A 136,353-nucleotide genomic window follows, 5' to 3' on the forward strand; every position below is an offset into this window, starting at 1 on the left:
TTGTGACGATCACCGTCTCAAACATGAAAGTTACCCTGAGGTTGGTGGTAAAACGGAAGACACCAGAGATCATAATATTATAAAGGTGCAAGGAAGATGGTGGTAGAAGAGAATGATTACACATCATGGAAAGATCCAAAAATATTGGTTGACCGGCTAAGACTACTACATGGTTCGCTTTGTGCAGGAAACTATTCGTGCATCAAAGAAATATCTTTAATACTCAAGGAACTGAGGAATGCTGGCTACATACAATATTGACTTGTTTTACTTGCATTTGTATAATGTAAAGCAATAAAATAAATAATTTAAATTATAAGAATGTAATGTCTTTATTTCTTGTATTATGATTTCTTACTAAGACTTAGATCTCGTAACTTGTACTTCCTTTTTGCCTTTTTTAGTTGATGGAGCTTCCAAATGTGCTTCCTTATTCGATGATGCATCCAAAATGTGCTGCCTTTTCGTTGGCGGTGCTTCCAAATGTGCTGCCTTTTCTTTTGTCGGTGCTTCCAATGTGCTGCCTTTTCGTTGTCGGTGCTTCCAAATGTGCTGCCTTTTCGTTGACGGTGCTTCCAAATGTGCTGCCTTTTCGTTGTCGGTGCTTCCAAATGTGCTGCCTTTTCGTTGTCGGTGCTTCCAAATGTGCTGCCTTTTCGTAGTCGGTGCTTCCAAATGTGCTGCCTTTTCGTAGTCGGTGCTTCCAAATGTGCTGCCTTTTCGTTGTCGGTGCTTCCAAATGTGCTGCCTTCTCGTTGTCGGTGCTTCCAAATGTGCTGCCTTTTCGTTGTCGGTGCTTCCAAATGTGCTGCCTTTTTGTTGTCGGTGCTTCCAAATGTGCTGCCTTTTCGTTGTCGGTGCTTCCAAATGTGCTGCCTTTTCGTTGTCGGTGCTTCCAAATGTGCTGCCTTTTCGTTGCCGGTGCTTCCAAATGTGCTGCCTTTTCGTTGTCGGTGCTTCCAAATGTGCTGCCTTTACGTTGTCGGTGCTTCCAAATGTGCTGCCTTTACGTTGTCGGTGCTTCCACATGTGCTGCCTTTTCGTTGTCGGTGCTTCCAAATGTGCTGCCTTTTCGATGATGGTGCTTCCAAATGTGCTGCCTTTTCGTAGTCGGTGCTTCCAAATGTGCTGCCTTTTCGTTGTCGGTGCTTCCAAATGTGCTGCCTTTTCGTTGTCGGTGCTTCCAAATGTGCTGCCTTTTCGTTGTCGGTGCTTCCAAATGTGCTGCCTTTTCGATGACGGTGCTTCCAAATGTGCTGCCTTTTCGTTGTCGGTGCTTCCAAATGTGCTGCCTTTTCGTAGTCGGTGCTTCCAAATGTGCTGCCTTTTCGTTGTCGGTGCTTCCAAATGTGCTGCCTTTTCGTTGTCGGTGCTTCCAAATGTGCTGCCTTTTCGTTGTCGGTGCTTCCAAATGTGCTGCCTTTTCGATGACGGTGCTTTCAAATGTGCTGCCTTTTCGTAGTCAGTGCTTCCAAATGTGCTGCCTTTTCGTTGTCGGTGCTTCCAAATGTGCTGCCTTTTCGTTGTCGGTGCTTCCAAATGTGCTGCCTTTTCGTTGTCGGTGCTTCCAAATGTGCTGCCTTTTCGTTGTTGGTGCTTCCAAATGTGCTGCCTTTTCGTTGTCGGTGCTTCCAAATGTGCTGCCTTTTCGTTGTCGGTGCTTCCAAATGTGCTGCCTTTTCGTTGTTTGTGCTTCCAAATGTGCTGCCTTTTCGTTGTCGGTGCTTCCAAATGTGCTGCCTTTTCGTTGTCGGTGCTTCCAAATGTGCTGCCTTTTCGTTGTCGGTGCTTCCAAATGTGCTGCCTTTTCGTTGTCGGTGCTTCCAAATGTGCTGCCTTTTCGTTGTCGGTGCTTCCAAATGTGCTGCCTTTTCGTTGTCGGTGCTTCCAAATGTGCTTCCTTTTCGTTGGTGGTGCTGTCTTTTCGTTGTTGGTGCTTCCTTTTTTGTTGATTGCGCGTAGTACAAAATGTAGTGATTGAATATTTACTAGTTTATCACCTCTTGGTGTTACTAAAATATTTTACAAGGTTACTTGGTCCTTTAGAATGTATAAAAATGTCACGATGGATTACGAAGGTCATGTGGTCCTGAAATGACTAGCCTATACGTCTGATAATGACAATATACGGTCTCATGGACTGAAGGCAATTGATCTATATGTGTGGCTTTGTACATGAACGGCTTATATGTTATTCAGATTATTGAAAAATTAGACTTTCATAATAGGCTAATCGGCACTGATTTAATTCGTTGGTCCGGTATATTGACTTGAGTTGATTTTCGTAGAGTGAATGATTAATAAACTCCGCGAAAGGTAATGGAAAACAGAACCTAACATTTATTTAATAATTAGTTACAACTGTCTCTGGTCAAGAATCGAACCGTGGACAGGGATCCATCGATTCGATTTGTAAATTAATAAATGATTTTTTCGGAGACTATTGGAATTTTTCCCGCATTTCTAGCTAAATAATTACATGATTTCAAGATGGTGGGTACCTCAGTAATAATAAATGATTACTGCACTGTAGCATGTTAGAATAAAACTAGCATGATGGTAATACGAGTACACGCACAAGATGGTGTACTCCAGCAGGTGGTCGCTCCTGGTAGCATGTACTGAACATAAAATGATGGATCCGTGATGGACATCAAGGACAAAGTCAAATTTCAAGGACAAAGTAAAATTTTAAGGTCAAAGTCAAATTTCTAGATCAAGGTCAAATTTCAAGGTCAATGTCAAAGTTCAAGGTCAAATTTCAAGTTCAAGGTCAAATTCCAAGGTCAATGTCAAATTTCAAGGTCAAGGTCAAAGTTCAAGGTCAAGGTCAAAGTTCAAGGTCAAGGTCAAAGGTGTGGTGACCAGATAATTATACTAAATGATATCGGCACACTCTAGCAGACGAAAACAAGATGGTGGTCTCCAGTGGATGAAGACAAGATGGCGGACATGATGTCATACTACCTGACGATATATATATGCTTTGAAAAAAAAAGTGGAGGGAGTCAGTATGCCTGCAGCCACCGCGGGGGAAGGATCGGTCGCCATTTTTATTTTTTGGCACTCGTCGGGTTTGAACCGAGGACTCCGAGCTCCGTGTTGTAAAGGTTTGTTTTTTAAATATTTTATTAAAAATTGTATTATTTAATTTTTTTATAATTTTTAATTTTTTTTTCATTAAAATCGGATAATAAATTTAAAGATGGCGACCGTAACGGAAATTGCAACGGTGACGTCATAATTCAAAATGGCCGATAACACAATGCCGGAATGCTCGAGAAAACGAAATGACGTCATCCAAGATGGTGGATCCAAGATGGCCGTCGGGGTCAAGGTCAAAGGTCAAGGTCAAATCCTGATAGAGGCTTAACTGAGGCTTGAGTTAAGGATGCTTAAGCCTCTATCAGGACATTTCTAGCCGTTGGGATTTTTAAGGACTAAATCGGGAAATTTTCCCTCGAAACGGGAATTTTTCCCTCGAAAACGAGAAATTTTTTCTTAAAACGGGAAATTTTGAGTCATTTTGAGTCATTTTTGAGGAATTTTGAGGAATTTTTGCCGCCGTGACGTCACAAATCCAAGATGGCGGTCGACAATCTTCAATCCACTACCTGCATCCTGATCTAGTATGCCCTATGATATACTACTTACTTTTAAAGTAGATTTTGAATAGACATTGGCTGCAGTTAAAATAAAATCGATAAATATTGTTTTATCTCAGAAGTGTCTCTAGATGTGGCTCAATTTTTTTATTTATTACATGACTTTACTATTAAAATGAATTTGAGTAGATATTGGCTGCTTCTAAAATATATATCCAATATAGCGTGTTGAAGAACTACAGTACTCAATAATTTCAATATCCTGCTATGAAAATCAATATATTCGGGAAGTCATTGATGTTTATTCTAAGTCAGCATATCTGATGGGTGACCATCCTTTGTTTGCAAATGTCTCACAAACATTTTTCTCCCATTTGTTCCAGTCCAATTCCACTTTAAGTTTCATTTGCATGCAGTTGTACCAAACTACACTGGAATATTCTAAGAAATATTTTAAAATGTGTATTTTCTTTTTGTCTTCTTTGATTAGGAAACGTTCACATTCTTTGTTGATATCTTTAATCCACTGGTAAGAATTTGAGTTTCTGCCCGTGAATTTCTCAATCATGAAATCTTTTGCAATTTTCCCTAAATTTTGAGTTTCAGATATAGTTTTTTTCCCCCTTCAATAAATTTTTCGAACAGTTGTTCCAATTTTTTATTTGATCCACTAGGTATAGATTCAGCACTTTTTTTTTTTACCTCAATTTCTTCCAGGTAAAAATCCTTAAACTGTAATTTTTTCTCTCTATCCAAATATGTTTTTGATATATCATCTGTCAAACTTATCCATATTTTCCGTGTTTGATGTCTTTTATTTAATGATTTAATTACCTTGGCATAGTTTGGAGTATTTCTAACTGCTTGGTGTAGATTTTTAGGTTGGTGTTCGAGTGGAAATTCCAAAATCTGTCCATCAGGTGTAGCTATTGAGGTTATGCATATGGTGTTTGATTTCCTATCTGATGTTGGTTTCACAGCAAAATCAAACCTCAATTTTTCCATGTTTCGTGAAATATTTGCAGAAAATGTTTTTTTATAATAATGTTTCACTCATGGTTAATTCGCGGGTGCGCGGGAATAAGGGGATAAGTCAAATATTGGCAAAAAAATGTTTTTTTTTTTATGGTATGAAATAAAGGAGAACAAGCTCTACAAATTTGTCCAAATGGGTTAGGTCTAGCAGCCTTGTGTGTTATTCTATGGCACTGAACTTTTGGAATGATTAATTACTGATCTTGCATACTTGGAAGAACTTTAAATGTGTAACATCTTAATTTAAGTAATTTTGACATACCCCCTTTTTCCCGCGCACCCGCGAATTGGTAAAATGAAACAAAGACATAATTGTGTTTCTCTATTTAACGAAAGAAACAACATTTAAAGCCCTTATTTCAGGTTTTTTTTTCCTTAATATTTTTAAAAATATAGATAATATTCTCTTCAAGAAAGTATATTGTTTACAATAATCATAACCCAGTCTCACTTTTCATTTAATTAAATGTCACAATATTTTGTAGGTTTTGTTTATATCGCGCCAAAGACAAACTGAAAGAAAAGAGTTCGCACATTGTAAAGAAAACCATTTCGCACATGTGCGAACTCTTTTCTTGTGAAATTATATAAATTGACAAAAATCTTATTTTGAAAATTGAATAATGGAATAATCTTATCAAATTAGTGTATTGTCATCGGTCATTGATAAATCTACAAAGTTTGAATGGAATCTGGCCGTTTAAAGCGGGTCAAAATCGCACCCAAAGGAGTCGGTTACACACATACAAACAAACATACAGATGAAGCTAATATAAAGCGTGTAATAAGCAAAAGTTTGTTATTTTTGTCATAACCGAAAGGCCAACATGTACTCCTGTTTATTTTAGCATTTATATTCAAGAGATTCAATTACATCTAGTATAATTTTTGGGCGTTATAATTAATGGAATGTGTTATCTTTCTTTGAATGGATGCTATTTTTATATAATGTCATTTACAAGTTGCACTTTGTCCCTGAATACGATTTACAAATTCAAATACATTTTGAGAAATTACATAGTTATATTAGAATTTAAAGACTTTTTTTAAGAACAAAAAATATTTTTCACTTTCACGTTATGATTGCTGCGAAATTTTCACCAATGTAATGCTTGTAAGGAAAGTTAATACATGTGGTGGATTACTTTACAAAGGAGTTAAGAGTTAAATCGTAGCATAGATTTGTTAATAACAATCATGAAGCCCAAAATCATTTCCCATCTATAACTATGTATGAGGTTTAAACTTAAGGTTTAGCAGAAATGTGAGGGTTTTAAGCCGTAGCCTTCATTACACCCAGGCGCAATACAAGAGCGAGGCATTCCTTCTCACCACTTGAGCTTAAATGACAAATACGGAGAAATTTTAAGGTTTTGGCACGGATTAAGTACGTAAGTAGCTTGGCTTCTGGGTTGTAGCCGCGTCCGAGGTGAATATATCACCGAAGATTCGGTCGACATTGCAGTCGCCATCAGCAGGGTAAAGTTACCTACTCGTCAGTGATATATTCGCCTTGGACTCGGCTACAACCCAGAAGCCAGGCTACTTCAGACAATTTCCGCGAAAGCCTGCGGTCTGGATTAGGTAGTTACAAAGCACCCAAGCGAATGAACCTGTAAAAAAATATGAAGATAAAAATTGGTTGTCTGTAACGTCGGTTTACGGACGAGAGTTTAACGTGACGTCATAACAAACATTTATGAAATGATTGCATACTTTTATGAATAAAATTGAATCATTTTTATTGAATTATCACTATTTTGTATGGATACAAAGAAGGAGTGAAATGAAATCTACAATTTAATTGATAAATTTACTTTTATTTGCACTCATTAATTCAAATATGTTTATTACTTTAACGAACAGATTATTTTAACTATAACTTTTATACATATTTGCTATTTAACTTCTTCCAATCTGTGTTATTCTGTTTAAAATAGGACGATGATAGGAAAAGTAGGAAACGAATGGGAGTGTTTCAAGTTTAATGTACCTCGAAAAAGTCAAATCGATGGTAGTTCCAATCGAGTGGAAGAGAGATAGATGTTGCGCAAGCGTACAATGAGCGTAACGGGACACCGCGTAACGGGACAATGTGCGTAACGGGACACTTTTTCGTGCGTGCAGCCGGCGTTCATCGATTTATTAGACGTTGTCACGTCAAAAAAAACGGAATTAGGACAAATATCATATTTTATACGAAACTCCCATTTAACACTGTGTTAATAAAAGGTTTCACTACCACTAGCGCCGTTAGTTCGCAGGCCGCCGCGAGCTTCACTAAGCCGACGAGACACGCCAAGGCAAAGGATGGAACGTCGACAGACCTGTCTATAGGACCGTGGTACAGATAGTTATATCCCATACGGGTATTACTCTTTGGAGGGAGTGTTATAAAGTTGAGGCATGTTGTTGTACAACAGAGACAATCTAGGAAAGTCAGACATGTTGACATGGGCGAAACACGAGACGCGCTATTACAACGCTCCCAGCGGCGAGAGCTGTAAGCTTACGCGCGAAATTCAAACTTGTGTACGTTTTAATGGGTGACCTAGACCATGAGGGTAGGAAGTAAGGGAGTTGGTGTGTACAATCTTTGCCATGTTGATACTTTAAGCCAGAATGAGAATATCCCCAACATCTTTCCTATGTGCATAGCAAAACATTTTTTTTTTGTTATAATGAAGTTCAAGGCTAATGTATTTCTTACCAGCTGAAGTATCCGGCGTTGCCCGGGCTGAACACAGGATGAAGGGGATGTAGACAGAAACTTTCTTCTTAATTTGAACGTCAAGTATGCAAAATTGAATCAAGAGTTGTCCAAATTCAGTTTCAAGGGGTAGAAAATGGTGACGTGTAAGGGGGGGATGGGAAGGAGGAAAGAAATTTTTCTAAATCTCTTGTATTCAGTTAACCATTGGTATCAAAATAACATACAGAAGGTAATGATCTTCTTATTTATAACGTCAAGTGCACCAAATTAAATCTAGGAGGACCAAAATACTGCTTTGAGGGGTAGGAAAGGGAAATTGGGGTTGTTTTTTTGTTTTTTTTCGCAAACTCATGTTTTCAGTAACTTATTTTTTTCTTAAATTGGATGTTGACGTGCATCAACACTTTTTTTTTTATGTTCCACCAACAACGTGCTTGCATCTCCAGCCAATTCATCGCAGTTCTTTTGTTCGTTTCGTTGTCGGTTGTCAGCGCGCTTTTTTTGTTCACCTCTCGCGACCGGGGCTGACTCCCGGCGCTACGCCCACACTTCCTCCCGCGGCTTCGATCGACGGGCGGGCCAGGACGAGCAAGAGGACTCCAGCCGGGAGGATTTATGCGCATTCATTTTCTTCTAATGGACCCGGGCGGCGGGGAGCGACTCTGGAAGTCTAATTTCACACACCGTTATTAGTTCTGAATACTTGCCTTCAACTCCCCCCCCCCCTTTTCTTTCACCCTCCCTGCTCCTCCCTCCCTAGAGGGTAAAATAAATAAATGAACGCGTTAGAAGTGAAAACTTTCCAGGTAGAAGGATGTGAACACAAAAATTCATGTCCAACCAGAAGTTTAAGAACAGTAGTTAATTTAAGAAGATAACGTTATTTCTCTAAAATTGCGATTGAAGTACCTACTTGTTGAAAAATTTCCGTAATAGAAGACGACGATATCTACAGAAACACAGCTTGAAGTTATAGAAAACTTTTCAATGCAATGGAGGAATATGTATGTTGCAATATTTTCAATATTTTAATTTACAAACAAATGTGAAATATTTCCCTTTTTGGAAATGTAACTTTGCGTCACTATTAATATTTTGATGATATTTTGAATTATGTAATTATGCCCTTTCGAATAACTTTGTTTTTATTTTTTATTATGATAATATCTTTGAAGTTTATAATTTTAATAAAAAACCCTTGGTAATTTTGTTTTTTATGTGTATAATATATGTTTTGAATGATGGAATTTTTGGTAGATTAACTGTTTTTTAACTGGTCGAATTTTTATATCATATTCTTCGTTTGTGGTCACTTAATTTCTTGCTGCTAAAATTATCGGTTAACAGCACAGGTTAAAGTGTTTATTATATTCATAATTTTTCAATAGCACTTTAGGAGCTTAACAACTAACTATGCTTCCATCTCAGGAAGTTTGGCGCTAAACGAAAAACGGTGAAAATTCCTATTTAGGAAACCTAAATTTTGCGTTACTGGAAATCTTTTGAAGATATTTTGAACCTTGTACTTGTACCCTTTCAAAAATATTTGTTTTTATTTTTTTTAAATATTATTATATCTTTGAAGTTTGTAATTTTTACTAAAAAAATTTGGAATTTTTGTCTTTTATGTGTATAATAAACGCTTGTATGCCCGAATTTTTTTGGTAGATTTACGTTTTTGTAGTTACGCCATTTTAATTTTTTATATTATATTCTTCTTTTATAGTAATTGAATTTTTTTCTGCTGTAATCATCGGTTAATAGCACAGATGCATTATATATATAATATTTTATCATTTCATATATTTATCCGAAATTATTTTATTTTGCAAAATATTACTATAAATTGAATTTTAATATTGTATATTTTAATTTTTATATTTAATTTGTATTAAATTAAAATGATTGTTGTATTCATAATTTTTCAACGGCCACCTTAGGCGCCTTACAACCACCTAGTAGCTTTATTAAGCCAGGTAATATGATTAATTATGTTTAAACCGTTCATGGAAAAATTTGTTTATAGTTTTTCTGTACGTAAGGAAAAAAAGAAAATTGTTTTACTTTCGTTCTGGATGAAAATCAGGTTTCCGCAAAGTTCCGTCTCGAACAGGCGTGTATAAGTACTAACGACCAACAAGTCATCTTCGAACTCTTTCCATAACTTCTTTTAATAGCAGTGGAAGAAGAGGTCTATCGCTTGTTAGTATTTTTATTTACTTCCATTACTCTTCGAGAGAATTACGAAAACATAATTTCAAAATGGTAATGTGGGGGTGGGAGAAACTTAAAACTTTTGACTTGACTGCCATCCGATTACGTTATTTTCAGTGTATACACGTTATATTTTCATCGACAGGATATTTTTAGTTCAAACAAAGTTTTGCTTCTTGCAGTAAGCATTTTTTAACTGTTCAGAAAATTTGTTCATGAGTCAAACTCACTACCAATAATGAAAAAACTTAAGCAACTGTTTTTTTTAATGAGTAACATGAGTTTCCATACAGAAATGAAAATGTAATTTAATATCATGCTGACTTAATGTGACAACACCTTACTATAAAAGTTTGTGATATTATAATTGCGGATTCGTTGAATTTAGCAAAAATCTGAATATTGGAAGACGAGCCTATCACAAAACGATTCATATTCACCACCAAGAGTCATATAGAATATAAACAATATTAAGTTAAATTCTAACTTTAAACACTAAATCACTGATAAAGTATATTTTGAAATAAAACAGGCAAGTGCTAGTCACATACTCAGGCAACGTGGCTTCACTAGAACACAAAAAAATTGCACTTACTCTAAAATTGCGAAATATTAAAATTTATTATAAGTATTATTTAAATTTACATTATGGCTTATACGAAAATGGGAGTGAATTTTCGATGCCAAACATTACTTTTATTCCAAGACGGAGAAATAAAATAATTTTAATAAATTACCCATTTAGACGAGCAAACACGTCTTTATAGTCTTCCAATAATAAATTAATACAACCATGATGTACTTCAATGCGTTCTTTACAACGGTAAACGACATGATTAAGTAGTACTTAAAAAAAACTATTTATTTTCCTCTTTTTCTCGTGTACGGGTCTGAAATATTATACAGAATTGTGACCACGTATTTCGGTGTTGGATCAAAGCATCACATATTCTGTGGAAATGCCCATTCCTGTGTATACTGCCTCCTCGTGTGTTTCCTTAGTGGCTGATTTATTTTTTGGACCCTCCCATTTTTGTGATTGAGTTGGTGTGATTCGGTCTCTCAGCTGCTAGCTGATGATTGGCTGGCCCACAGTCGTAAAAGGGACTGGCGGAAAAATTATGTGCCTATCGTCACAGCAGCTGGCGACAAAAAAAAATCCACGAAATTTCCGTGGCTCCAAAGATTACTTTCTTGTGCCGTTTACGAGCATAATGCCTGCATTTATTGCGGGCGAACAGACATATTTTGATGTGGCAATAATTTTCAGGAAGTTCAGGTACGGATTCCTGGGACAAATGAGAAAGTTCAGAATGATGTATGATGTGATGATGGAAATTCTGTACCTCGGAACCAAACGAGCATAAGTCGCAATTGGACAACTTAATGGGCAAGTACAAAAAAAAATTGGTTGTCTGTAAAGTCGGTATACGGACGATAGTTTAACGTGACAACGTCCTAACAAAACATTGATGAAATGATTGCATACTTTTATGAATAAAATTGAATCATTTTTATTTTAATAATAAAATAATAAATACTTGAAATAATACTAGTAATCACATTTTTAAATTGCAAGAATAATTAACCTTTATTGACAAAATTGTTGTTGAAATAAGCAATGAAAACCAAATTAACTTTGCACTTCACTTTATAAACAGTCGACGAAACATTTCATGTGTAGATGACTTGTAATTAATTTAAAAAACTGGCGTTTTGATATAAAGTTTAAATTTAATTATGGACAAGTTTTCATATAAATAAACTATAATCAAATATCTATCATCAATTATAAGAATCACCATAATTGTTTAGTCAATTGTAACATAACCTATTATTACTGCACTCGCCGACAGCGTAACGGAACAATGAGCGTAACGGGACACCGCGTAACGGAACAATGTGCGTAACGGGACAATGTGCGTAACGGGACACTTTCGTGCGTGCAGCTGTCGTTCATCGATTTATTAGACGTTGTCACGTCAAAATAATTTATCTTTCAATGTAGGTATTTATATATGATTTTTTTTACTAATGGGGTTTCTGTTTCGAACACCCATGGGCAGGCATTTCTCGCGAAAAAAAATCTGAAAGCCCATTAGATTTAAATATGGCCAGCGGTTTCTACCTTGAAGTTGGCGACCGTCTGCAAGAGAAGCCATTGCCTAATTTGACTGGGCCATTCAGGACGCGTTTGATTCCGCACTGGATCATTGTGATTGGTGTGCTGACAGTATACATGTACCTGAAAGAAACTCATCCAATCACGAAATACTCTCGGGTAGTCTCGAAGATATTTTCACGAAAATTGCATGCCTAAAGACCGGAAGCCTAGGATCTAAACTTGTTCACCTTCACAATGATTCGGTGATTGGGCCACAGTCTGTCAACAGGTTTAACGAGTGATTAGCCAATGAGCAGATGTAACTAGTCCTAGTACACAGACGATTGAGAAATCTATCCTAAAAGTCATTGAAGCCGCGAATTTTTTTCCAGTCTCTATACATGCTCTACATTATCTCTAGGTTCACAACATTGTAACTGGACTTGCTTTTGTCTGGCTCGATTAAAGTTTTGTACTTAAGCTTTATAAATCAAGCTAAACGCTTTCGAAAATTTATTTTGGTTTTGTTACGGATTTATGGTTCGATAGAAAGCGAACATTTAAGAAGTAATCTTCAAAAAAACCAAAATCTCAAAAATTTTGAGTAAGACACGTTTAGCTCTGAGGTACAGATTTATGAAATATAATTATAGGCTGATAAAAGGAGTGTATGTCACAAAATGACCTAACTAGGATTAAGTCAACTATACGCTAACATAGAGGTGTCGGTGGTTAGTTTGCACCTAACGGGAGTCGTACGCCATTACATCCGGCACGTTAAAAGTACGAGCAGAGTTGTTCTCTGAATAACCTATCTGCTAAAAGGAAAAACCTGGTCTTAGTAGCAAGAGTCAGCAGTTAAAACTTTTTTATGACAAAGCATATTGTTGTAATATAATTAGTTCTATTTTTTAAAATCCCTATAAGAAAAATTGTTGCGAGTTTCCTTGACACAGTAGACAAATGACGTGAGTTTTATCACATCATAAGCCCACACAATTCGCTTCAAATAGTTTTAGTGGTCATTATGAACTTTGGTAATGAGTAAATATTTCACATGAGGTTATTTCATATGTCAATCCTAGGGACTGAAAATATTCACGGTTTTAATGACCTCTAAGATAGACTCCAAGATCCTATATATACTCGGAAAAAATTTCACCTGCTCATTAGTTACTGACTCTTAAATACTGTTAACTGGGAGGATTGTGATTCGATGCTTCTTTCGTTAGCTCAGAGTCATTCAAGTAATCTGTGTTTCAGTACTGAACCAGCAAAAAAGTTAAACGCATTTGGATTCTAGCCTATCGGGAAATGAAAACGCGAATTTTTCCGGTTTCTAGTCATTCAGTGCGAATATCAGTACAATTAATATCCTGGAGTGAATTCTAGCTAATCTTAACATTTTAGAATCGACTTCTGACTGGCATATGCCTGGCACAACAACTACCCAGAATTCAACTTAACTGGTTGGCTTGCTAAATTATTTAACTTCGATAAGTTTGTTTTTTGCCGGTGATTTAAATTCAATCAACCGTAAAACAATAATTGATAATTTATTAACAGTTTCATAAATTCAATGAAGGTTTATTAAATGATTTCTAGAAATGTAAGAACAATTAATTTTCAATCTTATAGCCCAGTGAAATTAGACCCTGGAAACCCCTGACGTGGAAAAAATTGTTGGAAAGCTGGAAATCATCTTAAACCCTTTGGTTGGCATCCAAATAGAGTATCCTGAGTTTTCGCCCTCACAGGTGGTGAGCTTAAGGAGGGGGGTGGAAAAAACTGTGAAATTATCGGACTTTTTTGTGTTTTTCACACGTAACTCGAAAACGATACATCTTAGGTTAAACGTAGTAGTAAGCATAATTAAAGTGTATATTATTATGCGTCCAATAAGACCACAAACGTTAAAATCGGTTCAGTGAGTAGTATAGTTTGGCCGGAACTGGCACAGGCTTCAGGCTGAGGTGCGAGGTGCCGAGCCACATCTCTGATGTCACGTCCATCTCTGACGTCACGGTGGCCATCTTGGATGGTTGCGACCTTGTCCTTTGACCTTGACCTGACCCCGACGGCCATTTTGGATCCGCCATCTTGGATCCGCCATCTTGGATCCGCCATTTTGGATGATGTAATTGTGTGTTCTCGAAAATTCCTGTGATGTGTTTTACGCCATTTTGGATGATGACGTCACCGTTGCAATTTACGTTACGGCCGCCATCTTTAACTTTTTTATTTATTATCCGATTTTAATGAAATTTTTTTAAAAATTTATAAAAAAATTCAAATAATAAAAATTTAATAAAAAATATTTAAAAATTGTACTTCTACGACACGGAGTTCGGAGTCCCCGGTTCGAACCCAACGAGTGCAAAAAAAATAAAAATGACGACCGATCCTTCCCTCACAGTGACTGCTGGCATACTGACTCCCACCACTTTTTTCATAGCATATATATCATCCGGCAGTATGACGTCATGTACGCCATCTTGAAATTTGGACGCCATCTTGAAAATCTTTATTTATTATCCGATTTTAATGAAAAAAATTCCAAAATTCATCAAAAAATTAACGTATTTGAATTCTGTTTGATTATATCGATGTACGTCCTTGGTTCGATTCCCGGCGAGAGTAAACGGTCGATCCTTCCTCCATTAAAGCTACCTAGACTGATCGACCACCACCAGTACCAAGGTATATATCATCAACTGGTATGACATCATGTCCGCCATCTTGTCTTCATCCGCTGGAGACCACCATCTTGTTTTCGTCTGCTAGAGTGTGTCGATACCATGTAGTATAATTATCTGGTCACCATACTTGTGTCCTCAACTGTTGACATTAAACATTGACCTTGACCTTGAACCTTGACCTTGAAATTTGACCTTGAACTTAAAATTTGACCTTGACCTTGAAATTTGACCTTGACCTTGAAATTTGACTTTGTCCTGGAAATTTGACTTTGTCCTTGTCGACCATCATGGATTCGACATTTTAAGTTCAGTACATGCTACCAGGAGCTACTACCTGTCGGAGTACGCAATCTTGTGTGTGTACTTGTATTATAGAGTACATTTCCATCTGGATGATTTTATTCTAACCCGCTACAGTGCAGTAATCATTTATTACCGAGGTGCCCCCGCCATCTTGAAATTCGACCGCCATCTTGAAATCATGTAATAATGTAGCTAGAAAAGCGGGAAAAAATCCAAAATTCATTAAATAAATCACTCATTAACTTACATATCGATTCGATCCGCTCCAGTCTTTGGTTCGATCCTCGATCGATGCAAAACATTTAATTTTTGAAAAAAAATAATAATTCCAATAAACCATGTTCAACATTCTTAAAGAGACTTTAAATCATCTACTACCATCATCCTATCAGACCTCAAGACCACCATATTGGAAATTCGTAATTGTAATGCTAGAGATTCGGGAAAAAGTTCAAAACTCATTAAATAAATTTGTAATCTATATACTGATTGATTAGATCGACTAAGGTCCTTGACACGATCCTGGACGAAGCTAAAATAAATTTAATTTAAATACCAGAAAAGTGTAAGGTTCGAGGAATAAAACACCTAAAAGTCTTTTACAAACATAATATTTATTACAAAATTTGGAGGCCGTTTGGAGCATTTGGAGGCATTTGGAGCCATTTGGAGCTGTGTTAAGCATTTGGAGGCTGTTGGAGCATTTGGAGCCTTTTTTTGGAGCTGTTGGAGCAATTGGAGCCTTTTGAAGCATTTGGAGCTGTCAAGCATTTGGAGCATTTGTAGCTGCTGGAGATATTTGGAGCTGACAAGCATTTGGAGCATTTGGACTCATTTGGAGCTGTGTTAAGCATTTGAAGGCTGTTGGAGCTGTTGGAGCCATTTGGAGGCCGTTTGGAGCATTTGGAGCCATTTGGAGCTAAGAAGTAGTCGTTGCATGTCTATGCAGGGCTAAATTTTTATAAGATTGCTGGCTTTCGCAAGTGATTCTGTAGTAGGATAGAAATTGTGTAATAAATATTATTTTTGTAAAAGACTTTTAGGTGTTTTATTCCTTGAACCTTACACTTTTCTGGTATTTAAATTAAATTTATTTTAGCTTCGTCCAGGATCGTGTCAAGGACCTTAGTCGATCTAATCAATCAGTATATAGATTACAAATTTATTTAATGAGTTTTGAACTTTTTCCCGAATCTCTAGCATTACAATTACGAATTTCCAATATGGTGGTCTTGAGGTCTGATAGGATTATGGTAGTAGATGATTTAAAGTCTCTTTAAGAATGTTGAACATGGTTTATTGGAATTATTTTTTTTCATAAAATTAAATGTTTTGCATCGATCGAGGATCTAACCAAGGACTGGAGCGGATCGAATCGATATGTAAGTTAATGAGTGATTTATTTAATGAATTTTGGATTTTTTCCCGCTTTTCTAGCTACATTATTACATGATTTCAAGATGGCGGTCGAATTTCAAGATGGCGGGGGCACCTCGGTAATAAATGATTACTGCACTGTAGCGGGTTAGAATAAAATTATCCAGATGGAAATGTACTCTATAATACAAGTACACACACAAGATTGCGTACTCCGACAGGTAGTAGCTCCTGGTAGCATGTACTGAACATAAAATGTCGAATCCATGATGGTCGACAAGGACAAAGTCAAATTTCCAGGACAAAGTAAAATTTCAAGGTCAAGGTCAAATTTCAAGGTCAAGGTCAAATTTCAAGGTCAAGGTCAAATTTCAAGGTCAAGGGTCAAGGTCAATGTTCAATGTCAACAGTTGAGGACACAAGTATGGTGACCAGATAATTATACTACATGGTATCGACACACTCTAGCAGACGAAAACAAGATGGTGGTCTCCAGCGGATGAAGACAAGATGGCGGACATGATGTCATACCAGTTGATGATATATACCTTGGTACTGGTGGTGGTAGATCAGTCTAGGTAGCTTTCATGGAGGAAGGATCGACCGTTTACTCTCGCCGGGAATCGAACCAAGGACGTACATCGATATAATCAAACAGAATTCAAATACGTTAATTTTTTGATGAATTTTGGAATTTTTTTCATTAAAATCGGATAATAAATAAAGATTTTCAAGATGGCTTCCAAATTTCAAGATGGCGTACATGACGTCATACTGCCGGATGATATATATGCTATGAAAAAAGTGGTGGGAGTCAGTATGCCAGCAGTCACTGTGAGGGAAGGATCGGTCGTCATTTTTATTTTTTTTGCACTCGTTGGGTTCGAACCGGGGACTCCGAACTCCGTGTCGTAGAAGTACAATTTTTAAATATTTTTTATTAAATTTTTATTATTTGAATTTTTTTATAAATTTTTAAAAAAATTTCATTAAAATCGGATAATAAATAAAAAAGTTAAAGATGGCGGCCGTAACGTAAATTGCAACGGTGACGTCATCATCCAAAATGGCGTAAAACACATCACAGGAATTTTCGAGAACACACAATCACATCATCCAAAATGGCGGATCAAAGATGGCGGATCCAAGATGGCGGATCCAAGATGGCGGATCCAAAATGGCCGTCGGGGTCAGGTCAAGGTCAAAGGACAAGGTCGCAACCATCCAAGATGGCCGCCGTGACGTCAGAGATGGACGTGACGTCAGAGATGTGGCTCGGCACCTCGCACCTCAGCCTGAAGCCTGTGCCAGTTCCGGCCAAACTATACTACTTCAGTGGTTTGGCCGAAATCGACATTTTAATATTAGAAATATTTTCTATATTTGTAAATATTTTAATTTCTCGTCTGTTTACCGTCAGATATTATCTAAACACCACTCAGATCAACAAAACCCACAGTATAAAGTTGTAGAGCATTACATTCTAAGTTGAACAGACACCTTTATTGTGAAAATCTGTTTGGTTCAACATGAGATATGCTCGATAATCTGAAATCCCAGTTATGAAGTTGTTAGCAACACCCCCCCCCCCCCCGAGTCTCTTCCTAATCCTATACATACTGCCAAATGGGTTATAGAAAGGAATGAATGAGGCTTGTGATTGACCAAAAAATAAATAACTATATTTACAGTTGCGAAGAAATATGTGCACTCTCAAAATTCAAACAAGCGAAGATAATCTTCTACGTTTAGATGTCGATGGTTGGTGATCTTGAGATGTGGATATCTGGGGATCGACTAGCCTGGAAGTAAATGTCTGCTGTTCAGTGCAGGCACAGGATAGGTCGTGTTTAATGTCGCTTGTTTCGTCACCGTCATTCATTTGGTCGGGGTCCATGATTTCAGCATCTGAATAAGAAGTAGAATGATATCAGCAACAATAAATGGTAATTTGAATAAGTGAACAACATTGATACCTATTGTGGTGGGAATACAAACTGTGAAAATAACTGTACAAACTAAAACAATATTACCAGGAGCATTAAATAGGCCCTAATGCTATGCTCTCGAGCTGCTGCCTTTGTGGGGGTAAGGAAGCCAGGTTCATGTTGCTTTTTGCCACTGTTTTGGCGAACACTTTGTACCTCAGTTCATCCAGGGAAACCATGTCTCAATAAACAACCTCGAGAAATTGCCCCCGCCCCCCCCATCCATGACTGCAATCTGATCTTTGTCGACTACAGGTGAAAGAAATACAGGCACAGCATCTTGCAGTTCCTTGCTTTTTTCCAGGGTCTTGACAAATTTCATTTTTCCCTGTCTGAAAAATGCTGAGGTTGTGTCACATCCACGAAGGCGTGCAAGAAAAGAATATTTTGCTTGCAGTGTCTGAAAACTTGAACTTGGAGGGTGAGAAACGGGTGCTATCGTTTGCCCCCTTCCCTGGTTTCATGAGCACAACCGTGGTTGTAGTTGGTGCCAATGCAGTAAGCAGTATTAGGAGGTCCGTATCCTCTCCCACTATTGCTACATATCGATGTTCTTCAGCAAGTTCCAAAGCGGCTAGGACAATGTCTCTGTCTGCATCTTCTTTGGCTATCTTCACTGCAAACTCGCACTCTTTTTTCAAGTTTTAGACAATTCGCGAGCATTGATATGAGGCGCCGTTTGTTGCTGTCATTAGATAGAAACTTGTCTTTCGGCATTGTAGCTATCATACATTCATCGAATTGTACAGTGGATGCAGCGAAAGTTGATTTCCGACAAAGGCGCTCTACTGATTTGGTGCTGGTTTCATTAGCATTTTCAGGGTAACCATCGAAGACTATGGCAGTGCCTTTTTTGTTGTAGTGTTTTTTCACATACCTTATTCCACATACCTATCTAAAATTTTGGAATACTGCTCCCTTATCTGCCAAAAAACTGTGTGCAAAAGAAAACCTCCATCAATGACATAGACTGGGTCATACAAATCATGATTTCCCTCATCTTCATCTCTCAAGGGGCTGTATGAGTCATATAACACGGATTTGCGAGTTTTCCTCATGCTTGATTCATCAAATATGGAAAGAGGGTAGGGTGCCAATTCAAATTCAAAGTATGTTTTGATTTCGGAATTGGACTTTTTGAAAAGAGATATCCTCCTGAAGGTTGTGTCAGGATTGACTGGCACTTCCTGTTCATGGATCGTGACTTTGGAGTTGAAACTTTTCAATTGAGTCACTCGCATTTTCCTTTGAAATTTCACATCTTTGAAATTGCTGCCAATTATTTCTCTAATGCCCTTCAGCCCAATTTATTATGCCTCGTGACAGTTTATCGTATCGTACCCTACCACTCCGGTGCCTATTGACATAATGCATTCTCCTTCCGGGAAAGGGTCGTGTGTTGATAACCACTCAGTAAATTTCAACACATCCAGCTCGTCTCTAGTGATCCTTGATGGCCTGGCATCCCCGTGTTGCTCTACTGTACTGAAAGTGACCCCACAAACTTTTTTCTAACTGTAGACATATCTCCAAGATTGCAGGCATGGACGATACCAACTTAATTAGAACACTGTCCGTTACGCCTCTTCCGCGACTTACACCTCCTTCCATTTTCATAGATTTCATCAAGGTCTGTTCTATGGCCATATCTGACCATAGGCCAGACCAAAATTTGTCAGATCTTCTCACTGTGAAGAAGCCTTCCACCACGAAATGCTTATATTCAGTAGGAATCAGTTTATATTGAAGCTGTAGTAAGTCCTCTATGTAAAGTTGGCATGATTTGGCATACAGGAAATGTCCACTTGCGTGAAAATATGGTAAAATTTGTTGTAGCTATACATTGAAGATGACCATTCCAATCTCCAACCCTTACGGAGTGAATGAAGCATTTCAATATAATCACCATACGGTAATACTGCACCTAAAGTTTGGCGGTGGGTCCTCTTTGTTCTAGTTCCAGAAGTTTGTCCGAGAAATTGTTCATCACACGTTGTACTGCAGATGCTTCAAAGTCCACAGTTGGTTTCCCAATGTCTTCAAATATTTGCAGTATATAAGTGCTCTCATTTTCTGTTATGACCAGCTTGGAGAACATACTTTTAGATAAAGCAAGATTCACTAAAATGTAGCATCGCACGGCTTTTGAATATGCGTGTTCTGTCAACATTTTATAGGTTGATGCAGTAGCATATGCAATGTTGAACACATCTTGCAATCCACTCTCATCCATGATAAATCCTATTACACCCATTCGGCTGGACGAATGGACACACGGGAAAGAGGTGGAGCATGATTGGGAGGGTGGGGGAGAAACTGGGCGGGGGGGGGGGGAGAATAACTTGCTGCTGAAGGGTAGAAACAATAAATAAAAAAGGAGGGAAGGAAGAGGAGTGGGTGACTGCCGCCTCTCCAGCAGACGGAGTAAGACCGCATGGCGACACAGAGACATAGTGTTTACATTCCACTAAGCTGTGACACAGTTCACAAAGACTTATATTGTGCTCAGAATTCTACTGGAGACAAATTTATGGTGCGGCTCTCATATATGGCAGAGCCCTTACCGTGAAATGGATTATCCTGTTGTTTTTTTTTTTATTGGATTTCAATTATCCGGGCATCTGTGAGTCCCAATTAACACGGATAATCGGGAGTTTAGTATAGTTACTTTTTTTTGTCAACCACAACAAGCCTCATTCATTCATATAACACAATTTTTAGGTATACACACACACACATATATATATATATATATATAATAGTAGGGTGAGGTGAGGGGGGGTGAGTGGTTGGCACAACAATTTCATGATAACTGGGATTTCAGATTATCGGACATATCTCGCAAAGAATCAAGCGGATTTTTGCAATTAAGGTGTCTGTTCAACTTAGAATTTAATGCTCTACAACTCAATACTTTGGGTTTTGTTGATCTGAGTGGTGGTTTAGATAATATCTGACGGTAAACAGACGAGAAATTAAAACATTTACAAATATAGAAAATATTTCTAATATTAAAATGTCGATTTCGGCCAAACCACTGAACCGATTTTGACGTTTGTGGTCTTATTGGACGCATAATAGTATACACTTTAATTATGCTAAGTTTAACCTAAGATGCATCTTTTTCGAGTTACGTGTGAAAAACACAAAAAAGTCCGATGATTTCACAGTTTTTTCCACCCCCCTCCTTAAGCTCACCACCTGTGAGGGCGAAAACTCAGGATACTCTATTTGGATGCCAACCAAAGGGTTTAAGATGATTTCCAGCTTTCCAACAATTTTTTCCACGTCAGGGTCTTATTTAACTGGGCTATTAGAATACTTTGAGAAAATGAAATCGAGTTATAGTCTATCTGAATCAACATTTTGTGTGTATACTTTATCGTAAAACTCTTTATTTCTAGGAGAGTATTCATAAATAAAATTAGGGTTTTCAAAAATACTGTAATAACATCTAGGAATTCTAAGTAGTCAATTTTTATTTGTTTTTTGACGTGACAACGTCTAATAAATCGATGAACGCCGGCTGCACGCACGAAAAAGTGTCCCGTTACGCACATTGTCCCGTTTCTCTGTGTCCCATTACGCTCATTTTATATTGCTCTTTGCTAACCTGAACCTCCTAGCATTGCGACCGAGTCCGTGGCGTAATTCTGTTTTCATGCATTTCAATGTAACATTTTCATTGCTCTTTGCTAACACGTTCCTCCTAGCATTGCTGCAAAGTCCGTGGCGTAAATATATTATTTTTGACTGCATTTTGGTGTTGGGTAAGCCATTTTCCTTCACATCATCCTTGAAACACTCCCATTCGTTTCCTACTTTTCCTATCATCGTCCTATCCTTAACAGAATAACACAGATTGGAAGAAGTTAAATAGCAAACATATATAAAAGTTATAGTTAAAATAATCTCTTCGTTAAAATAATAAACATATTTGAATTAATTAGTGCAAATAAAAGTAAATTTATCAAATAAATTGTAGATTTCATTTCACTACTTCTTTGTATCCATACAAAATAGTAATAATTCAATAAAAATGATTCAATTTTATTCATAAAAGTATGCAATCATTTCATCAATGTTTTGTTATGACGTTGTCACGTTAAACTATCGTCCGTAAACCGACTTTACAGACAACCAATTTTTTTAATAAACAAATTAACGGTTAATTCAAACCAGTATACCATATGATTTCAGCTAATTGTTCAGCCTAGCGTTGAAGTATAAATAACACTTATAGTTTTTAGACACTAATAAATAAAACAAAATTAATTTATAAATAATTAAAAAATACATACACACAATATTTATGTTATAAATTTGTTTAAAATCATGAGCAAAGACATAAAATTATTTGATCACAATAATTCAAGAGCTACCCCTTTAAACAGGTCATGCTTTACTAATGTACCAATTGACAACATACTATGATGAGCAACTTGATTATTTTTACACCTTCCTGAGTGAATGAAAACACTCAGCAAGAACTCAGAAGTATTCGGGTCAACTGGACTGCACTATACTGACACCCTCAACCCCCACCCCTCACGGGGTGGTTGTTCTGTTTGTTCGTTTGCTTTTGATTTCCCTCTTGCGGAAAGCGCGGTAATTGGAGTCGAAAATGAACAACAACAGCAAATACAAAATGGAGGACATTGGGGGAAATGAACCGACCATATATTTCGGTAATTGAGCCATTCCAGCATTTGCGTGGATCTGTGTACAGACACTGAACTGAGGATGGCCGGGTTGTGATTTGCCAACGCTGACAGGAATTTACATTAAATTTACGGGAATTTTCAGGCAACAGCGCACTTGGAATAAACGAGGATTTCTTCGCTGTTACAGATAACTGTATCCCCACAGAAACTACACAGGATTCAGACGTTCTAGTTCTGGGTTCATTTGATAAAGCTGATCGTGGGTTTTCGTGTTTATAGTCACTTATATGTTCTTTAACCTTTGTGATTATTCATCTGCTAGCTTGTCCTCTATATATACATTGCCACAAGAACATGGACTCTTTTATACACCAGCTAGGTTTTCGGTTGGGATTTTGTCTTTCACATATGTCAGAGATCCCTCAATCTTGTTAATAGGTTTGAGAATTGTATGAATTTCATGCTTACTAAGAATTGCCACTTGGTCTGAAATTTTTAAACGTAAGGAATGAAAGTTTTATTAGGAAGGAACTCTTTATTTTGCTGTTTAAGTGGCTTCATGGCTTTCCTAATTTCTGATTTTGAATAACCATTAGCTTGAAGAGCACTTGTTAGATGTTTCATTTCTTTCCCAATATTGTCTTCTTCGCAAATGGCTCTATCTCTGTTGACCTAAGTTGAGATGACTGTTCTCTTCTGAGATGGAGGATGGTGTGAACTTGCCTGTAGATACCGGTCTGCGTGTGCTGGCTTTCTGTAAACACTGTTGCCGATGTGGTTATCCTCTCCTCTTGTGACCAAGACATCCAGAAAAGGCAATTTTCCTTCTACTTCCACCTCCATGGTGAAATGTATGTTCGGATGGATGCTGTTCAGGTGTTTCAGTTAGTCTTGCAGCTCATCTTTACCATGGCTCCAAATCACAAAAGTGTCATCAACATACCTGTACCAGCACTTGGGTTTAAGCTGGCTGGTACTTATTTCTTCCTCCTCAAATTAGGCCTTAAATATGTTGGCTAAGAGAAAGAGAGGTGAGCTCATGGTGGTGCCTTCCTGTTGCTTGTAGATCTGCCCCATGAATGAGAAGAAGGTGGAAGAAACACAGTGTTCCGTGAGCTTCACTACATCTCTGCTCAGGTTGTCTTCTCCCAGGTGTGTGAGAAGAATTTGGAAGGCTTCTGGTACAGGCACTTTGATGAAGAGCGATACCTAGAGACCTGCAAAATTCGCGGATTCATTCGGTGATAGGCTAGAATTCAAATACATATACCTCTTAGATGATTTTGCTATGGGCTTATTGTTCATCTGGACGAATCTCAACCAGTTATAAACCCTCAACCAAATAAGGATCGAATCACAGACAAACCAGCTGAGACGACTTACAAGTCGGCAGCGAATGAACTTGCGTTATTTGCCCGAGTGTACAGGGGTATGTGCAGTCCATCCTGAAGGCCATCGAAACCGCGAATATTTCAGGTCTCTAGCGATACCACATCAAAGCTGATCAGAAAATCTGTTGAAGCCAATCGGGAAACGTTCCTCTCAGGCGAGAGTTTTAAAGGCAGAACAACTTGTAATAACCTCAGTGAGTAACTCTACCCTGATGATGGCAACTGCAATGTCGACCGAAACGTCGGTGACATATTCTGTTTGGGCGAGGCTTCAACCCAGAAGCCAAGCTACTTCAGACAATGGTCGCGAAAGCCTGCGATCTTTATCATTAAATAAGAAGGTTTTTTTTAGCATAAATAAGCTTTTTTTTTTAACAATTTCAATATGTTTGTATTGTGAATTTATTTAAAATCATGTAAAAACTATATAATAAAAGCAAAAATAACTGATGAAACTACCCTCTTTTGCAATTTAAAATATTTTGATGCCATTTGCAATAAAGCTTTCGTGTTAAATTTTGGGGTCGACATGGCAAATTAATTAGCATTGTCTACTTGCTGAAGTTGACTCTTGTGAACTGGTGTGGTTATCATGATAGTTATAGGCGCCCGCGTTAAAATAACAGCAAATACGTGGTTGCAACAAAATGTAGTAGAATGTCTGGAAGATATTACTTGTGCCTCGACACGCCTTAAAAGGCCACTCCAGTGTTTCAGGGGCACTACGCAACCCGCGTTAACATCATAAGATTCAATGCTATTTTCATTTTGCTTATAACTAATTAACTAATATAGATTTCGAAATGATGCTTGCTTGATATGTAAGACAACAATGCTCTTATCAAAGCCCCTTTCTTCAAAAACGTGTATAAATTATGGTTTTATACTAATCTTTACTAATATGCATAAGTGTATTGTCTAGGTTTGAACCATAATTTTTTGCACATTTTTGAAGAAAGGGGCTTTGATAAGAGCATCGTTGTCTTACATATCAAGCAAGCATCATTTCGAAATCTATATTAGTTAATAAGTTATAAGCAAAATGAAAATAGCATTGAATCTTATGAGGTTAACGCGGGTTACGTAGTGCCCCTGAAACACTGGAGTGGCCTCTTAAAAAATTGGGATAAAGAGTTCAAAATTATAACCGTAGGAAAAAAAAACGGGGGGAAAAAAAATTACCAAGATGGCGGAGCTTAATCCCCTTTCAAGAAAGAGGCTGTAGAGTGACCATCTTTCCCCTCCCCCGCCCCTCTCTCGCCACGCACTCGAACACTAGCTCGCGAGTCATCGACCCTTGAGGGCGAGCAGGGCCGGAGGGGAGGGGGTTGGGCTGGACCTGGGGGCGACGCAGGCCGCCGGCCGACTCCACGTGCGTGGGGGCGGAGTGGGGTGGAGTGGGGGGTGTTCCCTGGCCCGGTGAGGGGGGAGGGGAAGGTGATAAGAGATGGGACCGAGAGCGTCGAGCGACCGCTCATCCTGCAGAGCGAGAGAAGGGGGGGGGGGGGGGGAAAGAAAGAAAGACTAAGGACCAATGGTATACGCATCCTCAACACTGTGTTTGTTAAAGAGTCCTGGGAAAAAAAATTCTTCTAATCTTTTGGTCATTGTAGTTAAAAAAAATATAATTAACTGGCACTAGATATTAATCATTAGATAAATTATAACTTATTAGTTTTTTAAATTTTATACGTTTAACTTATGTTTGTTGTTGTATAATTAATTTTATTTTTAATTTTAGCCAACAATTTGTTGTGTGTCTACAGAATGATGAACACTGCGCTTATCTCTACATATCAATGTTAACGAAATTGTAATGCCAGTATTTTATTTTTTTTAAGTAGTCTTTTTTATGGCTATATTATAACATTAAGTACCTAAAGTTTTATTATTTTAATACCTTTGCGCGGTAGCCGACGTGTGGATGAATCACGCGTTGCTTTGTTTGTATTAGATTTGTTTCGTCACTCCCTCAACGGCTTTGGGTCAGTCGACTTCCAGAGCTGGAAGCTGGAGAGACCAAATCGAATCGAGGGGAGGGTAGGTACTTCAGTAAGAAACCAGCCACTAGGGAAGCATGTGATGGTACAGTATACAGAGGAATGTGAATTTTAGCCTGAAATCAAACGAGTTTGCGGAAGTCCCAGGTACCAATTTATTAATACGTATAGGGCCATGCAGGTTTCGCGAAAAGATTTCGAGACTAGATGAAAGTTAAAACACTTTAGCATCGCTAGGGATAGGAAAATTCGCGGGTTCAATGACCTGCAGGATGAACTCCATAGTTCTACGTACACTCGGTCAAATGCCACCCACCCATTGGCTGCCGTCTTGTGAGACGTCCCAACGTAGCAGCCTGTGATTCGATAAAGCTTTGGTCGGGTGTTTCTCATTGGCCCAGAGTCATCCAGGTTAGTTGCGAGCCAATAGCAGAGGCAGCACTGAGGTGTACCTATTTGTATTTTAGCCTGTCGCGAATTGAACCCGCGAATTTTTCCTATCCCTAAGCATCGCTTGTGTTTCGGGATTGGGTGAGTTTCTCCCAGGAACATATCGATTGTGACAACACCAACCACCGTGATTCAGTGCGGAAGTCGAGGGATCCTGAGTGGCCCGGTAAAATAAGGCAACGACTTCTCTCGCAGACGGCCGCCAATCACAAGGAAGAAACCACAGGTGCGGGTACACCTTGTTGCATTCTAACAAGTGTTCAGATCTTTTCGCGAAAAATGCCTGCCCCTATTAATACGTTCTTGAAATGATTGATGCGATGGGGAATTTTTATTTTAAACAATTTCTTGGACGTACGCCATTGCAGTTTGGCACTGTTTGTTATGGGGAAAAAAAAATCAAGAACGCATATTAAGAAATAAAAATGAAAACACAACCCGCACGGAGAACAAGCCTAAATAAGATTGTGTCAAACAGATAAACCCAACGATGAACATAAACAGGTGTTATGGACGACATAACGACGGCAGCCCAGACGTACACATTCAAAATTAAATATCAGACAGCACAAGAATTACGTGTAAGGAATTTAGTCTGAAAAAAAAAAATTTGTTGTCTGTAAAGTCGGTTTACGGACGATAGTTTAACGTGACAACGTCATAACAAAACATTGATGAAACGATTGCATACTTTTATGAATAAAATTGAATCATTTTTATTGAATTATCACTGTTGTGTATGGATACAAAGAAGAAGTGAAATGAAATCTACAATTGAATTGATAAATTTACTTTTATTTGCACTCATTAATTCAAATATGTTTATTAATTTAACGAACAGATTATTTTAACTATAACTTTTATACATGTTTGCTATTTAACTTCTTCCAATCTGTGTTATTCTGTTAAGGATAGTACGATGATAGGAAAAGTAGGAAACGAATGGGAGTGTTTCAAGTTTAATGTGCCTCGAAAAAGTCAAATCGATGGTTGTTCCAATCGAGTGGAAGAGAGATAGATACGGCGCAAGCGTACAATGAGCGTAACGGGACAATGAGTCATCCTTTTTCGTGCGTGCAGCCGGCGTTCATCGATTTATTAGACGTTGTCTCGTCAAAAAAGCACAGACGAGCACAGTGCGCTAACAACGACGAGCAGTTCCAACAATAACAGTAAACGCAGGCAGACAACAAACCTGGACAACGCAGCAAACATACGAACACAACGATGAAGATAATCATACGCTGTGTTCGTCGGTTTTGTCGTCCTTGTGTTGTCCATAATACCTGTTCATGTTCAGCGTTAGGTTTATATTTTCGACATCAGCTAATAAGGCCTGTTCTCCGTGGGTTTATTATTATTTTTTTTTAAATTCTTATTTTGCATTCATGAATTTTTCTCATCACAAAAACAGTGCAAACTTGCAATGGCGTAAGCGCAAAAAAAAATGGTATTAACCGTAAAAGTCGCTATTAAAAAAAATTCCATTCCACGCAATTTTTTTTTTGTGATCGTTTCTCGTACACGTCGTTGAAGTGCATTGTGCCCAGCAAATGAACTCCTAAAGAAATGGCAGTATCTCCGGGAGAGGGGGGGGGGGAACTCATTTGTCCCGCGCAGCATGCTAGCCTTCGCGCCGCTTTCACAGATCAAGCGCACGTGACTCTCAGTTGCGTGCGCGCGCCTCCGTTCCTCCCACGGCCGAGTGACGTCATTACCCTCGCGGGGCGCGCGCCCCCCTTTCCCAAACCACCCCCTCATTTCCTTACACCCCCTCCCCTTCGTCGCATCGAAACAGCACGGCGCTCATAGGACGGGCCGCGGTTCGTAACGGCCGCAGAAACAACGGTCGGTTGTTTTCTTGTGACGTCCCTACCGCCAGCGGGTAACTAGCAGGGACCCGGGCACACATACGGTGTGCAGAGCTTCAGGAAAAACAACGCGATTTTAAAACCACTCGAGATATCCGAGTGGGGTCTGCTTACGAAAAAGCATTTAAGAGTTCGCTGAGGGCCGAAAAGTACTTCTGATTTCGGATTAAATTTTTAAACTGTATTTTTATAAGAGTTAAAAATGGCTAAAATGCATGTTTTCAGAGTAATTTTTAGGCGTAAAACAATCAGTACAGATTCTTGAAAGCACTTAAGGGGTGTATGTGTGTTAGTGAGGCGGGATGATAAGCGCGACACTCGCAGTTATTTCTAGCACGGTATCGCCTCTAAGCGCAAGGCTCTGAATTGGCGTGCAGTCTTCTCGTCGTCACAGGATAACTGTGAAATTTGAGCGGTGACATTAGTACATGGCCGAGAAATGAAGATAAAGGTTGTAATGCAAGTCCCTTGAGTGCTTTCAAGTATCTCTACTGGTTGTTTTACGCATAAAAATTACTCTCTTTTTGTTTTGTGATTTTAATATTTTTACAGCTTAATTGTTTCATATTTTTTTTTAAACTCTTATTTTATATGAAACCGTTTAATTTTTTTACGCTTTATTGACTATCAGTACATTAAGGTCTCCGTAATGGAAATAGGGATCCGACAAAAAGAACCCCATCGGATTCTGTCAAGAGGTTCAGTTCCTATTATTGTTTTTATATCCTCGTCATTCATGCACGATGTGATCTTTCTTATTCTCTTAAGTCTACTTCTCTATACAAGGATTCCGCGCAAATAATCATAGCGCTTCTTAGGACTAAGTATCGGAACAACTAGGTAGTGATTTCAATGACCTATAGGATAGACTCCACGATCCTCTATGTACTTACTCCGAAAAATGACAGTTGCCCATTGGCCCCTGACCCATGAAACATGCCAACAGGGTTGCTTGTGTTACGATACTTACATTGTTGAGGGTTATTCAATTCCTTAGAGTCCTTCAGAATAACTGTGATCCGATCACAGAACCAGCAAAAAGGTAAACTTTTTTTTGGAGTCAATTTTATCGCGAAATGAATCCGCGAATTTTTTCAGACCCTACACTGGAAAAAATAATGTTCTGTACTTTTACAAAATATTCCTTTGGAAACCAGTTACCAAGAAATAGTTTGTAATACAGTAATAAAGATTATAAACTTTGTACCACAAGTGGTTATGGTTATTTTTGCATATATGAAATACGTTTTTCGAGATAATACTGAGAATTTAACGAAAATTTGCGCATAATTTTATATTTTGAGTTATGTTTCATTAAACATGGAAAAGATGATCGAATATTTAATAATTGGTATTTATTTTGTATAATTATGCTAATTAATGTGCGCATTTCATAATGGAAAGCTATTTACGGAAATGTTTAGAAATAACATTAGCTCTTGGAGGTAACAGGACAACACAAAGCATAAATTTCTGGGGAAGAATCAAAACCAAGAACCACTGCAAACACGATTTTGTAGTGATAACATTTGTTTTGACGTGACAACGTCCAATAAATCGATGAACGCAGGCTGTACGCACTAAAAAGTGTCCCGTTGCGCACATTGTCTCGTTACGCTGTGTCCCGTTACGCTCATTGTACGCTTGCGCCGCATCTATCTCTCTTCCACTCGACTGGAACAACCATCGATTTTACTTTTTCGAGGCACATTAAACTTGAAACACTACCATTCGTTTCCTACTTTTCCTATAGAATAACACAGATTGGAAGAAGTTAAATAGCAAACATGTATAAATGTTGTAGTTAAAATAATCTCTTCGTTGAAGTAATAAACATATTTGAATTAATGAGTGCAAATAAAAGTAAATTTATCAATTGAATTGTAGATTTCATTTCACTCCTTCTTTGTATCCATACAAAATAGTGATAATTCAATAAAAGTGATTCAATTTTATTCATAAAAGTATGCAATCATTTCATCAATGTTTTGTTATGACGTTGTTACGTTAGACTATCGTTCGTAAACCGACTTTACAGACAACCAATTTTTTTCATGTAAATTAACTAATTTACACATATCTGTAATTTTACATGAATATTTCTGTTCCATTTACAAAAAAAATACACACGGCGTTCGTCACCAAGGACGGGGGAAATGGCTCACGTGTTGAAGCTGTGGGCAGAGAGAAGCTTCCATTTCACGCTGTCATCCTCTGCAAACACGTTTCATTTGTATTCTAGCCCTGAACTCGGAACATACTCTGGTATACATACATATAAATATATTTTTTTTGGGAACCACCATTTCCACGGCTTCCTTTCACCTTCACGAAATACATCTCACGCATGCACGCGAAATATACTCGCTTGCGGATCAGTATATCGTGGGTCTGAACCATACCAGAAGGTAACCTTTTCAGTCTTGTTACTCCTATATGACCTATCAGGAGAAAATTATATTACCCCCTCCCCTTTCTTTCCCCTTTTTTTGTTTAAATGCTATCGAAGAAAACGACACATGCATACAAATAGTCTTTATTATTCATAAAATTGCACACAAATTTACGTGTTTGCAATTTCAATTTAGTTCCTTAACCCTTTGAGGCACACATAAATATATTAAAAATAAATTAGTATCTATTGTGTAACTTTTAGCAGACGTGGCGGAAGGAAAAATTAAAGCAGCCAATGTTGCTTGTTCTTGTTAGGATCGCCAGATAGCAGCACAAGGCTTACTCACGCGCGGTATTTCGGCAATACCACTGAAACATTGCGAATAGTAATATTTTTTCAAAGTGGTATCATAGAAATACCACTACAAAACAAAGGGTTAAATAATTAACGCCAGTTAAGAGGCCACTCCAGTGTTTCAGGGGCACTACGCAACCCGCGTTAACATCATAAGATTCAATGCTATTTTTATTTTGCTTATAACTAATTAACTAATATAGATTTCGAAATGATGCTTGCTTGATACGTAAGACAACGATGCTCTTATCAAAGCCCCTTTATTCAAAAACGTGCATAAATTATGGTTTTATACTAATCTTTACTAATATGAATAAGTGTATTGTCTACGTTTTAACGATAATTTATGCATGTTTTGGAAGAAAGGAGCTTTGATAAGAGCATCGTTGTCTTACATATCAAGCAAGTATCATTTCTAAATCTATATTAGTTAATTAGTTATAAGCAAAATGAAAATAGCATTGGATCTTATGAGGTTAACGCGGGTTGCGTAGTGCCCCTGAAACACAGGAGTGGCCTCTTAATGTGAAGGTTTGAGTTGTTTTGCATGCACAATTTTTTTTTAAATGTTATGTTTAGTTTTACTTAACGCGCTTCTCAAGTGACGCTCCACATCGAGACAGTTTCTGCGAGAATCTGGCACGGTAGCGGCAGATGCTAGAGAGAGATAGATAGCGACCTTTAAAAAATTCGCGGTTCCAGTGACCTCTAGGATAGCATCCACGATCCTACATTCATTCGGAAATATTACACCTGTTCATTGGCTACTGACTCGTGGCACCTTTTGACTGTCGATACTTCATCCTTTGAGGTTGTTAATTGGCTCAGGGTACGTCAGACAAACTGTGGTTCGATCACCGAAGCAGAAAAAAAATAAACGAATTTGGATTCCACCCTAAGGCTAAATGAAACCGCGAATTTTTCCGGAATCTAGACAGAACCCAGTTAGAGGTTGCCTACCTACACACATATAGCCACACTTTTTATTAGCGTACACGCGGCGCTAGAGAGCGCAAGCCACGTACTGCGCTGATACGTCACTCTGTTATCGATTATCTACATACCAAAAACTACCCGCATTTTTACCCCGTCAGAATAGCTTTATGTTTTTACCCCCGCAAGGGTAATTACCCCTAGGTTCGGAACCCATGCTCTCTAAACAGAGGCTTTAAGAAAGAGATTAGTTACTTCCTCTTCAATCACAGTGTTCAATGAAAAATAATGAAATAAAACGTAATGAAAGTTAACGTCCTACGAAGATGGAAGGTTAAGACTGCTTTGTTGCCAAACCAAAATTCAACCCGATAATTCACCTAACTACTCCCAAGTTGATGACAACACTCAACTAATTTTAAAAAATTCTTAAAGTCATTTAAAAAAAATTAAAATAGACACTTATTCACGTTATTGCATAAAAAAGTTTTTATCAGTTTACCATTTAATATTTTTTTTTGTTTTTACTTAACAGAATATTTTAGATTTTTTGTACTACTATCACCATACCATTGGAACCGTTTGGAGAATCATAATAAGATGCAGAAAAATTTATTTCTGGTGTTACTATCTGAAACCTGCGTGAATTTCAATCAATAGTAAAATCAGTTTCATTCCGCACAGAAAGGCAAAATCATTTTTCAACGTTGGATTATTGATTTTGGTTTATGATTTGCTAACAGGGTAAAATATTAATATGCGATAGTTAGAAAATCACAGACTGAAATTTCAGATTTATTTATAGGCCTATGTATTGAGTGTTTTTCACGAGTGTTATGAACGGAGTAGTGGAGAGAACTGAAGGTAGGCTTTTGTATGCTGGGTCCATGACAAACAAAACTCTTAGCTCAACTGACCTTTCTCTGGGTTAATAGGGTAAACCGAGGTAATTTGGTGATATTTTACATATTTTACATAGAAATATTATCTGTAATTAATAAAAAAAATTTTCGACTATGCGCTGTGTTAGCGTACACATTTGTCATCATTAATGACTAATTATCAAATTCATACATTTGGTTTTGTATTAGAAAACAAACAATTTGTAATTTAAAAATTTTGTAATGTATTTTGGTGATAGTTAGTTAATTTGGTGATATAGAGAAGGTAATTTGGTGACACCAGAAATATTACAAATTCAGAGCTTATATTTAAGTAATTATTGGAAGATTACATGTAAATAACATGAAAATGTACTTTTATCTTTCAATTGAGAAATAAAAGTTAGAAAGCACCTGTATTGAATGTTATAAAAAAATCTTAAATTTAACAAAACTACTAGTAACTACTCAATTTTTTTTTTGTAAAATTTAAATACAGCACAATTGTTGTTTTCTTTTAAGTCCATAACCAAACAAAATTTGTTGTAAGTTAAAAAAGTAAACATAAACAAAATATTATTTAAACATTAACATCTCAAAAAGTAGAACATTTCCCCTTAAAATTCAATAATGTGTGTCATTTTACACAAAAAGGATAAAAAACTGGACAGTAAATATAAAAAAATGCACGGTATTGATACAAATGAATCAACAAAAACTATCCTTAAGAAGTTAGCTCGGAACATCCTACTGGGCACAGTCATCGCACATGTATGCAGCTGAGTCGTCAACTGAGCTTTGACACTTCTCGTGGTATGGTACCAAACAAAAACAACATTGCACCCATTTAGCTCCGTTCTTTTTTTTTACAGTCCGCTGTGTAACATTTTTCGCACACTCCGCACAACCAGTCGCTTTCTACTTGAGTGCCCGACGATTTGGCCGCAGTTATTTTCAACGTCTTCGTTTGTGACGATGGTGTTTCAAGTGCAACTCTTTTTCCGGCGCTGAATTAATCTTCACCGGGAGGAGTTAGACATTTGGCAGAGGAATCCCTTTTCGTAGTTTTTCGGATTTGAATCTGATCGTTAGGATCAAATGACGGAATTTTCAAAATGTTATCAACAGTTGTTAAAGGTAGGCCTACTGATGTGTCTTCTCGTGAACATGATGCTTCTTGACATCTTGTAGGCATAGTCGACGCAGACTGAATTACTGAACTGTCTTGAGCAGGCCTATGTTCTGTGTATCTGGCCGGAGCTATTGCTTCATCTGAAATAGCATGAGGATTAAATGGCATAATTCCTGACTTCATAAAAGCTGACTGGATATTTTTGCTGGAGAAAGCTTTTATGTATGCAGGGTTCATCAGTGTGTGAAATAAAAGACGATTTGGTTTTGCAGATGTTTCCCTCATGAATCCATCAACACTTTCAGACCACGCTGCCTTTAATGGCCTGTAAACTCCCACATCCAGTGGTTGAAGGAGATGACTGGTGTGCGCTGGGAAGGTAAACAAACAAATATCATTTTGTTTGGCCAAGGAAATTACTTCAGGGGAGATGTGGGATGCGTGTGAGTCCATTAATAGCAAAACTGGTCTCTGAGGAGGGATAGAGTTTATGAAATGTTGCATCCATTCATAGAAAAGCGCTGCGTTTATCCAGCCTTTCGGTGATAGTTTCACAAGTGAGTTGGGTAAAGCATCTCTTCTCAACTCATCATTCCATCGAATTCCCTTGAAAATTACCATGGGGGGAATCCAAGTGCCATCGGCACATGCACATGCAAGAACAGTGTGAGTTTCACCCTTGTCAGCAAATGTTCTTTTATAAACATATTTTTTGCCAACAGCAGTGACAAATTTTTTAGGTTTAACAACAAAAGTTAACCCCGTTTCATCACAATTCCAGATACGGTTTCTTTGGTCCTTTATTCCTATTTTCGTCAGTACCAAATCAAGTTTAAAAAAAAATCATCAATTATTTTGCGGTTTCCCATTGACGCTCTATATGCAGCTAAATTTTCAGGGATACGTAATGTAAGTCCGTATCTGTTTTTAAAATTTTCCCACCACCACAGACTTGCACTCTGTCTTTTTGGATTGAAAAATTTTCCACGGCCAAGTGATTCAGCCATTCGGTAGGCAGCTTCGCACACTTGTTTCACTGTTAGTCCGAAACCCATTTCTTGCATTTCAATAATATAATAAAATATTTTCTGCTCAATTTCACTAGGGAGGGCATAAGGTCTTCCCATTTTAGGCAAACTGACAACACTTTTGGGATCGGGATTTTCCTTTAAAAACCTCTTTAGACTTGACCACGGAACATGTTTTTCTTTCGCTGCTCTATAAATAGAGAAATCGTTTTCAGTCACGAGTAAGGCTGCCTCAATAACGTCTCTATGACTGTAGGCTCTATACACATGCTTATTTGAATCAGAAACCACTGAGTCCTTTTTATTGGCTCGCGATGACTTGCTTAACACTGGAGGCATTTTAGTACAGTTAATTTGGTGACATCAGGTAATTTAGTGATAATAGGTAAGTTGGTGATATGCTAATTCTTGATATAACTCTCAAAGCTAACTAATATTATAACAACTACACATAACTCACGAAGAAATGGCAGTATATATGGACGTCCTTTCTATGTAGCTGTTTTTCAAAAGTCCGCTTCTGAGGTTGGCAGAAAATGGAGCTCGAAATGCTAAGAAAATGTCTGCAGAACATAAGCGTTCATTAAAACACACACTGTCATTGTCTGCAGTTTATATTTTTTAATATTAGTTCACACATGGATACATGTTCCCACGCAGTTTCATCGAGAGAATATTATTATTTCGCATTCGACAATCATATATCTCAAGCACTGAAATACACGTCGAAAAAAACACACATTCACGCGGCAAAACTGCTATTTTTCTTGTGTGTCTAAATCGGGGCGACAGAGCGCTCTGTCCGCTTCGCCGTACAAAGCTGAATGCGCGCTCTATCTAGCGTCCAAGTTAGAAAGCGCTTCCACAACAGGTAAAATTGTGAGAAACGAAAGCAAAAATGTCACCAACTTACCTATATCACCAAATTACCTCGGTTTACCCTACTTGTTTTTAATAATTCCCTTCGAAGTCTAAATATAGTAAAAGCTGAAATCCTGTTCTGGCGACTGCTTTAACAGTTAAACTGTAATTCTTTTTGTCTGTGTGATTCCTTTTTGCTTCTTGTTTCTTTCAGTGGAATACGTTTGCCATTTTTAAGTAAAATATGCATTTGATGTTTTTTTATTAAATACGTATAGAAAAGCATGAAACATGTTTTTACAAAACTGAACTCGGGTGTGATTTGTAGGTATTGGGATAAATTAATATTTACTTTTCAATAATTTATAAAGTGTTAAACAACTTGCATGAAAAACCTAATTTCACAATAATAGATGCTATATTTTTTCCAGCGCTCCATTGGCTGATATTTTTCTGTAAATTGATGTGATTAGATCTCTCTATTGCTGGCTGGTAGTTTCCTGGCCCAAGTAATGCTTTAGTATATGTGTTTGTAGTCTATCTGGTGACCGAAATAATCCACAGAATTTCTGAGTCACTAGTTACTAGGTCTGGAAAACTTCGCATGTTCGTTGACCTCCAGGATAGACTCCACAGGCCCCTGCTCACATGTGAGAACCCATTCATCTGGGTAGACTGCGATTCATTGGTGTTTTGGTTGAGAGTTTCTGATTGGCCCTGACATCTGCCCATGAACTGAGAGCCAATTACAGAAGCACCACAAAGTTATGTGTGTTTCAATTATATAGCTTATCCCGAACTGAATCCGCGAATTTTTTTTTCCGATCTCTACTAGCCACTATTCCAAACTTCGCATTATTATTTCACGTAAGCAAGGGATGCAATCTGTTGTGAGTTTAAGGGATGTTTAATCGTTGGATGGTTGGCTATTTATCTCGCTTTCAAGGGATATAAATAGTGGCTGGAAAAATTGGCGGATTCAGCTACCTCTAGTACAGACTCCACAATCCTATACGAGATGGGGAAAAAAATGCCACCTGCTGATCTCTTTACTGACATGTTTGAGATTCGAGACTGCTTTTGTTCAGGTGTTTTCCATTGGTCCAGGCTCTTTGAGAGAAAATTGAGACCCAAGCAGTAGAAGGGGTTAATTATTTTTTTTTATCATAGACCACCACGAAATAAATCCGGGAATTTAATTCTGTACGTAACTATAACTATATAACCTAACATGTCGCTTTATTTTTTTACCACCAGGTTAGACTCCATTGTCCTGTGCATATATTCGAGTGACGGCAAACAGCACGTCGACTGATCCGTGTGGACTTCACACGAGCGACGACTAAATTATTACTTTCGTTCGGGATCTTCTCAACCACGGGTTTTTGCGTTATGTGTAGATAAACAGACAGATCCAGTTCTGTTACAGTTTTACAATAGTAGTATGTACAGAACATTCCACAAGGAGTTGCCACAGATTCCTTGCATCGTTTTGAGTTCAAAATAGGCTTACCTGTATGTTATACAGGTAAATGTGTGCCCTATTACTAGAGACCTGTAAAATTCGCGATTTCAAATCCCTAAAGGATAGACTCCATGATCCTCTACGCACTCGTGCAAATTACATCCGCTGATTGGTTACCGACTCGAAACACCTGTTGACTGGAATGACCGTGATTCGCTAATTCTTCTTTTAAAGATTTTTCATTGGCCCAGAGTCCTTCATATAAACTGTGGCCCAATCACTGAAGCAAAATAATGTCAAAAGTATTTGGACTCTATCCTATCGCGAAATGAATCCGCGAATTTTACAGGTATCTACCTATTAACATTATTAATGAATAGAGACCGGAAAAATTCGCGGGTTCAATGACCTCCAGGATAGACTCCAATATCTTCTACACACTCGGGAAAATGCCAACTGTTCATTGGCTGCTGACTTGTGGGTCGTCTCGACTAGGTGGCCTGTGATTAGACACTTCTATGAGTGAGGGTCTCTAATTGGCCTTCAGTCCTCCAGATTAACAGTGGACCAATGACAGAAGCAGCACTAAGGTATAATTATTTGAATTTTAGTATAACACGTAATGAACTCGCGAATTTTTCAGGTCTCTATTAATGAATTAATCCGAAAAATGGTAAGCGCCTCACGATGAACATGTTATTGGGTATGAGGATTGCTGAAGGACATTGTCTACCAAAGGACTTAACTAACACGTATCACGCGTGCCACTACAGTAATTACACACAGCCGCGTGCAGCAACGTTAAGCAAAATCATGGAGCAACATGGAGCAACACGGAGCAACACGTGCGCGTGGTAGCAGACTGAAACATCTTCAGGCATATTTTTTAAGCTTGTAACACGCAATTGTAATTCTCGACTGTAAACAAGACGGTCTGATTATACATATGAATGGTTTGTTATGTATTCTTCATTTTTACAATGTTTCGTATTTCTCTGTAAGTACTGAGAATGATAAAAACATTTGTATTACACTGTATTTTTTTTAATTTAATGTAACATATATATCTATTCATGTAAAATTACAGACAGTACTTGTAAATTTGTACATTTACACGAAAATCGCTCTATCACTACAAAATAGTGGTATTACCCGGGCATTTATGCTTTGTGTTTGTTGTCCCAGTTCCGCCAATAATTAAAGTTAATAAACATAATAAGCATAATAAAAAACAAAATAAAGTAATCGTCAATAACGTCGATTATCTTTTCCATGGTTTAAAAACAATTATGCTTGAATAAAACATCAAATAAAATATTAAATTATGCGCCGATTTTCGTAAGAAATACTCAGTATTATTTCGAGAAAAAAAACGCGTATTTCATGTATCGGTGCAAAAATAACTATAACCATGGGTTGTACAAAGATACAATATCTTTATTGTAGTATTACAAACTATTTCTTGGCAACTGGTTTCCAAAGGAATCTTTAGCAAAAGTACAGAAAATGTTTTTTTTTTTTTCTGTGTATATATTTTGGTCCTAACGATGTTCAATTCAAGTCTAGTAATCTGCAGCACGCGAAAGGAAGCTCTTCTTGTGCAAACAAAGGCTAAAGTTAAAGATAATGACTACCGCTTTAATCGTCTTGCATCGTCCATCCAAGCAGGACATAACAGTGGCGACTTTAATCATTGACATTTTGTAATGTACGTACTCCAGTTTTACGGGCAAACGGGATTAAAGATTACAGAGTACGTCTTTTCCTGGCTGTTGTACTGTCGGGTGACCAGCGGATGGCGAAGATGCTTTAAGACAACGCCGTAGAACTTAGTGTTTAGTATTATTGAAGGTCTATATAAGATTGTCTGTTCCCAACCATTGCGCGTGGAAATGAGTTCTTCGACTCATGCTGCAGCGCTACAATGCTAGGCCTGAAATTTACGGGTCACTTCGTTATAATGTTAAAAATATAAATACAAAATGAGTTTTGATTCGACCGAAGAAACTTAGGCTGTAAGTTCAACAAAAAGAAAAAAACAGGTTGAAAACGTTCAAATATAATATATGACTTAAGGTATAAAGTGCTTATCAAGGTTGATATACGCCTTTAAAGTTGGATCTGAGAAGCTTTTTGTTTTGTGCAAATAATGTACGTAGACAGTATTCAAGTACGAAACACTGAGCGTCTAGATATTATTTTAAAAGTCCTACAACCACCGAAAAACTTGTCACTGTCGTTAAATGATTACATTTAAATTACTGCCGGTAAAAACACTTCAGAAAGTTTTATCAGAGATAAGTATGGTACACCAAATATTTCAAAGTAATAATTTTACAACAGAGTATTTTTTCCCCCTGTGGTTGAAGGAATATTTATATAAACACTTTACCGATGCTTTTTTTCTATTATTTGTAATGGAACAGTTGTACAGTTCCAACTTCAAATGTGTCTACAGGCTTTGTAAAGCACCTTAAACCTTAGGGTAAGTAATTATGTGTCCCGTTCCAGGGCATTATTTTATATTTACGTTCCACGTTAAACTTGCTGACTTCTTGAGTATCTGCACGTTCACAAAATAAAATGAAATGAACGTGTAACTCAGTACATGTGATAGAAGTGTAACTTATTTGGCAATTCAAACCTCGACTCGTAATCGAAACAAAAGAAAGAAAGAGAGAAAGAAGACAATTTTCTAAATAAATATTTCTCGCTGTTGAAATACTTACCCCTTAAAGAAAAACTGTGCGTGTTACAGTTTCATCAAAAAATACTGTCATTTGGAACACGCCAAATCTCTGAACGAAATATGAAATTCATAACAAGTAGCGCTATCTATGCGGGGAGTTCAGGGACTGTCTCAAAAGCGCTCTCTACGCTGCTGGTTGAACAAGGAGGAACGTGGACGCGCTGGTAACAATTTTAAATTTCAAGGCATTCACAGCTGAATGTATAGGGCTACCTATATCTATTTTCTGAAACAAACGCATGCGCACACAGACTGTCTTATTCTTTCGTTGATCTATCTCTTACGGTTCTATTTTCTTGTTGTGGGGGACGAATCATCTTACAAAGAGAACGAAAACGACCACAGCAACATATACTTATAGCATTGCTCTCTTTATATCTCTTGGCCAAGTACCTATTCTCTGACCTTTTCTCGTCAGAAATAATTCACAACAATTTTTCACGAAAATGTTTCATTAATATTCGGCCTTGAACGTTTACTCTCATCGCTCCCTAAGAAGTTTCACTTAAAAATATATATATATGTGTGTATCGCATAATTTCTGCATAATTAGCTGGAGAAGTTGCATTTTAAACATTTTAAACGTTTTTTAAGCAGTATGGATAAGGAGGTTTTTAGGGTTAAAGTCAATTTTAATGCCTGATTTTGAAATGGTTTAATTTCTTTCAGAAAAAAAAATTACATTTTACCAAGCCTTTTAAAATAATTCGAATTTTTATGATTTAGAAAGGCTAGATTTAATTACATTATTTTTTTCTAGGAATTTTAAATTGTACCACGCAGCAGCCACCAGCATTGCCTTAAAACCAGAACATGTTCAGTTATTTATTCCATTTAGTTCTCTTTATATATAAAAAAACTAGCTGCCCGACCCGGCTTCGCACGACTATACTAATGGAAAAAAATTAAGCCACATCTCCCATTTACAGTAATGGTAAATATAAAAAAATTCAGTGAAAATTTATTACGATGCTGTATAATGTACCGGAGAGAAAATGAATAGCACCTATGGTTTCCCGACTCGTGCACGCAACGTACAAATGATGTACCCGTACTTCGCTACGGCAGTCTACAGGCAGATCACTCTTGCGCCGCTCATTATACATGCCCCTCCTTGTGGGTACACCACTGCCGCGCGATGCCCGTTGCCATGGAGACGCAGAAGGCATGAACAATGCAAAATCCTGTTCTCATGCAGACAAAGTACCCACTGTTGCCTGGTTTTAACCACCCATGGGATCTAATTTTCGGAAAATGTCATCCTGCGTAACATAAGGAACATTACTGTGAAGTTTCAAGTCTTTAAAATATATATACTTGAAAAAAAGGGCAATAAAAAACAAATTAAACACAGAGAGAGGGAAAAAACAATAGTTTAGGTTTGCGATTTAAAGTGATAAAAAGTATTTAAATACTAATTGAACTCTTATGAGGGTACTGATTGCTTCGTTATTAATATCACACGGGTGTTTTTACTTGTATGGGAAAATTAAGAATGATAAGGCATCTAGTGCGTGGTAAAAATGTTAATAGGCAATAGGAAATAAACTTCTAGCGCCTGCGGCATTGTCAACACACACTTCGTATGTGTACTGCATGTTGTATCTAACCCCCTCCATCGGATTTGATTCTAAATTGGACTTTTAGTAAGGATTCCTAATGTTATTGATAATATAATATAGCCTATAGCCTTCCTCGATAAATGTACTATCCAAAACTGAAAGAATTTTTTAAATCGGACCTAAGGTTCCTGAGATTAGCGCGTTCAAACAAACAAACAAACAAACTCTTCAGCTTTATAATATTATAAGTATAGATAATAAAAATTCAACTTTGCCAGTTAATTATTTAAATTATGCAAAAAGTATGCAGTTTAAGTTCGGCCACTCAAAATGTCTGCAAGTTTAACCGTGTCAAACGTAAGAATAAAATGACCTTGAACAGGACATACACCCTTAAGGGCTCTGACTACCCAGGCACACATACAGTGCGCAGAGCTTCAGGTAAAACAACGCGATTTCAAAACTACTCAAGATATCAGAAAGGGGTCTGCTTACGAAAAGCATTTAATAGTTCGCTGAGGGCCGAAAAGTACTTTTGATTTCGAATTACGTTTTTAAACTGTATTTTTAGACGAGTTAAAATGGCTAAAACGCATGTTTTCAGAGTAATTTTTAGACGTAAAACAACCAGTATAGATTCTTGAAGGCACTTAAGGGACTTGCATTACACCTTTATCTTCATTTCTCGGCCGTATAATGTTACGGTCACCGCTCAAATTTCACAGTCATCCTGTGATGACGAGAAGACTGCGCGTCAGTTCAGAGCCTTGCGCTTAGAGGCGATACCGCGCTAGAAATACCATCGAGCGTCGCGTTTATCATCCCGCCTCACTAACACACATACACCCCTGACGAGGCGGACCCCTTAACACTCATTGGTACGTTTTCAACTTAATTGTTTGAGGTGAACTTGCAACATAATCTTTGTCAGTCAGTTGAATTCAGACTTATTCGGCAAGTTCGTAGTTTACGGAGATGCACAACGATGCAAAATATTCGTGGAAATAGAATGTGAATGTGTGACACTTTCCCACATACTCGCGTCCACAACGATGTGAATAGTTTGATGATCTTAAATAACAATTATTAAATTTCTTTCTGCCATCGTGAACTCAATTTTTTTTACTCTTATTTATCTTTTATTTGTGAATTTTACTCGATTTTATTTTAGGTACAAACTATAACGACTATCTGTAAATGATTTATTATTTTTATTTATAATCTTTTGTTTTATTGTCAGCAGCAAGCACAATTGAGAGAAATCACTAACTCGAAAACATGCTACGTATACCTGAGCATTCCGTATAGACACACAAGGCAAACACTAGCAGACAGACAAACATATTACTAACTTTTTAATTGGTTTATATATCTAATTTTTTTACAGAAAATTTTTTTTGAAATGTTATAATTAAAAAATCACATGACTCTTTGATTTTATTTATTTTGGCATGGTAAATAGATTTTATTTTATTTTTATTACACGTGTGCATATGCATTCCTAAAACTACAATCTAACTGTATCCCTAATTTATGTGAGTGTGTATATGTTTTTAAAGATGGACAGAAACTGAAAACTTGTCACATTTACATAAAATGGAAGCTGAAGCATCATCTGCGGTATGTGTAGCGACTTCTTTTTTTTCTAGAAGGATTAAGCAAGGAAATTATGTTTAAAAAACGCACACAAAAACACTATCACGACATCCATACTAATATTATAAATGCAATAGTGTGTTTGTCTGTTTGGCCATCTTTCAGGCAACAACGGAGCAACGGATAGACATGATCTTTGCATATAGATATTTTATGGGCCGTAGAGTGGCATAGACTACATATAATTATGACATTCCATCCCTAAGGGAGTGGAAAAGGAATAAATTCAGTTTTATAATAGAAAATCATTCGAGATAGGTCATAGACACACAAACAGTGAGTTTGTGACATTTCTCTATGTCCGCCACACGGTCATATAGTAAGGTCTGGCAAACTTCGTAGTCTTCTCCTACACAAAACCATCTGATTAGTGAAGCTAAATGTGCTAATAACAGTTTAGAACTTCGTCAATAGATGAAGTTGCCTTGAATTTGTAAAGCGCTATAGTTTGTTGCGTCCGTCACGTCTTGCCTAGGGTTTACCTGCCTTCCCACAAACTGAAGCTGAAGATTGGCGTCCCAGTTTTGCTGATGCTTAGTTTGATGCACCGAGACTGTGCAATCAATAGGAATTTAAAAATCAAAATCTCTTTTTTTTAATGTGTATCTCCTGCATACTTGAAACTCGGCAGTGATGTTCCCTATGTTACGATGTGTTCAGCCCGGACAACGCCGGGTACCTACTTCAGCTAGCTTATGATAAAGTAAGACGTTTCTGCCAAAATGTTTCTCTTTAAGGATCACTACAGCTAATTTCATTCCCATTTTAGCGCGAGGGTTTAAAAAAATTTTTTTGCTTTGAGTTTTAAAATTATCCGCTTGTTTTCACGAATTTTTGCCAGTCTGGTGTCGTGTGAATCTCTCTTCTATGCGCTGCTTAGTGACGGAGCCTGAATTGAGCTAATTTAATCGCCGATGTTTAAAAGAGGAACTCCCGCTACAACTCATTATATACATATATAGTTACGCTCATCACTGACTCAGTAACGCCAAAGATATATGCATACCTTGGAGACAGGCGTACCGCAAAGCACAAATATTAGCCTACTCCATAGAGATGTGTATAAAGTAGAAAATGTAAGCGTAAAAATAAAGTAAGATTTGAAATAAGGTAAATATGCGCCTTATTTATTAAATTTAAGTGATGCCTTATGAATAACAATGCTTATAATTACTCAAAAATCTTATATCTCAAAGTTAAGCTCTAAACGAAAAACGGTAAGGTTTTTTTTTCCTTTTGGACATCTAAGTTTGCGTCCCTAGGAATCTGTTGATAATATTTTTAATTTTGTGCTTAAGCCATTTCGAAAATCTTTGTTTTTATGTTTTAAATATGCTTATATCTTAAAAGATTATATTTTTATTAAAAAAATTATTTTTTTCTTTTTTGTATCCAGTACATGTTTGTATCCAAAAACGTTTTTTGGTAGATTTGCTTTTTTGTTATACGCCCTTTAGAATTTTTATATGATGTTCTTCTTTTGTGGTCACTTATTTTTTCTTATAAAAATTATCAGTAAATAGCACAAATGCACTTTATATTAAATTAATATAGTTTTTTTTTCAAATAATTTTTATCATTTTATGTATATTAGAGATAATTTTCATTTGCACTCAGTTAAAAGAAACTGAATTTTTAATAAAAATTTAGTTTATATTAAAATTAAGTGTTTGTTATATTCAACATTTTTCAACGGGCGCCTTAGGCGCCTCACAACCACCTTTATATATATATGTATATATATATTTGTGTGTATGTATATATATAAAGAAGCTAATTTCTTCCACGAACTTCAATGTTATATGTATTTTTTAAATTTAATATATGATTATGTTTTCTGAATAGTATAGATTAAAAATGTAAATGTTCGTTCGTTGGAAATATTAAATATTGGAAAGTTCTTTACCGATTGCTTTGAAATTTTGACACAAAGTTGCATTCGAATACGCGCACGACACAAACAAATGTACATAATTCACATATTATTAATTTTTTAGATAATTCTTATGTAAAAATCTGAAATCAAAAAGAAAATAATGAATCCGACATGGGGGGTGAGGTCTAACCTTAACCGGGACTTGAACCCGGAACAGGCACGAGGTGGCCGCAGTGAATCTCCCGACTCACAACACACGAGACAAGAGTTTTACTAAGTATCATGCCTGTTCGAAGTCATGTGGTTCTAACTTGTGTATGTTCTAAGTTACACGTACCTTAACATAATTATTGTATCACAATTATTGTGATAGTTGTAGGTTGTGTTGTTTCCAATCTGTGACAGATTTAAATTGCGATGGTTCCCAGTTCATAATTTTCTAAGTTAAAACTGTCTTAGTTACGTGATTCGGCGTTGTGCGTTTTCTGAGTCACGTGTTTCTCTCTTGCAACAGTTTTCCAAGTGCGTAACCAGCAGCTGCTCTGCCTTTCGAAGAGAAAATATATACCTCTCTATAAATTTCTTAAAAATGCATTTACAGGTTTACTGATTGTATTTAAACACCTTGAAATAAATTAATTAAAAAAACAGACTCTACGCCGTCTCTGAAAAGTAATTAAGACCCTTCTACGTCATGAAAGAGGTTGAATTCCGGAAAATGCCTTTCTATTGTTGCTGTTGGTAGCTTCCGCGAAGGAAGGATTATTTATTTTTTCCCTCGCCGATTTCAAACCTAGGTCTACAATTTCCATTTCGGAAGTGATATTTTTTATTGAAATTTAACTAAAACTATAGTTAAATTTTTTTTTTTACAATTTTATGACGGTTATCAACGGATTGTCAAATTGGCCGGGGTGATGTCATAATTCGAAAATGGCGGAAAGTTCTAGAAACAAAAAATGGTGGAAGGTTCCGGTGAACAAAATGGCGGACATGATGTTAGAATCCAAGATGGCGCCCCATGGCATCATCCTGATGGTTAAGGTCATGAACATGAGTGGCTTGATGGGTTTTTGCCATTTTAAGGAATTTAATCCCTTTTCCCTTTCCGTTTTGCGCTTTGGGCAGTTGTAAGTTCTAAGTTATGCCTAGAGACCCGGAAAATTCGCGGGTTCATTACGTGTTATGCTAAAATTCAAATAATTATACCTTAGTGCTGCTTCTGTCATTGGTTCACTGTTAATCTGGAGGACTGAGGGCCAATTAGAGACCCTCACTCATAGAAGTGTCGAATCACAGGCCACCCAGTCGAGACGACTCACAAGTCAGCAGCCAATGAACAGTTGGCATTTGCCCGAGTGTGTAGAGGATATTGGAGTCTATACTGGATGTCACTGAACCCGCGAATTTTCCGGGTCTCTAGTTATGCCGCGAGCAGTCTTGTCGGGTTCACCGGGGAGGGGGTGAGGGGGTGAGACTCAGCCTTGAACCAGCAGACACTTATCCCCGGCTCCCGACGGTGCCAGAGGGGCGGAGTGGGGGGGGGGGAAGGTGGGACTTCATTAGCCCCGTCGTACCTCCTCTGCTGGAGTCGCCGCCAGCCGGCGGGCTAATTAGCGGATGCGGCACTGGACAGCAAACCCGCCTTCGGGACGACCGCTGCCTTCGTCGGATTCACCCCTACACCCCCCTACCCCCTCCACAATCAACAACCTAACCCTTGCCGTAAGCCCGGATACCTCGCAACAACCCAGCAGCGAGCAGCGTCTGACCTTAACTCCGCGCAGAGTTCCGCAGGTGTTGACGCGACATTCGCAGACCGCTCCAGGTTTATCGAAAAATCTCTGATCGCTAGAGACCTGTAAAATTCGCGATTTCAAATCCATAAAGGATAGACTCCATGATCCTCTATGCACTCGTGCAAATTACATCTGCGGATTGGTCACCGACTCGTAACACCTGTTGACTGGAATGATCGTGATTCGCTAATTCTTCTGTTAAAGATTTTTTCACTGGCCCAGAGTCCTTCAGATAAACTGTGGCCCAATCACTGAAGCAAAATAATGTCAAAAGTATTTGGACTCTATCCTATCGCGAAATGAATCCGCGAATTTTACAGGTCTCTACTGATCGCATTTAAACAAGTTTCGTTCCATGGTTTCTTATCCAACGTGTAATTTTTTTTTGGAAAGTATAAAAGGCTAATACGGGTGTCTTCATGGATACTTTCAGGCACGCAGTACTGCACGTGGTGTAGGGACGTGCAGGGGGAAATGATAGGGTCGCCGCTACAAGAGTCTCAAAGAGGCACGTTATCGACGTGAAGACTGCACGCCAGTTATGTGCCTGGCGCGTAGAGGCGAAGAGGCGTGTGATGCGCGAGGCAGTTTCGCCCTTAGCGCCTCCGGGTGCCACCTTAAGGCTCGGTCTCACACGACCTATTAATTTTTTTTTTTTTCGTTTTTTTCCGCCACTAATTTTATTCAAGAACTATTTTCTAAAATTTTAACTCGATACCTTCAATGAATATTTTGTCCTTACACAAATATTTTAAACGGATTTCCATGTGGTGTAATATCATTAGTATAAAAATGCGTGCAAGTGTTCTTAATTATCGTCCCTTGCACGAGCTTTTACACCCATGATTTTACATGAAGTGAATATAAGTTAAATTATTTGTGGCAGAAAAAGTGCAAGCGAGATATCGAGTTAAAATTTTATAAATAGTCCTTAAAAATAGGTAATGCTGGAAAAAAACGGGGAAAAAATCAACATTCCGTGTGTGACTGAGCCTTCAGCGTCGGCCTCTCATGCCGAGTTGGTTATTTCACTATCTTGTCATTAAGGGCCCCGCCTACAAGTATTTCCTTATCCTAGGTTGACTCGCCGACTGCCCCCTGAAGCACGCTGGGATTGGTAATGGCGCGGTTGTGTGGGGGGGGGGGGGGAAGGGATGTGTCGGCAGCTTAGGGCGGGTACAGACTAGAACATTTCAACGGACAGAACATTGTTCGCGAACATGTTTGCAACCAATGTGGACGGGAAAACGAACATTTCCCCGTAACAAAAAATGTTCGGTTGTTTGTTCGGTTGCGATCCGATATTTGTCGGTTTTTGCCCGTCACATCAAAGGATGTTCGCCGTGGCTCGGATAACAGTCTGGAGGTCGCTGCGAACACTTCCTGCGAACATTCAGTTGTCGACGTGGAGCGGTGTTGTCTTCACGGAGTTAGTAGCGGTGCGTGACTCTTTTGTTATATGAGAATGGAGTGGTCCAAGGAAGATCAAATAAAACTGATAGATTTGTATAAACAACAAACAGTGATATGGGACCCAACAATGTTAATCATTTCAACAAAATTAGAAAACAAGACGCGTGGGAAGAAATCGGGGCCGAAATGGACAGAGATGTGGACGAATGTAAGAAGAAAATGGAGAGTTTGCTATCAGCATTAAGAAGGGAGAGGAAGAAAATGAAAGACACTGCTGGAACTGGAAAAGGTGGGTTCATTTCAGTTTTATTTTGTAAAGTGGATTCTTTTAAAACATTAGTACATTTTGATTACGTAAACAAAATTTTAAGTCGCACAAATTGTTCTACAAACAGTAATTTGTTACAGGAACTGACGAAATGTACAGAAGTTCCTGGTTCGCTTTCGAAAGTCTACGTTTCTTGCTGGACAAAAATAAACCAAGAAAGACAATTTCGACGGTAAGTACAAGTTGCTTGGTACCAAACGTTCATACTAAGCATATTCATCTTGCCACGTTACTTTCCCTTCTCGTGTAAAATACTCCGCCAACTCTTCCCTTACGTCAAGTACCGCATTCTTTGATCTGCGGGGAACCCTTGTAACTGGCAACAACGAACCCATATCTGTACCATCATCCCTCCAACGCCCGTGTATTACGTCTCCCGCTTCTTCATTATCAAATGTTCCCGGGGGTGTGTAAACTGTAGCAGATTCTGGTCTTTTTCTCAAGAAATTGTGAAGCAAGGCAACAGTCATTACAACTCGCTCAGCATTTTGTGGTTCTAAGAGAAGAGGTTTCCTCAGCACGCGAAAAACTGAAGATGCAATGCCGAACACGTTTTCCACAACCCTGCGAGTACTGCACAACCTGTAGTTAAAAATCCGTTCCTTTGTCCCTTTACAATGATAACCAGCATATACCTTCATAAGGTTGCCCGACAAAGGAAATGCTTCATCCCCAATAAAAAAATATGGGATATCTGTGTTTCTGTTCCTCAATGGGGCGGCGGGAGGAAGATGCAATGAGTTCGATGCAATCCTTTTGCCCAGCTCAGAATTTGCAAATACGCCACCATCCGATATTCGGCCTTGGCATCCCACATCTACAAATAAGAAATTGTAATTGGCATCTACCAAAGCAAAAAGTACTATACTGAAAAATCCTTTGTAGTTTATGTACTCGCTTCCACTATTCATAGGTGACTGTAATACAACGTGTTTACCGTCGAGCGCGCCTACACAATGTGGGAAATGCCACTTGCTTTCAAATTCTCTTGCTACTGCCGCCCATTCTTCTTCAGTAGTAGGAATCTGTAACAGATATATTCAGAACCACATGTAACGACCGGTTGTTATAATTCTCCTTTGACATTTATCCCATTTATTTCATTTACATGTTTATGTTTCTGCCTAACTCAGTGGCAACTAGTCCAATGAAGGGGACGCAGAAACATTATTATACACACGTATTTGACTTGAAATTTTGCAAAATGCAAGAATTACTGTTGTGTGGTGTAATAACAATTTAAACGATGTAGCTATAAAACCAGTGAAACATTATTTGGCTCAAACGATAATTTATTTATAGTTACTTATTATGACATTTTTCAGATGCGAGTAGAAAGCGAAGAGAGAGACGTAGAATGTGGTGCAGTTGGAGAATCAGCACAGGAAACTGTACCGAAAAAGAAGAAGCAGCGAGTCGAAGATGCACGTCTGGACAAAGCCTTTCATATATTGTCGTCCACCGCGAGTCAGCTTAACGATGATAAATAAATGTAGAAAATTACGTTAATAAATCTTTCAATTACACAGTACCGCAGAATAAGTCAATACTTACCTTAATGTAATCCTCAAGTCCTTCGATGAGAGCAGAACACACTTCAGGAATAACTGTGCTGATAGTCTGTTTTGAAATTTTAAATACATACTGAAGGCTGGTATACGAATCACCAGTTGCTAAAAAACGTAATGTCAATGCCAGTCTTTCTGTAATTGGAATTGCTTTTCTGAACGACGTATCTCTCTTACCAATTTTCGCTCCTATCAAATTGATCAACCACTCAAAATCTGATGGGTGCATTCTTGTAAAGTTCTTGTAAAGACCACTGACTGACTGAAAACTTAAGTCTGCCAACAAGTTCGAGCCACTATATGTTGTCCTACTTTCATACAGTTTTGTAATCCACCAACGGCGAGATTTCCTTCGCTTTTTAACCGTATAGTGAATGTAAATATATACAGCTGCTGCTACTTGCGCCTGTGTACTCATCGTGCCACTGCTAAGTACGGAATGGGTCACAGGGAACACACCTCGAACAATGTTCGCAAACAATGTTCTTTCGAAATCTGAACACTGTTCGTAAAATGTGTCGAACACTGTTCGCTGTTCTGTTCGCTAAAATGTTCTAGTCTGTACCCGCCCTTAGGTGACCTTGGAGGAAGAGGGGGTCGCACTTTGGCATAGTTCTGTAAAGTTAAAGGCGGATTTTTTTTATCTAGGAGGGGGAAGGGGAAGAAATATGTCACCATGATCTGGTGGAGGGTCACAAAGCCAGAATAGGCTCGAAAAAAAATACAAGCTAACACATAGGTGAGGGTTTGCATGTACTGCTGCATATTCAGAACTAGATTTCCAAAAGATTATTTCACAAAGCTCCGACAGTCGAAATTTTTAACAATAAAGTGAAGGTTTTAGTGCTATTTTCAGGACTGAGATACAAAATGCGACGAAGATAGTTCAGAGTGAGAAATGAGATTGTTGGGTGAAGAGATTCTCAGAAGTTAATAAAAAAAAATTTGTTTGTTAGAAATAATAAAACTTTAAAAATCTTCTAGTATTTAAGATTCGTAAGTGTTATCTTTAGGTTTATTTTCATACACATTTTACCAAAATTATTGTGCTATGTGTATGTATATATTATTGATTCAAACTATTAATTAGTTTCTTCTATCTGTCTTTCGACCAAAGGAAAATATTGACGGTTTAGTGAATTTTAACGAGATGGGCGGTAATTTAACAATATTCCTTGTCGAAAATCAGGTCCAAAGCCCGGGTTCAGTATTTTTTTCAAGACTTTTTCCGGTTTTATCGGAGCCGTTATCTTATATAATTTAAAATTTTTCTCCGCAAATGGAATGATTCTACAGTCGATGTAGCTGCCCTGGCAGCGAATTCTAGCGACGGGTGCGGAAAATACGTATGATTCGCGTCCATAAATGTAGTTGAAAACACAATTTGCGTATATATATTTATCGTTATTGGTATTATTTTTTAAGAACACTAAGTTAAATTTCGAGTCCGAGTTTCGTATTATAAGTGTATTTGCAACACGAGAACACATGAATTTGCTCGTTACGGAGGTCAGATAAAACACTCGCTCACATTTTATTTTTTTGAACAAATTTCAAAACAATAAATGCAATGCTTATGCAGGGTTAGTCTGAATTTTTCCGATAAACACCAGCTGTAAGTTCGTCACGAACATAAAAAGCTGAGAGCACATACGTGTTACGATCGTGTTTACTTTCCCAGGCTGGTACACGCCTGGGACGTGGAGCTGAACAACTAGTTTATTGCAGATGATAGCGAAATTTTTTTATATGAAACAATGAGCAAGAGGTTAATGTTCAACTGAAAAATTTTTCCACAACCACGCCGAAACTTGTTCATGTCGTAAATATATTTCATTCAGATAATAGGGAGTAACTTATTATTTTTCAATAAATGTTTTGTGGCGCGGAATTATTTTTATAAAAGTAGAATAATAATCCGCTAGGAAAAGCTTTTATTATTAATAAATATTTACTTCAAAATAACTTTTCAGATTAAGTTATAGGCTCAAATTAAAACAGTTTAAGGGGAGGAATGTGAACCAATAAGAGCCCCTCAACCCAAATAACTGTCGTTTCACAGAATACTAACTTGAAATTTTTTGTAAAAATACAATTTTTTTTGTTTATGTAAATATCTTACTTAACAAACATTGATCCCTGATTGTTAGCAGCACTCGCGTACAGGGTGTAGTGCGTGTTGCAAACCTGTCAGGCGTTATAGTTTTATCGTTCTAAATTTGGTTAAAGCATTTTCTCAAAAACGGCGTATTTTAAGGTACTAAATATGCTGTTTTTTTTACGTTTTATTCACTTAAACAATTGACATGTGTTTCATGTTCCATTTTAAATGCCTTCTCTTTTTTTTTTTTTTAGTAATAATAGAGTTGTTCAGCTTAAACTTCAAATAGGTATGTTGTGACAAACCTGCAGACTAGATTTTTCGGTGGAGTCTAGATTCGCCCTTTATAGAGACACGTTCGGATAAATGGACCTCCGACGTCCTAATGACATTAAAATGTATTTAACAATTTTTTTTTGGTGTAGCAAGAGCCGTAACACCCTACTCTGCCTCGATGAGTTTGTAATTTGATATTCACGCGAAATGTTCCTCTAAAGTGCCTGCCAGCTTATATGAAATTCTGAACTCTTCTGAATTATTCCCACATGTTCCATCTCCGTCGGGACGTCAAGATATGAACATTCTTCTAGCATAGTGTCAGTTGAAACGGGCGTGAGCCAGGATATTGTCGAGTTGAATCCTGAGCAGTTATTGCCTGAAACTACTGTCAAAAGTTCATGACGAAATGTTCAGGTTTACTTATAATCTACTTTATTCATCACTGTCGGGCACAGAGATATTTCCGGGGGGGGGGGGGTTGTTTTAAAATATTTTTTTTTAATTTAAAATTTGAACATGTTTATTAAAAAATACTTACATTACTATTGACACTGCCACTCTTACATATGAGCCTCCTGGAGTAGCTGTAAGCAACGTGACTTCTCACACAATAAAATACTGTCTTCACTGATATTTTAAAATTATTTTAATAACTTCGGAGGAAAATATGTCCCTCCTATCCTCCCTTCTTCTAGTGACCGCCAAGGATACTCGTTAAACTTTTAAAGTGAAGTAATTTTCATAAACTTCAAAGAAAACGCTTGTCGCATTTTTTTTCTTTCGTAATAGCTGTAGAAGTTATTATTTTAATATTTGGAGGAAGGGACGTTAATGCTACTAGGTAGTTACATCAATACATAATAAATGCCACCCAAGCTGAAAAAAGAACTCAGTTAAAAATCTTTCAATCTGAAGAAAAATCTTAAGTGGAAAAAATATGTTTTGTACACCAATTTCATTATAAATATAAGGCATAGTGATAAACTCCCTCCTCCCCCTAAAAAAAATCCGTTATGTATATATGTATATAGAATTATTTTCTAGGCCAAACTCAAATTTGCCAAAATTTTGACTGAAGACCTTTCGGCGCGGACTGATTCACTTATTTATTAAACTTCAGCTTTTTATCAAAACCACCAAAACATTTGCATTAGATGCACAAACGAGCATTTCCTCACTCACAAAATAAATTATGTTTAAAAAATTAGGAATAAACCAGGGGTTTTGCTGTGGAGGTATTGATCAAACAAACATTATCAAGACTACTCCTAATTTGTTACTCTGTGTTAGTTGTAAGGCGCTCGTTGAAAAAATGATAAATATAACAAACACTTATATTTAATGCACACGAAATATTTATTAAAAACTGAACTCATTTAATATTCTGCAAATGAAAATTGTTTCTGGTATCTGGCAAATAATAAAAAAAAAATGACAAAAAACTGTTTTAATGGAAAACCTCTTGGAAAAAATACATTGCGCGTGATTTGTCTCATTCAATTATCTTCGATGAATTCAACAATATACTCACGTAATAAAAATTGATTTTCATCTTCAAATCGAATATTTACTTCCTTTGCGAAGAATTAAAAACTAACAAATTTAAAAAAGCTTATTTTTAACTTATTGCTCCATATTTTGGCGAAAAATTCAAAAGCACTTTTTAAAGCATATAAAAAAGTACGAAAGTGTTGCTGCGTGTAATGTTCGGAAATGTTTGGTCTATACGACTGACATTTTTCATTACCTGGTGTCCTGTCCGAAGACACATATTACATGAACTGATCGGAATGTATTCTAAGTATCGAAAAATTAGACTTTCATGTTATGCATAGCGACAACGTATTCAATTCGTTCGATAGGCTCTGCAAGCGAGAAAACAACAAGGTAGAACTCGCGCATGCTCTTTTCTAAAAACTGGTTGAGCTATTATTTTATCGTGACCTTGAACCAAAACTCTACAACGCTTACAGCTGATACTATTATATTTTAATAACTGGATCATTCTTCTTTTATGGGCATACTACTGCATTATTTTTTTTTTAATTTCGCAAGCGTGGAATTTTGTTCGCTCTTGTCGGGCGTAAGCCGTTGCTTAAAACCGTTTTGAAAATTATTCCCGGACGGAATATCGCAGGCCCGTCCCCGATGACGTGCCGCTAATTCGCGCGACTCTGCTCCGCGCCGGAGCTGCCGGCTGCGAAGGAACTCCGTCAGTCGCCGACAGCTGTCCCGGACACTAATTGTCGTCAGAGAGACGTCGCGTGAAGTTGGGGGGGTTTAAGAGAGGGGGGGGGTGGGGGGGGGGAGAAGTGGGGAGTTGGGAGGGACTGACAGCTTTTGAATCTCTATGGCGATTAATTGTTTGTTCAACCGTCAAAACGGGGCTTGCTGCACGTAGGTAATAGTCTATGGAGCGGGCGGGCGTCTGTGCCGAATGAAGTTGAACTCGGCCACACCTCGACGACCATGGAACTAATAACCGCGAAAAAGCTTTCCTTCCCCTCATCCACAGCTCCGGACTAACATTTCAAACACGATACTCAGCCAGGATTCACTTCACGAGAAGACAGATTCATAAATAACTTCAACTTAAATAGTGTTTTAAGTTAAATAGTTCTTACTTGCTGATGACTCCACCACTTGAAAATAGTTGAGAATGGATTATTAGTTTACATGTAAACAAGGCTGGCGTTTTATTTTTCAAACTTTGGCTTCGAAGTGTGTAGAGGCGGATGCGATAGAAACAAAAAAAAAGAACAGCTTTATTGCTTTTCTGCCACAAATCTGTCGTCGCACCAGTCCATTAGACGGCAGAAAAAATGTGCAATATTAGTATTTTATTTATTTAAAACTTACAATTCCAATATTATGCCAAAAAAAACTTTTCTTAGCGTAAACATTATTGTCAGTTACTTTGAGTACACTTTTTAAAACCCTATCACTAAAAAAATAAAAACTAAAGACTAAGTTACTAAGTGGTTATAACTGTAAACGTGATTTGGAAAAATTCCTTTACTAATAAAGTTCAATGAATTTGCTTATCAATATAATTTTAATTTTTTTTCCTACTCCCAGGGTAACCAAAAAATTAAAAACTATTTCGAAATTCAACCGGGTCACCCTTGGTAGTGAACAAGACATCGCTAAAGCAGAGTTGTCAAAAAAAAAGAATGAGCGGCCTAAGGGCGCAAAAATTTACTAGCGTTCTCAAACAAATAATTTATTAGCCAAATATAGAAAAGCTATACGTGCAATTATCAACAGAGCATGGTCTTGACTGTTACATCCACTGAACGCACGCCTTAAAAGTTTATGTAGAAAACATTTGCGTATAAGATTCGCGTATACTAAACGGGACGCAAAAAATTGCTAATATGACTAACACCCACAACGCTCTAATACCAATTAACTTGCTAAACCTTTGACTAAAGTTTCATGTCTAAACTATAGAAAAAACTTAAACAGAAAACTGTAATTACTTTACCAAAAGAAACAACCATGTACAAAACTAAAATATATATATATATATATATATATATATATATATATATATAGTATATATATTATAAAGTCCAAAATAGAGTCCGTGGCTAGATATTTAAAAAAGATTAAAATTATTGACCCCTATAATTTACGTTCTCAAAAAACCCGCATAGGTCTGCAGTGCCATAAAAACATTACTGAAAAGTAACTCTCAACTCCAGCATTGAAACTTGGTGAAAGATTTATAACGTGAGTGTACTTTAGGCGCAATCGTCGCATGCAAACAGTTCACAGCCCTCACGATGTTACTTTTTCACCCTGCGGGAACGTGTGTGTGCAGATTAAATACAGTACGTCTCTTGCTTTCACGTACACAAAGTTTACTTAAAATTACGAGGACTCCTTACGAAATTACGCAACACCACACGTAACGATGCGCGGACAATTTATTACACAAAAGTTGGCAAGACAATCAAACGGGGGCCCACGCCGTACTGTTAAACGGATAAACGGACCAAACATTATTTGCGTACACAGACTGGGAATTGGTGACTGTGGCGAAACCAGATTCGTGAGATCGTTACTGCAGCCACCGGACACGTAAATGGCAAAGTGCAGTCTCGCGAATGCAAGTTACTGTCGCAGAACATTTTTCCTGCATTTAGTAGCCTACCTGCGGTTTGGAGCCGATGCCAGCGGACTGATTATTAACGCACGTTTTGCGACACAAGACACGGTAAACACCGAAGGTTGTTGTGATTACAAGCTGCGTGATTACGAACACAAAATTTTTCGTTAAACTCATTCTGACGGTACATACGATACAGTATGTACCGTACGAAGAACACACATTTCGGAAGGTATTTATCTCACCGGTGCTACGATATACACCACGTATGTATCAGTCGGTGGTGTGAATCGAGTAATAGGTTAGCGATGTAATTTAACTATAATAAGTATTAAATAATGTGATATTTTATTGGCACGATTTTCTTTTTGTTGTGGCTGGGACTGTAGAGGAGCCAAAACCTATTAACAATGAAATTTAACGTTAACAATATTGTGAACCAATAGGCCGCCTCCAACTTAGGTGAGTTTTTATTACGTTTATTATTATTACGTTCGTTCCTACTGTTAATCCTTTGTTCCGGTTTGTTAGGTTAGGTCAGCTACATTATAAATACTTTAAAACTAAACAACCATTAAAATTCATTTTATTATTTTTAATGTCCGTTCAGTTTCAAAGTATTTATAATGTAGCTGACCTGACCTAATCTACCTTTGTCCCGTTTTGTTAATACAGGTCAGTTACATTATAAATACTTAAAACTATACAACAAGTAAAATAAAGTGATATTATTTTTAATTTCCGTTTAATTTGAAGTATTTATAATGTAACTAACCTTACCTAATAGAAAATTTCTGTTATTTAGGCATTCACGCGCACACGGCAAAATATAAAATGGCGACGGTCGAATGATTACATAGGTCTTGTATTGCAAAATAAGAACGGCGATATCTCCAAAAGTAATTGGAATTTCTTATCTCCGCAGGCGGTTAAGAAAAGAGGACGTAAAAGAGCATATAATGAAAGTTATTTCAGATTTGTACGATTTTTTTTGTTGCTAATCCGTACACTACATATTTACCTAAAATATAAAAAATAAGTATATATATTTCATTATCAGTGAAACATTTTTTTTAAAACGTATATTCACTGACACAGAGGTTTATTTAACGGACACGTTACTAATTCAGTGTTTGCTGGCCCTTTTAACGTCACAGATTTATACCGTGACTCACAAGTCACGCGGGTCATAAGCAAACACACCCAGGACGAGCCCGCTGGGACAGGAAAAAAAAAAATGGGAGCCGAGTTCTGTACCTTGCTGGTCGTAAGAGTTGACATCGTAGCTGCGGGACCGCCGCGAAACGCACGGTAGTGGTTAAGTCCTCCAAAACGGTCCAAGCGCCACGAGTGATTCTTCAGCTGCGTCGTCCAAGTTACCGCCGGGGGACACAGCATCCCGCCACGCCGTCCGACAACAATGCCACGCCACGGCGCGAACCGCTCCGAGATCAACACCGGTCGCGACAGCCGCGCCTCACAGCGGCGCAGTACGCAACTAGTTTTAAAACGCCGGTAAATAAAAAATATCGTTGCCCTCAGAGAACTAAACACGTTAGAAAATGAAATTAAAGTAGCCAAAACAAAAGCGTTACCAAAAATAAACTCTAAAAATTAAAAACGCAAGTTAAAAACTAACTGCCAGAATTTAAAGCTACAGTGTTACCAACCTAAACGAAAAATCTCTAGACCTAGTACTTTTGTAAAAAGGCTTTTTTTCCCCCCTTTAATTTTTTTTTTAAAAAGGTACAAAAATAATTAAAGTGAAACTAAAAACAGGGTCAGACAGTGGAACCCGTAACGCCCACTGGGTGGCCAGCTTTGCATCATTGCGTGGTGACAGGGTGAAGCAGTTTTTTTTTGTTCCGAAACATTGAAACATTGCCTGCAGTGTAGTGCTGGCGCCGGGGAAACAGTTTCAAATGGCTGGAATTTATTCAATTGTTGCCGACCTCTGTAGCGCAGTCGGATGCACACCGGCTTACGGTGCAAGGGGCTCTGGGTCCGAGTCCTGGCTACGCCACGGGTGTGACATATAGGCCTACATACTGATATTTGATTACGATTTGATAACGAAGTTCGAACGAGGACAAACTGATCGTTTTACTGTTGGCGACAAGCTGTGGGTTACTTATATATATATATATATATACACTGTCCTGATGTTTGTTTCCAGTGAACTCTTCACCAAGTCAGCCGATTTCGATGAAAATTGGCATTTATGTGTAATTTTTTTCCAACTTGAGAGATAGGATAGTTTTTATTTCGATTAATGGTCTTAATAATTTATAATTAATAATAAACTGATTATCAATGTTGATTGGTGTTTAAGCGCGGGAAACAGTGGGTACTTCGTCTCCATGACATCGTTGCGTGCTCGAGAGTCGGGAAACCATCGGTGCTATTCGTGTTTTCTTCGGTACATTACAAAGCATTGTATTAAGTTTTTGTCAAAATAATTAATTTTCTTTTTATTTCATTTTATATAACTGTAAATAAGAGATTTGGTCTCATCCCCCCCCCCCCCCCAATTAATACAACCGTGCGAAGTCGGGTCGGGCAGCTAGTATGTGTGTGTGTGTGTGTGTGTGTGTGTGTGTGTGTCTCTCTCTCTCTCTATATATATATATATATATATATATATTACGTAAGTGGCTGTGATTAACGTAGTCAGGCATCATTTTCACAATGTTTTTTTTTTCTCAGCCACTACTCTCATGCCTACTTGGGTTCCTTAAACACATTATATTTATTGTCTTTGACACTAATCTCTAGCTTCGAACCGGAAACACCCCCCTCCTCTTTCCCAGCGTACACGATCAGAGTTCAGTGAATCATCACTAATCGGGTATGCAACCCATTGTAGCTCGTTATATCTGGCACTCTGCCATTAAAGTCCTGACTTGAGTGCGTCTCTGCTACCATCACTTCCCTTCTTTTGCTCTAGCTACTAACACAGGTGACTCTGCTCTGAACCGTTGCTCCTACCTTTGAATATATATACTGTATAGAAGTCGCGAGTGGATAGGATTTACTCTACGTATGATGAGCAGCTTGGGAACTTCACCGCTGCAGTGCGCTGCCGTAACGCCCTGTGTCGTCTTAGTTGTTATTTACACGTTAGAGCGCAGAACTGTCGCCCGCTGTCATTCCCCGCACCCCCCACCCATCATTCACTGCAGCTCAAGTTCGTTCAACGGGAGGGGGAAGGGGTGTTTGAAGAGTTTGACACTTGTCCGCTAGGGACCACCACAAGTCGATGCCCTAGAGATGGTGGCGATTGCGGCGGTGAATTAACCAACTACCTCAAAACCGTATTAGAAATTTTAACCTGGGCTGGCGACTTCTATACAGTATATATATATATATATTCAAAGCTCCTACACAAGTCCCGGTGACCCCTCACCTACACTCGGGGCCAGCGAAGGAGGGACCTCCACGAAGGAGGTGAACTGCTACACGTCTCGCGGGGTGACGATGATAACACACACTCTCGCACGCCCACGCTACCGTACAAATATATGTATAATGTTGGTATGTATGACTGATAAACTCCGACACCGTTTTGACCGGAAAGCCTTCATTTCATAGACGAGAGAGCCACGCCTGAAGTTCCCCGAAGTTCATGCTCGCTTTTTTTTTTCTCGTTCTATCTCATTGTATAAACCGGTGTGGCATTAAATTTTGCTGTCGATTAGAATAGGTTAGCTACATTATAAATACTTTGAAACATTGTGGATGGTTAGTTATATTAGGTAAGTATTGCTACATTAAAAATACTGTAAAATCGTTTTATGGTTGCTTAGCAAATAACCTTTTTAATATGTAGCTATCCAGGGCTAGGAAACCGTTTACACGATTTCACAGTATCTTTAATGTAGCTTTCCTAACCAAATCAACCGTCCACAATGTTTTAAAGTATTTATAATGTAGATTTAAAAAAAAACCGAAGATGCACGATTGGGGCGTTTGGCTCGCTCGTCTGTGAAAAGAAGGCTTCCCGTTTTGACCGATCGCCATGAAAGTTGGCATATCGAAGTGTTTTTTTTTTTTTGTAACTCACCGCTAGAAAGCGCTGCAGCCCATAAAATTATAAACCGTTCAACCTTATCTCCGTGAAGATTGGTATTCTATACATAGTTACGCTCATCACTGACTCACTGACTGACTGTAACGCTGTGAGACGGTGCCTGCCTGCAGAATGCCACCAGGCCGGCACTCTGCAGGTAGCCGCACTTCTGTTTTACACACAGCCAACACTTTCGTAATTTTTAAATCTTTTAAGAAGATAGTTTGTATTTTTCACCAAACTATTGCGCTATAAGTTAAAGAAGAGCTTTCATTTTTATTTAATTTGAGATTTTGATCATTCTTTTAATTTTCTATATTTAATAATTAACTTCGCAAATTAAATAAATATTCAAATTATCGCTGAAAATAAATTTATATTACGAAGATCGGTTTTAATTCATTAAATACTATTGAATGAGACGACTCACTTGCAATGTAGTTTTTTCAAGAGGTTCTTCATTAAAAACAATTTTTTGTCAAATACTTTTATCATTTTATACATATAAGAAATAATTTTCGTTTGCACAATATTAAAATATGCTAGCGGAGCATCGAAAGGAAAGATGGGTGGAGCGAACAGGAGGCCTTCGCTTCACCGTGACTTACGCCCTTTGTGAAACTCCCGGGTTCGTATTGTTAAAAGGCGAATCATCTGGCCCATTATTATTATCGTTTTTCTTAAATGTATAATGATATACACGTGGCAAGCATGAGTTCTAATTTAATAATTTGTGTGCAATGTTACAAAGTTAAATACATTCTTTTAATGATTCCTGCTATGGGTAATTTTGATTTAAATAAAATTTATTGTACATAGGCCATTGCAGTTTCGCAATGTTTGTCACGGGAAAAAAAAATTCATGATTGCAAAATAAGAAATTTAAAAAAAAAATGAAAACATAGACACACAGAGTGCAAGCCTAAATCGGCTTGATGTCAAACAGATAAACCCAACGATGAACATAAACAGGAGTTATGGACAACACAACGAAGACAGCACAGACGAACACATCCAAACTTAAATATCAGACAGCACATGTATTCGGCGGAAGGAATTTAGTCACGGTAATATATATATATATATATATATATATATATAAGCACAGACGAATGCAGTGGGCTAACAAGGACGAGACCGCTTAAACAGACAGCGTAACACCGACAACGCAGCAGATATACGAGAACGACGATGGCGGTAACAGATGTCAGCTCCCGGAAAGTCGCCGCTGTTTTGTCACAGGAAACCCACTGCGTTCGCCGGAGTTGTCCGTGTTATCGTCTTAGGTTCATCGCTGTTCGACATCCGCTGATTTAGGCTTGTTCTCCGTGGGATTATGTTTTCAATTTTATTTCTTACTTCTTATCTTGAATTCATGAAATTGCCCCCCCCCCCCCCCCCCCGTGACTAAACAGCAAGGACACCAGGGCCTCTGAGGTCCTCTGATGTGTGGTTTTCAGGCTATCTGTTAAAAAAAAAAAAAAAATTTTATATACCTCAGAACCCGAACCGGTACCGATAGAGCTGATACAAAAGTACCATCCTGCACGTGTCGACTAACGTTTAAAAATTTATTTAGCGAGGGAACCATTTTACAGGGTACACCAGGGCCTCTGAGAGCCTCAAATGTGTGGTATTCATGATATCTGTTAAAAACCTTGTTTCCGTACCATGGAACCCGAACTAAAACCGATTGACCCGGTGCGTTAGGTGTGTTACTACGGGTGTTAACTTCCATTGCACGAGGGAAAGGGGCGACTGAAATGCTGCCCCTTGGAAGGGCAGCCCTTCAGGATTTTTCTGACAGTGGTTAGGTTAGGTTAGGTTAGGTTAGGTTAGGTTAGGTTAGGTTAGGTCACTTTACAGACTAACCTTTGTCAGACAAATGCTGAAGGGCTGCCCTCCAAGGGGCAACAACCCAGCTCCCCCGAGGGAACTAGAGCGCAGGGCGCGCCGGGGACTGAGGGCGGGGTGTACGTGGGTTGCAGCCATGCGGTCCGACCCGGCGGACGAGGCGCTGGGCCTGGACGCGGACTGGCCCCACGACGACGACTCCAGGGGCCGGCGGGGCCGCTCCTTGCGGCGGTGCCGCCCCGCCGCGGCGCGCTCCCCCGGACATCGACCTCACCGACTCCTCCTCGGTGAGCCCTCGCCGCCTCCTTCCTTCCCTGTAGCTGACCGTCAGCCGTGGGGCGACCAGGGACCAGGGGGAACATGCAGGCGGAGCACCAGCTCCGATTCCAGCCGGTGCGGTCAGGGCCGGCGCGTCCATACAGGCTAACCAGGCAACCGCCCAGGGCGCCAAGTAGCTGGGAGGGGCGGCGCAGCACGACACCATAACAGCTCATTTAACATGTTTAATGATCATTGAAACTTAGATGAAAATGGATTTTTTTGTAACAGTTTGGAATGTTTATATTGATATAAGTGATTATTTAAAGTCCACAATGACATGATTATGATTTGTAATAAGTAAAAAAAAAAAAACACACAAGCCTGCTTACATTTGATTGTTGACAAAATTTTAGGCTTACGTGATGTATTTTGAGGCAAGGAAATATTTTTTTTGGGGGGTGTCCGACCCGGGGGGGGGGGGGCATTAGGGCCTAAGGTTTTTCGCCTGGGGCGCCAGTTTACCTTGTACCGGCCCTGGGTGTGGGGTGAAGACAAAAATGGGAAAGGGGGATTTCAGTGCACTACAACGTACCAATGTATCATCTTTGAAAGATTTGTGCAACGGGTGCCTACAAGGGGGAGTAACGACGCAGACTGCGTCATTAAAATTTCAGGGGGGGGGGGGGGTTAAAAGACGAGAAAAATGTATATATTATTTACATAATTATAGCTTCTAATGTGAAAATACATTTCTGGTGCTTTTATAATTGAAAGGGATCTTGTAAATCAAATTGGCAACCCCGCACTTTCCTCAACAAAAGCAGTTTGGCATCTGTCGGTTCAGGATGGAAATATTACCTGATATGACCAAAATTATTATTAGAAAATAAGTTTTAATTAATGTAAAATGTGATAAAATATAATACTAAATAAGTATAATATTATAAAATAATTGAGTAAATCATTGAGAAAATGGCATAAAATATTTCGGGGGGGGGGGGGGGGCGCACATCATTAGGTTAGGGGGGGTGATTCATAGTGTTGGGGGGGGGGGGCACCTCTGCGTATGTCTGTAGGAAGAAAACTACAAAAAAAAACCAAAAGACAAATTTTGTGGTTTTTGTCTTTTGGGTTTTTTTTTTTCGTAGTTTTCTTCTACAGACATACGTGCGCTTAGCAATGGCGTATGTCCAAAAGCTTACATCAAGTCACCAATGTATCAGCTGTGCCTGTGTTGGAGGTTAAATTGGAGAAAAAATAATTATGTGAACTAATATAATTACATTTGTATTATGAAGACTCGTTTTGGACTTTGTGTGTATAAAAATATTAACCAGTAATGATGATCTGATATGATTTTCTTCTGAACAGCTTAACTACAAGTTGTTACTAGAAGCAGGCTAGAACTGCTGATACAAAAATTAACAAACGTCCGCCATATTGGTATGTGAAAATCAAGAGGTGGGGGGGGAGGGAGCCTTCATGTCTGACGTCTAATGCTCCATCTGTATGCTCTCCTAACCTCTGGGGGCGACGAGTGAAGTCGTTCACCTCCAGGGGCGCACGCGCAACTGATCCAGACGTATGGATGACCGCATGGATGGAACTCTCTGCCCCTGACCGATTCTTCTGAGAAGCCTAAGATGTCCATCAAGTTCTGCCCTGCCCGAACACGCCCGAATATTCACCTTCGGCCAACTTCGGGATTTGTTTTACTTTTGCGCAGGAAAAATGAAATCAAATATTAAAAGTGGTCGGTTAGGTTAGCTACATTAAAACACTTTAAAACACTACGGACGGTTAGTTAGGTTAGTATAGCTACATTAATATAAACAGATAAATATAAATATACATATAAATAAACCCGAGGTTGGCCGAAGGTGAATATTCGGACGTGTTCGGGCAGGGACAGAACTTGATGTACATCTTAGGCTTCCCGATTCTTCTTCCTGGACCACACTCCTTTGTCCTGTGCTCGACCTGCATTTAACCCCGCACGAATTAGCCCGAAGTTTTACCCCGTCCCCACTCAGGTTTTACCTGCGCCCAACTTAACTAGTTAGAGTCTAGATTAAAGACAGGGGAGTTAGCCGTGGTTTCAGTTGCTGTCATGGCTGGCCAATAACCCCCCCCCCCCCCCCCAAAAAAAAAACCCACATGATGCACGCTACCCTTCCTGCATGGCTGAAACCCAGCATGATTGGGCGTATAGGCTTCGGCCTGAGAGGTACTTAGAATGTTCCTTAACCCAGACCCCTTTAAAAAAAAACACTTGCTGGTGGTGTGTAAGATGTGCCTCCTGTTCAACGGATAATACAGCCGTTTTAAAAAATAAAGGCCCTTTATCCCTTTCAGTCTATTTGTACACTGAAGTCGACAATTGTACATGGAGGTTATCAAACCCTGAATGTATGGGTCACTTTTGTCAACTTATTTTATAGCGACTATATTATATTATAATAAAATAATTAAACATTATTATAATTATAGCTTAAATTATAACCACATAAAATATAAAAAATAGTTCATTTAAAATTTATAACATAATTGTATCTTAGAAATGGACAAAGTGTGGGAGAAACACACTTCCTACATTTCAGAAAGTAGTTATAAAAACAATGTTTTTTTCCCCCCTGATTTTTTAACAATAATAGACTTTCCAAAATTAATCTCACAAATGCAGTAACAACAAAATAGGTAAAATAATAAATTTTGACCTAAAACAAAATTGAACTGACTTCAAAAATCAGTTGCTGACTGGAGAAAATATTTTTTTTTTTTTTTAATCTTCCCAGTTTTTGTTGAGGGTTTATGGGGTGGAGGTGACCGCCAGCATTGCATTATCCATAGGACCTACCCTACCCCCCCCCCCCCCCCTACCATCCTTCTGAGCCCTCCAAAATTCTTGTTCTGTTCACAAGGTGGTCCACTCACACAGCACTTAAGTTTCTGGTGCATTTCATTTCTGTGACCTTTCAGAAACTATACAATATTTCAGTAACCTTTATTAAACGTACCCGAAACGTGAGCTGATTGGGATAGCATCGTGTTTCAGAAACGTGATATTGACATGTTTCTGCAATATAATGGAAATTCGTCTGAAACTCGTTTGTTGAAATACTTTTTTTTTTGTTACAAACTCTGAATGTCATATTGTAATGTTTCTGCAGTGTTACGCAAATGCGTCAAACCTTTGGTGCTGAACAAGAGGGGTATAGCATGTCGAAAACAAACACCACTTTGACATTTTCCAGAAACATAACTTCTGTAATATCACTGAAATATGTAAAAACAATTTTCTGTGCGGGCTTGTCGGAAACAAGCACTATCCAATAGTAGCGGATCCAGAGGGGGGGCTAAGGGGCTCAAGCCCCCTCCAAAAGCATCTGGGTCCACTATTGTTTTAGTGTTTGCCTTGATAAAGCCTAGCCTCAGCTGGGTCAAGCCCCTCCCAAACCTAAATCCTGGATCCGCCACTGCTATCCAAGCCAGTAAAATACGGTTCTGAATATAAAAAATAAGGGGGGGGGGGGGGGGTTTGCCTGTAAAGTCGGTTTACGGACGATAATTTTACGTTATAACATCATAAGAAAACATTTATGAAAATTGCATACTTTTTAATTTTCAAATATTATTTAGTTTTTGCAAATTACATTTAAATAATTTGTTTAAATACAATCACGAACAATTAGTTATAGAAATAAACTGAAATCAAATCAATGTCAATAAATTGTTAATTTGAATTGACGAAATTGGACAAATAAATCAAAATTTTTAAATTGCTGCTTTTAAAAAGCCCGCCTCAAACCTGTATGATATTATAGAAGATTTTTCTCGCACGGTGGTTGGCCGGTTCTTGCACGCTCTCGGCTCAGGTGGAACGTGACAATGAGTCATGCTTTTTCTCCGTGCGTGCAGCCGGCGTTAATGGATTTTAAGACGTTATTAATTAGGGACCGGAAAAATTCGCGGGTTCAATGGCCTGTAGGATGAACTCCATAAGTTCTACGTACACTCGTTCAAATGCCACCCACTCATTGGCTGCTGTCTTGTGAGACGTCCCAACGTAGCAGCCTGTGATTCGATAAAGCTTTGGTTGGGTGTTTCTCATTGGCCCAGAGTCATCCAGGTGAGTTGTGAGCCAATAGCAGAGGCAGCACTGAGGTATAACTATTTGTGGTTTAGCCAGGGCCGGCGCGTCCATACAGGCGAACTAGGCAACCGCCTAGGGCGCCAAGTAGCTGGGGGCGGCGCAGCACGACACATAACAGCTGATGTAATATGTTTAACGATTATTGAAACTAGATGAAAATGGATTTTTGTAACTGTTTGGAATGTTTATATTGATATAAGTAATTATTTAAAGTCCACGGTGACCTGTTTATGATTTGTAATAAGTAAAAAAGTAAAAAAAAAAAAAAAGCCTGCTTACATTTGATTGTTGACAAAATCTTTGGCTTACGTGATGTATTTTGAGGCGAGGAAATTTTTTTTTGGGGTGTCCGGCCAGGGGAGGGGGGGGGGAGCATTGATGTTTTTCACCTAGGGCGCCAATTTACCTTGCACCGGCCCTGGGTTTAGCCTATCGCGAAATGAATTCGCGAATTTTTCCGGTCCCTAGCTTAGTACGTCAGAAATGATCAAAAAAGGTGTGGCAGCTTGTGTTGTGGGCGTGACCCCAGGTGAGCGACGACACTGCCGGCGGCCCGTCGCGGCGCGCCGGGGCGGCGGCCCTGGGACAGGCCGCGCGTCGCAGGAGGCCGGCTCTCAACGCCCGCGACAGGAACCTGCGGCGCCTCGAGAGCAACGAGCGGGAGCGCATGAGGATGCACAGCCTCAACGACGCCTTCCAGGTACTTACTCCCTTCTTCCCTTCCCCCTCCACGCCATTGGCGTAGCGGTGTTCATCAAGTTGGGGGGGGGGGGGGGAGGACAAATAATGATTCTGATGTCATGTAAACCCATTTCCCTCTTGCTAAGACGGGGGGGGTCAGGGGGTCCTCCACCAGAAAATTTTGATTTTAAAAGTGCAAAACAGCGCTTTTTAAGCAGTTTTTGTATCTAACCGTTGGATACATCGATGTTAAAATTATTATTGTTTCCTTAAGATAAAATTTGATGAGTGAAGAAATTGCAAGTAAAGTTGGGCAGAATAATATTATAAAATAAAAACATCACGGTCTAGAAAGTTGGGGGGGGGGGGGGGACAGTCCCTTCCACCCAAAAAGTTCAGGGGGACACGTCCCCTCTGTCACCCCCCCTCCCCCCGGTTCCTACGCCCCTGCATCCACCCCACCACCCGACGTACTGGCTTTCCTTGTACTAGATGATACTCGCGTTGCATTTACGGGAAGCCCATAAGATGTACATAAAGTTCTGTCCCTGCCCGGACACGCCCGAATATTCACCTTCGGCCAACCTCGGGTTTATTCATATATATATATATATATATATATAATTTTTTTTCTGTTTATTTTAATGTAGCTATACTAACCTAACCAACCGTCCATAGTGTTTTATGTAGCTAACCTAACCAACAACCTTTTAATATTTGAATTCATTTTTCCCTGCGCAAAAATATAAAACAAATCCCGAGGTTGGCCGAAGGTGAATATTCGGGCGTGTTCGGGCAGGGACAGAAAAAACTTGATGGACATCTTAGGCTTTTCTGCATTTTACAATCACCAACAATCAAATCAAACCCTAGCCAGAGGCAATTCATGAAAACTCATTTGAGATCAAAAGGCATCGACCAGTTAGTATGTAGTAGTAGTAATAATAATAATAATAATAATTAAATTCTTAGATTTCCCCCCCACATTGTTGTCCACAATTTCCCCCCCCCCCCCCCCCACAGAACACTAGACAAAAAAAAACCAAGGAAAATATAAATAAATAGGCCTGGTGTGGGACCCAGATAAATGCCGCAACTGTGCTCCTCATCTGTGTTAACTTACCACAGGTAGCATCCTAGAATAATATTTGATTTTAAGTACGTGCCTTTCGGAAGTTGCATCTCCGGTGGAGGAGGGACTAGGGCGTACACACGTACACAGGTACACGTACACACACACAGATCTTTTTTTTATTAATGTATTGCATCATGGTCCTTCCTCCCCTCATACTGGATACACTCATGTTGCCAAATATTCTGAGAAGTATTCTGTAATAAATCACTAAAATTTAACGAATCTCAAGCACAAAAACAATATGTAGTACTTACATACAGTAATTAAATACTTTTGCTTAGAAATGTTAAATAAATAAATAAATAAATAAATATATATATAAAGTTTAAAAAAATAGTAAATATAGTCAGTTAAGAACATTATGGCTTGATCTAACATGCCAAATTAGTTATTACATTTCTTGACATTACTAATTTTTCAGGGCGTATCCTTTATTTTAGCATTATAGCTCTCTTGGATTTAATATTTCATGTCAAATATTATCTAATAACAGTTTAAAGTATTAAAAATTTAATAATGGCACACCATACCAGAATTTTGGTATTGTGTGGTGGAAATTATTGTCCTTTGACCGAACAAGAGGGAAATTATTGTTATGCTCTCCTGGCCAACCACACCTCCCCTCACTCTTACCAGTTTTGTCTGCTGCCTTCGCCTGCTTTTAAAGGCCATGTTTCATGAGGTCATGGCCACCATATTGATCCAAATGTTTGCTGGTAGACACCACTGGTGTCGTTTGCAGGCTATTGGCCATGATGGATGACATCACTGATAGTTGCAGGTTCTGCCACTGGGAGGCACTAGTGTAACTGTGTTATATGTTTATAGTTAAAAAAAAAAAAAAAATCCTGAGGGTGGAGTCAGTAGGTTTCGAAACATGATTGCATGTGTCGATCTAGATGTTCAAACGCAAAGGATTGTTTATCAATAACAGAACTAAACAAGCTATAAAAAAATTACAGATTATATGTGGTTTTTTTTAAGTATGTTAGGCAAGCTATCACAAGAAATTTACAGTGAAACATTTTTATTAATAGTGATGATTAAAAAAAATTGACCAAGTTGATATGTAAGACCAAGCCTTAAGAACGGTACATTGATAAGGGAAGCCTACAACTCACGTATTTTCGGTTCCCTGCAAGAATTTCCGAAGATTTCCGAAGTTTTGCGATTTGGTATTGACGCCACTTCAGCAGCTAAATCAGAAGTTTCCAATGAAAACAAGCATGTTGTGACTGACCTAACCTAACCTAATCCCTTCGATTTTTTTAATTTCAATTTTTGAGAGAAATCCTAAGTTGCACGAACGTGGTAGGGAACCGAAACTACGTGAGTTGTAGGCTTCCCCATTGTTAAAAAGTGCTGAAAGTGCTAGACTGAACGTTGTCTTGTTCGCAGTCACTCAGAGAAGTGATCCCTCACGTCAAGAAGGAACGGAGACTGTCCAAGATAGAGACGTTGACCCTGGCCAAGAACTACGTGATGGCGCTGACGAACGTGATCTGCGAGATGCGCGGGGAGGTCTCGCCGTACGCCGGCGCGCTGATGGCGGACAGCGACGGGACGGGCGAGACGTCCGCGGTGACCCCAGACCCGGGGCTGCTGCCCCCGTCGCGCTTCCACGAGCACGACGCCAGCTTCTACGAGGACCAGCCCAGGTTCCGCGACTGAGCGCCTCTGTCCGTGGTGGGCGGCGCGGGGCGGCCGGCCGTAGACCGACGATGATGTAGTCAGATCAGTCTTCTGCTCGTGACCCCGACCCAGGGCCGGTGCAAGGTAAATTGGCGCCCTAGGCAAAAAACCTTAATGCACCCCCCCCCTCCACCACCGGGCCGGACACCCCAAAAAAAATTTTCCTTGCCTCAAAATACACCACGTAAGCCTAAGATTTTGTCAACAATCAAATGTAAGCAGGCTTGTGTTTTTTTTTTTTTTTACTTTTTTAGGTTTATATTACAAATCATAAACAGGTCACAGTGGACTTTAAATAATTACTTATATCAATATAAACATTCCAAACTGTTACAAAATTCCATTTTCATCTAGTTTCAATAATCGTTAAACATACTATATCAGCTGTTATGTGTCGTATTTGCGCCGCCCCCTGCTACTTGGCGCCCTAGGCGGTTGCCTAGTTCGCCTATATGGACGCGCCGGCCCTGCTCCAACCACTGCGTTGGGAATAGTCAGGAGATGGCATGCTGTGACTCACCATCGCCATGTTGCAACACCCATGCTTGACCATGCCTCATGTCGGCCAATAAGCATGAGTTAGAAATTTCATCATTGGACCAGTCACTTCAGTAAAATACAATCCTTCACTACTGATTCCACAATGCAAACACTACATGAGATTTTTTTTTGCACATACATACACCATTGCTGCTTGCACTGTATATCATAAGAAACCTCAATGACAGGCAAAAAAATATTAATATGCAAAAAACACGAAAAACAAGCTAAAAATCAGCCTTACGTCAAAAGTAAAAAAAAAATAATAATAATGCACGGCCTTGAAAATTTCACGGAAGGAATTCTTATGAAAAATTTTACAATACAGACGGACACAGTGGACTGGTAACAACGAGATAGTTGCAACAAGAACGGTAGATAAAGACAAAAAACTACATTGGACAAACACTGCCACGAACAGATACACCCAATGATGAAACTTAACAGATAACATGGCATACACAACACAGACACACACAGGCGAACACGGGCGAACCCAACGATGTGACAAGACAGATATTCTGGACACCATGATGAAGACAGCACAGATAACACAGGAGGCTTCCCAAGACAAAACAGTTGTGATAATTCGGCATGTGAGATCTGTTCCCAGTTCTCAGGCACAAACCGTCTTCAGTGTTTGCATATTTATCTTTTTTGTGACATACAATGTAACCAGCAATGGCATGTCTGGAAAAAAAAAAATTTAAATCAACCTTTCCCATCACAAGAACACTTGAAGAATGTAGCAAACACTACGCAGTATTCTGGGTACCTTGCAAACATGGCATAGGGAAAAAGTGGTTTCTTGCAGTATTCGCACAGTAATGCACCATTGCTACCACCTGGCTTCCAACATTGGCTTATTAACTGCCAATAAGACAAGGGACATTGGAACGTTTAAAGGAAGTGCTGGGGAAAAAAACTCTTTTAATACATTGTTACTGAATGGTTATTTTTAAAAGTGTGGTCATACACTTCTCATCTAAAATGTGTTACTGTAAAAGCTTTTAAAATTTAATATTTATTTTTCATATTTACACTAAAGATAAGCTTACCACAAACTAACAATTCAAAGTAGTTTATGATGACTAAAAATATAAAAATCATCTCTGCGCAGCACAAAGTAACCCTTAATGTTTTCTGCTTCAATGCTGCTGTCTATCAGTCCAATTTTGATATAGTAATATGTTTTAATGGAAAAATGTTATGGGGATAAAATGCAGTTTCTGCCCGCACAAAGATAAATGCCGGGGCATGTTGCCCACACTGCCTTTCCTTGTTCCAACACCCCTGAATAGAATCATCAAACTAGGCAGATGTGTAAAAAATGGCACGTGCATTTGTCTACAAAGGACCACCCACCAGACACATGCACTTGTTAAAAAGTTGTGTTCTGATGCAGTTATATTTTAATTAACTAGTCACGAAATGTCAAAAACTTACTGCTTCGAAAACACACAAAGTGAAACAAGAAATCATAACCATGACGTGCCAGTTGCATCTGTCATAAAGATGCATTTCTAACTGTCCTTGTGGCAAATAAGCTGTGTTCAATGTTGGGACCACACTTATTTTCACCGAGCAGCTTACAAGTTCTGTCTACATCATCGTTTACTCTATGCAACCGACATCCGCTACAGCCAAGAGACATTAAACGAACTGTGATTTCTAAAATCCTAAAACTTTCAAAGCTACCCCATGACAAAAACTGGGTGTAGTATTTAACTAAAGCATGTGTAAGGAATTATTTGTTGTTACCAAATGTGTATATTTAAATGCCAAAGAATACCTCACAATGAGGCAAAATTAAAATTGTATCATTTAATTATGTAGTTTAAAAACTTAGAATTATGACTAGGCCTATTGATTGTCCAAATGAATTAATAACCAAAAGAAGAAAATATATTTGTCAAATGATGAACGTGCAGAAATGAAAATACCACTAGTGCAGACAGAGGACTTATGAGTAATGTTGCTATCTGTGAAATCAATAGTTAATAGTTAGAGATTACATGGCATTATTACAATATTGGTTCTTTGTTCTGTGTTCTGCAATAGAAACTCAACAATAAACTTAAATATTACACCAAAAGTAGAACCAGCTGCAGGAAATCAAAATAAATATATGTGCCAAAAATTCCACAAGACTTTGTATCTTATTTCTCAAAATAATTTTAGCTGGAAATTAGTTTGTGTACATAAAATTAGTTATTTTTGTAAAATGTTTAAAATTAGTGGTTTCCGATGTTAGCAAATGAAGGTTTTGTTCCCAGAAACTATATAATGTTGAGAGACTTGCATTTAATTATTACTGTTAAGTACAAAAGCAATGCAATGTAAATTAGAGTGATAAATGTAGTTAAATATTGCTGTCAGTATACATAACTAAAGAAGGGTAGTAATTAAATACCTGGTTGTAAGATCTTTCTTTCATTAATGTGGAAATTACAACACTAACAATAGACAGCATGATAAATAATTCTTTGTGTATTTAAATCAAAAATTATATACATAAATCTTCAAAATACATACTAATATTAATGACGTGATACCAAATTTTAGGCCTAATGTTAGTTATCTGTTAGAAAATTTTTGTCTCGAGATTAGAAATACTGAAAAGAAAAAAAGCAACGAGTCTGCCTGTCATGTCAATTTATTTTTAACTTTCTGTGTTGGTGCTAAGATCCAAAAAAAATTATCACCTAAACATTTCCATCTCAAGTAAAACTAGTGTAAGAAGAAATATACCAAAAAAAACTTTTTTGACACCAAAATAATTACAATACATTCTCCATAATAACAATGCTATCATATATAATGTACGCCCTACCAAAACATATGTTAACTATCAAAACTTAAGAATAAAGCACATTATTATTTATTTTGTAATAATATACACAATGTTTCCCATTAATACATCAATATGCAGTGCTAAAAAAATTTTGGTACCAGGCAAAATATTAAATGAGCATAATTTTAATTTTGGAATTAAATACAGTTCCTAAATGTACAGCTAATTTTAAAGATGAGTTTCATAAATTATTTAATTTATGATTGTGCTTCCACGCTTACTACTTTGCTGTTGCACCTGTAAGAGATAATCCCAGAGCTGACAGGCAATATCATTCCTAGAAAATCCTAGTCAGCATTAATGCCAAGATATGCTTTGATTTAAGTCTGCAACTAATCATGCAAATAAACCAATTAAAATAAAAGCAAATTTCACATAATTTTCACACCAAAAATACTAAACAACACAAGACATTTCAGTTGCAGCCACTTGCTTAAAAGGAAACTCTGGAGAATATTGAGCCAATTTGTGTAAAAAAAAAAATAAACACACAAAAGAATATTTTCGCTTGGGTATATCACTATATTGGCAAGAAAATAAGGTTCAACAACAAGTCATTTTACAAACTGGCATGGTTGAGCTAGTAGAGCATAGTCGAGACACGATGCGTGTCCAGGCAAGAATTGTCCACACAGGAGACGTGTGCAGGCTACATGTGGTTAGGTAACATCCATCAATGCTTTTGAAAGTGAAGCAAGTTGTCAAAACACGTGTAGGTATTTAACAACTCATTTATTTAAAAAAAAAAAAAAAAAACTATTTATACAGGATATTTTCGCAGGCCCATGAAACCAAGTACATATTAATAAACATAAGTAAAACTTTAATAATTATTGATTTTCTTTTAATTCCATTTCCAAACATGAGCACGATGATAATTTGATTTTGAGATGCTAAGTTTTTGTGTTTGGACTGAATTAATAAAGGGTGGAGTATGCATGAAATGAGAGGTGCATTAGTTTATTCAATACATACAAATATTGTCAATACAAAGAAGATAAAACTATAGCCGCTTTGTGTTTATGAATTAATAAAAAAAAATGTGTTGCTGACAACAAGATCATTACCATCAGAAAAAACACTACACAGGTTGTCAAAATTAGATAAGGAATCAGTCAAAGGCCTAATGTAAGAAACTGTCCCAGCATTTTCCTGGAGTAATTACTTGATGTAATTGAAACCACGTAACACCGAAAACAGGATAAATGAACCAGGTCTCGAAAATGAACCCATGTCCCCTCTGCGAGTACTAACAGAGTTCACATAGCAAGTTCTAACATTAATTACATTATGCTTTTGTGCAAGTTCACATACAGGGCTCTTTAACCAATCACAGAAGAATATGCCAAGACTGAATACAGAGTAAAAGGAAATATGTTTGTGTGTTCAGGGTTGCTACAAGTTTGAAATTCCAAAATTCCCTGACGTTTACAGCTGTTTCCGATCTGAATCGAAAAGTTTCCATGGCCTTCCAGACACACATCATCCCACGGCTCACTTGTTGCTTTTCAGGGGAAAATGACGTATGTGCTTTCAAATATGCCACCTTAGCAAAATTAACACTATTACAGATACACACATGTGTTTGTATACAATTGCTATAGATTCAACTAAAGATATAGAATGTAGGCTATCGAACTTGTATGTAAGCATCCGGAAATTAGTTTACTCCTTTTGTGTTTACAGTAAAAATACCAGGGTTTCAGGAAAAGGAAAATCAATGAATATTTGTGATTAGTAAACCTTTGAGTAGTTTTCGAGGCATCTGAACTTTGGCGAAATAGTATTTTCAGTTTAATTTTGCTATCACAAGAAAAAACTACTGAAATATTTCCATGTATTTCCTGACCATTCTAATTTCCTTGACTTTTCCCTATTTTCCCTGTTTTCTGTACATGTAGCAACCCTGATGTTGTTTAAGAACCCAGAAAAAATTTCTACACTTTTTTTCTTCTTACAGACTTCACTGAAAGGAAGAGAAAATACTGAACTGAATGTATGCAACTATGTTAGACATTAAAAAATATGTTTGTCGAAATTGAACACTTCAAACTACGAACTTAAGCGCTAATCTCTGGTCCTAGTTACTGTATCTCGATGTAGTCCATGTAGCCAAATGTATGTTACTTATATGCACCAACACACAAGTTATGTAAACAGTTTGTTGAGCTAAAATGTTTGTTAGCAAAGATAAATGTACAGTTTTAGAAACAAAATATTTATTATATGCATATACTATATAAAAACCACGACCAAACAGAATAACTATAATCAAGTTAAATTTTTCGCCTTACATTTATATTACGAACTGAAAAATGTACCTGTCTGTGTAGCACTTTATGTTTTGTTCATTACTTAGTATACAAAAACTTCACCTTATGAATAGAAAGAAAAATATCTAAAATACGTACTATATTTCAGCTACCTTCTTAAAATAGTTATAGATGTTTTATGTACCCAGCGTTTGTCATTTTCACTGCTGTAAATATAAAAGGCCATAATTCTTCCAGCCAAATATTGATAATGAAGTGTTTTCTAGTACATACATTTAAGATTTTATCTTTAAACATAGAGCAGTGTGTTTAAAATATCTGTCTTCTATATTCTGTGGTCATATCAAAACATCCACTGCCTTTTTAAATGTTTTATGTAGAAGCAAAAATAAAATATTGGAACATTTAAAAAATAACTGTAATACATAAGCACAACCTATTGAAAATAAAAGTAACAATATTTATGGTAACGATAAAAAAACAATAGTTTCTTTGTAAACATTTATTAGTTTCGCCCCCCCCCCCCCTCCCTTTAAATGCTGAACATGCTACACTCACTCGCAAAGCCTTGAATATCATCTTAAGACCACAAGGAATTAAATTAAGTTTATTGAACAACAAATCTATGAACAATGGATCTGATTTTTGAATCTCAAGGAAATATATTTTGAACCTCAAGGGCAATAAAACAATGAAACATGATTGACTGCAAAATTCAATTCAGATATGTTTGTTGCTGGAATAATTTTTTTCCACTTTTACTGCAATGTTTCCTGCTATTAAAGATTTTATTATTATGTACCATAAATTTTAAAACAATAGCAACAGCACCAACAGCAATTGCAAGGAATCAATTAGTCCTTAAAATATTCATTAAAATTTTAATCAAAATGGACTACTTATTTTGAATTATTGATGCATTCTTTAATTAGCTAGAAAAGGCAGAGTATAAAATCTTTTAACTAAAGAAATTATTTTCTATGAGTACTATTTTAAGAAACTGACATCCCATCTCCAAGATATGGAATACCAACGGAGAGAAAAAACATGATTATGTATGCCACAACTTTGTATATAAACTGTTATTGTGGTTTGTGGCTTAAAAAACCTGTAAAGCGATTGCTATTATACAATTTTAATTCATTTTAAATGATACGCTATGTAGGAAATGCCTGGAGAAATCAAATTATAACACTTTACTTCATTATGGCCAGTACTGGTTCAAAAAGAAATGGTGAGTCGGAACTATTTGATTTTTCACCAAGTGTTGTTCGTTAACTAAAACTTGGCTGTGCATAAAATAATCTGTATATCCCACTAATTTCTGAAAAACATTGCCTCCCAGCAGAAAGGAGATCAATAATTTAATGACTAACGACTCACTGTAAATTTAAGAACCGCAATAATTTCGAAGTTTTTTAAAACTCAATTACTCAATCTTAACTTCATACACATTCAGAATTAATCTATGGTATGTAGAACTTCAGATGCACATATGGAAAGAAAATTTTTAACACATCTCCAATCTTCTCTCATTTCAACAAAACTTACTTAGTAACTTACTTCTTAGTAACTACCTGATTGCAGTTGCAAAGAATGACAAAGTAATACCCACCATTTAAAACAAAATATGAAAATATTTATGTTCCCAAGTACGATGCTCAGTAACAAAGGAAATTACTGACTATTTTTATCCAACATTAAAATATACTTTTTATGCTATATTCATGATTATGTCCGTTGCAAAGCAAAAACATATTTTTTCAGCCTCGCCAATTCCACCACGATTCACCTGCGTTGCCAAGAAATCTAGTCTAACTAGTCATGTAATCCTGTCACGTGTTATCAATGATTTGTTGATTTCCCCAGGTATTTCAAACTAAAACACGAAAAGTGCGGTGATGTGAAAACATATAACTGAATGTATATTTTTGGAATCTACTATTTGTGATGTCTGTGTAAATGTATGTGTAAAACTTGTGTTGACCGTGGAGTGCTTCCATGTTGAAAACAATAAAAAAGGTACATCATACTTTTGTGCAAGAGTGAAGCATGTCTAATTTATTGTGATACCTCATTCATACGACAGAAATCTCACGGTACGATAGTAAAGACCAACGTTTAAATCAGGAATCCAGGAAATTAAGTACTACAATCTGTTATGCTATAAAACAAATATAACAGAAAATGGCAGCCATTTTTTTATTGTACCAACTGCCGAATGATTTCTATACAGCATTTATGTATTCATAAATACTAATTTATTTACAAAAATTATTTTCTATGAATCAGAATATAAATACATTCCTATTTACAGGTTAAAATCTGATACAGGCCTGTAACTGCAAGGAGGAATAACAATTGATTACTTCAAGCAGGTATGAATGACAGACCACAAAAATTGACTTATACCAGTAGTGACCAAAGCTTTGTCAAGCTTTAAAACCTAACACAGAAGTTGCACTGAAAGCTGTAGTGCAGTCGAATCAGATACGAAAAGGGGGTGAACAATGCATGAAATCAGGTATTTCTGTTCATTTTTATATGCTGTTAATGATGCAAAGGGAATGTTAAATTCAAGTTTTCGACCTTGGCAGACGACCACACCATTGTCAAAATTCAAGAAAACCTAGAAATTTTCTACTTTTTTTCAGTGTTTGTCGATTTTGACCCAGAAGCACTAGTTTTTCAGAAACAACCGTCTGATTTGCTTTTAAAGTAAATTAAATTTGCAAAAGTTTCAGACTAAACCCATTATTGTAGTTCCAATAGTTTCGGGGATACAGATTTTCAAAGTTTTTGCCAATGTTTTACATGTTAAAAATACATTATCTTGGGGAATGGTAACATGATATGTATGAAGAAAAAATTGATCTAGTAAGGTTATCAAGTGCTGAAATAATTTACTTATTTTTTCTAATATTTTTCCTCAACTGTTTTTCGTCAAATATTGAATCATTTGAATACTAAGAATTTGAGGATTTGACTGGCCCATCTCTTAACGGTAATATTTTTTTAACCATGCTGTAGAAATTTTTGGGGTCCCCCCAAACTATGGCACAAAGAAAAGCAGAGAGTTAGTAAAATATGCCAGTATTACAAAAAAAATACTGGACACAAAGTACCCTCTTTCATCGCATAATTGTCGCACTCGCATAATCGTCGCACCTATAGTTTAAGCCATCAAAATTGGGATAAAAAATTTTTCGCGTAAACGTCGCATGTTGTTTTGGTCCCGCTATTAGATGCTGAGCGCTTTGTGTAGGTATCTTTTCCGTATAAAACTATGTATTTTAAAGTAGAAGTATAATATTTACTTGGACATTACCACATACTTATTTAATTAACGGAATTACGAAGTTTGCTGACGTGTAAATTTTCTTTTAAAGACGTTTTTAAACATTATAACCTTTATCTGTTTGTTTGCATCGTCGCGATGTACCATTTACAATAATGTAGAAAACGCTACTTGGCATCATTCGTCTTTGGTTATGTTGCTTCCCGCATAGAGCGCGCACACGTAGTCGAATATCAATATCTCGCCGATGCATGCAACACATGCTATCTGTCACGGGCCGAGTTAACTACATTTGATAGCCTGCACTCTTTCGTGGGAAGTGTGTACAATGACCATAGTTTCGTGTTAATTCAAATCACAGATTCTGGTGGCTTGCGTTCGCGTCACAATTTTGGTTTTTCTATTTATTGAAGAAAGGTTCTTTTGCACGACTTATTAATTTAAATTGTTTGGCATGCTCTTTTAAACTTCACTTTTTAATTAAACGTACTTTCCATGAATGGGTTTTGTTTTCATAAATAACTTTATCTAACTTTTTTCTCCTCGCATAATCGTCACACCCCTACTTTTCAAACTTTATTTTATAATAAAATGTGTGACGATTATGGGAGAAAACACGGTAAACAGACATCAGTATACAATGACACTCAGTCCTTGTAGCTGCATACTTAATGGTGTTAAGTAAGTGTTATGTTGCATGTTTAGGTCTAAGTAGCAAATTCACTGAAGGTGACTGATCAAACTGTCTTAAAGTACCTGGTGAACAAATTTCAGGACCTTTTAATGTTTTCTTACAACTTTTAACATCACTCATTTTTGTATTCATAATTAAACGTTATACAAAACAGATCTACTAATCGCAGGAACAAGCCTGTTTTGTATTGGCAACAGAATGCAAAAAAACTTTTACTGAGATAAATTTTCACATGAATTAGTGAACAGTTGCTAACTGTTTAATGTGCGACTATAAAATGAAGGCAATAAAAAACAAAGTGCAACTTAACAAAAGTTACGTGCCGTCCAGTACTGCGACTGTTCATTTGGGAACGTTTGCTATGGCATCTTCCTGATCCTATCCCGCTACTTAAATAGGAACTACTTAAATGTGGTTACCACTTGTTTTTAAAAATATAAGTTGTGTTGAAACGTTTGGAAGGAGTCCTTAGATATAAATCCCATGAAAGAAAAAAAAAATGTTATTAATTAGACAAACATCAACAGCCACAGTGGTATTTACAAAGAATTATCTATTATTTCCACATTTTAGTACAAAATAACACAAAAATACAAAATATGACCAAAAAGTTACATGAGAACAGCTGCTTCAAAATCTCTGAAAACAAATTTCTAATTAACCTACTAAAAACTTCAAAGTTTCACATTCTAGTGTTCGCAAGTTCACAAAAACACATTCTTGAGTCTTCGAAAAGCTTGGAATGCACACAAGTCTTACTTTCTGTTGATTATCTGGGGAAAAAATATACATACATATTACTGCCCAACATATGTCTAAACTCTAAAGTAACTATAATTCTAAACAATTAACATTCAGTATTTAATACACAAATATTTCCTATTTCATGACATTTAGTTATCTGTAACACACAATCACATGAATACATGTATGTGTATATTGAAATGGCACTTAAGATGTAATAAAATATTTAGTAAAACCTCTATATATATATATATATAAAGTAAAACACAGGAAACATAGTGACACTATATTCTACAAGAATTTTCTCTAAGATATTTAATAATGTAAGATTTGTTTTACAGTTGGAGTATAAGTTTTGTCCAAATGTCTACAATTAAGGATGTCCAGCAAAACACACACAGAATTGCCGGACTTTCGCCTTCTAATTTTGTTGAACTGATAATTTCTTACTTTCTATTTATATTCTCAATACCACTTATCTCACTGTTGTTATTTGATTTATAAGCGGTACAGGTCAACAGAAAGATAATTTTGAAACTTCTTTAGTAAGGGAAGGAAAATACACCCTTACATATATAGTACACTCAATTTAAATGCACACTAAATTTGTTACTAGCCTATTCACTGGAAAGTATTGAGCCAGAGTTTAAAATTATCTAAACAAAAAAAAATTAAGTCACATTTAAAGTCCACTTAAAATGTACCTTACCTTCGTACATCTTGGTCTGAAATTTTGGTTGATTTCCAGCAAAATAAACATCAGGGCAGTCGCAAATGATGAAGGGATCTTCTTTGTAGAATGGAAAACAACCTACAGGCAAAAATATTGCATGATTCCTCCACCACTCCTGCAGCAAGTACCGTAAAATTGCACTACGCAAAAAAAAAAGGTTGAAACCTTCATACAATAACCATCTCAATACAGTACCAAATAATTCTCACCTTCTGCGGCAGTAAAGACATTGTTTTTTTTGGGTAACTGATATACCAGTATATGGGTCGCACATTTTATGCCAATTTTTACCATAAAAAAAGTAGTGCATCCATATGCAAGTTTTTCATTTAGGTTAAAAAAATTACTAATATTGCACTGTGTGCTTGAATATGTGAGTAAATAACTGGCCTATGTTGGTTTTCAATTAATATAATTCTACCAGTAAGTATAATTTGTCTAATCAAAATATCTCAGCAGCCGTGTGAACAACAGATATACCAAGTCTGCCGCCCGACCGGTCACGACGCCAGCAAGTTAAGTATTTGCTAGCTGTGACGGCGAGAAAATCTAAAAATAATAAACCAGCCACAGGGCAAGCAAGAGAGTGTGTGTGGATGTGTGTGTGCCTTAGGCCATGTGGATCTCCCTCCCTCTCATCGTTGTGAATGTCATGTGAGCTGGCACCCACACAATAAACGTGTCTATCTTGACAGTTGTTTATGGTGCAACCTGTGCCCAATTGTGATGCCAGTGTGTATGACTAAGCACTAAAACATCACCTGGAAAAAAAAAGTTCAAAGTCTGGGTGATGGCATACCGGAGCATGAAATTCCCCACTAAAATTACTGTCTCTGAGAAAGTTCCATGACTTTTCCAGGTTTTCAAGTAAATTCCATGACCTTCCCTGACCAATTTAAACTTCCCTTACTTTTATGAATGTGTACACACTGTTAAAAGTTTGAGACTAACAAAAGTGAGCATTCCGCCATCTTGATCCAACTGAACAACACAACCACCAGCACTAATAGTAAGAAATGGGAGATTCAAAATTACGTCTGAGTCAGGTCCCATTTGCAGAAATAAATACAGCTGACTTCCAATCATCCGGCAGGTTCGGGACTTTGCAGGTGCCAGATAACAGAAAATGCTGGATTATCAGGCAGTATCTCGCACAATATCTGAACGCTAAGTTGTAGGGCAAAGAAATCTGTAAGATGATGTTTTTCTGCAAACATTGTCTAGCAGGATCGCAGGGAATGAACATTTCAAAAAACACAGACCACAACTTAATTTTCTGCCGACTACCTGGTATGGTGGAGAGGTTCAACAGAACTCTGGAGGAACACCTTGCCAAGGTCGTGGCCGAGCATCAACAGGATTGGGATCAACACATTCAGTTATTCCTGAGTGCATATAGGGCTACCATCCAAGACTACACTAGACAGACCCCTGCAATTATTGAGTTTGGACAGGAAATGAGACTGTCACATGTCACATCAAGTTCGGCCGTCTTCGCAGGGAGCCGACCAAAACGAATGACTATGCCAATTACAGTAAAACCTCCATTAACGAATATTCTATTTAACGAAAAACCCCATGCAACGAAATAAAATTTTGGTCCCGCCGAACCTCCATAAGATCAATGCTGTTTTAACCTCTAAATACCGAATTTTATTTGTTCCGAAATAGTGAAATTCCCTTTACAACGAACTGCCGCTTTTGAAAAACACGCAAAAATAAACATATCCTACAAGACATCCACTAATTTTTTTGCATTCACTGCTTAAAAATACGTGGGTTTAACCTAAAATAATATGCACCATCGCGGAAGACAATAAATAAACAAAGCATCAGGGATAACACACGTCGTGTATACATGCCACACTTTGTTCAAAATGGCGGGTACATTTAGCGCTAGTGGCGGAAACCTCTCGTACCATCGCTCTGGCAAGACGAACAACTAGTATATTTGGCGTTTCTATGGTTAAAGATGCGCATCCGCAAATATTTATAACTATGGTGTAGTACAATTTCCATTTTTTAAGTTTTCACGGTTGTTTATTTATTTCCACACGTAGTTACGGAAATCAACACGGTACTACTGTAAAATGAATTCTAATCCTAAAAAGCGGCGACAGATTGACGTTAAAATAAAATTAGAAATTTTAAATGCGGTTGATGAATGTGGGGAAAAAAAGTGATATAACTAAACGTTTAGACATCCCGGCGTCTACACTTTCGACCATATTATCCAACCGGGAACAGATCGAAAACAACGCTTCTCTGGTAGGAACAAATCGAAAACATGTGAAAGTATGTAAAAATGATGATTTGGACAAGATACTTTTTGACTGGTTAATGGAGGCTAGGGCATCTAACATCGTCTCTGGGCCGATTTTACAAGAAAAGGCATGCCAGGAAGCACTGGGGATGGGAATTGATAATTTCCAAGCATCAAATGGTTGGCCATTAAACAAGTGTATTCTATGTACTTTTTCATGTTTAATTCCTCATATCGTATTAAACAGTCAGAAAGAAAGTTCTAGCCATTTATGTGAAGCTTTATCATGACTAGAAATATATTGTGTGAAACCTCCATTTAACAAACCCCTTTACAACAAACACAACAAATTTTGGTCCCTTGAGATTTGTTAAATAGAGGTTTTACTGTATCTGGAGGAGCATATGGCACTCATACACAACCAAGCTCAAGAACCTCAGAGTAACGACAAACCGAATTAAGACAAGATATGACCTGAAGGCTAATTCGACTGGTTATCAGGAAGGCAATTTGGTGTGCCTGTACAATAAGCAGCGAAGGAAGGGCAGGTGCTCTAAGCATCAAGTGGCATATTAAGTGTTGAAACTAGGGGTGAGCCGATCACCACATTTGCCGATCATGCCGATGCCAGAAATGTGGTACCGATCATGCCGATTTTTTTGACCGATTAGTGCTTTTTTAAGTTGGTTGTAAAATATGCTCCGAATTACTTAAGTTAAATAATTTTACTTGAAACTACTCATTACTGAATACCCTAAACAAATAGGTTACATATATTTATATGAGAAACTTTTGATTTAGACACTGATTTCTAGTTGTTCCCATAAACTAATCTGGAAATCTATTAACCCCTTTAACAAAGTCTATAACACACTGTTGACCAACTAAAAAATCATCGTCACACAATTCGAAAATGAATGTGCTCCAAATTACTTAAGTTAAATAATTTTACTTGAAACTACTCATTACTGAATACCCTAAACAAATAGGTTACATATATTTATATGAGAAACTTTTGATTTAGACACTGATTATTACATAGTTGTTCTCATAAACTAATCTGAAAATCTATTAATCCCTTTAACAAAATTTATAACACACTGTTAACCAACTAATCATCATCGTCACACCATTCGAAAATGAATGTTTGTTTACATTTTTCCGCTTTTTGGCGCGATTTAAAATGCTTTCTGCTTGATATTAAGACGCTGTTCCAACTATATGCCAGCGCCCCCGGCTGACGTGGTATGGCCACTCACGTAAGGCTGTTCCAAACACCGCCACCGTTCGCCCAATCATCTGCGTGCTTTTGTATTTATCGGGTGTCGCTGTTCCAAGGTGACGTCAGTGCCCCGAGCGGTGTACGTAGGCCTTAAAACTTCGCCTGTTTGTCTTATCTATCCAAACATTATGCCGGAAAGGAAAATAAACGCCGTAGTTTTACGTATTTTTACAGTATATTTTTGAGTTTAACATTATAACGTGAGCGTGTGTAAGCTTTTGTTTGCTTTAGTGCATTTATGACTAATGTTCAGTGGCGGCCATGTTGCGGTGTTTGTTTATCAGTGACGAGACAGTATTTTACCCAGTTTTTAAATTTCGCTTAAAAACACTGCGATTTTGCGTTTTAATACTAAATTTCGTGTAAAAACGCTGTGTTATGGCGATTTCGCGTTTATCGTCGTTTAATCGCGATCGCGAAAAGAACAGGCCCCTATGCATGACTTATTAAACAATTTGGTGTGCTTTTGTTTACTATTTTTTAACAAACGTACTTTTCATGAATATGTTTATTTTTTAAGAATAACTTTACTTAATATTTTTTTCTGCAGAAAAGATTAAAACACGTAAGTAACGTAAGTGTTACTTTAAAACGTCAAGCAACAGTTCTGAATCAAAAAATATGTCGGCGCTTTTGTGTTACGTAGAGATTTTTTTGTCTTCAGAAAGCGGTAATCGGCAAAAAGGATCGGCATGCATGAAGCCGATCATGCAAATGACCAAAATGACCAAAATCGGCCGATCTTAATAATCGGCAATCGGCATCGGCTCACCCCTAGTTGAAACTGCTAAATGATGTGGTCTATCACACCCAAAGGGGAAAGAAGGGATGAATGAAAGTGGTACATTTAGACTAATTGAGAAAATATGCCGGAAGAGATGTGTTACCTGTTCGAGACGAACAGGTTTAAAGAGGGGGCAGTGTTACATACAAGGCCATGACACGGGCCAAATACCTGAGCTGCTTGGCAGTCCCGCATGGTCACTGAAGTCATGCACGCATACCTTTGGGGATTGGAGCGTCCCGGCCTTACCACCTCCTTGCCCTCCTTCCTCGTCGCTGTTATCTATCCCTTAGTGGCCTGGGAATTCCACGGGCTTACCAAGGCCACAGTGTGGAAAGGCACAAATAAGCGCCGCTATTCTGGATGCTTCAAACACCGGGTCAGTCCGGGATGACACGTCACAACCAATCCAGTCAGTTCCAGAAAGGCAGCCAACAGTTATAAAAGCAACGACATCCGCCTCCGCAGCAATTCCGACAGGCGAGTTGAGTGAAGTGCGAGTTCGGCAAGTGGCGCAATTGCGGAGCGACGACGCGACGACGCGTGTGTGACCGAGCGGTGCAAGACTCTGAATATGGACAGGTATGAGGTCAGGGGTGAACCTCTTTCGAGCCTGGTTCCAGTGAGGAGTGCGAACTGTGGACTTGACAGATACTTAGTGATTTGTGAACAGACATTAAGTCATTAGTATGTAAATATGAGTAGCAAATAAAACTGTACAAATTAATTGGGCTATTATTAAGAACCAGTTTACCCTACTCGTAACAATAGCCACTCACTCAGCGTGTCCGGGGAGGTGGGGGAGACGTGACCCCACCGGAGGGTCTGCTCCAGGATCTGCAGGGGGTCCTCCAGAGTGCTGTACCGAGCCACGTCGTCCACCGGCTGGCCGGACGTGCCGAGCAGCCGCCGACCCCCCACCTCGCAGTCATAGGGATTGGTCACACACTGGAAAGTCTTCAGGCGCAGCGCCTGCAACAGATCACACCCATACACTAATTAATAGGGACAAGACTATACTGTGAATTGCGATAAAACAGAAATAACACCACAAAGCATGCCAATACAACAACACAGAAATTCAGGTTAATACACCATTTAGCGCCAAAATTTAATTCATAACATGAATTCAATCTGACAAAACTTCACTCAAACTACAAAAAATATATATATATTCTTTTATCATAGTTATAGTTAAGTCATTGCATGTAATTAGTGTAACATTAATTTTGTACCAAATGTATGAACTAAATTCATTACAAAGAAATTAAAATTAAACTGTTTTTTTTTTTATCTTTCACCTCTTACTTTAGTAACACATTTTTACATTAATGATGGCACATGTTTCAAACACACAAAAATTTGCCTATTTATTTTTATTTTTCCGAGTAGTTCTGTTCTAGACATGCTTATTAGAATTACTAATGATTTTACTGTATATAAATGTCAGGTGTCAATCAAAATAAGACTATTAAGTAAAATAAATAAGAGTACATATTAAGAAATATTTTAGTTTCATATTTGTTGAATAATACACATTTTTTTAATGAATAAAGACAATATGAAAAAAATATAAACAATAACACCAAAATCTCCTGTTTTAAAAAAGAAATTGTCCTAAAAATAAAACCACAAAATCTTCTCTCTGACTGTTAAGGAAAGTTATACAGTAAAAATCTCTCTATAAATAGCCACCATCTAGGTAACTTAATAAATTTGAGTCACATCTTGAGCTCAAAACAAACTTGGGACCCTCAGCAAGTGAGTACCACTACCCTCTCTGAGGTAAAAATTGGAGAGACAGGGGCATATCAAATCAAAGGCAAACAAAAATTTGAAATATATATATATATATCTTAACTTCTGCCAAGTAACTGCGTAAAACGGCATTGTGATATTTATACTAATTCACTGGCTACAGAACTACCTATTAACAGTATCATGTTCATACAATATGATTTTCCTAACGTTGGATTCTTATATCAAGACATTTGCATATCATTTGAAATCCCATTTTATTTTTAGTTCCTAATATTTTACCTAATAATTCTACAAAACGTAATTACAATACTGTATGAAATTTACCAGTAGTTTACCATTTTATCGGATGGTTAACTACAATCTGTGAACTATATGTACTGTTTACTAGTTAGAAGCAATTAATACCAACCGTAGAAGTATTTGTGCCCAAGGGTAATATAAGGTATCTGAAGCTTGCTAATTTAAAATATTTCAATGTTTTATTTATTCCTTTTTATTTATTTAACACACTACTTTGTTACTGTAAAAACAAAGTTATCACTTCAATTGATTCTGTAGTTCTCCAGAGATCCTTAGGGAATATAGGATAGCTGAGACTGTTTCCAAAAAGACAGGGATTTATGTCAGTACATTATGGCTGGGGCCAAGACTAATTGGTTTTTCATTTCAAGTGAACACTGAACAATATTATTTATAAGTTGGGCAGTCAATGTGTCTTGTCAAACAAGTCCTTAGAATTATAGGTGACAGAACAACACAACAAGAAGGGATCAGCCACTACCTATTGAAAATGGAAATGGTTGAATCAAGATGGCCTGACCAGGAATTCAAAACAGAGCACCCAGGATAAAAGTCCAGTGCATTACAAACAGAAAACTGAGCAGTTACCTCTTTGAACAGGCAGAAGTGCATCGGCTGCTGCGGCAACAAATGATTGGTGATGTCAAACTCGCCAGACATCACATCCACAAACGCACACTTCTGCAAAGATAATTTGTAAGAAGACATGTTTAAACATTGTTAATAATGACAACTACACTTCCATTTAAAAGAACCACTAAAAGGCAACAAATTACTTACAGAGATTTTGTGTACAATTCTATCAAACTCCTGTAGAGCGGGTAAGATTTCTTGGCTGTTGACCGTACCTGCTTTAAGCTGAGTAGTGCTTCGTACAGAGTTGCCTGTAAAACATATTTTATCTCTGAATACTCATTTTAAACAATGTAAATAAATGTAACTAAACAAGACACACTTGCAATGAATACGGAAATTTACTTAATTGAGTGAATTAACCTGATAAAGAGAGGCCTATTCAATTTTCAGGTGAATGTCTCAAATGTAATTCCAAATCATTACAAAACTGTAAAACAAATTATTTACAATAGAAACTTGAGAATTAAAGACAACTCAAAAATATTATTACTGAATAATGCAGGTGTTTCTTGTCAAATACAATTTCTAAGTTTCTATGGTAGCAAATTTCAACTATCGACAGATTAAATTTCTTACAGCATTTCACAAACAATTTACATTAGAGATGTGTTAAACTCGAGTTGTTATTTGGAGTAAGGCAAACTTGTACATAATTTCACATTTAACTGAAATTTATGATTAGAAGTCTGACATGCTAAGAAATACAAGAAACCAATAACCAAAATTCTTATGACCCAATTACACATGATTGCTTCATCAACAAACAAACAAAAAAAAACTTAGTAATGTTCAAGCATATGAAAAATAACTTCAAACCTGAAAATAATGCAAATTTTGCTTGTCTCTAACAATTTGCTAACGGCCAGGGGCTACGCTCCTTCTATGAACCCGATGTGACTCGCCAATGACTAACCCTCCCCACCATCCCTCAGTTTGAATCTCCAATCAGCAACGTGTGTGTGACGACACAATCCCACCCCGCAAGATGCAAGTGTAGCTTCAGTGCCCCGAACCCCCTCACAAGCAATAATTAACGTTAATAATAATCATGAAATTTTTACTTTTATCATTTAATGCCCCAAGTGTCCATGTTTCTTCATGTTTAGTATAATGAGGGAGCAGCACTGTGCACGAACATTTCGAAATGCACCCTCACATACGCAGTTTAGTTCTGAACTTTAATATTGAACTCGCATACATGTATGCAAGATAACTTTAGTTTGATCAGCTAAAGTTTTTGAAAAAAGTCACATTGTTTTACCTAATGCATGCTTTCTGACAGGACCTAACGATCGTTGGAAGACTTCCCTTGCATCCATGACACACAGACCACGCCCTAATCTCTCTCAACCACCGCCCGAACACCATCGCACCTGGTCGACTTCATCTTGTGAGAATCTGATAATTAGCATCAGCAGTTTATTTTAGTAATGAAACTTTTTTTTTATCTTCGAAGCCTACCTACTCCAGGTAGAAAACTGTTTAGCATGAATAATTTAAGTTCAGTGATTATATGTAATTTTATTATCTGCTCAGGGAAAAAGTAATTATAACCAGATCAAGTGAGTAGTTGCTCGTTATTTCAATTCCCTTTGAAATTCCTGCGAGAATACTAGAAAGAACTAATAATCAATATCCACTACTAAGGGACTCAGGCATGTGGGATGCCATAAGAGCCCACTAGCGACCATCCACCTGTAAAGTCATAGCGTGCCAGATCCTGTGGTTGGATGAAAGAAGGGTAACTTCGAGTCTTGTGCACACACTTGTCATGGTCCTATGACGCAGTCTCAGACGGGTTTGCGTGCCCTTCCACACAGCGGCACCCATGTTAAACGACCAACAACTTCTGCCGTAAGAAAAATTCTTAAACCCCCAAGACATCGAATAGTACATAAATTCTATTATCAGCGGTTTTATGGTTTCATTTAAGTACTCTTTTATGGATCTTGTGATATTTTGAACAGCCTCTCTTCTTTGTAGTTCAACTGAGTTAATGTTCGATGTTGGGACACATACGGCAATCACAATAGTAAAGAAAGCTCACAAGCAACTAATGAAAAGGTAAACAAATTAGACATATCGCATCCTGAGTACAAGACTATCATAACTCAAAAAATTGAGTTTATGAGATATTTTTACGATAAGCAGGAAAATATCATTATCTAGGCACTGCAAGGCTATCGCAATATTATATTTACTTTTACGGGACTTATGGCAAATAATGTAGTGTTGCACTCTGGAAAACATTATATAAGAATATGTGCATTACTATGGCATCTGAGTTGTGATAGTATTGCACTGATTTTTGAGTTATGATAGTCTTGTACTCAAGGTGCGATATCTGACACTACTGAAAACTTCCACACACCCTACCTCTGAAACTAATCCAATCTCACATATCCACTTGCTTTACTAAATAGTTTTCAGAAGGTGATCTTATCAATTGATATAGCTCTTTTTTTATGTAACTTTTTTTTAACTCCCAGTTTCTTAAAAATTTTAATGTGTAAGGCTACACACCTTTGTAAATCTGTTGTTATAAATGGACAAAAAAAAAAAATCATATTTAAACACTATAAACATAAAGTAGTATAGTGCGAACTGTTCGAAATTTCGAGTCGAGTCGCATATTGCAACTCGACTCAACTCGTTGCACTTTGAAGTGTTCGAAAAAATAGAGTTTTTAGGTTAGGCCTACCACAGGAATTGTTTTAATTCCATTTGAAATTACAATAGTATTTTTACGGTCAGAAGCATAACTGAAAAAGTTTTAGGCTATTTTAAAACACTCTAATTAAAAGTACAGTCATTTTTGTTTACCAACACGGTCTTATCACTTGTAATTTGAAAACACGCACCTGTACAAAGAACAAACAAAAGCAGTCGCGTTTCTCATCCGGAACGGCCTGTTTATAAACGTAAGACGGGTGTTAATGAACAGTGTTGATTAAAATCAGATTTATTTTTCGTGTGTACATTATCCCGTGACACGTTTCATAGTAATTAATAATATACCAGGACAAGCATACGCGCTAACAGCTGCATGCCGCCATGTTGTCTACTGTTCAACGAACGAGCATCTAGACGGGAAGCCTAAGACACACATAGATTTTACTTTGAATTTACAAAAATAAAACTCCGAAGTTTGCAGAAGGATAATTGTTCGGGTGTAATCGGGTATGGCAGAACTTATGTGCATTTTAGGCTTCCCCATTTGGACTGTTGTTGCAGTCTTTCGATATGAGAATCAATACTACAAGTATGAAAATAGGTCGATTTATTGCGATTTTGCTCAATTTGTCGTGCTAGTGCCACGGATCACACAGTAACGCGATCGTTTGTTGAGGTTAATTTAGAAAGTTCTTATTTTCGTTTTGTTTACACCGTGAACGGCGTGTATCAGTAATGAAAAATGAATCCCGGTTCATCAAAACGTGGTGAAGTACAGCATAAAGGTGCATTAATTTGGAAGTTTTTTTCCAAACCCCGAACAGATGAGGCAGAATGTAACACTTGCAAAATTAATGAAATGAAACTTGCTATTAAATTCTTGGAAGAAGAAATCTGCAGGCAACAGGAATGTGATGCTGAATTAGGCCTACCTGCAGTTGACACTTTAGAACAGAGTGATGTAACAGTCACATTTTGGAGGGCTTTTGATCAGTTAGCAAAAAAAAAAATAAGCTTGCAAGCAAGGAACAAACAATGAAAGATCAGGTTACAACATACAGTAGAACCCGTTTATAGTGAACCCGCCTAAAATGAATTCCCGTTTATTGTGAATTTCCATCTCAGTCCCGGCAAAATGATGTGAGGTTATGTATTAATTTATTGGATATAGCGCACAACTTTTGTCAATGTTGATACGTTTTCCCGTGTACCACGAACAAATTTTGCCGACATAATGCACATTTATCTCAAATATTTTCATATAATTACAAGTTTTTTCACAAAACGTCTATTCTGGATCATATTGAAGTTTATCTCCGCAATACGCTACTCGATTGTCCACTGTTCATATTATAAACAAGTCGTATTCGAGTGGCCGGTAGGCTACATGTAGCCAAAAATGGTGATCAGTTTCGTGAAAATAAAAAATAGTTTTCCCTGCATAGTTAAAGTATGGGCGAACGCGTGTACATTTAATATGTTATCAAAATTAATCATAAATTACCGTCACACAAATACGTATGTACATTCTAGCAGCAAATTCAATATTTTTACGTCTCATTTTTATCGTTCACGTTTCGGACATTTTGATCGAGTAAGGTTCGTAAGACCAACACTAGATAGATCTCTGTGGACTCCATAGAAAGTGACAAAATTTCGTTCCAGCTTTAGCAACTGCGATACTAAATGATACGTAGTGATCTTTGATGCGCCAGACTCGTTATTTTTCGTTTATTTACTTTTGACAGTAAAAAGAATTTTGTGTTATTAAGCTGCAAATGTGCTTCAATAAGAAATACGTACATAAAAATGGGTGAAAAACGCGGTAAAAAACGTAAGGGATTATCTGTGCGAGATAAACTGGACATTATTGAAAAGGTAGACTCCAACCCCACTGTCCCGCACATGTTAATAGCAAAGGAACTGGGAATTGCAACATCCACATTAAGTACAATATTAAACAAGCTGAACAATCTTCTTTCTCAAGCTGCGAAAACGTCACAGAGTATTAAATGCCTGAAAAAAGGATAATACGCCGATGTCCACAAGAACCATTAGGTAATAGAAAGTTTGTACATGTGTAGTTCATTAAAAATAATATCTGCATTTGCTCATAAAACTGTTGCTTTGAGTATTTTCATTCGTTCTTTTCTTGGCTTAGGCCTATGTTTAGTTAAGATTTTGCTTTTGAGTAATTATTGCCAATATAAAAGTTTTCCCAGATATAAAGTTTCCCCTCTATAGTGAACATATAAACTACTCCCTTCCGATTAGTTATAACAGGGTTATACTGTATTTAAGTGAATCTGTCATAGCTAGGAATGAAGACCCTTGTGCATGGTGGAAAAACAACAGAAAGCAGTTCTATTGTCTTAAAAATTTGGCTCAACATTATCTTTCTGTACCTGCAACACAAGTAGCGAGTGAACGTTTGTTTTCCTGTGCAAGGAACACTGTTACTGTAAGAAGGAGTAATTTGAGCCCAGAGAATGTGGAGCAACTAGTATTTCTCCATCATAATGTGAAGAAATAGTTACTCCTATTTCTGTGTAATGTTAGAGGCCTATGTGTAATTAAATTGTGTTTGTGTAACCTGTTATATAGTGTAAAAATAGTGTGCTTCAGAGAAACTTGATTATAAAAAAAACTTTAAACATGACTGAAATATAAGTAGGTTAATAGGTTCTTACATAGATATTTTTTTAGCCTATTATGTTGGCAATAAGAATTTATAAACCAATTTTTTAGCAGAAATTTTTTACTGGTAGATTATCTCTAAACTCGAACTCGACTCGAAACTCAATTTTTTTAAAAGTGTTCGACTCGAACTTGACTCGAATTCAAAAAGTGGTGTTCGCACATGCCTACTATAAAGGCCTGTAAATTATTTCATGAAGCTTGATTGTATAGTGCAGGTGAAATGTCTTATGAGCTGTCAGTGTGGAGGGAAGGAGCATCAGGGGTAAGCGCAACTGACTGGGAAGTAGGGGACGGGAATGTGTATCAGTGGAGCACGGCCAAAGAGGTTGGGAAATATCTTTGGGCGCGAGGTTTTCTTAGTGTGGTATACCCATTCCAAATTTGTTGACCATGTGTTTTGTGTAGTCTAGTCGACAAAAATTTTGGAACTGATGCCTGCAATACAAATGTTCTTCTATTTTCTGTATTTAACTCCTCTTATTCTGAAAATATCTGCAGCTGCTTGCTATCATAGCACCTCACAGATAAAGTGGGTACAAACAGTATCATCACAATAACTGATGTTTTTAGAACAGTTCATATGTAACCGGGCCATGCCGAGTCTGCACTACGGTGCTCAACTTGCAAGATGCTTGACCAACACTAAACTTAACATGGAACTCACAGAACTAAAGATGCAGAACATTACCTGCTATTATCACTCTTGCTATTTTCCCTGAATATTTGTTAGGCACCACACCAGCCAAACACTCGATAAGCAAGTTGATAGAAAATGTACTGTCTTCATCGACTACGCCAAGTCCGCTGACCAGTACAACAAACCTGAAAACAAAATTATTAAACTTTAAAATATATATATATATATATATATATATATATATATATATATATATATATGTTATATCTTTGACAGCTCTGTGTATATTAACCATAGCACCTAAGGTACAAAATACAAATTAATGCATTTCACGTTTTCTTTTTATTATTATTAAAGTTTTAAACACCGAACACTGAAAAAGTACTCACAAAAGCCAATTACAAAAAACTTTTCCATGCTTTGCAACAAAGTTCCCTCTTTGCAACGCAAGTATGTAACACCTTGCTGAGGCTCATTGGAAGTCTGTACATTTGTACAAACAAGGCTTGGAAGCGGCGTGTAGGCTGGACAATATAAGAAAGTGTTCTCATTGTTTCCCTTCCTAACACACTTTTATTAGCTTCACTTGTAACGAACTATGTAATCAAATATTGTAAGTCGATTTTAACCTACTTCTAATCGTTATATCAATATGAAAGTTTGCAAGTATATGTATTCCAGATGACAATACAATAATTTTATGACTTTGACCCGAAGAGAGAAGTTGGGAGGGGGGAGGAATAGGGTCAAAAAACCACTTTCGTGCTATGGGCAATAACTATGCTTTTTGTATATCCATGAGACCAGGCCATGGTGGGAAATTTGCCCAAAGTCGACTGCCCCCATCAAGGAGAAGGGGGAGGGATCAAAACAAAAAACTTTCAAAAATTTCAATAATGGATTCTCTTTCGATTTGAAGTGTTTCCGCGCCATTCGGGGCCCTCAACATCCCCCTCAGGGAAGAGGTCATTTGCAGGTAGGCAACTGAAAAATATAAAAAGTACACATAAAAGTTTTTAGTTTGTCTGAGGTTTAATATGGGTGATCCCCTCTGGGTGATGAGCCAAAAGAACGACAAGCAGTACTTTTACATTAGTTAAATTTTGTTTAGTTTTTCTTTTAAGATATGACAATTAATGGAGAACATGACATAAAAAAACGACGGCCGGCCATTGCCCTGTTTAACATTAGCCAACTAGACCTCACTGAAAAAGGTTCTTGGCAATTTTCCTGACCTTCTGGTAACACTGAGTCCACTCACTTGCGGTGATAGTGAGCAAGAAGGAAGTTCGAATTTTGGCAAAACATCCTTGTACGGACTTATCTCCTTGCCAGTGATGCCGGGATGAAACTCATAACACAGTGACGGGGGCCCAGAAAACGAAGCCTGCAGACCTCCGGTTCAAGACGGAACAAAAGCTTGGCAGTCCCGTCAGGAGATGTGGGTCCAGAGTACCATTGAACCGGAGTTGGCCAAAGTTGGGGTTGACGTCAAACACACACAAATGCCGTGGGTAGTGCAGAAATTTTAAAACTATTGTGGCTTTGGGGAAACCACAACCACGATTGACAAACTTGTAGAAAAATAAGTAACTTACACAGTCCATGCTGGACGAAAAAAACCAGACAGAAAACAAAAAAGGAGGAAAACAGTCCCCTCCCACACGACTACACAGAGAGATGACAGACTTCTGACAAAACTTCTTCACGGAGAGAACTCAGGAACGGGAAGAAGAAGCGAATGTTAGAGGAGGGGGGGGGGGGGTTGCTTGCAATGTTAAAGAGAGCACTTTGCGTTCAAAAAAAAGGCGGATTCTAAGGCCGAAAGTAGGAGAATTAGTGGCCACGGCCTGGAAAATAGCGCAGCATGGCTAACCTGTGAACTAACGGAGCCTCAAACATATAGTTGCCAGAAGTGCAGGTAGGTGGCGCCCAAAACTGAAGTAGGCAATTGGCAGAGAAAGGGAGCCCATGAGATGGTCTGAAGAAGAAGAGGGGGACAAGAATGGTAGAACATAACTAGTGGCAAAATCAGGAACTACCAGGGTCTTTAGTTTAGTTACTATTGAGTCCTACAGATGGCACACAAACAGCAGCAAAAAAAAAGGGGGGGTGGGGGGGTGGGAAAGGGCTTGGGGACTCCAGGCATGGCACGGAACTGTGTATATTTTAGCAGACAAATAAGTTATGAAAATGTTACGATATTGTATTATTATAATTCTTACCTGTCTTAGCACCAGTGTTGGTTAATTGAAACCACAATGGTTTAAATCAACCATGGTTTTATCAAATGTGTTTTTTTATTTAAATGAATTTTTTAATAGAATATCTTAATAAATTTTAATGAAAGGTCTAATTCCACTCTAATAACAATATATTGCTCATTAATGTTTATTGTGATATGGGAACAAATAATTATAAACTAATCAAGATATTATCATTTAAATTATTTTAATAAGTTGTAAATTATACCCAGCTAAATACAACTCTATAATTTATTAAATTAATTAGTAAATTGTAATCAAAAGCATTAAAAAAAAGTACATAAATTTATTATTTTTAAAAAAATTCCTATTTTGTGAGAATCTTAAGACTGTACTGTAAATCCATTTTCTGTGGGAAACACCCATTCAATGGAGAATCCTCCTCTTGTGGGGAAATAACCTTTCTGTGGTTGAGTCCCAGTCAGATGTGGAGATTTGCTGGACTTCCATTCTTTGATGTTATAACTTTTATGGTTCAACATTAATGGCAGAAAGTAGAATGTTTATGGCTTTCATTTGAACATGCTGAGATCCAAAATAACTAATGTAATAAAAATACCTGATTAAACCAAAAACCTTGTTTCTACAAAAAAAAAATTTTTTTTTTTTTTTAAAAACTGTCTTTTTTTTTCCAATCCTGCTTAGCACTATTGTTTTGCGAAATGTTCAGTAAATGAGGGTCATAAATATAATGGGTGGCACAGAATGTCAAAATAAGCAATATTTGTTAAGGAACAATGTCCAGAAAAGCAACCCTGCAATGTTACAGGCGTGAAAATAGCAGCGTACAACTGAATTTCACGCATATCAGGACATGACTACAGGCTGAGTGGACTCCTGATTACCACAGCGACATTTAACTTACAAACGCTCCAAAGGAAACTGGCGATAAGCCGAGAGCAGATGTCTAGTGTTAGCCAAACGCACTAGCAACAAGCATTATGATCTACATAACATGGTATTGAAACTACCAGTTTCAAGTAGTTGCTGGTTTAACAGTACTAAGGTCTTCCAATTCGGTACACATCTGTTGTGACAGTGCCCTTGGTACACTCTGCTCCTGTTGTAATTCCTCTCGACTCCCCGTACACCAACAACATATCGGCCATCTCTGTAAAGTATCCAGTGCTACTGCAGTTTGTCGAATATGTAATTGCAACATCCTACTTATAAGCCAAAACAGTATTAATTACAAAAAGCTAAATATGTAAAAGCACCACAACCAAACAGTGCTAGTACTGCTAATTAGGTGTCTGCAAGTACTTGAAAAATATTCTATATTGGTGAATAACTTGGTTTTCGATATTCATGAATAATTTGATACGTGATTCCACATTTCAAACTGCATGTGTATGGACTCGGTTACAAAAAAAATTTATTGAAAAACTAAAATGTATGAGGCTAAAAAGATGATTGAGAAATTTACATTTGTATTCTGCAACATTCACTATTTTTATATGGAACAAATTAGTGATTATGATTTCAAATTATAAAGAATACTCTATTTTATGTACATAATCAGTTGTACAAACAAAACTTTTTTTTAAACTGAAAATTTTACTGTATGCCGGGTTTTTTTCCCCTATCACTTACACCTCTGTTGATGTTTACTGTATTTTGAAAAAAATTTTCTTAGACTCCAGTGTGAAGTTAAAAAAAAATTCTTTGTATGTTAAAATTTGATTTTAAAAATTCCCTATATTCGTTAATATTGTGATAGTTGATTCAAAATTTGATTTGAATTTAAAAAAAAAATAGAATTTGCAGAAGCCTACTGCTAATGTGTTTGACTAACTCTAAAACGTCTTGAGTCTGGCTCGTTCCCTACTTCTCGTGGAGCGTTCAAACCTCACTGTGGTGCGATCACGCCTCCTTTCAGCCAATGGAGTAGTCCCCTGATGAATGTGAATCTCAAATTTGCATCTGTAACTTTACAGGGTTGCTTTTCCACATATACGTTCCTTCACGAAAGTGGCTTGTTTTAAATTTTTCTGCTACCCAATAAATTTATACAATGCAGCATTATTATATTTTAAAAATTTTTAATCATATGAAAAAATAGAATAAAAACTGCATTTTATGAGTGTTGAATAAGTGACGGAAAAAGTTAATAGAGCAGAATATCATGCATCCAACAGCAGACCTGTCGCCTTCGAAGTCCAACTGCCTGGGACTCCCGCAGGCTGCCGGACCGGCCCAGCAGAAATCTTCGACCTGGAACTTGCCGGAGCTGTCCGGCGTCCCCAGCACGGCACACACCACGCCCGTCACCGCCTCGTGGACGTTGAACTCTCCAATCAGCTGGATGCGCTGGAGCTCGTCTTCCAGAATCAACTTGTCGCTGTCGTCCACAAAGTTTGTCCTCGCGGGTTGGGGCAACAGGTTGTGCTGAACACACAAGAGCACAGTCATTAGAGGTGAAGATTTATCACAAATATTTTGACGTGCCAACGTCTAATAAATCGATGAACGCCGGCGGCACGCACGAAAAAGGATGACTCAATGTCCCGTTACGCTCAATGTACACTTGCGCCTCATATATCTCTCTTCCACTCGATTGGAACAACCATCGATTTGACTTTTTCGAGACACATTAAACTTGAAACACTCCCATTTGTTTCCTACTTTTCCTATCATCATCCTATCCTTAACAGAATAACACAGATTGGAAGAAGTTAAATAGCAAACATGTATAAAAGTTATAGTTGAAATAATCTATTCATTAAAGTAATAAACATATTTGAATTAATGAGTGCAAATAAAAGTAAATTTATCTATAAAATTGTATATTTCATTTCACTCCTTCTTTGTATCCATACAAAATAGTGATAATTCAATAAAAATGATACAATTTTATTCATAAAAGTATGCAATCATTTCATCAATGTTTTGTTATGACGTCACGTTAAACTATCGTCCGTAAACCAACTTTACAGACAACCAATTTTTTTTAGAGTTCAATACACTTTCAAGGTGTCGACACAAATCTGAAATAAAATTTCCCTGGCAATTTTTTCCAAAAGAATTAATATAGTTTACAATTATATGGGTGAAAATAAAAACCTATCACCATCTTCATAGCTACCTACCATATTTCTCTCTCGACTTGATATTTTTCTTGAAAATCCAAACAGAGAACCATGTATACAGATTTTACAGTGTGTATAACTATGCAATAAAATACAATAAAAAAAATATGCTTTCATTTGAGTGATGGCAGACTAGAACATAATCCCTTAAAATTATTAACAACGATTTCAATGACTTTTCCAGGATTTCACGTTTAAATTCCCTGACTTCCCAGGACAGCCTGACTTTATCCATATTTGCAACATGTATTTTCTTATTGGCGAAAAAAAAAACTAGTACCACACTCAACTCAGCCAATGAGAAAACATATACTGCAATACAGAATTTCTGTGATTTGCCTTAAAACAACAACACTATGTATAAAAATATTTCTTCTAGTCATAAGAGTAAGAAGAAGTAACAGGATATAACAGATTTTTTTGCAGCAAAATAGTTTTGTCATTAACTATCAAATCTACACTTAATGTAGGCTTGCTAATAATCACTAGCCAACCAAATTAAACTTTCTTTCTGTAACATTGATGAAAACCGTTCATCTTTATGTTTTCATGGGTGCTTCACTCATGTTATTGTTCGTTTTTTGTGATTTTAACGTCACCTGTCCACAAATATAGCAAAAATTATCAGCAGAGTTTACACATTTGCAAGACATTTTGCATCACACACAAATTAAACTGAAATAAATCACTATTATGGCACTGTTGTATCAAGTCTTTTCGGTAAATGCAAAGAACACAACCGGTACGAACGGACACTGTATTGAAACTGTGCCTCAATGTATGAAGGTCACCTGCCCCCACACACTCCGCCCCTCCATTCCTCTCCCATTTTCCCCTTCCCCACTCACGCTAAAAATAGACTACACTGAACGATACCCCCCTTCATTTTTCGGAAGGGGATAACGTCGAGTTGTATACTATCCCCAAAATTTTGAAGGCAATATTGGGAAGGCTCAAAGTAAATGCTTATCATTAACTGACAGCCCCCCCCCCCCCCCCCTCATATATTGAAAACTAGAGCTAATAGGGGATTGACAGTCATTTTCGTGATCAACGTGGTCGATTTCGTACAGAACAACTCACGTTCTTGTTACATTTTCACTGTGATTGGTAATGTCACACAAGATTAAATTTTGAAAAAAACATCAGAAATGTTAGCATTACAAGAAATAAATATGTATTAGCATTGTTCAAAAGGAAAACAAAATGTAAGGTTATAAATCATGGTGACCACCCAAAATTAAAATTAAGTTTCCTTGACCAAAATTTCTATTTTTCCTTATTATATATAAATAATTTACTTATTTTGCGATTTTCTAAAAAAAAATAACAAAAATACATCCTCCACCATTCGCAAATCTGGCCTAGAATTGTATAACAAAAGTGACAATTAAAACATGCAATTTTATAGTGTGTATTACTATGCACAAACTCCACCTAAAAAAGAATTTCTGTGTTCGGGTGATGACAAACCGGAGCATGAAATTTTCCCTTAAAATTACTACCACTGGAAAATTTCCATGACTTTTAGAGGTTTTAAAGTAAATTACCTAACTTTTCCTGACCAATTCCAACTTCCCTGACTTTCCAGAATGTGGACATCCAGCAAATTGTATAATTTGGCAAATTTAATGCATACTCAAAGTCTTTAGTGGACAGCAAACCACTTGGGCTACAGATTTATTGCAACCAACTTCAGCCACTGGAACTGTACACGTAACCCTTACGTGTTCTGATGAATATGTACAGAAGCTTAACCATAAAGCTCCATGAAACTCAAAACCCATTACCATCGTTGTACCACCAGGATATCTTTTTTTTTAAAATATAATAATAATAATAATAATAATAATAATAATAATAATAATAATAATAAGCCAGTTTTTAGACTAAGGTATTAAATGCTTAACTATTCTCTGATAAATTCACACATGCTTGGATATATTTTGCAGATATATTAGAATAGGAAATAAACATGATGATCACACTAATAGAAAAGTCAAAAATGTCCTTAAACATAATACTGCAATATACAAAATAATAATGTAATGGTCATTCTGATGTCCTAGAAAGCACTTTCAAAAAAAAAATTTTAATACTAAATATAAATCAATCCAAAAAAAGTTACCATTCAAACTCTACTACTGTTTCTAAATCATAAAAATTCTATTTTTACATAAGCCGGACATCCCCAAATTCCAATTATTTTTGGAAACTTATTAAACTAATTTTTGGATTGTGAAAACACAATATACACTGCACATGATAAAAACTAAATTACAAATTAAGTTTGGTAAGCAAATTAACAATCCCTTGTGGCCTACAATCGTTTCCTACTGCATTCCCATGCCAAATGCTTCCTGAATGATTTTCTGGACCGTATCAGATCCTTAAAAAACTGATTGTCTTGGTCATTAGCTATGGAGGTCGAGTAGATTCATCACACGTCTCAGTATTTTTTTTTTTTTTACTTCTGAAAGAATTTTGTTTTCTATTTAGTGATGTGTGGCGAAAGTAAACCTAAACAGTATCGTAGAATATTTGGGCATTTGAAATGGAACTCTCTTGGAGTGAGTGAAAAAAACATGAAAAACACAATTTCTGGCCAAACTAATTTTAATGTTGACGTCGTACCTCCTCTTTATTTAACAAAAACCCGGGTCACAGCCCTGTCCGCAGCACAATATTCCAGCCATGGCCCTGGTAGTGCCACCACTCGTCACCAGATGGCAGTTGTAAATATAAAGAGACAATGTATTATAGTTATGTTATATATGTTATTAATGTAAATATTTATGAAGATTATTAAGGGTGTATTGCAAGTATGTGTTGTGGAATTGTAAATAATATTGTAAAAGCAAAAGATCCAAAGGGATAGGAATATGTAAAATTGTAACACAAATTATTGTAGAAGAAACGTGTATAAATTGTGCGGGCTAACAAGCCTAGACAGCTCTCCTCTTCCAGCCAATCTGGGAGAAGAAATACCATTGTAAGCTCTCCTCTCCCAGCCAATCTGAGAGAATAAACATCAATACAAGTAATTGTGGAATTATTGGAATACCTCTCTCTCCTTCTCCTCCTCAGCTAGTGACTCTTAGTGAAACCGAGGGCTTCCTTCTCTCTCTCTCATCCTACCTCTCTCTGCCTACCCATCCGCTAGCGACTCTTTGAGAGACCGCGGGCATCCCTCTCTCCCACTACCAACCTTTCCGCTAGCGACTCTTTGTGAGACCGCGGGCATTCCTCTGCTAGCGACTCTTCGTGAGATCGCGGGCATCCCTCTCTCCCACTACCAACCTTTCCGCTAGCGACTCTTTGTGAGACCGCGGGCATTCCTCCGCTAGCGACTCTTCGTGAGACCGCGGGCATCCCTCTCTCCCACTACCAACCTTTCCGCTAGCGACTCTTTGGGAGACCGCGGGCATTCCTCTGCTAGCGACTCTTCGTGAGATCGCGGGCATCCCTCTCTCCCACTACCAACCTTTCCGCTAGCGACTCTTTGTGAGACCGCGGGCATTCCTCCGCTAGCGACTCTTCGTGAGACCGCGGGCATCCCTCTCTCCCACTACCAACCTTTCCGCTAGCGACTCTTTGGGAGACCGCGGGCATTCCTCTGCTAGCGACTCTTTCAGAGACCGCGGGCATCCCTCTCTCCCACTACCAACCTTTCCGCTAGCGACTCTTTGTGAGACCGCGGGCATTCCTCCGCTAGCGACTCTTCGTGAGACCGCGGGCATCCCTCTCTCCCACTACCAACCTTTCCGCTAGCGACTCTTTGTGAGACCGCGGGCATTCCTCTGCTAGCGACTCTTCGTGAGATCGCGGGCATCCCTCTCTCCCACTACCAACCTTTCCGCTAGCGACTCTTTGTGAGACCGCGGGCATTCCTCCGCTAGCGACTCTTCGTGAGACCGCGGGCATCCCTCTCTCCCACTACCAACCTTTCCGCTAGCGACTCTTTGGGAGACCGCGGGCATTCCTCTGCTAGCGACTCTTCGTGAGATCGCGGGCATCCCTCTCTCCCACTACCAACCTTTCCGCTAGCGACTCTTTGTGAGACCGCGGGCATTCCTCCGCTAGCGACTCTTCGTGAGACCGCGGGCATCCCTCTCTCCCACTACCAACCTTTCCGCTAGCGACTCTTTGGGAGACCGCGGGCATTCCTCTGCTAGCGACTCTTTCAGAGACCGCGGGCATCCCTCTCTCCCACTACCAACCTTTCCGCTAGCGACTCTTTGTGAGACCGCGGGCATTCCTCTGCTAGCGACTCTTCGTGAGACCGCGGGCATCCCTCTCTCCCACTACCAACCTTTCCGCTAGCGACTCTTTGTGAGACCGCGGGCATTCCTCTCTCCTGCTCCCAGACTTTCTGCTAGCGACTCCTTGTGAGACCGCGGGCACCTTCCTTGTCAGCACGTCCTCGGTCAGCTGCACTGGGCCGAACGGTCCACTCCCGCCTCAGACTGTGAGGCTGCTCTACCCAAGAGCTGGCGCCGGGCAAACACCACGACTACCAAACGACCGAGAGACGTCCACCCCGTCTCCACATCTTCATCAGAGACGAGGCCGCGACAATGTCCTCGTCATTAGGTGGTATGGTAGTGAATAGTCTCGCCACATGTCTTCCACCAAGGCGGTACCAATTTAGAACCCGGCTGGGTCAAACATAGATTTTTAACAGGTGGAAAATGTTACTAAGTTTGTGTAGATCAGTGTGTTTTCCCATAGCACATTTTTGTCACTGCTTCGCCCATATGATTCACCTCTCATTGTCAATATTACCTACTGGTCTTTTTTTTTTCAAAGTCAGAAAAGTACCGACACATAATTCTTGTTTAACACATGACAGCAAAAAAAAATATACTACCTATGCCTATATATGCCATACTCAAGTTCACCTATACATAAAATAAAGACCATTACTAATGAAGAAAGGACCAAGAAATACAAATGAAAAAAATAAAAAAAACATTATATGAACCACTATGTGTCATGATGGCTTTCTTTATAAACATAACACCTTAAACAAACACAAAATGTTTATTATGTATAAGTTTTGTAATTAGTATGGTGTCTTCTACTCTTAAATAAAACCGCCATGTGGTTGAAAACTAAAATTTTTTTTTTCTTTAATTTGTTGCATTAAATGAGCAAGTACTGGAAATGAGTGGCAAATATTCGTACAAATGAATTTAAAAAAAGTAGTTAGCTGCCAAGTTCTTAGCATTCTGCAAACTCCTCAGCTACCGTCAGTAGCACGACAGCGTACGCCTGATTGGGAATGGATGGACACTGCACTATATTTCTGCTTGTACCCACCTCTTCGCTGATTTCCTTCAGTATGCTCGGCTTCAGTTCTTGGTGTTTGAAAAGTGTCCCGATCACGACACATTTCAACTGCTCTTCGTCTTTCATTTCCGCCAACCTAAGAACACAAACATCTTTACCTGAAACAGAGGAGAAGACAAATCTATTACGTAAAACTTATAATTTTATACCGTTATGTAATAATATGTTACACACAGTCTGAGTGGTGACGGTGTGGAACAAACAAAGTAGCTGATCACAGGAATTATAAAGAATAAAAAAAAAATTGTTATAGTATCAATATGAGAGTAATCACAAAATACATGGAAATTTTATAACGCACTTAAACACATCAATGTGAAGCACAAGCATCACAGCATTGACCTGCGATGGCAGAGCACACACGACTCTGTAATGCAGCATGTGCAGTTCACACATTGCAGCGTAATGCATTGTGTTACCAACAGTAGTGCGTTTGAATATCTACAGTGAAGGCTGGTAACATTCAAATAACGTCAGTCATCAGCTCCTCCATTTTTTCCACTTCCTCGCCACTCACCTTTTATATTATATTATTACAAATATTGCATGACTAACAGCAGTACTAGTAATACCATACTGGAATCAAACCATACTGGAATCAAACCATACTGGAATCAAACAGTCATTCATCCAAATTAATTATAACCTCATTTTTTTAAATCAATTACTTTCTCAGACACGACACAATAGACAGACACGACAAGTACTTTAGTATCAGTTTAGAATTCACCTGGAACAACACCACGGCCAATGTACGCAGAACCCGATCGCAGATGACGGTCACTTGGGCGGAGCTTGTGAAAGGGGAGGGAGCGGCAGGACAAATGAGAGATAAAGAAGGGCAAGAATGTAGGGGTGGAAGCACAGGGGAAGGCGTTAAAGGAGAGGCGCAGAGCGAAATTGTTACGAGTCGTTTTGTTTTTGTCCCATATCAAAGTACGCTCAGTGCGCAGTGCGTGCTTCTTGCGAAGACTGAAGACTCAGATTACGAAAGGTGTGGAAAGAGAACACCGATACCTTTTTACGACTACGAAGAATGTAGAATGAGAAAACTGATACCTTTTTACGAAGAACGTGGAAAGAGAAAACTGATACCTTTTTTACGCTGGTGATGACGGCACAGAGGATGTGTAACCTGTAACGAGAATGCTGATACCTTGTTGCTTCCTGGGACCGCTACTGCTGTAGCTGATACAGAAGTATCAGAAACTAGCAACCAGTACATTACAGTATCAGTAACTGGTTGGAACTGATACCGAAAATTGCTGTAATAACCCACCTCTACACTGCACTGTGGTTACGCCTCCCTGGAGGTCTTGTGTGAAGCGGCCCTCAGAGTCACATTCATAGGAACACATGTAACACACTAGTAGTGTTTGCTCACTATGCTCGTGTCTCAAATGTGAATTTTGTGTGCGTAGCAAACCATAACCATGAATTAAGAAGAATTTTAAAGATGGACACGCTGATAATGGACATGGATGACAATGTAATTGAAACACAACTCAACCTGCAAATTGTCAGTTATAGTTTTTAGTTTTTGCTATTATGAATTATATTTAACATGTTCTATGTATCAATATGGAAGGTTATTGTCCAAAAAATAAGCAAACAATAATCCAAATGTGTAACTATTTTAATTCCTGACTTTTTTTAATAATATTTAAATGCAATAAGTTAAACACATTTATTTACTATTTTACTGGTTGGATAGGTTATCCATAATAAAAATACTGTAAAAATGAGAATGGTTGGCTAAGTTCGATATAATTCTAACTGGTGATTCCTAACCAACTCGGTATGCTGGCATTTATATGGCCTAAATTAGGTGTCACCATTGTAAAACTATCGGGATTATTCTATTTTTCGATACCATAACAATACTTATGACGTCACCAAGATGGCGTCGCATATGTCATTACCACCCATACATTCTTTAAAGACAAGCGCAGGAATATGGGGTTTTTGGGCAGGAACTATAAACACACAAATTTTCAGGCATATCATGTTTATAATAATTTAATTTTTCTGTATCGTAAAATAGAATAGTGGTAGGACTGTATTCTACTATACAATCCGATAACATTATTTTGAAACTGTTCATTTTCAAAAATTTCAACACCAGTATCTGAAACTAGAAACGCAGCTTTTCTGTCAGATTAATTTCCGAAGATACCTCGAACACTTGATACGTCTCCAAATTTATCCCGAAAAGACAGTTTTCTGTTCTGATGCTGGTATAGTAAGTTAGGCTATAAACTATTATTTTTCACAAACTATTTTTAATTAAGAAACCATCCCTTTAGGGTAAATTCATTGATGTGTGTAGTGTGTGAAAACCATGTTTTCCAGTTTTTTATTTCCGTTATAAAAAGACGCTCTGTCCGAGTATTTCACAATAGTAAAGGTAAATATGTAGTGTACGGATTATCGTCAAAAATTTTTTTAAAAATCTGAAATAACTTTCATTATATGCTCTCTTAAGTCCTCCTTTTAATACAGCCTGCGGAGATAATAAATTCCAATTACTTTTGGAGATATCGCCGTTCTTATTTTGCAATACAAGACCTATGTAATCATTCGACCTATGCCATTTTATATTTTGCCGTGTGTGCGTGAATGCATCACCTAAAACTCCACACGGGTAAACTAGAATTATCTGCAACTACTTGAATCCACACGTTATTGTAACCATCTCACATCAACATTGCCACCTCAATTATACCAACACATTAAAATCCTACATGTTTCTAATCTCATTTTGCTACAAGTATGAAGTAATTTATTCCTCCTACATCCAGGTATTGCATAATAGACTTGACCCAAACTATCTAGGTAGGTACCTAGTTACAAATAATTTAAAACAAAGACGAACTACGTACCCCATTTTTGTTGAACCCTTTTCAAGCACGTTTCCCTCATCTTCTCCAAACGAACAGCATAAATGTGGTAGAATTGTTTAGAAAAGTCCTCTTTCTGGTACAATTTAAATTTCTCTGATAAATTAGAATAACTGCAACGGAAACCTTCCGAAGCACTTTTGTCTACAGACGCGGCATATTCTGCGCGTCTATGAGCTAGCTTTTCTTCCAAATCCTTAAAATCTTTCCTTTCCATTGCACACACTCTGTCCAGTAACCTAGATAACAATCTTCAACTACGATCACCGAAAATAAAAATCACACATAACTATCAACAACAAACATCAAAAGTAACCACCAAGACCATTTAAACATAATCTTCAACGAGACATAATAGATAATAACATCACGCAACCAAAATCCAAACAAAAAACATCAAAACAACCGTGTATCGTGGTCTTCGCGCGCAAAATAACATTTTTCGTGTTAGCCAACATGACAATAAAAAATTGTTTCTTACAGTGTAAACATTTCCATTAAAAATATATGTTCAAAACGGAAATTACAGAAATCTAGAAAATAAACGTGCTTATAATATTTTTTACAATGTACATAATTTTGAATGAACTCATAATTTATATAGGATTTCTGCGATGCCAATTATATATATTGCAATCATAAAAGTAAAATTTCCAGAATATGATTAGCTGAAAATAACTTTGGTTTTTTCCGTATGCTCCTAGTTCTTACTGAATCATCATTCTGACTAGCAATTGTTTGCCCATCATTATCATTTGAGACAATTATAAAACGTCTCCAATCAATTTGTGTTAATGTGGTACTGCCCTGTACAGTAAACTGAAGTCGTACCGACCATGGCCGTTAAGCCCGTGCTCCGCACCGCCAGTACCCTATCCCGTTATCGGAGCGCGCTCCTTTGCCCAGCCGGAATGAGTCAAGCGAGCGCCTCGGGCTTGACCCCAATAGACGTAATGAAACTTAAAGGTACGGAACCCCGGAGGCTCGAACCCATAATTCAATTAAGCGAAAAGCCATGACGTCGTCCGGCCGGAGGCCGATTCAAGCCCGACTTGCAACCGCCCGCCAGTAAACCCACCTCTTTCCGGAACAGACCCTTGTCTGAAAGACATTGTACATGTCTCCGACCTGGTGCTTCTATGGAATGTTAGTTCAGCCAGCGCCCATAGATGGCAACTATAATTTATACACATACAGACCAATGGCGTAGCCAGGATTTGTGTATGGGGGGTGTTAAGAAGCATGCGCCACCCCCCCCCCCCCCCCCCTTAACGTATTAAAGGGACTGGTCCGGGGGTCCTCCCCCGGGAAAATTTTGATTTTAAGGTGTAAAATAGTGCTATTTTAGCAGTTTTCGGTATTTAAATTTAAATATTGTAATGGTAAAATTTTTTTAATTTTAATATGAAATTTGTTTGAGTGGTGAATAAGAAATTAATTAAACATTTGGTGCTATGAGAGGGAGGGGTTTAACTAGGGATGCAACATCGCTCTTAAAAACATCGATATCACGACCATCGATGTTCAATAATAGAGGTGTAAAAGTAACGAAAAAATGTGTACCCGTATGTATTCGTTACTATAACAATTAGTACTCGTTACTTTCGTATCGTTACTCGTTACTTCTGATACCGCATGACATGGCACATGCTATGTTATGAAACCGAATCGAGTCGTATTTCGTACGCGTACAGTATGACGTCGCGTAAATAAAAATAAATCGAATATAAACAATTAAAAATATTTGATAATTAACAGCTTTTGTTAACCAAGAAACAATAATTAACTCTCATAAGAGCGGCTTTATTATAATACATCTTTTAAGATAAGAACATAAAACGTGAAAATACGCGATTATAAAAAACAAAAACATACATATTTATAATTTGTAAAAAATACTTTCTTACGTTGTTTCTGTTCGAATCTAAAACTTTGTCTACACACACGATACCTTTAATAAACAGTAAAAAACTTGGACGACGAATTTCCAAATTATACTTTTATTAATAAACAAACATCGTTCTTTGTAACGAATAAGCGCGCGCATGCGTGAAACATACGAAAGATGCGAGTAACGAAATGCATTCGTGTGTAACGTTTCGTTACTCATTACTAGATGCCGCACCCGTTACTCAGTAACGAATACATACGGTTTGCTACAGCTCTAATCAGGGGGGGGACACTTCATAGGGTATAGCAAACGCATTTTTCTAGTTGCTATACAGCTTTATCCAACATCTGAGCACAAAAATTATAATCAAAATACCACGTTGATTAAATAATTATTACATTTGTTTTAACATTTTATCAAATTTATGGCATAAATTGATATTGTTGAAATGAAAATAATATATTTACGTAAAAGAAAATAAACGAGTTTTCGTTGGCACGTTGAACCACTTGTTTATCCATCAACACCATAATTAATGGCGTCGGCGTTGAATTAAGTGATATTAGGTTAATAAAAAATTTGTAAGGAAATTTTGTTTCAATCATGTTGAAATAGTAATCTCGTTAAATAATATCAATGATTTCATGAACTGCTTTATAAATCACTGTTATGAAACATGCCTGATTCAGCTACGTGTTGTGTTAACTACTGCTACAACAAGAGAAGAGATAATAATAAATATTAACTTTACTTTAAGTTTCTGCTTGACGAAACTAGGTATGTGTAAATTATTAAAACGAAACAAAATAAAAGTTTTGTGTAATTAAAATAGTGATGAGCATTTTGTTTTCATGCCCTACAGAATTTCCTCTTTTTAGGTAGTGTGCAGTCGCACATTGAGGACAAGCACACAATACATAAATACTTAGGTACTGTTCTAAATGTCACTGAGTCTCAAATTCTGCTCAAACTTGCTGATTATGTTCTTTAATTAGTTTAAATGTTTTGTATGAATTTTATTTTTAGGTCGAGAGAGAGGTGTGGGTAAAAATTTCGTAATGCGTATCCAAGTCTATCCCTTGATACTAATAAATGGCATGATCCTGAATACATTGATCCTGTGGTAATGATGCTTGCTGTTTTAACATTAATTAAAACAGCAAGCATCGTGTGCCACCGGATAAATCATACATGATCATGCCAACAGGATCAAGGGATATACTTGGACACGTGATACGGAACAATTACCGAGGTGAGGGTTGCGAAAAAATTAAGTGTCTTAAATTTTTATGTTGAAATTAAGGTTTTTTTTTTCTTAATTTATTGCTACACACGTGTCTTCAAGAAGTGAAGATACGATAAAGATTTGTACTTTCACCTAATCCATAAAGAATTATATGTCATTGGTAACAGCTTCATTTCAGTTTTTGTGGAAAAATTGTACATCATAGGCAGTTAAATTTGCCAGAAATACACATTGCCTGTGTTAATGATTATATACTTCTGCACGTTTTTTTATGCATTTTGTTTGCGATTTGTAATGCAATTCGGTAGGTACCTACGAAAATCCTAACCTTAACTTCAATCAACGTGATTCTACTAGAACAGAAATTATTTCTTGGACATAAAAAAAGGTAGCAATTTATTATAATCCGAAAATATGTTACATGTTATGCATTTTAACAAATGTTATGCTACGTAAAGAAAACATTTTTAACCGAAATGAGGTTAAGTCAAACACTGTCCCGAAGGTAAGAAATTTACTTATTGTTTTAAAAATATTGCTCTCCTAAATCATTATATGTTACGTTTACCGATATTTAGTTAAATGATTTGCTTATAAGGGGGAAAAAAAAATAAAATCAATATTTTTATAAATTTTAATGCATGCACGAAACAAGTCACAAGCTCGCCAACATTCAGTTGAAGCTGCAAATTTCCCTACTATTCAAATTATTGTTTTAAGCATATTAACTGCAAATTGTACTTTCTAGGATCAATGTTGTATTTAAATTAAAATTTACTTATAATTTGAAACGTAAGTCTTACTCCAGAAGGTACTTTATCTCGGTTTTAAGCCATTGCAACTTCGTTTTAATGTTTGTCAAGTTTGCGTTTTTGTATAGCAACTAGCGCATTTCTGAATAAAAAAAACGTAGAACTGCAATAGCATTGAGTGTCCACTCTGTACTAGTACTTTATTTACTCTATGGCTCTAATGTTCAAACGAAAAAGCATCGTTCTGACAACCGATACATCGATGTTTTAACCGATGTTTTTAAATATCGGGAAAAACATGCCAAAATGATTTAAACTATAGTATGTAGCCAAAAACCATACCTACTACAGGTTCCTGACCACAATATCCACAACCCATTTACAGTTGTGTCTCATGCAGAACAAAAACATGTATTAAAAGCAAAGTCTGCTACCAAAAACTTTAAAATTCGCATGAACTACTTGACCAGCTCTCAGTAAACTTCAAAGAGATGTGGACAAATTTAAATGACTACAACTTCACAACTTTAGCAGAAATAAAGGTAAACATTAAAAGTGCATGTCCGTAATTTAAATGTATGTAAAACTGGCCGTCTGTTCGGGGTTTATGTGTGTTAGTGAGGCGGGATGGATGCAACATCGCTCTTAAAAACATCGATATCACGAACATCGATGTTCAAACGAAAAAGCATCGTTCTGACAACCGATACATCGATGTTTTAACCGATGTTTTTAAATATCGGGAAAAACATGCCAAAATGATTTAAACTATAGTATGTAGCCAAAAACCATACCTACTACAGGTTCCTGACCACAATATCCACAACCCATTTACAGTTGTGTCTCATGCAGAACAAAAACATGTATTAAAAGCAAAGTCTGCTACCAAAAACTTTAAAATTCGCATGAACTACTTGACCAGCTCTCAGTAAACTTCAAAGAGTTGTGGACAAATTTAAATGACTACAACTTCACAACTTTAGCAGAAATAAAGGTAAACATTAAAAGGGCATGTCCGTAATTTAAATGTATGTAAAACTGGCCGTCTGTTCGGGGTTTATGTGTGTTAGTGAGGCGGGATGATAAGCGCGATGCTCACTGGTGCTTCTAGCGCGGTGTCTCCTCTGGACTGGCGCGCAGTCTTTTCGTCGTCACAAGATAGCTGTGAAACTTGAGCGGTGACCGTAACATTATATAGCGGAGAAATGAAGATAAAGGTGTACTGCACTGCCATTAAGTGTTTTCAAGATTCTGTATCGGTTGTTTTATGCCTAAAAATTACTCCGAAAACACGCCTTTTAGCCATTTTCACTCTACTAAAAACACAGTTAAAAAACTTAATCCGAATTCAAAAGTACTTTTCGGCATTCAGCGAACACTCAAATGCTTTTCGTAAACAGACCCCACTTGGATATCTTGAGTAGTTTTCAAATCACGTTTTTCCTGAAGCTCTGCGCACCGTGTGTGTGCCCGGACAGCCTTGTTTTTTATGTTTTTAGTTATCATTTCATGAATATATTGTAAATAGTAAAGATCATGAGAGATCTATCTATCCAAAAATCATTGCGATACGTCATCTAGTTTTCAAGAAACTTTTTTTTTAATTTTCGATACTTATAAAACTTACATTTTGAAGTATAAATACATATTGTAAATGCTAAACCATTTTGGTTGGTATCCCTATCATTTTTTTCCCAGTATTTTAAGAAGTCTAAAATAATTTTAAAAATAACTATTTTTTTACACAATTTATTTTTAAATGAAAAAAATAGGGAAAAAGCATGAAGTGTATGTGCAGGTTTAAAATGTTACATCAATTTTCTCATTAGGGCTAGCGAGACAGTATCGGTAGATACTGTATGGGCCAGGAATCTTGCGAGCTGTCTGCGCGGGGGTGAAGGGGAAAGAGTAGTTCAAGGCCGGCAGGGGAAGTAGGGGTTGAAGGGGAAGGGAGCGTCATGCGATAGGAAACTCCGTCTCCCTTCCTGCGTTACTAACCGTGTGAAGTATATTGGCAGGTAGTGGCGACGAGTAATGGAGGCGAATGTAAAGCGTAGGAAAAGTAATAAAGTGATTCACAAAAAAACAGAGAGAAATTATTAGTAAAGTAATATCAATTTGTGATCAAGAAGCTCGTGAAAAATGCCTTTCGATTCCTATTCACAAAGCAATGGAACGTGCTGCAAATTATTCAGATGTAAGCAAAGCAACAGTGATGCGTATTCGAAAGAAACAAAATGCAATGCCAAATGAACCGCATACAACACCAGGGAAAAAAGGGTAAGCCATGCATTTTAAACATGTGTAATGTGCATTAGTGATATTAAACAAAGGGTATTTATCATTGGTTATGTTAGTTTTACAAAATATATCAGATGTGCATATGTTTTTTTTTTATTATTAAGATTGCTACAGCATAATTTCTTTTATGTGCAGGCCACGAAAAAAAAGGCAAGATTGAGATCGACAGCTTCGATAAACGTGTCATAAGAGACACAATCAAAGAATTATATGCGGTTAAAAAAGTTGTCCCCACAGTACGCAAATTGATTCCCGTGTTAAAGGAAAAGATAGGTTGGCAGTGGAGCCCTTCGTCGCTCAAGAGATTATTGCGAAGTATGGGCTTCGTCTGGAAATGATGCGAAGACAGGCGGCGTTTGTTAATCGAACGAACTGACATAGTGACGTGGTGCTCCAAGTACCTCACTCAAATTAGACATTGTAGGTCTGAAGGTAAGGAAGTGTTACCTTGATGAGTCGTGGGTGGATACTAATCTCACATTCCAGAAATGTTGGCAACGCAAAAATGACGTAACGGGAGTAACTAAAGGAAATGCAACCAAGAGGCTGATATTGGTTAATATTGGTTCAAAATGTGTATTTCTCCCAGGAGGATTATTGATATACAAGTCAGGTGCGACAGTCGGAGATTATCACGGGAAAATGAATGCTGCTAATTTTGAAAAAAGTCTGTCCGAACGTGTTCTACCAAACTTGCCGCTTGACATCGTACCTCCGTGGGCAGTAAAGCCCGGTCCCCACCCCGCCAGCACCAGCCCCCGCTGGCGAAATGCACCCTCACACCCCTCCTCCGCGCAGTCACCATCACTAGTCAGTCTTCGCCCGCGCGCGACCAAGGACGGAAGTGTAACTCTGTGAGACTCCGCGAGACGTGAGACCGCGAGACGTGAGACTCCGCGAGACGTGAGACCGCGAAACGTGAGACCGCGAGACGTGAGACGCGAATAGTGAGATATGTGAGTGTTTTCCGGACGCGAACTCCACACCGCCGGCGAGCCTAGTGAGCTGCACAGGGGCTGACGACCCACACCCATCGTGGCTTAGCTGCAAGCTAGCCTGGCGCCCATCCGGACCGAACAGTATACCAGCCGACTTCCCTACTAGGCTCACCCGCTAACGCAGCCTCCGTTACCGGGACGACGGCATTTGGCGCCCCTGCGTGTGGCAAAAATAAAGAAAATTTCAGTGTTCTACAGCAACTTGTCAACATCCAAGCTGAGTGGTATGCGGGAAACGGCCATTTCGTGCGCGCGACGTGATTAGGGTCAGACAGGCAGGCGCGACCAGCGCAGCGAACAAAGAGCATCCCTCCCCACCCTCGCAACTTTCCAGCGGAGCGAGCGACGCAGCTGGCCTGCGTCACGACCCAACACCTGTCGGAGCTATCGCCCTTCTCTTTGTGCGATCGTCCGGGCAGCTATCGCCCTCCCTTTTGTGCGATCGTCCGGGCAGCTATCGTCCTCCCTTTTGTGCGATTGTCCGGGCAGCGTCCCACACTCCTTCCTCGACGCTGCGCGCGCAGACAACAGCACGACCTAACCTCCCACTTCCCCCCCCTCCCCCAGAGTTATCACTCTCCTCTTTGTGCGGTCGTCCGGGCAAGGGGCCACCACGCCTCCCCTCGTTTCAGAGTGCGCGCGCACGACCATGTAACAAACAACTACGATCAAAACAAACACCAGACACCACTCCATTAGTTTTGATTCTTAAAGATTCCAATGTTAAATGTAATTTAAACATTTTATTAAACATTTTCGACTGACCATCACCTCAGATCTGATAATAACACCAACACAATGTTACCCCACACAATGACCATTTTCTGTGCTAAATGCTCCTTGCCAAAAAACATGGATCTACTGACGGGAACATTACCATGGCACAACACGTGCCTGTGTGCACCGGACATGGGAAAAGTCCCAACCAAATGTGAGACCGTGGCCAACGCATGGGACATACCAGGGAACCCCATCTGGAGAGGGGAGACAGAGGTGAAGCCACCACTTCCTTGGCAACCAACCCAAGGAAACCCAAACACTGGTAACCCCTCCACCGGGACACCACCCGTCGACACGAAACCAACTCTATGTAAAAACTGCGCTCAGTGCGGCTCCAAACAGACGCCCGTGCAACAGTACTCACCACTGGTTGACCTGAGCACACCATGGGTAGCAGCACCACATGTGGAGATGAGTGCCGGAAGGACCACGCTACCGGAGTTCAGCGGACTATCACACGAAGACACAAGGGCCTTCCTGCGACAGTGCAACGTACGCTTGGCGCGAGCGAGGGTACCGGTTGACGAGTGGGCGCAACGGACGAGTGAACAGCTACGAGGCGCTGCACAGCAGTGGTGGAGCCTTTGGGGCCAGTTCGACATGCCATGGCCCGAGTTTGTGGACCGGCTCACACGGCGGTTTAACACTGGCCAAGCGATAGTACTCTGCACGTCCCAATTCTACGGGGAAAAGCAGCGGGACGGGGAGCAAGTGGAGCTGTTCATCGCCCACAAAGTACAGTTTTTTCGGCGGATCGCCCCAAACACGGATCTGACATCTGCGCTCCCGACCATCACCACACTGCTACGTGACGAGCTCCAGCCTTTTCTCCACAACAGCCAACACCTCTCAGTAGAAGACTACGTGCAGCAGGCAGTGGCCACGGAGAAGAACTTGCAGAAACTCTGGCGGCGAGGTGCACCAGCCCCAGAGCGGGCAAACAGTAGCCACTTCACAACACAGTACAGCCGGCCAAAAAACCAACCAGTCAGGACAACCGAGTGGCAAACCCCGCCCAGACGACAGCGAGCCATCGAGGGTGCGACAGCACCACCAATGGCACTCAACCCACAGGGCTACCGTGAAAACTCACAGCCACGTGAATATGATCGGCCACCACAGTGCCAACGAGGCTGTCCCAGCGGAACATACCACTGGCATCGTGAGTGCCCCCTCCCTCCATCACAACGCCAGCACCCGACGACAACCTCATCGGGAAACGGGCCACCGGGGGCGCGGAACTAAGGAGCCCGCCCCCGACAAGACCACCATCCGCACCACCGACCATGCCGGCACCACCTACCACAGACCCAGCACCATTAACATCATCGGCACAACCTGCCACAACACTCTCCCGGGCACCAACTGCCCCACCACTGGGGGCACCACTGGCTACTGGGAGCACAACTGGCCCCAGGCCAACCCTGGGCCAGCTGTTCCAACTGCAAGACCACCTGCTGCGCATACCGGTGGAGGTGAATGGCCGGCCCGCCGCAGCGCTGGTGGACACAGGCGCCAGCCATGTGTTCATCACCCCGAGCCTCGTACCACCAGGGGCACTCCGGCCTCACCATGCGGAGCTGCGTCTAGCGACCACCACACGGCCAGGAGTGACGGTGGGCCAGGCGGAGATTGAGGTAAGCCTTCGGGACCTTACTACCACAGTGACTGCCCTTGTTGTGGAGGATTTACACGAGGCCCTTGACCTGGGACAACCATGGCTAGCAGCACATGATGCTGTAGTGGAGCTAAAGTCAGCCCGCGTCCACGTGGGAATACAGAAACGGTTCACAGTGTATGGCATAGGCTTCACACCTGAACCACCTAGTGAGCCGCTGACTCTGAGACAGTTACACCACGATGTCCCCCTACAGTATCAAGCCGCCATCGAACAGGTACTCTGCGAGAGGCAGGGTGTGTTCGCCACAGCCAGCCCACTCCGACGCACCACAGTAGCGGAACACCAGATCCCCACCACCCATGATCGACCTATTCACCAGCCACCTTGGGGGTATGGCTTCAGGGAGCAGCGTGCAATCCGGGAGCAGGTGTCAGAGATGCTGCAAGATGGCGTCATCGAGCCATCCAGTAGTCACTACAATTCCTGTGTGGTGTTGGCCCCCAAGAAGGATGGCTCATTACGGTTTTGCGTCGACTTCCGGCCCCTGAACGCCATCACCGTCAGTGCGCCGCCCCCTCAGATCAGTGTCGAGGCCGCCTTAGCTGGGCTAGGATGGGCCAAGGTGTTCAGCACCCTTGACCTGAAGGCCGGCTACTGGCAGGTGCCCATACGGCACGGGGACAGAGAAAAGACAGCCTTCACCATCCCGGATGGGCGGCGCTTCCAGTTTAGAGCCATGCCTTTCGGCCTTAAGTGCGCACCTGCAACATTCCAGGAAATGATGACACGAGTGCTGGAGGGCTATTTGGGGCAGTTTGCCATGGCCTACCTGGACGATGTCATTGTGTTTTCTGAGATATGGGAAGACCATGTCCAACACCTAGCACTCGTCCTGGAGCGGCTGGCCACTCACCACTTAACGGTAGCTCCGCTCAAATGCCACATCGGCGCTTCAGAAGTCGAGTTCCTGGGACACGTCGTGGACGCAGCGGGTAACCGCCCACAGCCCAGCCACCTGCAGAAAATCGCAGAGGCCGAGGTTCCCCGGACCCGCAAGCAATTGCAGCGGTTCATCGGCCTCGTCAACTGGCTGAGGAGTTATGTACCGAACTTCTCTCATGTCATTGCCCCCCTGACTGACCTCCTGTCCCCACAACACCGCTACCGGTGGGATGCAATTGCTCAGAAAGCATTTAGCCAGGTCAAAATAGTGTTCACACAATGCCATACTCTGGCACGGGTCGACCCAGAGCGTCATTTGTACTTGCAGACCGACGCCAGTACCCTGGGGGTAGGGGCCGTGCTGTTCCACCTGGACCAGCATGGGGGTCGGCAAGTTATAGATTATGCCAGCGCGAAGTTCGGCTCAGCAGAACGTCGTTATCATAGTAACGAGCAGGAGTGCCTGGCTGTTGTGTGGGCGATGAAGAAGTACCGCCCACACTTGGAAGGGAAGTCCTTCACACTTCGCACAGACAACCAGTGCCTAATCTGGTTGCATACAATGCAGGGAAGGAAGGGCAAACTGATCCGGTGGGCGTTGTTCTTACAATCCTTCGACTTCAACGTCGAACACGTCCCCGGAGCAGACAACCAGCTGCCCGACCTTTTGTCCCGTGAGTCGGACGAGCGCAATGAGCTGATCGACCCAGAAGAGTGGGCAGACATGTTGCCCCCCAACAGCCGAGACAGGCTACCTCACCCAGATGCGACTTGCACTCGGATCACAGCCGACACACTGGAAGAGGGCGATCCTCCGTGTACCTCGAACGACGTCCACCGACGGGTACTAGAGGCACAAGAAGTCTCACCAGAAGCTGCCCGTCGACGCCAGCAGGTGACCGAAGGAGATCAGGAGACCTGGAGTACCCAGGACGGGACATTGATGAACCGAGCACCCGGGGAACATGTCGAGTGGAAAACATATGTACCACCCGAGGCATGGGAGGCTGTGCTACGTTTCCACCATGACCATGACTTGGCCGGCCACCCAGGTACTGACCAAACACGACGGGCAGTGGGTCAGTTCTACCACTGGCCCGGAGTCACCCACGATGTACGAGATTACGTGCGTGAGTGTGAGATATGCCAGTCGCGGAAGGCTCGAAGACGAGATGGGGAGGAACAACAGCAGCCCCGTGAGCCCACCACGGCATTCCAAACACTAGCGCTCGACGTGATGGGCCCCTACCCACGAACTCCTAGAGGACACCGCTTCATCCTCGTAGTAACCGACCTCTTTACACGCTGGACGGAGGCCTACCCATGTCGGAACGTGCGGGCGGCCACGATCACCAAGATCTTGAGCACAGAGTTCCTGCCACGCTGGGGCTACCCACAGTCGGTTCTCACGGACAATGCCAGTCAGTTCCTGGGCCGGTGTTGGAAAGCCTGGTGTGGAGAGCAACAAATCCGGCACCACACTACACCTGCCTACCACCCGCGGGCCAACCCCACAGAACGCAGGAACCAGGAGCTGAAAGTGCAACTCCGCATCCGTTTGGGCCAGGACCATGTCCAGTGGGACCAACACCTCACAGACGCACTCTTTTGTGTCCGGCGCCGGACGAACGCCGCCACCGGTATGACACCCGCCGAGATGGTCCAAGGGCGCAACCTGCCACTACCCGGGGAGTGGACCACTCATGGGGTTCCGCACACAGCGAAAGATTTGGAGGAACGGGCCCAGCGTCGCAACCTCGCACACGAGGGCGCACGCCAGAGGCAATGGGCATACGCGCAGGAGATCACACCTATAACAAATCAACCCCCTCCTGGGGTGCGGGCCGGGGATCAAGTCTATGTCCGGGTCCACCCGTTGTCAGCTGCCCCTCGCAATTACTGCGCGGGGTTAGCCCCGCGATGGGGCGGGCCCTACACCGTTCAGAAACGGCTCGGCCAGACGACATACCAGGTATGCCTAGGCGGGCGCCGAGTGAAGAAAATACACCGGGATGACCTACGACTCGCCCCACTCCCAGGAGACAGGCTACCGGGGACACCGACTCCCAACTGCCCATCCGTCGACACGAGGTCACAGGGGGAACCGGATGAACCGCAAACACCCTCCGCTGGGAGGAATAGCGAACTACCCGACGTACAAACCCCGTGCCGACCGCAGCCTCAACAAGAAAACCTGGGGCAATTCAGCATCACAGATGTCTCAGCAGAGGAATCTGAGCCCGAAGCTGATGGCATGCCGCCCACCCTACCAGTCGTGACTGAGCCGGAGGAGATAGACCCAGAAACACTGGAGTCGCCCAATCGCGGTGCCTGGGGCCACCTTGCACCCCTAGAAGGAGCCACCTTCACAATGTATGTGAGCGATCCGGATGAAGATCCACCCATCAGACCACACCGACAGTCACCGCACCCCCCCTTCGTGGAGGACTATGCAGGAGACCGGCCCACAACACCCGGACCAAGAGGCCAAAACCCGAGCTGCCCATGGGCCGGTGGCAAAACAGGGAGTCCCCAGTGCTATCAGGCAGCTGAAACCAACAATACAGACATGTCACCAGGTATCCCTGAGCGGGAGAGGGTGCCCTACCGTTCATTGTCAGTCCAAATCGGCCTGGAGAGAGAGACAATGGCATCACTGGACCCACAGATGGGCCCTTCGGTAGGAAGCCCAGCGCAGGAAAGGAGTCCATGCCATCTGCAACAAACGCGGGGGCAAACCGAATATGGGGTAACCACCGTAAAGACCAATGACAGCCCAAAACCTCTGGGGAGTCGGGCAGGAGACGGTCGACCTGACCACCCCCGCCGAGTACGACGGCCACCCAGGTACCTGGAGGCATACCACATGGGAAACATCCCAAGGGCCCTCGTCTGGAGACGCCGCCCCCAGGTACACCACGAGGGACACAGGGGGAAGCAGAGCGCAGACCCTACCAGCGGCAGCTCTCACAGGTGCCTCCCACCTGGACCTGCTGCCAGCAGGGAGGGTGCAAACACGCCGCGGGGGCCAGAGCGCGGGGTAAGACCGGTCTTCTCCAGGGGGGGGGGCATTTGACATCGTACCTCCGTGGGCAGTAAAGCCCGGTCCCCACCCCGCCAGCACCAGCCCCCGCTGGCGAAATGCACCCTCACACCCCTCCTCCGCGCAGTCACCATCACTAGTCAGTCTTCGCCCGCGCGCGACCAAGGACGGAAGTGTAACTCTGTGAGACTCCGCGAGACGTGAGACCGCGAGACGTGAGACTCCGCAAGATGTGAGACCGCGAGACGTGAGACCGCGAGACGTGAGACGCGAATAGTGAGATATGTGAGTGTTTTCCGGACGCGAACTCCACACCGCCGGCGAGCCTAGTGAGCTGCACAGGGGCTGACGACCCACACCCATCGTGGCCTAGCTGCAAGCTAGCCTGGCGCCCATCCGGACCGAACAGTATACCAGCCGACTTCCCTACTAGGCTCACCCGCTAACGCAGCCTCCGTTACCGGGACGACGGCACGGGGAAATGAATGCTGCTAATTTTGAAAAAAGTCTGTCCGAACGTGTTCTACCAAACTTGCCGCCATCTTCTGCTGTAGTAACGGACAATGCGCCATATCACTCCAAACAAGAGGATAAGCCTCCTTCGAAATACAGTACAAAAAAAAATTATTAAATGGCTAAAACGCAGAAGTGTAGACTGTGATGAAAAAATGATGAAATGTATGTTGATGGAACTAGTAGAAAAAAAAAACCAAAGGAGAAAATATTTCCGGTTGATCAACTTTTAAAAAATGTAGGACATCATGTCATTAGACTCCCACCATACATGTGTGAGTTCAACGCTATTGAATTAGCATGGGCAAAGATAAGGAGGTGCATTCGGGAATGTAATACCATGGGAGAGTTCTCTGCGCAAGCACTTCAGACGCACACACTGGATGCTGTTAACTCTGTATCAAAGAATGACTGGGTTGGCTACTGCAATCATGTTCAAAAATTAGAAGACGAATACTGGAAGAGGGACTGCATCATAGACATGGCAATGGACCAGTTCTAAATAAATTTACATGACGACAGTGACGATGACGAATTCCTTTCATCAACAAGTAACAGTGTAATGGACAACAGTGATGAAAATAGTGATACTGACAGTGGTACATCGTGTTTGGCTCAGCCTTTGTAAGAACTGGTATGTATTCTTTGACTTATAGAGCTCTGGTAATATTTTAATGTTTCCATATCGCCTCGTTTCACATAACTAAGAGGTGCAATTTTGCCACTCTTGGCTTACATGAGCTACGGATCTAACCAACACTGCCTTCACTGTGGTGAGTTTCGAAACTTTAGTCAAATTTTTTTTACAGTCACGTCATGTCAGAATTATAAGTGTCTATTTATATGTGTTCAGTGTAACAAAATGCCATTACGTTTTTACAGATACACAATTAAATCTGCATGTTTTAATAACGCCTAATATATAGCCGGGCCGTGCCTAGTTCCTTGCGCGCCGCCCCGCCGCCGCTTCGTTCTGCCGATCCGTGCCGAGCAATGTTTGTTGTCAGAACTATGGGATGCAGCTCGCTACTTTCGTGGTCCCTACAGTACCAATAGCTTGTATGTACAACAAGCTATGAATTGTCCATAAAGTCTCGCTGCTTTTTCCCTATATTTTTATAAATTTAAGAGAAAATTCTTATTCAAACAAATTTTTTTAACGGTATTTATTTTTTCCAAATGATTTTACACATCTTAGGCCTGTTCCACAATGACACGGAAACGGAACAGACGTAAACGGAGAAAAATCGGAGTATTGTTCCGTTCCGTCCATATTTTTCTCGTTCTACAATACACGGACCCGTAAGAAATTTTGGCCAGTAAGAAAGAGCGAGCGTGACGTAACTGAAAACTACGAGTATCAATTGAACTACCTGTTAAATCAAATTGTATGGTTGTTAACTTGGTTATGTAGTAAGTCGATTTATTATTTTTTTTTATTTTGCGTTCTGGTAAAGTAGTCCTTCTCCGTCTTGTCATATATGGCAAGTATATTTAACCATGAAAATTAAAAGTTCATCAAAATTCGTCATAATGAAACCCACGTGCACAATTCAAATTTCAAAACAAATCTTGTTTTGTTGTTCACGCATAAAAAAAAAGTAGTCGAGAAATACGGAAACAAACATTAGTCAAAACTAATATCTTAATTAACATGAACGCACAACTGTAGCTTGACAACTGCAGTGAATAAAAAACGTGCTCCTATTGGTCTAACGGAGTAACGTAAACGAAGACTTCAGCACTGCTGAGCAGGTCCGTACGGGAAGGTACGGGTCCGTCTCCGTTTGATTACTATTGTAGAAGCTCTGTTCCGTGAAATACGTCTTCGTTTCCGTGTTCCGTCTCCGTTTCCGTGTCATTGTGGAACGGGCCTTAAAGTACTGGAAAAAAATTGATACTGAAATCAACCAAATAGTTCAGTATTTACAACATTTGTGATACTTACTTAAAAATGTAGGTTTTTATGGTAAGTATAGACAGTTAAATAAATTGTATCTTAAAAACTAAATGTATCGTATTGTTTTTTATATATTCAATAAATATTCATGAAATAATAGCCAAAATATTATAAAAAAACTAGGGCAATTTTAATGATGAACGATGTCGATGTTTTTGGACTTTTTCGTCGATGCATCGGCGATGTATCGCATTTCAAAACATCGATGCTAACATCGATGTTTCATGAACGATACATCGATGTTTTCAAAACATCGATGTATCGTTTGCATCCCTAGGTTTAACCCGGTTTAACCCCTAAACCCCCCCCCCCCCCCCCCCCCCGGCTAAGCCACTGATACAGACTAAACAATGGTGTGTCTTGGCCTCTATTAAACTGTGGCACCAATTAGCATTCATGTGTAATATAGTAATGTTGTAAAGTATTTGTTAAATTAGGGAAGTGTGCCGAGATCTTATGGGTAACTGTATTTTGCCACTGTATGGCACTGACCATTGTACCAGGCTGGGGGATATATTACTCCAGCAATGTTGGCCTGGCGGGATCCTTACCCCAGAGAAATCTGGGGAAATACAGCAGTAATATTGGATTGGTGTATTTTTTACTGCTCTCCTCTCCTCTCCCTTCTCTCTCTCTCTCTCCTCTTCCTCCGGAGCGGCCTTCGGGATTACGCTCTGGAATCCTTTGCTGAAGCGGCCTTCGGGATTACGCTCTGGAATCCTTTGCTGGAGCGGCCTTCGGGATTACTCTCTAGCATCCTTCCTCCCCTGGAGCGGTCTTCGGGATTATGCTCTAGACTTCCTCCCCCCCTTGGAGCGGCCCTTCGGGAATTTCGCTCTAGGCTCCTGTTCCCCCCCCCCTCGCCACTATCTTCGCTCATGCCCAGCAAGAGGGCAGGCAGACGACATTCCAGGCAGGGCAATCACCAGCCGGACAAGAAGGAACTCTTCGGTAGCGCCTGAACCCGCTACACCTCGGGGGTTTTCAAACCCCACCTTAAAACCCTCCATCACCTACGGTCTCTGGCTGGGGCATGTCAGTACTGGATAACTAGCTCTACGAAAAACCCCCTCTTAAATTCAATCACAGCCGAAGGCCTAGTGGGCTACGCTGGGGCAGAAAGTATCCACGCCCAAAACCATTGGTTAGCGACTGTGCTAGCCTGGCGCCCACCGGAACATACCCACACACCACCACTTCCCACTAGGCCCTGCCCAGGTCTCGAAGCCAAGACCGCGGGTGACGGCAGCCATTAGTACGAAATTACTAATTACCCGACATGTAATAAGTGTGTCGTAGCCACTCCCGGCGAGTACACCACGCACGGAGCAGACAACAAACCTCATTAACAATCACTGCGGCCACTGGCCTTAATTAAAATGCCCGTGACTATGATCAAGTCAGACTAAGAGAAATCCCTCTAAAACAATTCGCAGTGGGACAATATGTTAGTAAATTTACATTCGCCAATTTGATGTCACCATTTGAATAATTAAATACATTAAAACCATTGTTAAGCCTTAAGCATCCAATTACCAGGTGCTACATTTTAATCAAGCACCTGGGGCATGTTTTTTACTCATCATGTAACCAATTAAATTATTATAAGTTTTTGGTGCCGACTCACAAAGAAAAGAAAGTTTCTCTTCCTTGCGAGGCGGCCATGTTCGGCAGTCTAAAACCACTCCGCGCCGGGAACAGACGAGTGTCCGTGGGCAGCATTCAAGTTTCTTTCATTGATTATTTTTATTCTGTACTACATGTTCAATTTTAAAACTTTTTATTAATTCACCGCTGCCCACGTCGACTCGGCGCGTATTTTGCGGAACCGGGCCTATCCCGACTGTCTTCAGTGTGATACCGCGCTACGTATCGTATCACCAAACGTACGGTACTGGCCGACTCCAGCGAAAGTATTTTTAATTAAGGACGCCATGCATATGCCTGCCGGCTGCACACACGTAAGTGTTTCTCCGAACTTAGGAGCCCGCTCATAGAGCCCCTCCAGCACCTGTTAACTTTCAGCGCTGGCCGTCTCCAGCGAGCATCGACCCACGTCCCGCGAGACTGCCGCGGTAACCATTAGTGTCGCGTAGTGTTGTGTTTTTTTTGTGTTAATTGTGTAACCGCTAGACGTCGCTAAGTGTTGGTGAGAGTTTATGTAGCTGGACTAAATTAAAGGTAATTCTCATCAAATCGTGTACAATAATTTTCCGTAGTCTCCCGTCCTCCACACGGCCGAGCGGCCTTCACAGTCAAGGGAGAACCATTCAGGTAAGATTCAAGCCGTGTACCTGGCGGGGCACGCGGGGGAAGAGTGCCCACGACCCAACATCAACGGCCTAGCAGTCCGCTAGCCTGGCGCCCCTCCGGACAACCACAGCATCTCGACGCCCGTAGCGCCCTTCAGGTACCCCCCGGACCTTTCACAGAGGTCGGGTGACGGCAAAGCAAACTCAGGTCCTGGTACCACCCACACTATTGGAGAGCATCCTAGAACGTTTAAGCCAATTGTCACTACAAATTATATCTTAAAATTTTGCTTTAAAACTTTAACCAGTAAGACGGGCGATGTTGTAAATTCCAGTTTAAATTTTGATTTCCTTTACAGCCACCCAGATACAAACCGGTATTAAATGAGATTTAATTGATATATTATTGACACTATAAATAAGACTATATCTATTGTGTGCACTGTCTACCCCCGATCATTATCCTGTCCTAGGGATAGTCCACAGTATTGACGTCGACCCGGTGACCCAGCTCTCACAGCCCGTTATGCCATGCCAACGCCTTCTCCTGCCCTTTGTTGCATGTGCGACGATAGTGCTGTGCGGCTAGGGCAGGGGAGGGAAGAGTGGTTCGCGCGCCAGGGGAAGTTTAGTGGAAATACATAAGAACCGGATGTGACTAACTATTGTAAATATTTTTTAACATTCTTTACTGTAAATAGTTATTTTATCATTTTAAGTGTTATGTATAAGTTTTACTTGTTCACCGGGCGCCAAGGCCGTGGCTTCCGCCTGTGACCAATGAGCGTGTTCCGCAGGCTCGTGGAGAGGGAAGGGACGTGGGCGCTCTGTCGCGCGAGGCGGGGAAGGGGTAGTCGGCAGCTGGGCGCGGGAGACATCAGACATGTCTGCGCATCGCTCCAAGACAGTGAGAGCGGATCGGGCGCGGGGCGCGGTGTCTTGCTGTAATTCAGGCCTTGCCGAGGAGAAGGAATTTCACTTCTAACAGTCGTATTGTCATTCAGGCGGGTGTGTCACATCGTCATTCAGTCGCGGTTTGCATTCTTCTCGCGTGCGTGTTTCTCTGGAGGTTTACGAGTCACGGATTACCTTTGTGGACTGGATATTCGCCATTGCGTGTACAGTGATTTACGGGCACTGTGTTGTCCGGTCAGACAGTCAGCTGATTGCGCGAGTCATAGCGAGTTCAAGTCTTAGCGGCGTGGGTAATGCTCGTCACGATCGGGACGTCACGTATTTTTCCAATACAGTATAAGTGTGCGGAACCGGGCTTCGCCCTACAGAAACAGTCACAGGCGGACACGCGGCAGCCTCCTGTAAAGGGTTCGATTTACCGTATATAAAGAATCTGTAAACTGTCTTCGAGTGTGTCAATTGTTATTCTGGTTTCTAAGTCCCCTGGCCACGCGGCCCGAATCCCCCTCTACCGAACACTGAGTAGCTGGCTAAATCATATCATTCAGGGGCTAGTCGACCAGGCGACAACAGTATATCTAGCTTAGCTAAGGGCACAGCCATGGGCCTGCAACATTCTGGTTAGTGACAATTCAAGTTAGGCTGCACAGTATTATTTCTCCAGCATGGGTGACATCCAATGGTAAGCCACATGGGCCAAACAGGCCACACTCACCTATCTGTGGGAGGATGCTCTTACTGAGGGAGCTGGTACTGGGCAACATCATTTAACCAAGATGTCCACTATGCATACTCCACAGGAGACTGACCCACATCATTGTTGTGCTATGCCTCGAATGCTTACTTCAGTGACGTATCAGCATTAGAGGCACACCATTGATATGGACTCATGATACCTTTATATTGTGTATTAATAAAAATGTTAAAATTTTTAGTGTAGTTTTTATTACATCTAAAGTAAAATCTTTGTTTTATTCCATTTTTAAGTGGTGCCTGTTTGAGTATGCGCATGCGCGAGTAATGGCAGCTCTACCTCACCCTGTATTTCCCTTACTGGAACAATGCATGGGCAGTCGGCTTTTGGAGCTGAAGCATGTACAAAACAGCATGAACGACAAACAGGTTTCATGTCTAACAACACAGTTGTCACTGTGGATCAAGTGCTTTCAGTATTAGCTTGGTTCAGAGGCTGTCGGAATAATTCCGCTAGCGGAATAATCCATTAGTTCCATTCCGATATTGAGCTAAAAGCCTTTTCTTAAATTGATTTTGCGAGTGTCGGTACAACATTGTTGGGTTAATATAAAGTCTATTGGAAGTGTGGCAACTTTTCTTTTAGTATTGACGTCACTAGTAGCAGGCATATCACAATGAGGAAAGCAGCGTTTCATATGCAAGTGTGGTATATTGTCCATTCTGTCAATCTCTGTAAATTATTATTATTCACAGTTCATACCTACCACGATTAATAATTTTCTCGCTTATTCATCTTTCCTGTCGGTAGACATGGAAGTATTATTTATAAATGCATAAGTAATAATTTAAAATGAGATCTAAAGTTATGCACGAGTGACAAAAAATTCCTTTAATGTTTCTATTTCATCGCAGGGGAAAATATAACCTGTCATGCAAATGGCAATATATTTATTGTGAACAATTTTACGAAAACATATTTCAGTTCATGTTTCCGTATTTAAAAACTCTTTTCACTAGAAAAAAAAAGTTTTTTCATGCTTACTTAGCTCTGCCATCAGCCGGGGTTTCGGGTGCGATTCCCGCGGCGAGTCTAAGGAGTTGTACGTGAAAATTGGGGTGTTTTCCGGGAGGGCACCAGGCTAGCTCTGTCGTCTAACCGTGAGTGGGTCGATCGGCCCCAGCGTGTCCCCTAGACTCGGTGGTTTGACTTGGAAAGTAGCGACGGCCAGGTTAATCCCTGCACCGTAGAAAAAAAAACCGACCCGGAGTCACGTTGAAAGAAGTATTTGGTGATGACTATAGTTACCAGTCGTGAGGAATCAGAGACAAAACTTGAAGGCTCCCTACGGTACGCGCACGTCCGCTCCGGGCCGCGAGCTGATCAGAACTGCCTCAGTGGTTGGCGCGGGGAGGGGGGGGGGGGGGGACACTCCCTCCATGCGCCAAGGTTACGCCGCTCGTCTCATTTGGGTGGAGACTTGGCGAGAGATGCGTTCCGCCAGCAGGAGCCAGTACTGCGGGCTGAGGCCGGGCTAATGGCCTTCCGTCGGTACGACGTCAGCTCCTACTCGTATCAATATCTTGTGTAAACTAAGAGGCGAAAATAAATTTGTGCAGTGTTTGTTGGTTCGAAATATCAATTATTTACCATTGATTTTTATTTTGTACATTGTGTAGCCAATTTATATCAAAGATTTATAATTATACTTCAAAATTAAATATATTTTGGTTATGGTATGCTACAGTTTCACATCACTAACACAATCAACTGCTTACTTTGATATTTTGACGTCGTCCAGCCGAAGGCCGCCTTAAGCCCGCCCTACAACCACCAGCATCTGACCCCGCTAACGGAACACACCCCTAGCCAAACCCCCCCCCCCCCCCCCGAGTCAGGCAAGCCTTCCAACTCTAAGGTAAAACTGTTGCCACAGCACTTAACCACTATACCGCTTTACCCCCACACCTAATTATTAAACGCCACTCACCAGTGATTTTTATATAATTTCCCAACCCGTCTGGGGAAAGTACGATGCAGGAACGTGTTAATCTATGTGTGTGTGTGTCCCCCTTGCGGCCTTCCGCTTTAATCAAGTGTAGTGTTATGTCTACCAATTAGGCCTCCACGTTTTTACGCATAAGAAATCACTAGAGTAGTCACCAAGTGACAAACAGTCTCTAGATTGACATTGGATTTTCAAAAATAATTGTACATTAATTTTATTAGCATAATTATTATAGCCTTTCTGTCACCTAATTTGCCTATAATTATTAATATAATTTGTGTACAATCATAACTTGCTCATGTTTCATATTTTTCGAATAACAGCACTTTAGGAACCTTGGCACAAAGGAAAGCTCACCTCCTCTTTCGCGCCAGGGCCAGACGCCAGTACCGCGCGACTCGCGAACCGGGGCGGACCTACTGTTCCACAGGGAGTTACATTTTTGTCTTCACTAAACTGTTCATTCTGGTAACTATTAACTCATCGTCCTACCCTTTTTCTTAATTACCCCCGCGTCCTTTAACGGTGCAGGACTTAGCCCGGCCGCTTAATGTCTTGCTCACATGTGACTTAGACCCACGGTGTAGTCACTTCACGGCACGGGCCGACTCCCGAGGATTTGGAACTTTATTTAATGTGTCAGGTACATGAGTGCAGATATCAACCGCGTATCATACTTGTTCGCTAAATTTAATTCGGACCGCGGCTCACACAGGTGATGACGTCGACCCAAGTGTCTCCTCGGCTCCTTCAGGCCGTTATGCCTCGTCAGCATCCTCTCTTGCATTACTAGTGCAACCTAAATGCGGTGTCTACGAACAGGGACGCACCCGCATGCGCCCTGGAGCGTCCAAAGGCGATCTTGTGCCTTGTAAATAACTTCTAATATCCTATACTTATTGTCACTATGTTCCGTTTTAGATATTCACGAGTGTCTACATTTTGGTTAATAATTTATGTATTTTTCTTTTAATAATTGGCATTTAGATATTTTGTATATATTTTCAAGTGCTTATGCTATGTTAGTAATGTAAGCGCATCAGATGTAAACCCCCCTCCTGGTCCCTTATTTTACAATCCCGGCCACGTTGGCTTGAATTCCACTCCCTCTCCGACTGGAGCGACGCGGACAAGACGAGACAGTCCACAACAGGGAATTAGGGACCATAGGCCGGGAGACGTCATATGGCGCCCAACTAGTATGGCCATAAGCGCACACGAACGCACGTAAACACACGTAAGCGCACGCAGACAGGACGGAAGCAGGTGCGGTGCGCGGCTTAAGAGCGACGCGAACCTGAGACGGCGCAAAACTGAGACGTCGGCGCGAGATTACGCACTGTGGGAGCGATGGGAACCCAAGACGTCGGCGAGAGATATCACGACGCGGGAACGTCATGAACTGGAGACGTTCGGCGCGAGATAACGCGACGTGAGAGCGGTGTGAACCAGAGACGGCGGGCGGCACAGCAGGGATCGTTGGCGAGATAACGCAACGTGGGAGCACCATGAACCCGAGACCGCGACGCAGCAAGGATCTTCGGTGCAAGATAACACCGCGGGAAGACACAGACTGTATTTCCAAACAGTAAAGTTCACTCCCGATCAGCATGGACGACTTCCAGGAAGCGTACAAGACTTCGGCGAATGCGGACTTTCCAGAGCCAAGCGAGAGTTGCGGCACTTCGCAAATTATGAGTGTGGATTCTGCTTCGAATACCGGGCGTATGACATGACAATGTGCGGTGCGGAGTCATGCCCCGGCGGGACATCTGAGGGGTGGATCTGCGAGATGTGCGGGAATCTATGGCACGAGGAGTGTTCACATCTGGTCGCACGAGAAGAGGCATGGATGGCCGGCTTTACGTGTGACCAGTGCCGAGCGAAGCTCGCAAGTGTCAATATGCCACCCCCGGAGGCTCACACATCCGCAACTCCTGGGAGACAAAAGACCACGAGAGTCGAGTGGTCACACTGGGCGGACGCCGACACGTTGCTCACAATGTCACGGCGTGAGACGACGATACTCCCGATGCCACTTCAAGACGCCGCATCCGACACCGTCTCCGATGCTGCCCCCGCCATGAGGTGGAGACGCCGAGCGGAAAGACATCGCTGCAGACGGAGGAAGCCGCACCCGTGCAGCCCCTGTGGTACAACTGGCACGTGGCGTCCGGGTGGATACGGCAGGCCGACTCATACACGCCGCCCCCAACTGCCGTGGGGGCTCACAGGTGACGTGGTGCGAACTGGCCATGCTGCCACAACCGCTCGCCACGCACGTCAATGAGGGCGTGCCACAACTGCACGCCACGCACGTCAACGAGGGCACGCTACAACTGCTCGCCACAAACGTCAACGAGGGCGTGCCACAACCGCTCGCCATGCACGTCAACGAGGGCGTGCCACAACCGCTCGCCACGCACATCAACGAGGGTAAGCCACAACCGCTCGCCACGCACGTCAACAAGGGCGTACCACTACCGCTCGTCACGCACATCAATGAGGACGTGCCACTACCGCTCGTCACGCACGTCGACGAGGGCGTGCTGCTACCGCTCGTCACGCATGTCAACAAGGGCGTGCCACGACCGCCGGTACGCAAGCCACCTTTGGAGCGACGCCACCGCCGCCTGCCACGCGCGCCGCTGAAGGTGCCACGCCCCTTCCGCCTGCCACCTTGGAAGCGACGCCGCCTTCTGCCGCTGAAGGTGACACGCCTCTTCCGCCCGCCACGCGTGCCACCTTGGAAGCGATACCGCCTGCTGCTGCGCGTGCCGCTGAAGGTGCCACATACCCTTCCGCCCACCACGCGTGCCACCATGGAAGCGACGCCGCCTGCTACCGCACGCCCCTTCCGCCCGCCACGCGAATCACCTTGGGAGCAATGGTGCCACGCCACTTCCGCCCGCCACGCGTGCCACCTTGGAAGCGACGCCGCCTGTTGCCGCGCGCGCCACTGAAGGTGCAATGCCCCTGCACCCGCCACACGGGCCACCTTGGAAGCGCCGCTGCCTGCTGCCGTGCGCGCCGCTGAAGGTGCTACGCCCTTTCCGCCCGCCATGCGGGTCATCTTGGAAGCGACGCCGCCTGCTATGCGTGCACCGCTGAAGGTGCCATTCCCCTTCCGCTTGCCATGCGGGCAACCTTGGAAGCGACGCTGCCTGCTGCCACGCCCGTCGCTGAAGTTGCCACGCCCCTTCCGCCCGCCACACGGGCCACCTTGGGAGCGATGCCGCCTGACGAAAGCGCTGCGATGCTGCCGCCCACCTCGGCCGCCCCATGGCGTCAGGTACGGTCCGCAATGACACCACGAGGACATCGGACTAACCTGGTTAGTGTTCCAGTGCAACGGCCCAGTGTATCACGTCCATGCGAGTAAATGAGAGGCGTTGACGGACATAATGGCCATGTCGGAGGGGGGACATTTGACGTCGACCCAAGTGTCTCCTCGGCTCCTTCAGGCCGTTATGCCTCGTCAGCGTCCTCTCTTGCATTACTAGTGCAACCTAAGTGCGGTGTCTACGAACAGGGACGCACCCGCATGCGCCCTGGAGCGTCCAAAGGCGATCTTGTGCCTTGTAAATAACTTCTAATATCCTATACTTATTGTCACTATGTTCCGTTGTAGATATTCTCGTCACTATGTTCCGTTGTAGATATTCACGAGTGTCTACATTTTCGTTAATAATTTATAATGTCTTTTTCTTTTAATAATTGGCATCTAGATATTTTGTATATATTTTCAAGTGCTTATGCTATGTTAGTAATGTAAGCGCAGCCTGGCGCACCGCGAGACGGGCCTCTCCCACGCCGGCCAATTTTTCCCATACCCTCCTCCGCGGCCCGCGGGCCTCAGCACGCGGACGGGCGGAGAAGGGCAGTGGCTTGTCAGACTTGGAGTGGACCAGACGTGGGCTCGCTCCGCTCCGCTCGGGATGCGTGTAGCACGGCAACGTTGTTTGCTCTCAGTACGGGACTGCCTCTGCAGTCGAGTCGCCTTGTGTCGGGATTCGTCGAACCGCTGTACTATTCTGAGTCAGTACGTTACGTTACAGAACTATCTCCGCATACGTAATAGGCTAAACTTGTGCTACTTCGAACCGCTGTACTATTCTGAGTCAGTACGTTACATTACAGAACCATCTCCGCATAAGTAACAGGTTGCGTATGTGCTACTTCGAACTGCCAAACATTCTGAGTCAGTACGTTACGTTACCGAACTATCTCCGCTTACGTAACGGGTCACGTACGTGCTACGAAGCACTGCTGAACATTCGTAACCGGTACGATTCGCTACGGGACCGCATTCACTGATACGCCGGTTCTCATTTTGTCGCCTTTTAGTTTATTTCCAGGAGTCCGGGTTGCGGCAGGGAGGACGCCATTTCCGCGAAGTGCCGGCCAGGCTGCGACAGGATCCTTCATGGAATAAAGGAGCTCGTGAAACGAACAAAACTATCTTCTCCTTGCTAGCACTTACTATTCCTTCACCTGATGTAAACCCCCCTCCTGGTACCTTATTTCACAATCCCGGCCACGTTGGCTTGAATTCCACTCCCTCTCCGACTGGAGCGACGCGGGCAAGATGGGACAGTACACAACAGGGAATTAGGGACCATAGGCCGGGAGACGTCAGTGAGCCCAACCTCCGCACGGCTTTATTTATGGGATTGACCGCCTCGAATCGCCACCCCAACCGAGACTGGCTTTAGGGTATCATGTAGGAAGCAGTGCCTTTCAACCTACGTAGTTTTACAGTGTAATGTGTCGTGTAACTTCCTTTGTAAGGTATCATGTAACTTCATTTGTAACGTGTCGTGTCAATCCATATGTAATTGCAAACATTCGTACAATGCAGGCTATGCCCAACCAGTGCGCGCTGCGCAATTAAAAGACGTCTCAGAGAATCCGTGTACATTATTTGTAGTAAGTACCGTCGACAATCCTAGTATACCACGCAAGGGGCGAAAAACCCACACCCACACCATGGTTAGAGCAGCTAGCCTGGCACCCATCCAGAGAAACACCTAAATGCCACATATCTTCTAGGACACACGCCCGGTCTCGAGCACGAGACCCCGGGCAACGGCAAGTTTACGTTAAAATATAATTGTATACTGAACAATTAATCCCGGGAATATTCCTAAAATCTACTGAGCTGAAGTTAGCTCTATCCGCCAGCCACCCTGGACACAGCTTGGGGCAACAACGGTCTAAGTCATTCCACTCAACTCGAGGTTTTATATTTTTACAAATGAATGTGCGAGAATAACTATAGTGCAGGTGCATAGTGACCTTCATACATGTGTATACTATCAATAAAACTTAAAACCAGAGTGTGAACCATCGTACTGGTTGCACCAAAAGCTCTAATAGACTCAAACGTGTGATTTTCATGGTCTGTGTCACAAAAAAAAAAATAGTTTTTTAAACTCACTTTGCAAACAGACCAGAAAATCACACTGTTCAGTCATGATGCTGTGACAGTTTAAGACACATTTTTACCTCACCATTGCTATATTTGTCACCCACAAACATTGTGGAAATGTTTGACCGTGCCCGATTGTAAGTAGGAATTAGAATCTCAGTCACATCTATAAATAACAGTAATTTAAAACTGTTTTCATAATGTAAACACTACACTTAAGCCAATGTTTTGGGTGTCTAACCAACATGGTCCTACTTACCTTACAGACATGCAAACTTGCCAACTTTTGCAATTCTCAATCCTGTAGAAAAATATAAATAGATAATTTTTGGCATAAATCACACACTGCTATTTAGTTACTCTGTGATTAATCCTGATAAATTACAGAATTTTTTATGTTTTATAATATTTACCAAAAGTCAAAATATCTACACACACACAGATATACGAGCTTTTAAATGACCTGAAAAATCTTC

The 136,353-nt window shown here is 39.8% G+C and overlaps 2 protein-coding genes and 1 long non-coding RNA gene across 3 annotated transcripts; 2 read left to right on the plus strand and 1 right to left on the minus strand.

Annotated features, from left to right (window-relative positions):
- The first annotated feature begins 48,287 nt into the window (after positions 1-48,287).
- LOC134538039 (uncharacterized) lies at positions 48,288-50,771 on the plus strand. Its single transcript, XR_010076080.1, has 3 exons — positions 48,288-48,807; positions 48,927-49,018; positions 50,172-50,771. It is a non-coding gene; the product is annotated as an uncharacterized LOC134538039 (long non-coding RNA).
- Positions 50,772-66,011: 15,240 nt separating this feature from the next.
- On the plus strand, positions 66,012-78,470 carry LOC134538395 (protein dimmed-like). The gene is made up of 3 exons (XM_063379689.1): positions 66,012-66,199; positions 67,775-67,945; positions 70,460-78,470. The coding sequence occupies exons 1-3, from the start codon at positions 66,179-66,181 to the stop codon at positions 70,730-70,732; spliced, it is 465 nt and encodes a 154-aa protein (XP_063235759.1). The 5' UTR covers positions 66,012-66,178; the 3' UTR covers positions 70,733-78,470.
- A 2,475-nt stretch (positions 78,471-80,945) lies between these two features.
- Positions 80,946-108,980, minus strand: LOC134538396 (DNA polymerase delta subunit 2). The gene is made up of 9 exons (XM_063379690.1): positions 108,513-108,980; positions 105,601-105,728; positions 99,333-99,577; positions 94,977-95,110; positions 89,060-89,163; positions 88,868-88,960; positions 86,998-87,190; positions 81,866-81,967; positions 80,946-81,185 (listed from the first exon to the last, which is right to left on the minus strand). Exons 1-9 carry the CDS (start codon positions 108,745-108,747, stop codon positions 81,070-81,072), a joined length of 1,350 nt encoding a protein of 449 aa, XP_063235760.1. The 5' UTR covers positions 108,748-108,980; the 3' UTR covers positions 80,946-81,069.
- Between the last annotated feature and the right edge of the window lie 27,373 nt (positions 108,981-136,353).

The sequence above is a fragment of the Bacillus rossius genome, chromosome 13 (genome assembly GCF_032445375.1).
Source record: "Bacillus rossius redtenbacheri isolate Brsri chromosome 13, Brsri_v3, whole genome shotgun sequence".
NCBI lineage: Eukaryota > Metazoa > Arthropoda > Insecta > Phasmatodea > Bacillidae > Bacillus > Bacillus rossius.

Excerpts from the sequence above, each read along its gene's own strand:
- LOC134538395 (XM_063379689.1), top strand. The coding sequence starts at position 66,179 with ATGGAAATTCGTCTGAAACTC. Across the intron at positions 66,200-67,774 it reads TGGAAATTCGTCTGAAACTC|GTGAGCGACGACACTGCCGG; the intron begins GTTTGTTGAAAT and ends GCGTGACCCCAG. Across the intron at positions 67,946-70,459 it reads GCCTCAACGACGCCTTCCAG|TCACTCAGAGAAGTGATCCC; the intron begins GTACTTACTCCC and ends TCTTGTTCGCAG.
- LOC134538396 (XM_063379690.1), bottom strand. The coding sequence starts at position 108,747 with ATGGAAAGGAAAGATTTTAAGGATTTGGAAGAAAAGCTAGCTCATAGA. Across the intron at positions 87,191-88,867 it reads ACTTCTGCCTGTTCAAAGAG|GCGCTGCGCCTGAAGACTTT; the intron begins GTAACTGCTCAG and ends GATCTGTTGCAG. Across the intron at positions 81,968-86,997 it reads CACCTCCCCGGACACGCTGA|GTTGTTTTCCATTCTACAAA; the intron begins GTGAGTGGCTAT and ends TTTTGCCTGTAG.